Source organism: Ischnura elegans, chromosome 6 (genome assembly GCF_921293095.1).
Source record: "Ischnura elegans chromosome 6, ioIscEleg1.1, whole genome shotgun sequence".
Classification (NCBI taxonomy): domain Eukaryota; kingdom Metazoa; phylum Arthropoda; class Insecta; order Odonata; family Coenagrionidae; genus Ischnura; species Ischnura elegans.
In genome coordinates this window covers 38,031,409-38,147,707 of record NC_060251.1, presented here as the reverse complement: position 1 = coordinate 38,147,707, position 116,299 = coordinate 38,031,409, and the positions used below count along the sequence as shown (strand labels likewise).

The following is a 116,299-nucleotide window of genomic DNA, read 5'->3' as shown; positions in this document are numbered from 1 at the left end:
ATTAGTGTTAACTGCAGACTTTTTTTATTGCTTACAGTGTCCCTTACGATTTTGGAATGTGCTCGATGAAGGATACGAGTCTCAATGATCTTGGTTATTGCTAAATTGCGTGGGTATGAAATGTATTTGGTGGTGAAAATGTGAGTAATTCTGTTTCCTTCATTATTCCATTTTGATTTCAACCTGTGATTAGCTAACCTTTTCTCATGTTTTCAAAATTTTATGGTGTCTTGTATTCCTTATATTTCAATATGTTTTTCATTGTACTTGCAGTTTTTCTAGTGTTCAAACTACTCATTTATCGCTAGTGCTATGCTTTCGTTTGTTTAATGCTAATCATTTTGTTGGTTATGTATGTAATTTGCTATTTCAACTCTGTCCTTTCAACTGTTTAATTGTCATTAATTGAGCATTATTCATTAAGTTTTCTACGATGTTTACATTTCTTAAAACTTTAATCTCTTTCATTTTGAAGTAAGAACTTAATTTCTACTACATTGGTATAAAATATTCTTCATTTTTCTCGTTTTCTACTTTTGGAATACTTTCTTTCGTCTAAGTGATGGATATTAACTTATAAGAACCTTTCATTTTAAGACTCCTCTGCCAAGATATGTTGTATATCTTAATGGGTACTCATTATGAACAACTTCCTACGAAATAATGTCCTCCTTTCATAATTAAATAATTATCTTCCATGAAATGATATCCAAACTTGCATGCTTATTTCTAGTGAAGTATTGTTATGGTCTATGGTTTCAGGATTAGCATTATTTTCCCTGTACCAGAGCTATTGCAAGATACATCTACCTCAAGGAAAATTGGGTCACCCTCTTTGTCTGTGGAGTGTTTACTTAAGCAATGGAATCTTTCTCCTATTACGCAAAGGCTGCTCATCTCATGTCGTCATTGATATTTGTTGCTTGTGCATCTCATGTGCTTGTAGAATGGTTAACTTCGTCAGATTTCATCTCTAGTATGTCATATTGAAATTGTTATTGTTGTATTTCTTTTGCCAGTTATTGTATCAATAAATACTAATGTCCACTGAAGTAAGTTTCCGAGATCATTATTCTTACCAACCACCAGATCGCCAGTTGACTTTGTACATTAATCTTGTATTATGGTTACTGCTTTAGTAACCTGGGGAAGTTCTTCAGGAAGATTTTCCTATATTCACTGCTTTTAAGTTTCTCGCAATTGCAGTATCATTATTAGGCCTGAATAGCACGCTCTATCGATACGCGTAAAAAAAATTGAAACACGCGCCGAGATGTGCATTCAAACTTCGCGGCAGCATTGGACCACTGGCATAGATGGCACTGATGTATCAAAACCTATACGCATTATCCTTATGGGTATGTCGCCCCCTTGATATTAGGTGAATAGGCAAACATCAATATTTGTGTGCTCAGAATTGTTTAAAAGGCTAGTGCGGCAGGCACTGAAAATCACGGACGTTTTTCCCCGTGTATGTATTGGTGAAATCTGATTCTAGAGCGAATTAAAGAAAACACGCTTTGTTGTTGTCGTGCCACAATATTTGAAGCCCTCTTCTCTTAGGTAAGCATTGTTATGTTTACAGCGTTTACAGTAATAGCCTATTCACCTGGTTGAAACGTTTGTTTTCTTTCTTCAATTCTACTATGCTCGTAGACTTCTAGTGGAAATATCAAGAACTTGAATTTTCCAATAGGTTACGAAAACGCACTTTCTTAATTTCTGGTGTGCTACAGGAAAGTGCCTGCTCCTTTGGTTGAGGCATTTGCCGGTCTGTCAATCTGTAGTTTTTTTTGTGCTAAGTGTCTCTATGTAGAAATCTACCCTATTACCTTTGGGAAAGTGATCTGAAACGGCAGTAAAACGTCGGAAATCATAATAAATACGTACGAGGATTGCACCCGAACAACTATTCTTAAGGTAAAATGCCCTGTACTGAACTGAAATATAAATGGCCAAATGTTAGTGTACGTCGTAGATCTGTATTTTGAAGTGCAATGTGAATCCCTAGCTGCTGTATACCTGGTTCCAACAGTGTTCATGTTATCTTTAAAGCGATCACATATAAGCCACAGCCACAAAAGTAAATTCTTTGGGTATAAAACTTTACTGAACCGTACCTTTTGAAAATGGATACTGGTAGGCTGGGGCGGATCCAGGATTTCTTTTTGGGGGGCACAAGCAAGGCCGGGTTGATGATTTTGTTCTGGGGGACACAAGGATATCCCGTAATACAAAACGAACGCAATGATAAGAGGACCGTATTAAAAATCTTGAGTATTTATTAAGGATCTGGGGGGGAGGGGGAACGTGCCCCCCCACTAGATCCGCCTATGCTGATTAGTATTAAAGGTAAAAATCTGTAAAATGTTTACGAATTTCAAAATTATGGATACGTTTTTGTTGTGACTATCCCATGCACAAATCTAGGTAGGTATATCAGAGCATCACAGTTCTTTCCCATGATACATTGCAAAACCGCATAACCTTTGGCTTTTCATGATTAATCATCATGCCATATCGTAACTCTTTTGCATTCACAACAACCTGCACCCCTCGTACTGGCTGGCTAATCAAAGCTTGATCATTAGCCTGCCTCACTGATCTAACCATTATTTCTGCAACTTTAACTCATGATTCCAACTCATCTTATGCCTCCCTTACAATCTCCTCAGCATAAACTGTAAAAATCATTTGACAATAGTGGACAGCTGTGACATAAAATAATTTCTAGCACCGATAGTCCAATGTAAATTTTTAACTAGAATTATGATGTAATTTATTCCTACCTACTTTTATCAGCTCCCTGGCGTGTCTGTATTCATTCCTATTTATTACCACTGGTAAAGGTAATTTTTGTATCTAGAAGAATGGGGTGAACATATTTCTATTTACCTTCTACTTTTATGCATCCAATTTTGATTTTCATATTAGCATCACGGAGTTGTGAAAATAAGTGTTAAATAGATGCTTTTTATTCACCGACATTATTGATTTATGGACAAGGTTCAGTCATCATTCCATGAGGTCAGTGTCACCGGTATCATTGCTTATGCTCATCATATACTCACAGTTTTGTTTGGTAATGCACTTTTTCTACAATCGGTGTTAGTAAATGTTACCTTTGTCCCTACAGACTCCGTTCCTTGGCTCCTTTCTTTAAAGAAAGAGAAATACCTCTCTGTATCTCCACAGTACGTATATGTATGTAGCTACATAATGTGAAAAGGATCTCATAAATATCACCCGTGAAACATTTATGGAATGTAGGCACTGTGTATCAAACATCTTTTTGTATATTTCCTATGACCGCTAAAAAAGCGGAAGTGATGTCCTACATGCCCATTGCTCAAAAATTTCACTGATATTTTTTTCGTGCTTCTTTCATCCATTCACTTCCACTAGTTTCCTCAAATTTCTTGATGCATATTTTGTTGATAAGCCTTGAAACCAATAGAATTTGTAACTGCTGGGTTCATAAAGACCTGAGGTGTATAGTTGCTAAAGCCTGGTAGATTTTGAGGAGTTATTGCAACCAATGGTAAGTGAGCGATCTACAGTATACGATCATACCTTGCAGTAGGTGATAATTATCCCTTTTTTGACTTAACTGTTGTACCCTTATTGCACTCGGTTGTCACATCCATTAATATGTATCCAATTTTCTTTAGGTCTATAAACCTTTACTTAGTCAAGAATGCTAATCCATAGTGAAAGTTCCTTCTCATAGCATATATTTCTCAGATGAAAACTTTGAATGACTTATACCATCTTTCTGTGATTGTCTTTTTCATTTATAAGATGCATTGTATCATATCATACTTAGGGAGCAATGAACTAATGCATATACTTGGGTTTTATGTAGGTAAAAATGGAAATACAAAATAATGCATGACTATAATGCTAAGAATAATGAAAATATTTAGTTAGAAGTTATGAAAGTTTGATAACTTTCTCCAGAGAAAATTACAGAATGTTGTAATTTTTTGGATCATTTTCCATTTACGGTCTGATTGTGGACATACTCCTGTGTGCCACACATTATCACCCTTAATTACCCTAGTATGTGTCACAAATATGTATATCAAACAATCCTTAATTTTTCAGGTCATTACTGGGAAAAATATGACTGAAGAGAAAATCACACCATTTGAATTTAAGATTCCTGCCATTCCTAGCAGACCTAATATTAATGTGATACCGACGGGAAAGCAAATTCCTCGCACTCCCGTTAAAATTGAAAAGGAAATTGTCAAAGTGGAGGAAAATGTGAAACCTGTAGCGGTAGTTTTTCCGACAGTATGCCACAATGGTCTCACTCAGAAGAAGAAGAACTGGATTCCGAAAGGGAAAGAAATTCCTCGTACCCCTCTCAATAAAATGAGTCCTGAACAATCTTCCTCATCTGATCCACTTGCCGTATCTCTGTCAGAAGTTGATTTAGGTGTGAAACCATTGTGTGAACCAAATGAAAGTGATCTCAGTGATTTTAAAGTTGAAGTCGCTATTTTAACGGGAAAGATAAATCTCAGGGAGAAAAAGCCAGTGAAGGTGGAAATTGACCAGGAGTCTGAAAGTGCTTCCAAGGAAAATAAAGCCTGTGTTAACTCTTCAAAAATTTGTAAGGCTCGTAGCAGAGGAAAATCTGTTAAAGATACATCTGAACAATTATGCAAAGACATGGAAACTAAATGTGTTCTTGCTACCAGGACTCAGCTACAGGATATCAGTGTGGAGGAAACTTTTATTCGTCGTAATCCTTCAAGAAGAGCAAAGGCAAAGGTGAATTATAAGCTCTAAGACTGTTTTTTTTAAAGCATTTTTTATGAATGTCAAATTAATGGACATATACAAGAAATCATTGAAATGTTGACATGTGGCTTCGTTTTTTAACATATAATGCTGTGATTGCTGATTTCCTTATCAAGGAACATGGTGCTAGCTAATCTTTAACCTTTGTTCGTTCATGCTGTGACACATGCTTCAATTTGCTGTCATGCTTATTTTTACTAACCAAAAAATATTCTTCTTATGCTGTGGAGCAGTGTTTGTTGTTAGTAAAGAATGCATGGAAAAATATGTGGAAATGTAGCCAGACTGGCAAGCGTAATTATTGTGATTTTAATATTAAATTATTTTATTACTTAGCACATGAGGGAAGCATTTATTGATTCTTTGGCTGAACCTTTTGGCTATTAACTATGTGGCTAGAAAAGTAATGCTGAGAACTGAGTATGTAATATCAACATTGTTATAGATGTGTGCAAGTGGACTCTTATGTACATTATGGAGCATGCTCAGAAAATAATTTTTTACAGGCTGAATTTGCCCCAAGCAAGAAAGATATGTAAACGTAGAGTTGGGTTGAGAGCTATATTGCTTTCACTATTAAGCCAGTGGTTGACCAGTGATAAAAAAATTTGCCTATTGGTATTTTCCTTCAGACAGATTTAGTGAATGTGTTTATAATTAAAATCGCTTCCAAAAATAACTGGCATTCATATTTTAATTGAATTTAAAAGATGAAATCAGTATCCATAAATACTTTCCTTTTTAGCGCATAAAAAGAATAAATCTCTCACTTCCAGGCTATCATTTTTACTCTCTTGCAAGTAGGCTCATCATGTCAGGTCTTTTGAGTGATTTTTTGTCACAATGTACTTGTGGGTCTCTTGGGTAAACTAATTAATTTGTGGGGTTGGAATTACATTATTTTAAAGCAAATGGTCTCTTTCAAATTTTATCATATTATCGATTCTGAAAGAGTTGGAAAAATAAAGAGACTCGTATTGTCCAGTTTTTTGATTCTTCACCTACTGCTTGAGCCATTTATGATTAAACTTGTGACAAGAGATTCACTTCTTCTCTGCCACTCCTCAGTATTTTTATACTGGTCTTAAGAGGTTCATTTTTGTTTGTTATCTTGTGAGATATTCCATTTTTCAATGACACTTTCTTTCTGAATGAATGACAGGGTGTCGGTGACCAGGAGAATCATTAATTATGAGTGCATTTTTAGTCTCTGGAATAGGGTAGTTTCATTCATCAAAGAAAGCGAAAGGCATTGATTGTGATTCGTTGCCCACCATTATTGTATTCATAATATGCAAATTATTTGGTTTTAGAAATCCCAGTTTTGGCGAATGGCAATGGTCAATTTTAACCTCATTTGAAAAAGACCAGATTGGCACCCATGTGATACCACTCCTCGTGACGTCACAGGGACCTAAATTCTGTACGAGTAGATAGGAGTTTACATCGTCTGAGATTACCAATGCATGCACGCGTCACAAAGCTCAGGGAAAATTTTCTTAATAATCGCCTATTAAAATTGCAAATGGTCGGAAAGTTTCCTTCGTTTGATAAAGTGTTAATAATCCTTATTTAAGCCAAGTGCTACCTGCTAGCAGGGTACTCTATGCTACCGCCATACTCGGCAGCAAGCAGCCTGCATCGTAGCAGCATTCATAGCCTCGTACCCAGGTAGCCTCAAACAGCAGCAACCAGACGTCACACGGGCTTTTCCCAACATTCATGCTTAGCCGTCACGTTTGCACACACTTTAAATTTTTCATTAAAATCCAGACAATAGATATTGTCATTTAAAACTCTAAAAGCATGAAATACGTACTCCAGGAGTATTAATCTTTCGATTTAGGCAATTAAAAAAAATAGCAAACCACCCTATTATGAATGAATTATTCATGAAATTTTGTTCCAACCAGGAATTTCCAAATCTTTTATTTCAAATTCATTTAGCATAAAATTTCCAGTTGAACACCCATTTTCTGGTCTACAATGTGTTTGTCATAATTTTAAGTGGGGTTGCTTAGTAGAATTTTAACAGCCCCATCAAAATGTGGAATGGCAGACAAGATAACAAAACAAAATGTCTTGCACTCTTGACTCTAGTAATATTAAAAACCATGAATAATAGAATGCCAGGCGAAGTCAAAATCTACTTTTGAGGTCAAAACAGCTTCTTGGGTTGCATAGCATGAAATTAATATTCTTTAAATTAGGAATGTAAAATAATGCATAAATATATTATTACATACATACTTGAAAGTATTGAAGTAATCTAGGGTGTTTTAAATTCTTATCTATTGCAGTGACCACATAAGATAAGCCTGGAATTTTGTAAAATTTCCCTGAAAACCTGAAATAATGCATAAATTTTTCTACTTTGATTGGCTGGACATACTGAATGAGAAATATGATGATATTGATAACCAACTCAAGTGGATGGCAATTTCCATATTTTCTTGGTTTCTATCATAATTGAGTTCTTATATTTAAAGTGAGAGAAAATGGTTTAAAGAGGAAGATTTAAAAAAAAATAACTCATCTTTCCCTGTCTACTATCACTTTCTTTCAACATGTGCACTGCGGAGTTGAATCTCCCTTTCCTGGTTCAGACCTTGACGAATTCCACTTATGGGTTATGTGTATCAAGGGCAGATTCATTATAAAATTTGGGGGGGCTGACCTAGGGCTTCATGACCGAGGTCTAGGGCATATGGAATACCCCCCTGGAGAGAGGGGAGTTCTCCCTGGTAGATTTTTCTTTTGGATACCCATTATTTACGGATTTTGGAGCCTAAAATTTCATTTTTATTCTTAACAAAGCATGAAATTGAACAATTAAGAGATTTAAGATGTTTAACAATGGAAAAGAAGTAAATAGCTAACTTGAGGTTTAAAATAATTATAAAATACTGTTTCGTTCGACAGAAAATGTGAAATTAATTCATTTGAAAATGTTTACAGTGATGATAATCGAATGCAAAAATAAAAAACTATTTAAATATTAAAAATTAAGAATTTTTGAAAAAATAAAGGTGGAGTTATGACCCCTCTAAATCCGCCACTGATGTGTATGCATCATTCTGCACAGTGTGTCCCAAAGGTGGGTGACCTGTAAGCTCATCATTTAGCCCCTAACCAGAGTAGGCATTGCACTCGGGGGCCTTTGCCAATTGAAGCTGGTGGAGGAGCATAGGGCAGCCACCATATAAGTCCACTGCAACTAGGGACTAAACTGGAGGGCCTTTATTGTTAGGCCCTCCTAGTTCATTGTTTCAAGAAAGTGGCACAGGCCCACTGCCGGGACTTGGCCTACGGAAAATCCTAGGATTATTCTTCTTCATAGAATAATCTTCCCTTTCTGTAGGAAGCGAAGCTTGGTTTTGCTGATGGTAGCTCACATAGCCTTTATGATGGCATTAAGATTCCTCTATTACTACCCTGGAGACAATGTCGAGCTCTCATCGAGGTAGTGTCTCCATTCCTTTTTCCTTCCTCTCTACTCCCCTCCTGAGGAATGCAGGTGGTAAAGTCTTGAACTTGGTTCACTGCCCTCAGTAACATAGCCCTGTGAGCCCGTCTTGGGTATTTGTTTCCAATGCCGGGAGTTGGCACTGCTAATTTTTGGCTTCTGCTACCTGGGCATGGGATTGAGGCCAGTGACAGACAGCCAGAAATTTCGTTCGAGGGGGTCCAAAACCAGGGGGGAAAATTTTTGAAAAACAGGGTACTAAGTAGAGGGTTTGGAACTAATTTTAACACATTTCATAATTGAGAAAACTTCATTTGTGAAAGAAATATTTACAAGGTTCCCGCTCAACAGTGAAAACCTTAAAACCGTGAATAAGACGTGAATTTCGTCTACCGCGAAAAAAACCTGGAAAAAAAGCTGTGAATTTCGTCATTAAACCTTAAAAATTCTCAAACTTGATTGTAGATCTACGATTGACAAATTAAAAGAAAAATCGACGTGTCGATCATATTTCAAGGTCAGTCAAGTGCAGTCACTGTCCACGCATTTACCTGCACACGTATATTCGAAGCGCAATCATTGGTCCGTGTGCCATGACGACACATTACCTTAAGCCTGTACCCAAGGCCTTAGCCAGGGGAGGGATCAAGGGGGATTGATCCCCCCCTCCCGAAATGAAAAAAAATAAATAGATACTTTACGCTCGCTTGGTGATTATATAGCTGCGCAGGGACATCTAGTAGTCCAATACGACTTAAGTCAATAATTATCTAAGCGAATTTTTAGGTGAAGTGTGTGTAGTTGTAGTGCAGTGTGTGAAATAATAGTGCTACGAATTAGTAGAGAGGTGAGTGACTTATGAGCCTCCTGAGAGACCGCAGAATTGACATCGACACCGAGGAGTTAATTCATTTGGTCGCTGCAAAAAAAAGCAAGAAGGCTAAATTCAATTTTATAATAATATATTTATATTTTCCTTTAAGGGTTTATAATAAATATGAATGTATATTTAACCGTAAAAACCGTATAAAAATAATTTTATGTTGTATAGTATTCCATAAACCCCCCACAAAAATATTTTCTCGCTACGGCCTTGCCTGTACCAAAGCCGGAAGACTAGTAACCAAAGTGTTCATTAAACCTGGCGAAAAATCAGACACTTCTCAACTTTCCTGGCACCCTGGTACCTCCATTTTCCCTCAAAACCTTTAGCTGAAGCTGAATTTTACAAACTATATGTGACGTCAGGAGAGATATCACTGTCATTGCTGAGTTTGCATTCGCAGCATCTGTTGAGTTTGTTAAATTTTTAGGTAAAGTGCGACCGATAGTTATTGCGCGGTCAATTTTTCTGCCTGAAATGGTTTTACTGCAAACCGTGAATTTGACGACATTGAAAGCCTGGAAAAACCGCGAATTTTACAATTTAGTTTGAATGGGAATCCTGATTTAGTAAATTCATGATTTTTCAATATTTTGTTTCCTTTAATGAAGGAAAGTAACTGTGTTTTTATATTTCGGAGGGTTTGAGATCCCCCGGTCCTCTCTCTTGCTAGTCCAGTGGGTCCGAATCCCCCCTCAAAATATAAAAACACATTTCTTGCCTTATCGAAGAAAATAAATTTGAAATTTGGTGGGGGTAATAGGTGAGGAACCGGACCCCTCACAACCACCCACTCGCTATTCCACTGATTGAGACTCTGTAATACACAAAATAAAACGATCATAATGATAACCTGTGTTGAAATTCTTGCCTAATTTTAAACCATCTGGGGGGGCACGTGCCTCCTTGCCCCCCATAAATCCTCCTATGTTAGCTGGGATCATTAGCGAATCATTTACCCTGAATTTTCCCAATGGATCCAATTTGAATATGAATGTCTAGAAAATATCTTCTCAAAGATATCTTGTAGATATCGGAAAAGCGGACATTCAGATATCTACTAAGTAGCTAGAAGATATTACAAGATATTTTCTAGACATTAGCTGAAGACATTCTAGATATTTTCTAGACATTTAGAAGATATTTTGTGCTATGTGGGCAGTCTAACGAGGGCTTAACCAGTGGGTAACCCTTACGTTTCAGAGAGTTTATTGTTCCTTGCAAGCCCCCCTGTCCTCTGAGAGCCGTTGGAGAATGTGCTGATGGAAGATATTATGTTAAAATCGCATGTGGCAAAAATTGTGCTTCAGATTATGTGCGGTAAGACGGCAATAGAACGTATGTACACAGGCCCGGAACTAGGGCGGGGCAGTGGGAGCACGTGCCCCGGGCTGCAGATATCAGGGGGCGGCAAAATTTTTAAAGCATTTAATTTTTCTAATTAAAATTTTTAACAATAATTATTAATGTATAAATTATTTAACAATAATATGAATAAAACTACTGAATAGTTAACATACAATAATGCAATTTCGACTATCGAATCTCAAAAAATAGCTTAGTATTAGTATTTTAATTATTAGTATTATAATTTAGTAGTAAGGGAGGGAGCAAAGGGATATAGGGGGGACTTATCTTTGCCCTGACAAAACTCCTAACTCCGGCCCTGTATATACGTCCCGAAGTACGCAATGAAACTGCCGTGTATTACGTAGATACTATTGTGTCTGACGACGATGTATATCGTTAACCTATGAGGCATTTAAAGCTATTTCCGTCGTATAATTTATTTATTTATTTAGTCTTATTAATCGTAAATACAATAACCACGGCATGTAATACCAAAATCAGCACCATCATCAAATTTCTCGCCGAATCATCCTTCCTCTGCACCTCACCTCACGCTTCCGAAGGCCTTTGTAATGGCAGGCGCATCAATGACAAACAGTGTGACACCTTAGATAAGCCATGGCCATGTCAATAAGGTGACGAAAAAGAGCTCGAATTTCATCATTTCTTTTCGAGGTATATGGTAAATAAGTGCAAATCTTACGAAAAGCAACGATAGGAGTCTTAATCTGAGTTCGATCGCCAGTTTAATATACAATTGCAATCAGAAAATAATTAATTCATCCCCCGATTAACGTATCGACTAATCGCACAATTAGTATTTCTACTAAAATAATTGACCTCGCATATTATAATTTACCTAATTAGAGTTATTAAATTAGAGTAATAAGTGCTTCCATCAAGCGTTGCAGAGAAGATACATCATACAAAATATATGATTGCGTACAGCTGCGAAGCTGGATAAAGTGGTAGTATCTAATGGGCGTAAAATGAATATTATTCGTCATAAATCGAAATATAAGTGAATTACACATTCCAAAATAATTCATAACAATTGGGAAATATGCCAGCGTAGGGACCACAATCATTGAAAGTATACTGCGGAAAACGGGACTTAAGATACAACAAAAAAGTGAAAATATTCTTAAAAATAAAATAAAAAATGTTTCGCTCACTTCCGTATCCTTCACTTCACGGACGGGGGGAAGAGGTCCGGTAGAGCAAAGTCATGGCGGAATTCAAAAACTGGAAGCTGTCAGTAGGGTAGGTATTTACCGCGGACTTCAAATTCATCGCGACAGTTTCAAAACGGTTTATTGCCGGGGAGATAAGGTGGTAAGAAGATATACGGCGTCTGCCCCACCACCGACTGTTTGGAGCGCAGCGCGGCGCAAACGACGATTCGAGGGGATGCTGCGAAGCATCTTCGAAGTGCCATCAGTCAGAAATGGAGTCGGCTGAGGAAGAGAATGTCCGTAAGGAAAGGAGGGAAAGCCCAAGGCTCCGAGCCAACCCACTCTCAGTAGCTTTCTTCTGGTATGTATAAGGCAATTCATAATTTTAGGCGGTGTAACCAAATATCTATATACGTCATATTGTCTGGAGATGAATAAAACGTCTCAACGTGAATATTTTACCCGCGTAATCTTTTCCGCGTAATCGCGCGTTCCGCCTTAAATTGGCCGCGCTCCATTCTTAGGAAAAGTAGTAACTTCATAACAATGTCAAATTTAAAAAAAACGTCGGATTTCCATGAGAAACAACTAAGCAACTAATCTTGACGAAAAAACTATTCGAAACCATGGTCGGTATTGTATATGTTCCTTAAGTTATTAAATATATATTTCATACATTTATCGTTGTTTTCAGATTTCACATGGTTGTGGCTAATTAAAAAAGTTCACTCTTTAGAAAATCTGTACGGAAAGTGGTATTGGAATATTAGAATTGGATAGAATTGGAATATTAGAATAGAATATTGGTAGTGGAATATTAGAATTATGATCGGATTTGTACTGCCTCCCTAAGCTCTTCATAACTCCCGCCCATCATGATATATATTAGGTAACTTCTCCTTCCATTCCGTCCATTATTATGTAGAGAATGCGGTCTTTTCTCAGATCAGATCATATACACTTCGGGCTACTCTTCCTCTCTGTTCTACTTATGTAACATTTCGAACTCATTTTAACCAGCAATTACCGATTTCTTGCCATGTACAAAATTGTATTTCCGATGGAAAATTCCGATAGCCATGCATAAAATTGTTCAAGACCTTTCTTCCTTATCCCATTGTCCACGTTGCCGCTCCATTGAGGATCACATTCAAATTTGAGTGCGTTTTTTTAAGTAATGGATAATAATTTGGGGAAGGCGATCGGCAGCTGATATCGCATGTGCCTATGAAACATGGGAAGAGTGGAGAGAAACCCGGCGCACCGGCCACGGCGGTGTTCGGTTATCTTCTGTTAACGTGAGAGACCAAGCTAACCGGGTCGTGACACCCTCATACTTAAAGCTTCCTTCAAGCAAGGAGAGCGATTCCAATGAAAAATCCTGTTACCAACGGGATTTGAACCCCCAGCCCGTCAAGGCAGTCTTGAGCGGCAGGTTTACTTAAATGGGTTCAAATCACCCGAAATGTTTTGGAAGATAATTTGTTAACCCTCATAAAAATCTTTCACCTCCATAGGATAGAACTCGAGGAATGAGTATTGATCATCTCTAGGTTTTATTTCCTATTCGGCAGCGCGATGGATAATGTTTTCAATATATTTACGACTAAGTTTCAGTGACGTTCGATTGCTTTAGACTATGCGAGAAGTGTGAGAAATAATGAAGCGCATGGAAGACTTCTTAGCGCTTTAAATTTTTTTCAAAGTTACGTAGGAAACAAGCGCGGGGAGTAAACTCGAGGTGCGCCATTACAAAAATTAATATTATTATTATCATCATCGCTTTCGCTTAAGTATTATTTTAAGTATGTTCATGTGCGAAATTTATGTATGAGCATTAATTTGGGATACCCACCAAGTCCTCCGGCACAGGTCGATGTGTTGGGAGTTCATTACTTTTCGCCTTACCTCTCCAATTCTGTATCAGCTTATAGAAAAGTGGCTTTCAGATATTCTCCGATATATCTTTAAACAATCTACTTGCAGCGGGAAATTTAAACATAGAACTAAGGAAACAATGTATCATAACTTACATTTGGAGTATCCTTCTCCAGGGAAGTGAGGCATGAACAATGAAAGCAGCGGAAAAATTAAAGGTAGAGGTCTTCGAAATGTGGTGCTGCGGAAGAATGATAAGAATCTAATGAATCGATCGAGTGAGTACTGAGGAAGTCCTTAGAAGGGTACGTGAAAAGATAAGTCTCATGAAAACCATGATAAGAAGACGGAACAACCTTACAGGCCATATCTTGATGGCCTGATGAAGACAACCGTCGAGGGGCAAGTCGATGGCAAGAAGGGAAAAGGGAGACCTCGAACAAAATGTATGGAACAGGTAAAGAAGGATGTGAAAGAGAAGATACTCGTAGGCGTGAAAAGATGAGCTGATAGGAGAAATGAGGGGAGAGCTGCGTCAACCAATATTTGAATTACTGACAAGTGATGAGGACCTTTAAAAAAAAATTTTCGATCTGGTATGGTAAAAATTTGCACTGCGTAGCCACCTTAATTAGTTCCACTGATTCAGACATTATACATAGTGGAAGTTGGACGCATTGAAATGAAATGAGTTTTCCACAATAATGTAATTCGTACGACGCGTTTCGGCTCACGGAGTCATCCTCGGGTACAAGACTAGCTGACTTCCTCAAACTTCTCGATTACTCCCCAATCCCTTCTTCCCAGGTATAAATGTCATGTTCTTATGTACTAAAGTGTCTTGTACCATATGATGGCTCAGTGAACCGAAACGCGTCGTACCAATTAAATTATTGTGGAACAGGGCAAATTCATTTTTTTTCAATAAGCCACCTCTTTCCTATTTCTCCAGAAATTTCGTGCAAGGGGTCCCCATCCCCTCGATCCACTTAAATCCAGCATAACCTTGTCACGAAGATTTTTTTTCGCAATCATGTCTCCCTCCCACTTCCGATCCCGACTCAATAGGGTGTCTGACCCTTTTCCTGGCCACAAAGCAGGATTGTCCAATCTCATCTCCTAAGGAGTTCTCACTAAGGTCTAAACCCGCGGCCAAGCATTAGCTAATGAAATTGTACTTGAAATTATTTTTCAACCAGCTATACGTTAGTTATTACAGCAGAAATAAAATATGTACTTCCGATTCGATGACCGTTAACATCTTTTTAACGAAATTCTACCGTTAATATTAAGTTTCTAAGTACGGAATTATTATACCTATGACTATCTTTATAATAAGGATACTGCTGCATTGCTAATTTTGTACATTCACGGCTTAATATAAGGATGGTACTTGAGGAATAAAATTCACTAATCCACCCTGCTTAGACGTTCTCGTAGATTGACACAGGGCGTTTATATGAGACGGTCCAGGGGGGCCACCTCACCCTCAAAACAAGGAAAATTGATTAAAAAAATAAGTGCGGCAGTCTGAATTAATTCAAAGAACCATGCAAGATGGATTGGCATGCACGGAAACTCTGTCTTATACTTATGACGCAGCTAGGCTTCCGGGTTGTCCTCCGCGTGGATTCATCTTCGTGACGACGGTTTCGCCGGCGTTTCATTAGGCGTCTTCAGAAGCCTAATAGCTGCGCCTACTGCACCACTCTGCGGAAGCTTACATCAACATCCGTCATATATGATGTTGGTCGGGCATATTTCAGTACAAAAAGGTGATAGGGTGTACTAATTTAAAATCAGTTAACAAGGGCGTACCCAGGATCAAAACTAGAGGGGGGCAAGCCTTGATCGTTCAATTTGTGACACAGGAAAGGCTAAGGAAACCAAAATTTCAAGAAAATTATGGCAGCGCATTATTAGTTTTAAAATTAATTTCTCGAAAAATTATTTTTATCTTTATTACGTTTTATGCTAATATCACTTTTCTTCGATGTAAAAAATACTTTAGATTTCAACTAAATTTGTTTTGCTTCTGGGGGGTAGCTGCCCCCCGCTGGGTACGCCCATGTGAGTTAACCTAACCTTTCGTTGATCATGGCCCCCTATCATTATAGATCCATCAGCCTCAGTTATTGCTAATCATTGCGAGTACGTGCGGATAGGCAAATCCTAAGGGACGAAAACGCCCAGGTGGATTCGAATAATATTCCCGAGGTAGCACAGAACCCTATAGGTGATGATTAGAATATGAAACTGAATGTACAGTTGACCTAGGACAACAGAGAGTCAGGTAGATACTACGAAAAATGGTCGAGACTCTCTCCGTCCGAAAACAGACAGAGGGTCCGAATACCCGCAAGGTGATTTCATTAATAGCACTTTAATGATAGGGGCTTTCTCTGACTTGGAAACGAGTCTTATCTGCGTCGCTTACCGAAAATGTAAACTTATCCTAATGAAAACTAATGAGAATCTGAATATACCGGGGCTAGCCACGATGATAACTTTACGGAGTCACCCGCAAAGCTCTCGACCGGAAATCGGGGAAGCCGGGTTCGAATCCCGGTCAAGGTTAATAAATATATTCTCTGTGGAATTTTCGCACAATGATGGGAATCGCTTTAATTTTAATCAATTGTTTTGCTTGACTGACCGTCACGATCGGTGGCATAAATTTCATTTCGGAGGAATGCCGATATATGCATGGGTGTTACGCTATGTCGCGGTCTGATGTCTGGCGCCTTTCGCCGAGAGAAGCCGACGCGTGGCTACGCCGGAATTCTTTTCACATCTACTTCCGCAAATTCAAAGGCACAGACAAGGTGGTACCCAGGAAAAAAATGGAGGGGGGTTTATTTTGAGGGGGTACCATTAAGACCGTGAAGTATGGTATTTGGAGGAGGCGACCGACAGCTGAGGTTATTCGCGCCGTGAGGTTAAGTTGGAGAGAAGCCTTCTCTTTACGAAAGTCGCCAAGTGAGCCATGGTTTGACATCCCATCCGACAGACGGAGTTATGTGCCTTTGGTGGCGCTGCGGAGACATTTGGTGATGAAATACTTTCCGCCTTAAGGTGACGCTCCAGGCACGCGGCCAGGAATTGAGGCTAAGGGGGGTTTTAGGGAGCAACTAACACTGGTGGGTATGGAATACGGGAGGTGCGGGTGCCCTCCCCCGGAAAATTTTTAAGATATGTGGTTCAAAATGGTGATTTTTACGGCTTTCTGAGGGATATTTTATTAATCCTTACTCTATTCTATATGTGATATTTATCCATCGTTAAAACTTTAGCGGGTATTCGTCAGGTTAAATGAAAAGTTTTGGGCTATGTCGCCGCGTCAATTTTTGGGTGGCCCCAACGTTTCCCGACCGATGCTGGTCGCTTTCTCAAGGGAATCTAATTGAGTAAAATGGATAAATTTTAAAATTTCTCCGATTTCTGGGGGGGGGGGGGTTTATCCCCTCGCTACGCCACTGCTCCGCTCAGACACGTAAAATGTCCGTATTGTTTTCGTTCAGACAAAAATGCAACTGTTTATACCTACGTAAAGTATGAGACAGGGTACGCGTCGTAAATTCTCAGAGGTTCTCCTTGTGTCCGAGAGAATAGAGACTGTTAAATACTGACAAAAATTTTCAGCAACAGAAAAAATGCTTAAACGTTGGTCTTTGTGAGATTAATGAGTAATTGCCTCATTATTAGGCGAAGACGAAAAGGAAGGAAAAAATAAGTGGCATCGTCGTTTTAGTGTACATAAGAGTTCAAAACGAAGAAAAATAAATCGATAGAAATATACGAGTAAATAGAGAATATCAGTATTGTGAAGTAAAGTACCGTAAAGCGTCAATCAACTATTCTTTTTGACTATTTTTGCTACTGCATACGCACGTCCGCGTATGCAGTAGCAAAGTAGCGTAGTACTACTCAAGTTCTGTGACTCAACTGAACGGACGCTATTTTATACTAACAATGAATAGTATCTACATTTCCATTGAAGTTGCTCTAAGAAATTTTTTCTGGAACGAAACGATACCTATACGCTCCGTGCCTTAGCGGACAGTATAAATCTCCAGATAGTTCGACGGCGATACTCGTAGCTTTTCTCTTGCCTAGAAGCTCTTTCTCCTCCTAACCGATACCCTTACCTCTACCAGTTCCCTCAACGAAGTACTCGAGCAAGGATCGGGCATTCCGTAAAAAATCTCCGCCACCGCCGGAGTTTGAACTCGGACCCACACGGTAGGAAATTCACACTCTAGCTACCACACCAACTCGATCCCCCTCAAGAACGTATATCCCAAGCATTTCGGGTAAGAAGGGAATTTGAATCTCTTGACCATCCCGCTCGCAAGGGTGGCCTTGAACATTGATAATCAAATCCATCGGTTTACCAGGGGCTGGTAATCCATCTAGGGGGTTCGGACCCCCCCCCGAAATATAAAAGCACAATTATTTTTCTTCATGAAAGGAAACAAACTATTGAAAAAGCATGTATTTAAAAATTATTTCTTTAACAAATGAAGTTTTTTCTATTGTTAAAAGTGTTAAAATTAGTTTAAAAACCATTACTTTGTACTCTGTTTTTCAAAAATTTTACCCGTGGTTTTGCCTCCCCCCCCCTCCCGAACAAAATTACTGGCTACGCCACTGCGATTTACTCTTTAAAATAGGTAGGTACCATATCTAGTCTAGAGCATCGGTTTAAAAGTATCGTTTAAGATGCACCGTTTTCACTATTCCACGGATATTTCGGGTCTATAAAGATACAAGGTAGGCATCCAGGTAATGGTTTCTGGAAAGATGCTATCGAAATCGTGACAAATCAAATCATACTCTGCTTTGGGAAATTATATCGGTTCCCAAATGTTTAGATTTCCATTAGGATGAGGCTGAATCAATTTGGTAGGTCACCTGAGACGGTGATGATATCATAAATAGATCCGGGGCCTCTCATTCCATGTTCAAATATTTACGTTTTCTCTGTTGATAACGGAAGTGTCGTGGATTTCATAATGGAAATGAGGTCGTATAAGCGGCACTGCCAGCTTACATGTGGACTTATATAATTTGAATAATAATTTATTTTTCATAGAATTGATAATCCAAATCAAAACTATTAAATTTGATGAGATTATAAAACAACGACTTCTCCCGCTTTCGGTGGTAGTGATACGCTCTTTACGCAGTAAATTCAACTAGAAGGTTATCTATCGCAAGACATTGAACTACTTTTCATCTCATTCAAAAGTAACGCAATACAGAATGGCCGTAAAGAAACGGAAGGGATAATTTGCATGTGTGTTCGCAGCGCAATTATCGCCACACACATCGCAATATCGTAGGCTTCACTTATAATTCCAATCAGTTTTAGCAGTGAGCGTCTATGGAACGGTAACAATGAACGGATATGCGATATAACTTCATGATAGTAATAAATTTGTCGTAATCATGTTGAAAATATTAGGTAATCCGCTTCTTGACTAGAAGTAAGAAAAATAGGCTGTCATCATCATCATCAATAGACCTTTAAAGGTATTTTTGGAATTTTCTCAAAAAGGAGTTCCGGAAACAGTATAAACACGGTCAGTTCAGTGTATCACTAATCAAGTATTCTTCGTAAAGGGAAAGTGGGGAAAATATTAAAATCTGTATGAATTTTTCCCTTAATAATGCGGAAATAAAATATACTAATCAACAATAGACTTCATTGATTATGTATAATTTATCCCATAAAATCTTTCACCTCACCAAGTCCCAGTTCCTCCTTACAGAAACCGTATGATCATTTCGAACCCAAGACCACAGATTCACCTCTGACCTTGCATTAATGACTTACGTCATCACATGTAAATGTGTTGCAAAACGCGGCTGTAAGTTTAATTGACGCCAATGACATTCTCGTATAGGATTCGCTGAATTGCATTTCTACTCGACGACGATAGAGAAATTCCAAGGGCGGATCCAGAATTCTCAAAGATATTGTTTTCAGACGATAGGGAGACCTTTTGTTACGTCAAAAACACGCTATTACTAACAAATTTTGCACTGAATTTGCAACTAAATATCTTATTGTACGTATCAGAGATTCCTGGTGCGTGGCGTAGATAAACTTGCCGCATTTCGAAACAGCCCCAAAAATGCTGTTTTAGCGAAACGGAAAATAGAATAATTATTTTTAAAGCTCATTAGAATATCTATTTTTGAGCTTTCATTTCTATAAACAGACCTAAGACAATTTATTTAACCATTAATGCATTTCTATAACGTATATTAGCGAATTTTCGTTTTCGCGAGCGAAAGAATCGTACTGAACTTCGCGCCATAGCATGTTTTACGCCAGTTCCAAAGCAAGTGATGACGTCTACAAATCATACGGACTCGTTCAAAAGGAGTTGCAAATGTGTGGAAAGCAGTTACACATTAAACTTCTCCATACACAGCAGTTACAATGCAAATGATGACGTCTGGAAATCCAGTCGAATCGTTAAAAAGGAGTTCCAAATGTGTACAAAGCCGTTCCACACGAGCACACACTGTACAAAGCAGTTCGAAAGGGGATTGCAAATGATCATGAGTTACAAATTTCTTCATATTTCCAATTCATGGTATATATGAGTGGAAATGAGTTTCACAGCAGTTCCAGTGCAGATTTTGGTGTTCCAAAGCAGTTTCAAAAGGGTTCCAAAGCAGTTGCAAAGCAAATATTTTCCCTGAGTACCCATGCTAAACAGGTCCTGATATTAAGGTTATATAAAATTTTGCCACATTGGAATGTCGAGGGATTATGGTAGATTTTATCCATTTTCAGGAAGACAAAACGCAAAACTTCATCATCACCCCAGTTCGTTTACATTATTTAGTGGCGTTGATTACGTGATCAAGGTCAAAACCAGGAAATACGTCAGTTGCCAGAAAGAACGGTTGGGGAAGGGGAAATCGTCCTATAGCCTTCAGCCTAATATTGCGTTAGCTTCCGAACGAAGGGGGTAGGAGGAGGCGATCACCCCCGCCCCCGTAAGTTCTGGAGAATAGAAAAGATGGTAATCGTCAAGGTGGCTCTCCAGTGAGAGTGTTTACGTATTTCGCCTGTTATATTTACGATAGTAGCCTTTTAGTCAAATAAAAAGGCATACATTTTTTCTTTTATTTCTATTTTTTTTTAAATTTCCTAATGGTTGATCTTTTCTAAACCCTGTACCATTGATGAGTATTGCATAGCCAAGCAGTGGCGCCGACTCCATGGGGCCTGAGGGGGCCCGAGCCCCCTCAAAGATTCGTTTGGGGGGTCGGAGCCCCCTCAATAATTCAAGAAAATAATTAAGTTGTATTATGCCTTGTGAAATCACAAAAATATATTGGTGATTTTTATTTCCCATGCTTGACGATAGTTACCTTTTAAAATACATTCAACAATGAGTGTTGAAACAAATAATTATGAGGTTAAGCAGGTTAACGGAATCAAGTGTTGTGAATCATGGTAGTGTTTCGATGCTGTGACACACTTTCAATTTAACCTCTTCCTGGGGCAAGACCTCTGATATGGGCCCCCCCAATATTTTTTATAAGTCCCTGTAGCCAAGGCACCCCTGCGACTTATTTGCGACTGCGACCCTATTTCCTCCCAAAATATCTTTAATCTAACCTAGACTTACTCTCGGTGGCCTTAGATGAGTGGAAAAACTCAAAAAAATGACAAATATGAATACCTGTACATTTCCTGTATGAGGAAATTAGCTGCCTATGCTCATGAGAATATGTGAATGTAAATATGTATGAAAATAGTATCAGAGGGTAATTAAACTTGTACGTAAAACATATTATGATAAAGATAATGATGTTGAATTATGGCACAGTATAATCTATAGAACCTATTGCTCCAAAAATGATTTGTTTTGAAAAATATGTAATTTTGTATGCATAAAACCATTTTTATAGAAAAATCTGGCACAGGTCTTACTAACGTAAGTTGACCGCAGCCATTTATAGTCAAATGAGAGACCTTCAAAACACAAAGATAGTAAATGTATGCACACCCAAAGTGATATGCTAAAACATTATACCTTTTCAATTGATCAGGCCCTATACCAAATTTCAAGTTTAAAAGATAGGGCATTGGTGTGTAAGCTGTAATTCTTATATAAATTATAGGATTTTCTTGTTCTTTTACAGGTGGACCATTAAGATGTTTAAGCTTGGTTATAGAAAACCAATTGTAGAGGACCATTTATACAAACCCTTACCGCAAGATTCATCACAATATTTAGGGGATAAACTTGAAAAGTAGGTTGATATATACATAATAAGAATTAAAGAAAAAAAAAACTAAATTCAGATTTTAAATTCTATTTAAAAAAATGATGGGCTCACCTGATTATTTAGTCATAATTATTCCACAAATCTTTGATTATCTATAAAAACAAAAATAGAATTTCCTAGATTAAAGGAATGAGAGCAGAAATAAACTATGGCAATTTTAGCTAGCCATTTTCGAATTTGATAACTGTGCATCCAGAAAAATATTTATGTACCAATATAATGATGTACATTTCCATCACACACTTTTTCAGCATTTATTTTTCATCAATGCTCACTTATGCTATAAAAGCTAATTAAAACCAAACATAAAGAACTATGTTACTTTGAAATAATTAGTAAAAATGTGGACCATCACAATTTTTGATTGGATATTGTATCAAAGATCTTTCACATTCCATGTATTTCATTAAATATTTCATAAATCTATATTTCAGGTACTGGAATGAGCAAGTTGCTAAAAGCAAGATCAACGGAAAAAATCCAAGCCTGGCCATTGCTTTGTTAAAAGCATTTGGTCCAGAGTACTTTACGTGGGGGTTTCTACTGAGCTTGAATGAACTAATACTCAAGTACAGTCGCCATTTCATACCCTTAATTTTAGTTTTAATGTAGGAATTCTAATGTTTTATTACCTTTAAAGTGGATTTGAAATTTTAACTCGCTATCCTTAGGATCTCAGATTATATCTGAATTGAATTATTAAAAGTGCCAATGCTATCCTGATTACTATTTCAATAAAAAATATAAATACATATATATTTGATATCTACTTCAGTAGCGTAGCCAGGATTTTCCCAGGGCCCAGAAACTCGTAAATTATACAAAATATCTCTTTTCAGAATGATTCAGCCAATGTTCCTTGGAGGACTTCTATCGTATTTTAAAATTGACAGCACAATGAGCAAGAAAGAGGCTTTGTTACATGCTTCAGGGATCGTTGGATTTGCTGCCATCAACGCCATGGTTCTCAATCATTACATGTTTAAAGCATTCCAGATTGGAATGAAAATCCGAATAGCAACCTGCTCACTTATTTATCGAAAGGTATGTCAAATTTCCTAAGTGGTAAAATGATTTCCTGGATTAAAGTAACTATGTATTCCACTGCATAGTTGTTTGTTTTCTTTAAAATAAGCTAATTCAACTGGTTATAAAGGCATATTCTTAATACCAACAGAAGTCAATGTGCATCAAAAGAATGTTTTCTTTGAGTGCCTATGGCACCTATGAGAGTAATTCTATTATATTGCATGATAGTCTTAAAATTCAACAGTTATGAATTTAAATATCTTGCGACTGAATTAAAATATACATGAAAACACTTTCTCTAAATAAATAATAAATGTATATTAATATAAATATAAAAGGCATTTAATATAAATATACTTACAGTTTAGTATGTATTTTTATGAACCTATCACAAAAACGTTTGGCTGATGGAATTCAAAGTCATTTACTATAAGACAATTTTGAGATGGATCAATCTCATTGTTTTAAATGGATGAAAATTTAGGAATGATCTATTGACTATTTACATATTTAACAAAATTTCCAGCCAATTTCAGCCAAAGTAAAATCTGAAAATTGTGTGGTGAGAATTGGAACAGGAGTTATGTATTGAGTAATCAGAGACGTATGGGATAAAAAACAGCTTATTTAACAATGAGATAAAAAACAGCTTATTTAAAAATTTATCATTCTCAAAACTGTTTTTCTGTGTTTGCATGCACTGAATCAGAAAAAATATTGCTCTGTATCAGTTCCACCAGTTTCTAACTTCTAAAAGTCTCCACACGGAAGTGCCCACTGTGTCTCTGATGAAGCTCCATGTATTGAGAATATTTTCATGATAAGCTCAGTGGCAGGAAGGAGTTAGGCATAGTTAGGACCAGACTAAGTTTGGATGGGTGAAAATTCATAGTTTGTCCATGACGCTCTTTTCCCATGTCTATATGATCAGGAGTAAGGTTAAAATTGAAGTTGGCTTAAAATATATACGTATATAGAGATATCTAACAATAAGTGCCAATGCACATGCGATATAATCAAGGAGGTACATAACTATGGAGGCTCAGTTGATAGCATACAAAGTTTATGAGACTTGTACAGTCTACCATAAATGCATGATAGCCCAGTTATATACTAAATGCGACACATTTCCATCAATCAATGTCAACATATACACCATATTTACTCTTCAGTACAGTCAACATGCTGTAGCATTCGTGTTGCTTGCATATACAAGCCCTGAGATTTATTTAGTCTACCAGAAATGCATTCCAGCCCAATTACAAACCAGATTTATTTGTGAGACATTAACGAACTGCACTGCATGAAACAAATTTACTTTTTGATCCTTGCTGTCAAGTTTACAATTTGTATGAGTTAGGTGTTTAGCATGCACAGTTTTAAGACTTATTAAATCTGCCCAAAGAATGCCCAGTGGTGGCTCGTGAGTCAATTGCTGGGAGGGGCACACTCCACCGGGGGGGTCAAAATTTTTGAATATTTTGTGTATTTTAGTGAGTTTTTCGGGCAATCTAGATACCACTAATACACAAAACAATCACTAACACTAAAACACTAACAATCACTAACTCGATTGATTCAACTACAACTAGGCCTATTTACATTAAAGCAATTTACACATAATAAGTGAACTGGTTCCTAAAAACAAGGTATTCTGTGACACTGCAACACCAAGGCTATACGGCCGCCGGGCGGCGCGGCGATGTCAACTCACTAGATGAGTCATTCTGCGCATGCTCGGGCGGCATCCCAAGACTTCCATAAGGCACAAGCTTAGACGCCTCATAGCACCAGCAGCCCCCACCACTACCACTCTCCATATAACTTCATGGTGATGGATTGGGACGTTCTGGCCAGCGCCCCATGGCTACAAATGCGAACTTCTCGCACTATTTTTGCGAGTTTTTCCTACATTTTCGATGCATGGGATTGAAAAAACACCTTGGTTAGTAGACGTATAATTACAATTGAATGGGTATTTCATTTTTTTTTCCCTTTTTCAAATCTTTGGAAGGGGTGGCGTCCGAGAGTCCTTATGGGCAAGCCGCCACTGAGAATGCCATTGCTTATCCACCAACCACAAGTGACACATTGATGAATCTAAACATAATAACCATATTTGATTTTCAGTCCTTACGTCTCACCTGCACTGCTTTGGGAGACACTGCTATTGGAAAAGTGATTAATCTGCTCTCAAATGATGTTGCTCGCTTTGACATAGCACCAATTATTGTCAACTACCTCTGGATATCTCCAATTGCAGCAGTCATAGTAGGTTTCCTAGTATATGAAGAAATAGGAATTTCGTCATTTGTGGGAATTGCAGCTGTTTTTGCTGTGGTTTCCCTACAATGTAAGTCATTTAATATTTTTCTTTGCCTCAGTCTAATATTTAATGGAACATATGCATTGGTGTTAAGTTTCTCATGATGGCTGGAATATTTTCTTTTTTAAAGATATGGCTATTTTTCTTTGACTAATTTGGTTTTTAAGATAGTTACTTACTTAGACGTGTAAAGTGCAAGTGAAGCACATGCAGAATGATTAATCTTTCAATGGTTGGACATTTGGGAGCATTAATTTCTTTCCAATCCTTCAAAAATTGGTTCCTTGAAAATTTCTTCATTAGTGGCACCATTCTAAGCAATTAATAAAAGAGAAAAATAATGAAGAACCCAGAAGTGGTGCAGTTTCACCTGTTAATATGGCAATATATAACTGGCACATGAAGTTTAATTTCAGAAATTATAAAAATACCTTGATGAGATGACAGTATATATTCTGGCTCTAGGAGTGATATCTCTGATAATGATTCTAACCATGAGAAATAATAGAGCCTAAAGGCTATGATGGGAACAGTGGAGATAACAGAGACCTAAAAAATGGATATCAAGAGAGAAGATTTCATAAAAATAACAATAAACGTTTTATGGTTACACTAATAATTCTAATAATTCACTACATATGTAATTCCATGAACACCTACTAAGAACACTTGTGATGAATTTTAGTAGCTGACTATCATGGTTTCTATTTTTTCACCCAAGCTATACAGGGAGGAGAAAATTTGTTTCACGAAATTTTAATCTGGAATAGTTGATGCCAGTAGGGACCAGAATTTCTATTTAAGTTTGGGTCAAAGACACACCATTGTATAAAACTACAGGAAGTTTGAGAAAAGAGCTCAAAGTTTCTGTAGTTTCTGTGCTTTGTTTAGTTCTGTAGCTCTGATTGGCTGTGAGTTTGCCCTGTTGTGTACTACCACTGAGCTAGCAAGCTGCCTTGAATACATTGCAATCTCTGGCAGGCAAAGAAATTGAGGTTTTCAGCTGTGCAGAACATCCAGCATCAGGGCAAACTCACGGATAATAGGAGCTCTTGGTGCAAAGTGTCTGTGATTTAAAATTGACCTTTTTGACCACAAAATCATGAATAATTTTGGATCTTACCGGCATCAGCTATCCAGGGTTTAAATTTCATGACACAGTTTTTCTTCACCCTGTATAATTGGCCCCCTAATTTCAAGTGACAGTTCTGAAGTCAAGTTAAGTGTTAATGTTAAAATTCCATTGGGCAAAGAAATCATACAATGAGAATATAACTAAACCCCTTTTGAATGATCTGATATTTGAAAGCATGGACTGGGAAGCTTACTTCGAAGTTCCGCTCCCGCAGTGCCGTGAGAACTGATGAAAGGGTTCGCCTCATGGATGAGATCATACGTGGAATACGAGTGATCAAGATGTATGCCTGGGAAAAACCATTTGCAAAACTGATCGCTGATTCTAGGAGGTAAGTTAACTCTCAAGACTGTGGGAACGTTTTTATATGTTTTGCACTCTGAATGCGGGAATAACGTTTGACCATTGCTCAACTAACTGCAGCAGTTTCACAATATTTTTATTGCTATCCGAATATCTTGCACTTTCCCTCACCCTGAGGATTTCTAAGAGGCTTAACCCTTCGGGGCCAGCCGTCAGGGATGGGGTTGCCTCCTGGAATTTCCTAACGTACTGCCTATTCAGTATAGTTTCCTACCCGCTCCGCAATTTTAATGTGCCTATGACAAGTCTTTGATTTTAGCCTATCCCTGGGTAAGGAAGAAGAAAGGGTTGCCCCGGATTATAAGGGTTCACTCCCAGCTAGACTAGAGGGGAAAAATATTTCTTGCTTCTCCCCCGCAAAGGGTGGTAGCTAAAATCACAAACTCTCGCAGCCCAAGTGAGGTTAAATAACTGAGCTACGGAATTTTTTAACGAGAATCCTATCATCATGAAATGCATCGCTCAATTCAAATTATCAAAACTGTAACCAAAAATGATATGGTCGATTTCATTTACCGCGGCTAATTAAAATTTAAAAGATAACATGTGAAATGTTTGCCTAAAATTTCAATCGATTATTATTGTTGGGTCTCTACATCATCGCTATTTCTTAAGCTTACTCTCATTCTTATGCAAACTGGCAATCACGCCTCTAAATGAGCCCAAGATAAATCAATGGAGTACACTAGAGCATTTAATCTGGATGTCCTCAATACACACCATGTCCCTCAATTTTCTACATATGTTTATGAATAACTGACATCTAATGTTAATATGCTTCATGGTACTAAAATTTATCTGATACTTCATTTCTTCACAATTTTGCACTGTTCAGATCATCCTTATCTGACCCTTATCCAAAGCCCTATCCTTAGGGTTCTAGCTTATATATATCCTGAAAATCTTCTTCATATTCACATGGGTGTATGTATGGGGTGCATAACTTTCAGGTTCTTTACCTTAATGTACGTATAACCCTAACATATATACATATCACCCTTGGTATCCTATACTACAGGTCAGCAACCGTTTCAAGGCTGTCGTCTGTATGCTTGGATGACAAGGCCACATTGGTCGCAAATACTAGTATTTTTTCAAGATATTTTTATGAAAATATAATCAGTGGGCTAAAATAATAAACATTCAACATGAAATTCCGTAATTATGTATTGATAACACTAGGTAGTGTGGGCTTCATGTGATGGCTTCAAGGGCACCAAACGGCCCGTTGGCTTCAGGTTCTCAACCACTGCCATACACAATTGGTAAAGATAAAAATCAAATCATTCTTGACCGTGCACAAGTCCAAGAATATTATTGAGTCGGGATTTCCAAACCTAGAATGCTTGAAAACCTTCTTGCCAGAATGACACAATACTTGGACATGGTTTGTTTAGATTCCTAGCTATGTTAAAATGGAAAGATTTTTTATCACACAACAGTATGGAAATGTTCACATAAAGCATATTGTACGGAAATAAAATAAATTCACGACGCAAGTGCTGAAAATCTAATTAATGATCATGATGCAAATAAAATTGATTACTTCAGGTGTTTTATTATGGTGTACTAATTCAGGTGCGTAAGTTATGCACCCCTACACACACGTCCATGTGACTGTATTGAGGAGTTTCAGGATATGTATACGCTAAAACCCCAAGGATTAGGCATCGGATAAGAATCAGATAAGGATGATCTAAATTGTGCAAAATTGTGAAGAAATGAAGCACAAGGTAATTTTTAGTGTGATTCATAGTGAAATTCATGATGGAATTACCAAAACTATATTTTCTCCATAATTTATTTTAACTGGCACAACAAGTTTCACCACGCTGTGGGATAGACATGTACAAAAGATATGTCACATGCACAGGGGTATGACTATGACGCAGTGTGCATTGTGCAAGTCAAAATAAGATTACGAGGAAATTACAAAGTTTTGATTATTCCCTAATGCATGATACACATCTTAGAAATAGAAAACTTGATTGGTCCATGGCTACAAGGTTCTAATATAGGAGCAAGAATGAAATAAGGACTGCACCATTGATGACTGCAAATATGCCATCTAGGATCTGAATTATGTAATCTTGTATTTGCTAGTTATAAGCATACCGGGACTAGCCACAGTGATAACTTTTACAGGAATCACCTGCAATGCATATATTGAGCGAAAAATCTACAGAGGAAAAGGTCATTCGCCTTGATCAGGATATGAACTCAAATCCTCCGATTTCCGGTCGAGTGCTATAGCCAGTTAAGCTACCAAGGCGTCATTCTACTCTGTGAAAATTTGAGGACTCTACCGGACAAGGTGTTATGGGCTCCTGAGAATATGATGCCACAAGCAGTTCAAATCGTGCGCAAAGCACCACAGCCGGAGAGCAAGGCCCAGACTTAGAACACATAGAAGTGTTCGCTCTTGACTAGTTTTAAGTATAGACCAGGATTCTGGTCAAGATGAATGATTTTTTCTCTGTGGATTTTTTGCACTTAACCTTCACCTTTGTGTGGTCAATTATCATGCAATTAAAGTTAAAGATGTGTGTGAGAGATTTTAGTTTTTCAGCACCCAATTGGTTTAAAACATTGCCACTCGGTGTCAACCTTTTTGCTATGAATGAAAAAAATAAGCGGTAGGACGTTTCTCAACCCAGGAGACGAAAGCCGCACATTTTTGTCGGAGATTTTTCTAGGCAGGCGAATGAATGCCAAAATATATGTTTCCTTGCTCTCCCCCTTTAATGACGGTCCGGGGTGTAAAGGCCGTATCACACTAGCAACTGCGGCCGGCGCTGCGGCTGCGACTACGACTGGCCTGTAGACCAATCAGAGCGAGGCAGTTGACGCTGCGACTGCGATGAATAGCCGACCGGCTAGTCGCATATATTTTTCTTTCATAAAAGTTCTCCTCTCTTACAATCATTGCCTAGATTATTAACCAATGTAGTGAAAAAGATTTATTTGTTTAGTTGGGTGCTGCTCCTTAGTGAAGATGTAATCCTCACCGATTGGTGGTTTTGCAGAGAATGTGCTAAGCTTTTTCTGTATCAGAGTATTCCATAACAAATTTTAGATGTATAAAAGTAATGGATATCCATCATTTCATATAATTTTCTCCTCATTCCTAGGAGAGAAATTAATATTATACGGAAGACCTCCTTTATTCGAGGGTTGTATATGACTTTCAACCTCTTCACCACAAGAATGGCTCTCTTTTGTGCAATAGCCACTTTTGTTTCTTTTGGGAACATAGCATCAGCTGAAAAGGTAAGATTCTATTGAATGCAAAGGTTTGCGCATCATTATGGGTATCTATTTGAATATCCTATATCTAGTCCAAATTTTGTCAAACATGCTCAGAATTTAGGAAACATGCACATGATAGTGCATCAAAGTGCTTAAATGTCTGCTCATTAACTTTCTTGGGTAATGAATTCAATTATGGTACACATAAATGCAATCATTAATTTACTTATGGGATTCTGTCATTGTGCCATTTGAATGATTATTCGAATAGTTCTACTTAAAACACATGCATATATGTATAAAACAATAAAACTATTTGAGCATAATACAAAAAGCAGGTGTTATTCATACGTAAATTATATTATTTCCTATGTGGTATCTACGTTAACTTGGTGGCAATTAGAGAGCTGCAAAGTGGTTTCCATACTGGTCTTCTTCAGCTCAGCTCCCAGAGGAATATAATCTCTACACTCATTCTATAAGTCCCAAGGAAAAAGAGTCTAGTTGTACCCCACCACTGAGGCTATGGTCAGCCACTGAGTATGAATAGTGATATGAAATAAAACATACTCATAGAGTCAAAAATAAAAACGCTTGTCAGTATATGTCTTTGTTGTCTGCTTTAGCTGGCCATAGTGTGGCAACTGCGCATCAGAAATTTTCTACAGTATCATTGTTGAGTTTTCTGAGATAAAATTCATCTGTCATTAGGTGTGAGGAAACCATTTTTTGTTAGTCACTAATCATGAAATTACTTTGATATACATAATACATTTACAGGCATTTTGGATCACATTAGTTTCAATAGCCCTAATTCTAGAAGCCTTCACTACAACTTGCAGCGAAAGCATATTCTAATATCATGTATAAATTTATCCACTATCTAGGATTTTACAGTAAGTTACACTAATGTAGGTTGAAACCCCAGCATTAGGGGAATGCATAGCTTTATCTTTTACCTAATACAAGAAGAGAATTTTCAAAAATCTTAGAAATTTTATAAGGAAACTTTACATTTAATCACGGTTAGCCTCTTTAGCTTCGAGGTGAAACTGTCGACTACTTCAAACATTTGCAATTGGATGATGCTTGAAACTAATTTATGTTTTTATGCATACCCTACAATTCAGAGATAATCACAGATTTATATCTAAATATGTGTTGATACGCTACCTTGCATGAGTATATTAAAGGAGAAAGCCCAAGTAAAATCTGAACGACTGCACAATTGAGTTAGAATTTTCCAGGCAGCCACTAGAATGACAATACACTCTTAAAGGAGTCATCAAGTGTAATTGCATATGTACCAGGGCTTCCAATAGCTACACCAGAGATCAGACTCTTCACCTATTTCTTTATCGAAAGAGAGACAGCTCCCAGTGAGAAATGGGTGGTGGAATCCACGTGGAACCCACGTGGAATCCACGTTGAGTGGTGGATATTTGGTGGTGGTGGATATTGAGTGGTTGGACCCACGTGGAATCCACGTTGATTTCAAGTGGATTTGTGGTGATTATCATAAAATGTTAAACAGAATTTCTAATTTGTGGAACTTAACTCTCTGGTGACATTGCGTCATTTATCATCCTGAAACCACGCTAGTTATGTGAAAATGTATCGCACATTCTATTTTTATATAATTCGTGGAAAGGCAGCCATGAGAGCACATGAAAAATAGTAGACACATATATAGAAGGTTTAGAGATAGAGTGGTTGAGGTTTTAATGGTTTTAGGACAGCACCAACTGCTGTTTTAATTTTTCCACCAAATTTCCATGTGGGTTCCACGTTGATTCCACGGCCAAAAACACGTGGTATCCACGTTAATTCTCCACGTGGGTTCCACGTGGATTCCACCACCCATTTCTCACTGGGCTTAGGCAGTGATTTGTAATCAACCGACTTATTATGGTGGCCAAGTACCGAAGCAGTTTTGCAGGGCTTTAGTGGCAACACCTAGCATCACAATTGTGACTGTTGAGCATGACTACCAACAAAATAGATAATTGAAATGATTGACTAGAAATAAATTTGCATTCAATTATGGAAAATTTGGAGCAGTGGATTTTAAAATTAGAAAATAATAAACTCAATGGAATCTATGAATATTAAGAATATGAAGTTAGCATTATTAAACAAAAATAGGATACAGTTAGGTAAATATCAAAATAAGTGTTACATGGAAGATCAGTTTAACCTGTTTTTTCTCTAAAAGGTGTTCGTGATATCCTCTTACTTCAATCTTCTGTCACATACAATGAGTGGATTTTTTGTTAGAGGAATAGCAGAATTTGCAGAAGCCAGGGTTTCCATTAGAAGGTTACAAGTAAGTGATTCTTCTTTTCTCTTTCTTGAAGATGTCATCCCACATATATTCAAAAAATATTTTGACGGAAATAGCCTTATAAAGACATACCTAGACATTTCCAGATTTTATGAAAGCTTTTCTCTATAACATGCATGGGTGCCTTCAAATTTTGCAACTATACAATAAACATAGCTGTTATGGTTAACATACTCCTTAACTCACTTTCATGGGACAGTAGACCTGAAGAGAACAAACATAAGCAAATAACAAATGAGAATTGGTACCCGAAATTATAATTGTAACTGAGCTTTGGTTGGTTGAGTTTACAAAGTACACATTTCTTCTGCTAGGTGAGTGTAGTACAATTTATTCTTTGGTATTCATGGTATTTCTTTGGCTCGTGGTATTCATTTTTTTGTATTTGTAACAGATATTGGTAAATGGTCAGAGGAATTTTCTTTTGGAAAATCAGTTTCACTAACTCCTTGTTTGTCAAGGTGGATTTCAGCAAACAGCATGCTGCTAAGAATTTTTTTTCCTGCTTGAGAAAAAGAATGCTGAAAAAGTTTTGATGTTATGAAATACTTCCCAAAGATAAGTACTCAGGACATTGATCAACTTCTAGAGTTGGTGAAAAAGTTGAAACAACCATGCTTCAAAGACAAATATATGGCAATTGAGAATATCAGTACGTCATCTAGATTAGAATGGAGCTCAGTCAAGAGTATTTTGTATGAAAATTGTGTTTGACAGTTGCTGGTTTTCCTTTCATGACAATGCACCTGATTATGCATCTATTTTATTTTTTTCTATCCCCATGCTCCAAACTCACCTAATCTTACTCTTTGCAATCTGAATCTCTATTTTTGTTACCACAAGTAAAGATGAGCATGAAAGGACATTCTTTTGATGGCATGGAAATAATAAAGAAAAAATGCAGGAGCTATTAGGCATTAGAGTAGATGAGTTTGAAAAATGGTTTAAAGAATACAACTGCAGATTGAGCATTTGAACACTATCAGTTGCACAGTAGGGCGGATCGCAAAAATCGATTTTTTTCAAATCCATCTGGCCCAATGAAAAAAAGTTGTGGGACCGATCAAAAATAAGGCCTGAAAATTTTGAGACCTGTACGTGAACCCCTGACCCTCGCTCAAATGCAATTTAGGGGGGGAGGGTCAAAAATCGAAAAATATAATATTTTATGCTCATTCCCTATAGATTTTGCCGAGTTACTGCCCTTTCAGGACAAAAATTTCGTGCATTTTGACGAATCTGCCACCGTTTAGCCACAAAATGCCTAATTTGAGTCCGCGTCCGCGAAGAAAATATTCCAACGCCCACGCAGCGTCGCGGATACCAGAGCCGCAGGCCGATCCCTTCCCCTCCACGCTCGCTTCTCCCCCTCCCACGCCTCTAATACAGCAAAATTCATCCCGCGCATGCTGCTAGGAGGTCGTTCATCTTTGATAATATAAATCAGAAGATGGTAGAAGGTAAAAAACGATGCGTAGTGAGACGACTTGTCCCTTATTTGGCGCCTCGTCGGCGTTGAACAAATCGATGTTACCAACTTTTAGAGAAGTGATGAAATATTTTTAGATCTGCGCACGTAGGAAAGGAGACTACGGTCTATGAAGACGCCTCTCGAGTGGCTATGAAGGTGTGCGAGCTATGGTGATGCGCTTCTCTTCCATTATGAATGTGACTAAATGGATTTAGCGGTACGACAGGAAGTACTAAAACTTACGGAAAATCGTAATAGGCCAAAAGAAGGGTTTTATTGAAGTATAAGACTCAAACAAATTTAAAGGAACATTTTAAATTATGCGATATTTTTGCGTGTAAGTGCATGGAGGAGCATAAGGCTCCCCCAATGAAGAAGTATTTTGAGAGACAATCTGACGAAAAGAAAGATGATGGCTGCTGGATTGAACCCTAAAGAAACTCGACAACTGAGGAAAAAAGGGAATCGTAGGAGAGCGTTAAGTCATCATCGTCAGTTCTTGTACGGGAAAATAGTATCAAAAATTTTCTTCATCAATTCATCCGAAGAAAATTAAACTGGCGAGAAATTAGCCGATTTGTATCTCTACTTTCCTCATGAAATAAACATTATGGACTATAAACTCAAATTGGAACTTCTTCGGGGAAAGTGCGTCTGCCAACTGCGATAGAGGTATATGCAAGAACCAAGCAACAGCAATGATCGTTCCCGCAACTTTAGCTGACGCAAAGGTGATAACTTCGTAAGATACATCAAAGCTAGTGTACCAGAATTACTTATGTAGACAGAAAAAGATGCTAATTACTGTGAATAAGAAAAGAGAGGTGCCATCAAAAGGCCTTATTTTATTGGAATGGAAGACTATACTCTTGTCTGATGAAGAAAGGAAAGAGTACTTATCAATACAAGTTTAGAGGGGAATGTGTGGTGTAAGTTGAAGAAACAGGTTCCCTTTTTTGGAGGTTTGCCTCCTCCGTCAGAGGATTAGCAAAAGTTATAAAATCTGCGATTATCGATTCCTTTCCGAGTGAAAATTAGATGCACAGAATTAAAAAGGATTTGATTATGATAGTACCAAGCGAATACCGCCCAAAAAGGAGGCATCATCCCTTTGCTATAAGCATAATTCCAACATCCCTTGCAGTGTGGGTAGACTCTTCTCGGGATTCCCACTGGGTTAATTTTTCCATAATGGCCAACATTTCAAGCTCCGACTGGGGGCTCATCCTAAGGGATAAATTTTGTTGAACCCCGAAAAGAGTTTACCCACATCATTCGCCGGGAAAGCATCAAATCGTATTTCATCCCTTACAGTGGTCTATTTGCTAATTGCACTATGTTGACTTGGATTTGCGACATAAACGTTGGGAGTGTAATCTAGGGACCCAATTTGCGTTTCTGCAAGGATGCGTTTGGCGACCAATCCGAGATTTTTTTAATTGCTGGATTTTAATATCGACGTAAAGGGCTACCCGCTGATGATATATTGGAGAGAGACTCCGGTTCCTTCGGCTATATCTGAGCTTAGCGCTGTGGAATTTAAAAATCTATTGATGAAAGTTCAAATTTGAATTTCAATATTCCTATAATTATACATACGGACGAGAGATTCGCGAAAGAATTTACCAAAACTTTGTTGACAGCAGCAAAAGACGAGGAATGACACTAACATAAGAAATACAGACTGGAAAGCAAGTAATTGAGTAATTCTTTCGTGATTGTTCCTCACCGGACGATGCTGATACATCAAGTATTAGTAAGACTAACGAAGAAAGACGCACCTGGTGTGAATTTTGGTGCCTCTGGGGCGTTCGAGAGGGGAGCGGGGAGGGTACGCCGGCGGCCTTCACCCTTATTCATCCATTTAGTCACAGCTGTCGGACAATACCGGAATAGAAGTGCATAACCTAAGTTCCCAACCCTTCATAGCCACTCGAGAGGCGTCTTCATAGACCGTAGTCTCCTTTCCTACGTGCGCAGATCTAAAAATATTTCATCACTTCTCTAAAAGTTGGTAACATCGATTTGTTCAACGCCGACGAGGCGCCAAATAAGGGACAAGTCGTCTCACTACGCATCGTTTTTTACCTTCTACCATCTTCTGATTTATATTATCAAAGATGAACGACCTCCTAGCAGCATGCGCGGGATGAATTTTGCTGTATTAGAGGCGTGGGAGGGGGAGAAGCGAGCGTGGAGGGGAAGGGATCGGCCTGCGGCTCTGGTATCCGCGACGCTGCGTGGGCGTTGGAATATTTTCTTCGCGGACGCGGACTCAAATTAGGCATTTTGTGGCTAAACGGTGGCAGATTCGTCAAAATGCACGAAATTTTTGTCCTGAAAGGGCAGTAACTCGGCAAAATCTATAGGGAATGAGCATAAAATATTATATTTTTCGATTTTTGACCCTCCCCCCCTAAATTGCATTTGAGCGAGGGTCAGGGGTTCACGTACAGGTCTCAAAATTTTCAGGCCTTATTTTTGATCGGTCCCACAACTTTTTTTCATTGGGCCAGATGGATTTGAAAAAAATCGATTTTTGCGATCCGCCCTATTGCACAGTATATATTTGCAAGTTAGTCAATTTTTTCCACTGGCAAAATAAAATATTATTATAGCTTTAAAACAAAAATTCGAGCATTCCTTGGCACTAATTGTTCTACAGTGAATTTAAAAAAAACATCAATCTATTGGTACTTCATTCACACCGTGGAATTTTGTTTTCAGAAATTTATGATGCTGGAAGAAATAGAAAGGGATAAAATAACCGATGGCAAGCAGTCAAAACAAGACGCAACTCCACAGTCAAATGGCACCATAGATAAAAAAAGTGGTCAAGATCTTCAAGTGGATGGTTCTATTTTTATGGAAAAGCTTGAAGCTAAGTGGAATCCTAGCTCAACAGATGCCACACTATCATCAATAAACTTGAACATTAAATCTGGTACACTGCTAGGTATAATTGGCTCAGTTGGATCAGGAAAGGTGAGTACAGTACAATTATTCTGGAGAGTCTTTTAAGTAAAGTACATGGCTCTAAGGATAATCAGGTTGATTTTAAAATGAAAGAGAACTTGTATTTCTTCATATAATTTTAGCATCTATCACTCAAAATTAATAAGAGACGGTTGTCAATAAACTAAGCCCACCAACTTGCAAGTGCAGCATCTTCATTATGGATCTATTTCAACCAATTAAATTTTATATTTTGTATCCCATTAACTTATAATTCAGAAAATTATTTTTAACAAACAGAACTTTTATACAGGAAAAAACAGGGTTATGAATTGGAAATTATAAGGCGTTACTTCTTAAAAATTCATTTAGATGAAAATGCAAAATATACATGTAAATTTCCAAAATAACTATAATAGTCAACTAGTTTTCATCACAGATAACATCACACGAAGGACACCTGTCCTTACATACTCCAGCGCTAGTACTTACACCATACCACTCACAATATACCCCTTCTTGTATAATCCTTTCCAAAATGCATAAGCAAACCTCCTGACCCACTATTCACATGCAAGTCAGCCAGCAGTCTACCCCACCATATATCTTATTATATAATTAAGATCCACTTATGACCCTCACCCAGTGGCGTAGCAAGTGGGGAGGTCCGGATCCTCCCAAAATATAAAAACAAAGTTACTTTGCTTCATAAAAGAAAACAAATGAAGCAAAATCATGATGAAAAGATTTCTTTGAAAATGAAGTTTTTTTGATTATGAAAAGTGATGAAAATTAGTTCCCTTAATTAAAACCCTCTACTTAATACCCTGTTTTTAAAAAATTTCCCCTCATAGTTTTGGACCACCCAAACAAAATTCCTGGCTACCCCACTGCCCTCAACACATCTTAAAGCCTTCACCCCTCCAACCAAGACAAATTTTTCAACCCATAAGCAGGCTGTAAGCTCTTTGAAATGCATCCCAAAAATGCACCATTTGCAAAAGGAGTTAAATACAAATTCAAGTTAAATCAATAACATAAATGGCAGCGATATTTTGAAAACCATGGTCAATAATCAAATTATCCAAACATGAAGGTATGCACAAGCACATTAATTATATAAAAACAGATTGCATACATTGAAGATATGGACAAGTTGTTATGTCGCATGCAAAAAAGAGGTGAAGAATTTATTAATAAGAAAATGAAAAGCAAAAATTTGTAAAATTCAATTAAAGAAGTATGTACTTCAATCAAAGATATCTAATATCCAGTAATTTTCTTTTTAATACTCTCCTCTGAATATTTTAACAGGAATTAGTAAGTACCTAAAAATTACGTATAGGAAGAAATCAGGGACTAGCCAATGGTGAATCTTATCTGAATCACCCGGAGATAGAAACAATCTGTTTTGACTTGTATGCAAGTTTCTTCGTCGCTAAACTGACAGATGGACAAAAACCAAGTATGATCAACCCTCTATCTTTTATTTCTATCCCACATGCCTTAAATATAGAAACTCTAATGTAATCCATCCACCTATGTATATATACAGTAAAACCCCTTATTTACACTTTTCTCGGGACCCAAGGAAAAAAGTGTAAATTGCGGGAAAATGTAAATTGTGGGAAATAGAGAATTTTCACTTTTATTCACATACTGGCTTTGGAAATGTTAATTTTTTAATTGTTCACTAGGCATTATTCCATAACATTGTTTCCCTCTGAAGCACAGTGTTTTTGCTGGCAGCAAAAATTTAAAAATATGTAATCCTGTTTTGTCTGCACTGAAAACATCTTTTGGGCTGTAACCTTCCAGAACTCTAAAATATTCAGATTCTTTCCACTGAGTTGCTGTCTCTATGTTAACATCTTTGCTTTCACTACTCACCGTCTAATATACAAGACTACCTAATTTTGAATCTATCCAACCAACCATTACAGATGCCGTGGAATCTTAGATTCCCAATCTTGTGGGGAAATACCTTTTCTCAAGGGCCTTTGGGCCTGTTTACACGATACATTAACACGTACGAGTTAATTTCTGCTTGCATGAATGATTTTTGTGGACCGGAATGGGACATGTACGAATGTAGGCAGGGGCAGATGCAGGATTTTTTCCTGGGAGGGGCACAGAGGGCCTGACAGGCGAAAGATCTTGTCTTAATTGAGATTAAAAACAAGATATAACAATGACTTTACAAAATTCTCTTTATTTTTATATCAAAGTTATTTTTATTGAATTAAATGATTGAGCCTCCTTGAGTAATACACAAAACAAAGCGAACGTAATGATGATCATCAGGGGCGGATCCAGGATTTCTTGCTGGAGGGCACAAGCAATGCCGTGATTTTGTTCTGGAGAGGGGGGGGGGGCACAATGATACCACGTTATACAAAACAAACGCAATGATAACCGGACCGTATTAAAAATCTTGCGTATTTTTTAAGTGTCTGGGGGGGCACGTGCCCCCCCCTTCCCATAGATCCTCCTATGATAACCGTATTCAAATTTTGTCTATTTTTTTAAGCATCTGGGGGGGCACGTCCCCTGCCCCTAAATCCGACTATGAATGCATGAACCAAATTTGAACAGGTTCTATTTTCTGTTCATGCATACGCACAAGTTGGGTGAATACACGGTGCATTTTCGTGTTCATAATTTAGGCATTAACTTGTACGGGTTAATGTACTATGTAAACAGGCCTTTAGATGATACCATTTGCAGGGACATTTGATGATCTTGCACCTAAAAACTACTTTTTTAGAATTCGTTCTATTTATTCTTACCCGGAATTCTTCACGTATATTCTCTTTTTTGATAAATGTCCGCACTGGTTTGCATATTTTACAATGGCATCGCGATTTTTCACCACGGTATTGAATGTTGACAGTCCCAACATTCGAGTTGCTTCGCCAGCGTTTGAATCGATGCGGGTTCTGGTGTGGGAATCAACCATCTCTAAAATTTTCATTTTCTCGTCAGTTAAAAATGTCCGTTTTTCACCTCGAATTTCCATTTTCAAGCCGGATCAATTCTATTTCCCGAACGAATTGAGGGTAACTCGGCTACACACGAGTATCTGAACTACCCCTCGGCGATCAAATGCGTTGTACAAACTGTCATGGAACTTCATAATTTTTGAAAGTTACAATAGTTTGCGATACACTGCTATTTGAATGGGATTATTCAAGTTTAAATAAGTTTTTTTTAAGTTTTTAATTAACCCATAATTGCTACGCAACTGTTGAATGAAGTCAGCGCAAATGATCCCAGTTGTCGGCCAAGTTTTATAGTTCCGGCATTTATCACGTTTCATCACGTCTGGTTTCCTTTCAAACTCTCGTATCAAGTTATCGACTACATGATTATTGTCAACATTCCTTCAGGAGTTCTTGCATTATAATTAATACATAGCTCGATTGCTCTAAACACCTACGTTCATATCGTGAATCTTTTCGCCGCTGATAGAAAACGAGATGACGTAGTTCAACTTTCCGACGTTAGTGGCGTTCTGTCCCGCCACATTAGTTCTCATTACGTCTCTTTCTCATGGATTTTTAAATAAAAATGCGCGAAAGGAAGCCAAACGACAGTTTTTTAGGGCTGATATGCGCGATTAATTGTTTTAGTACGCAAAAAAAAAATTTTTAGTCGGCACGTCGTGATGCAAATGGCGGGAAAACGAAAAAAACACGGCGTAAATACAGGGTTCTATTTACATTGGAGAGATAGGAAATATGACGGGACCCTGAAAAAAACTTGCAATTTGCGGGAAAACGTAAATTCCGATAACGCAAATACGGGGTTTTACTGTATATCTGAAAAAACCACCTCGGCAAAGGCAAATTATTTGGGAAACATACAAAAGTACCTATTTTACAATTTAATTGAACCATATAAAAAACACATTCTCATTTCAGTAGTTAGTAAAATAAGCCAACCTCAGATCAATCATCTCTTATGAATTAAAATGAGCCAAAAAAATGATGATATTCCCAATGAATGCCTTTCCAGAGTTCACTCATGCAAGCTATTTTGGGAGAAATGCCAACTACAGGAGGGACAATGAAGATATATGGTCGTGTATCCTATGCTTCACAAGAACCGTGGGTGTTTGGTGGAACAATACGACAAAACATTCTTTTTGGTGAGAAATATGATGAGAGGCGCTACAGAGCTGTTACTGCTGCATGTGCTCTACGCCCTGATTTTCGTCAGCTTCCAAGAGGTGACTTAACTCATGTTGGAGACCGAGGATCTCTCTTGAGTGGCGGACAGAGGGCAAGGGTTAACCTAGCCAGGTGAGCAAAGTTAAAGATGAATTTTTGAGGGTTTACATGAAAATTTATTTCATTGGGGAGAGTGAAAAGACAAATGCGAAAGTGAAAGTAAGATAAATGTTATGAGATGTAAATAGACAACTGCTAAAAGTGAAAAGTTGTCCATTCAATTTTCTCAGAACAGATCTCTTTGTCTTCACTTCGAGATATCCAAGGTAATGAAGAATTTTGAAAAAAAATTCTCAAATACCTAATTTTTACTTTTCAAATCAGGAACTAATGAATATTGAATGCTAATAGAAATTAAAACAAGATGAATAACTTGTCAGAAAATTGTGAACACAGACTTCAAACCATGAGATAAAAATAGGCTATGGTAAACATGTACACATCTTTCATGAACGAAAAATGACGTATTTATTAACGGCACTCATATGCTAATACCAGAAATGAGTGAGTTCCCATTTGAATCTTGCTCATGTAACTTTCAATTTTCAATCAACATTCACCTTTTAATTCAAGATGCCTGATATGCCTAGATAAACTTTTAACCATATTCCACTTTACATTCTGTGGCTCCTCTATGCTTGGACATGCATATAACTAATGCAAAACTCATGATACTTATTAGGGCATTGTATGGGAGGGCTGACATTTTCCTACTGGATGACCCACTATCTGCTGTCGATGCCCACGTAGGGAAACATCTTGTGGAAGAATGCCTCTCTGGATCCTTACTAAGAGGAGCAACAGTTCTTCTGGCAACTCACCAGATCCAACATTTACGCAAGGCAGATGAAATAATTGTACTGGAAGAGGTATGAATCAATGAGCCATGATGACAAAACCTAGAATTAGCCTGGATAACGTCCAGGAATTTGTGATCTAACATATAATGGATTCAGAGTAGAATTCAAATAGCCTTTCTCCTCTTTCACTTGGATTTCCTAATCCATATTTTCCGGTTATTATTCTTTCTTGACCTTGACCAACAACTGCATTCCAATCACCTAAAATAGTAAGATTTTCCTCCCCTCTACCTGTGAGATTACTTCTGTTATGTCTTATTAGACGTCTTCTACTTCTTCACCTTCATAATCCAATGTACACATGCAAACCTGCTCCAATACAGTAGCTACAGGTATGGCATCTATGTTCACCATTACTATCCTTTAATCAAACTGCATGTAGCTTTTTACATGCATCCTGGCACTCTTTCAAAGCATTATCCCCACTCCGACATTACCATTTCGTGATCCTGTGTGGATCATTCTCTTGCTTCCACTCCAAAAGTCTCTTTCTTCTTGAGGCCACTTCATTTTGCTGATTCCTAATATGTATATTGAGATTCATTCTTTGCATCTCCACCTTCAAGTTCTCTATGCTTACCACAGGTATGAAGCAATCTAATGTTCTTATCCTTAACATTCTGTCACATTTGACGGATGCACCCTCTCAAGTAGTCCCCGCCTGGAGATCTGATAGGGGGACTAGCTTACTTCCGGAATTTTTATGCCAGAGAATTCCATCATGTCATGATATAAAAATGAGTGAAGTAGTTGGAACACCTTGGGATAATACATAATGAGATAATTTCCACTTGCCTTTCTCATCGCAGTATTTAAAGACTTACCATATTTTAAAGTAAAGAAAGCACAGATTTTAAAGTAAATGTTACTATGCCTGCAGTGAAATGTGTGTCGTGGTACCAACCAAGATGATCTCCACCTTCACACATAAGGAGAAGAGCTACCCCAGGTGATGAAAAACATAATTCTTGGTGGCCTCCAGTTACTAAGTCACTGCATCTTCATAGGTTTCAATATCATTCAAATGGCCTACCTTAACCAAAGATAACCCAATACCCCCTAAGAAAGCAGTTTTTTTAAATGAGTGAACTAGCTTATCTTACAGCTATTCTCTATACATGAAGGTTGGCCCATCATCTGCAATTTCGTGGATACACTAGGTGGCTCAAAGCTCAGCCATAAGATATTTCAAATATGGCACAGTAATTCCTATTCCATTTGCCTTTCACTCATCATTAGCTATATCTAAAAAGAGTATGCAGGATGAGGTTGGTAGGAATCTAAATCTATTCATAAATATAAGGAGTTAATTTTACTATAAATTCTTGAAGGGGTCCATCAAAGGTCAAGGATCTTATGAAGATCTTCTGGGAGCTTCGGAAGTGAGAAAGAAGAGCACTACTTTGGATGTCAAGGAGGGAGGAATTGTGGGACTTATTCGTCAGTTATCACAAATGTCTTCCACAGTAAGTAATTTCATTACATTTACCAACTTAACACCATCTACCTTGGCCTTAAGTTTGTAATTAAACATGCTGAGGGTAGGTCCCTCAATGAAAAATCTTTAGTTCTCAACCAAGATTAGCAGAAGAGTTGAATTTTTTTAAGCAAATCCATTCAACGTAAATTTAGTATGAAAAATTTGCCATTTCAAATGATTTTCCCTAAAAATTCACTTTAACAAACCCCTAATAAAAGAAATATAGAAATCACGACACACAGGCTGAAAATCAAAGTATTTTCATTACAAGACATTCCTCTAATATTTGTAACTGAGAGAACTTATTATCCTTCTTCAAATTATAATTTTCATCTCTGCATATGAATATGATGAAGTCAATGTAGAATTTAACAGGCAAGTATATTTCCAACGAATTAAGTAAATTTCATGAGCCCAAATGATTGCTAAGCACATGTCGATGCAAAAAGATTAGCTTAAAATACAGAATAAAATGTTGTCTCGGCAGAGCAAAAGATCATCGATAAGTGAGGCTCCACCACTCAAAAATAAAGAGGATGAAGCCAATGGGAGAGAGGTTGGAGGAGAGAAAGAGTTGGAAAAAATCAAGAAGGGATCTGTGGATGGAATGGTTTACATGCGTTACTTCACATCTGGAGCGCAACCATTGGGCATTTTTGGTATTCTGATGCTATTTGCCCTGACTCAGACAGCTGCCAGTGGAGTGGATTACTTTGTATCATTTTGGTAAGGCATTTCTTTTCAAAGATTCTCCTATCATTCTGATTAAAGATTTAAAAAAATTGGACTGACATTCACTTTGATGCAAGTCCCACATGTTTTGTCTCAAAATATGCTAAATCAGGGCTATTTTAGAATATGGAATGCAATAAAAGCATCAGAATATACTAATCAGTATAACTGTAATTAGTAACTCTGCCACACCAAACATAACTTTGATAATATACACTCAATTTAGAAACACTCACGTTCGATATTATGTCTGTGTCATCTTTAGATAAGTATTTCAAACAACTCCTCTGACTATGACACTTCTGAATCTCTATAATAATCATTGTTCATCAAATACATTATTACAATAACTAACTAAATCACACAATAACCAAGTATCAACTGTCTTCATGAACACAAGCAAATGTGTATATGTACTGAGCACTACCTCCGACACACTCAAAAGCTACATACCAACTGACACACTCAGGCAAAGAATGCCACACATCCTCACGGACCCCCTCATAGACAAAAGGGGGTCAACCTCACCATAAATAAATTAGAAGCCCACTGATGCATTCAAGCCAGCCAGCTGGGACTTCGTGATAGTCATGAGGTATATTTTGGCAGCTCAAAAGTAAATGCATAGCCTAATACATATGTACGAGGTGCTCTCTGTTACAAGATGTCCAATTATTTTTACCAGGGATGGGAGCAGGTTAAAAATAATGTTTAGTTAATTTTAAATTTGAAAGGCACTATCATTTTGGCAAGACTAATATTTTACTTATGTTCCTCTTAAATTCCAATGATAGCAGTAAAAATAAAGCCTAACATTCATTCTTGCTCAGGTTTGTTGAAATTCTTTTTAGCAAATGACACAAAATTATGTATACATGTTTACACCTGCCGCAAGCTGCAATGAGAATCAAATGGAGGAATATTTTTACCATTAAATCATACATCCACATAAAATAAATTAATATAGATGTATGCTACATTCAAATGAATTCATAGCAGAGTAACCAAAGAATTTAAAAAAATCAATATGCATATTAATAAGACACCTAATGCCTATTAGTATAGGATTGTAGATTTTGCACTAATTAGGTACTGTCTTCACAAATACCATAGCAAAGGTCTATGGAAAGCTACCATAATATAAAGTACTGCTTATGAGGGCCTCAATGTAGATTCTGTAGGGGCAACAGAGTTTGTAAAAATGATCTGCATAAAATATATGAATTAACAGTATTACTTTAGTTAATGAACAAAAGGGCACAGAAGGATGAAGAAAATATATTTATCTCCAGCAATATCAAATTTTCAGGACAAAAAATGAAGAACTGAGAATGCATCAACTAATTATACAGAAAATGTTAAGTAATCAAACAAACGTTACCAGTGAAGAACAACTGTTTCTGCCACAATATATTCAGGTAATAAAAAAACTTAAAATCGGATTGCACAGTTTGACTTGAAAAAATGCAGCTTACAAAATGTATAGATAAATCCTTTGCGCTAAAGAATGAAACTAATTATTTCAACAGGAACCACAACCAATGCCAATCTACACACTTTTGGGTTTATATGGAGGGACTGTGGTGTCCTTATTTTTAATATCAATCATCCGCTCCTTCCTGTACTACATCACCTGCATGCGATGCTCATCAAATTTACATGACAGCATGTTCAAAGCTCTAGTCAGAGCCCCAATGCATTTCTTTGATGCAAATCCATCAGGTAAGTAAATAATTGAAAACCATTGAACAGGGAAAGTGAACTTAAAAGCCTTGATTGTGAAAAGAAAAGATCCATCCAATGGCTGCAATACTTCTAGGACCTCATCACAGGCAGTGGCGCAGCAAGGGGGGATTTTGGGGGATAAACCCATCTGCCCCCAGAGTCCTGAAATTTTTTAAGTTACATCTATTTCAGTTAAAAAGTATTAATTTTACTTTTAAAATAGTGTGAGGATCAATAAAATATCCCTCAGAAGGCCGTAAAACTCACCATTTTGAACCGTTTATCTTAATTTTTTTCTGGCAGAGGGCCCCCTGCACCTCCCGCTTACCCTGGCGGGTATGCCATACCTCCACGCCCCCCAGTATTAGTTGCGCCTGAAACCCCCCTAGCCTTAATTCCTAGCTGCACCCCTGGTCACAGGTACAAATCAGCTTACAGTGCTTGTAAGCAAGAATGGGATAATTCACAGCAGTGACTGATCTCAGACTCTCAACCCAACAATCTCAGACTGTTCACCCTTCACTAATATGCAGTCAACTTGGCTAGGAATTCAGATTATCACATTCAAACAATACTCAAACGTTTTTTGATAACCTTGGCTGAGAACATATAAATATGCGAAAGATCCACAGAGAAAAAATCATTCGCCTTGACTGGGATTCGAACCCGGATCCCCCGATTTCCGGTTGAGTGCTTTAGCCAGTTAAGCTACCGAGGCGTCATTCTTCCCTGTGGATATTTTTCGGACACTACCGGACAAGATTGCACGATTTTCGCACGATTGTGCATTGCGGGTGACTCTCGTAAAAGTTATCACCACGGCTAGTCCCGGTATACTTTAAACTAGTATAGAGCGAACACCTCTTTGTGTTCTATGTCCGGGCCTGCTCTCCGGCTGTGGCGCTGTGCGCACGATTTGGACTGCTTGTGGCATCATATGCTCAGCAGTCCAGCAACTTCTTGTCCGGTAGTGTCCGAAAAATATCCACAGGGAAGAATGACGCCTTGGTAGCTTAACTGGCTAAAGCACTCGACCGGATCCGGGCCAGGCCGGGATCCAATCCCGGTCAAGGCAAATGATTTTTTCTTTGTGGATCTTTCGCACGATTGTGCATTGGGGGTGACTCCCATAAAAGTTATCACCGCGGCTAGTCCAGGTGTACTTAAAACATATAAATGCATGCAATCACATATTAAACAGATAATGAAAACAATTTTTAGCGAGCAAAATGTATTTTCTCCTCCCAAACATAATTCCACCCTCTACATATCAAGGATTTAGTTACATACCCAATAAAAATTAATAGCTTTACTTCAAACCTACAAAGGCTTGATGTTCATCATTTCCAATTTTTACATCTTTACAGGTCGAATCCTGAACAGATTCTCAAAGGATATGGGTTCAATTGATGAATTTCTACCGAAAGCCATTCTAGATTCAACCCAAGTGAGTATATCACAAAATGTGTGCAATTTTTACATAACCAAAAATATTTTACCATCAGCGACTAATTGCAAACCATTAATTTTCAATGAATAATTGGATTAAGCCAACAAAAATGATACAAGGAGAGTGTGTCTCCAATTTTAGCATTTTTTATCTCGATATCAATATCTGTAGAAGTTCTAAATTGAACAAATGAGACTGTATGTCTGTGCCTCAAGGACATTACAAATACATGCATAAAATTGGATTCCTAACCTAAAATTTAGACAAGTAGACATAATGAAAGGTCCATGACTAACTATTTGCCACTGTTAAATATCATTCACTAGTGTTAAAAGTACATAAAGGGGGGAGTATATTCAGAGGGGGACTATAATCGGAGAAATACAGTACGTTATTATGACACATTCAGGGTATGGAGACCAATTCCTTTTCCTGAGCTACACTGCAGTACGAGGATGCTTTTGTGTTTCTACAATACACATACAGAGGGAAAAACATTTGAAGAAGGATTTTGAACTAATTTGCAATCAAATTATAATAGCATGAATAATTTCAGTACATATTTACCACACTTGCTTCCACTTCAAAAAGCATAAATCCATAAATGGGATAAATTAGTATTTAACTTTGAATATCTTATTGATGCATGTACTCATGAGCCTAACTAAAATATAATTCCTGACTCTTGAGCTAATAATCTGATTCCATCTCTTTCATGGTAATAACTCCTCTGCAAGATTTTGATGGTGATGATGGGAGCTGTAATTGTTTCTGCGACAGTCAATTACCTTTTCCTTGTTCCAGTTTTCATTCTGGGTATTATATTTTGGATAATAAGAAGCCTATATCTGCATATTTCCCGAAAAGCCAAGAGAGTTGAAGGAATTAGTAAGTTAACTCTTACAGATTCCTAGTCTTATATAGGCCATATATGTAGTCATTAACCTTCAATTCTGGGGCATTTAAAAAAGAAATGCTTCGTTTCTAAGAGTAGCATGGGAACATCTATAAGTGATCAGTAGATACCTCTTCATTCATTGGCTCAAGTATGCCCTTTATTATCGTATTTAACTTACAAGAGTTGATTCAAACAAACTTTATAGCATGCAACAAAAACTTAAAACTAGATTTCTTCATTTAATTATGGTTTTGAACCCTAGCAATTTAAAATGGTATTGAATACAATTTATTTTGAGGAACTGTTCATTTTTCTTTCCCTGAGGATTTATTCAGGGTATTGATGAAAGTACCAGAGTAAACATAAAAAAGTTATAATCAGAATTTACCCTTACCTTTTTCGGAAACAACTAAAAGCCCAAGAGACCCATTCTACAACTCTATTAGCATGGGAACTAATACTTTATTAAAACATTTCCAAGACAATTGAATGCATAATAAAATAAACTTGGAAGTTAATAATGTTTATAATATACGGAAAAAATTGTCTTTCAATAAACCTGAATAAATGAAATTAGTGTACAACTGATTTGTATAGAAAAGTGACTTGCTATTGAGTTGGAGTCCAATGGCTGGGGAAGGTTTTTCCACCCCAGCCAATCAGTACCTCAAGAATAGCACAATTTTTGGAATTATTTTTTGGGGGAGGCCATCTCCCATTTTCAATGTTAACTATACACAATATTCGACATTATATTCAATGTAATTTTTTTTTGCCCTTGACAATGACCACTGACATTGGGCACACAAAATCTTTACTGTCTTCGGCTAACATTCGGAGCAAACATTTTAAGTGCATTATCTTAACTTTGATGAGATGGAGAGACTTATGGAATCCAGTAGATAGATTTATTTTTTCCTAATTCATATTATGTGCAGTTCATTATTTAAATTCAGTATGAATGTATTTATTCCTTAAAAATATTCTCAGCTAATTTTATTGAATTTAAGGAAAATAATACAAATAAGAAGTGGTATATCCATGGGGTGTATCTTTAAGAAGTCACCCACAAATGCAAATATTTCACAGAATAAAAATCTTTTGCTTTGACTAAGACTTGAATCAGGATTCTCTAGATTTTCCCTTAGAGATTTAATTACTTAGGTTACCACCGTATGGTGGCTTGAATTGCTATGGCACCTATGTAAGCACGAAACCAGGGAACCAGTTTAGATCCAGGTAAAGGCAAATTATTTTTCACCAATGGGATTTTCATACTTTCTAGACATGCACTGTATTAGGGAAAAGTAAAGGTCCTCTAAAACATTTTAAGTCCAATTTTACATAAAGCTGAAAGTCTGATCTGAAACATTCATTGATATGCAAGCTATTTATCATTCCTTTAACAATGATTTAGGCAATTTTCCGTTTCATACCTCAAACTGCAGTAGAACCTCAATGAGTTGATAAGCATCAAGAATTAAAAAATGGTTCAATCAATGGTTCAATAGAAAATCCAAGTAAAGAAAAAGTATATAATTATCTCAAAAGGCTACATATTGAGAATGTCTGCGACTAAACAGTATTGATGTATGATTAGATTAAAAGAAGAGGCAGCATGTTAGACAATAAACAAGAACTAGTTTTTTAACTGCACGCTGTGATAAATGCTAATTTTATTTGTACATATAATGGTAAAATTATGATTGCAGCTAGAAGCCCCATATTTACGCACATTGGCAGCAGTCTTCAAGGCCTTCCAACCATTAGGGCCCATGGTGCTCAAAACATACTTATAACTGAATTCGACAATATTCAGGTATGGCCATCTATTTACAGTATACATACAAAGAATGTAGAGTAGCATCAATATGGAATTCATTACTTAATCCTTTAGTTGCTATTTTGTTGCTTTCATTCTGTGTAACGGCATGAAGAACTTGGATAAAACTACCACCAATTCTACTTCTCATTATTAAAATAAAGGAATAAGCGATATGAAACATACATATGTATGCTGAATTGGGGTGCAGTTGGGTCATTAAATGAAGGTAATATGCATGAAAAAGTCAAATAAGGATGAAAATGGTGGGTAAGGAGTATGGGATGGTAGGAAATGGAATTCAATACCTAACAAAAAACAATTAGCTATTGAAGACCAACCAATGCCACTCAGTGGTGCCAATGGCTTTCAGGAGCAGCTGCTTATTGCCCTTTGTCAGGGCCACAGCAAGCCGCATCGTCAGGCCTTGAATAAGCCTTATTCATCACCTGATGATGTGACCTGTAATGGCTGCAAAATTTTGCATGACAAAGCACAATATGCAGCTGCTCCTGAAAGGCGTTGACACCAATGCATCTCGCAGCGAAAGCCTACCTTTCAATGCCACTCAGATTAAAATTTTTCATTTTCTAACCATCTTCACCCTGAGACCCAGCTTATCATTAATTTATGGCAGTTATCACATGCAGTGAAAGGATACTCTATATTTCAACTTAGTAAACCTGAAATATCTAAGTTCCATAGTTATGTTACTGATGCTGTTTTCTGATCGTCATTGGAGTGTAGCTAAGAACAAGTTTTGACAAATTGGCAACGTTAAGCAATTCCAAAACATTAAAACAAAATATCTTATCATTCCAGGATATAAACTCATCTGCTTATTTCATGTCCATGTCAATCAGCACAGCCTTTGGATTCTGTTTGGATATCATGTGTCTCATATACATGGCAGTGGTAACTTTCAGCTTCCTACTTTTTGATGACGGTTAGTACTCCACTGCCATTGCACATGGCATTGTATTTCACACTTAATCACTATTTTTATTTTTAAATTTATAATATTCATAAATGATAAAAATTTGACAAAACATGACGTATAAATGGCAATCATTTATAACCTACAAATTCTACCTCACCTGCAAGCAGTAATAGGTTTTCTGGCTGCAGCAACAAATGCATACTCTTTTGTTCTAGATTTATTACAGTCAGTTTAGCCATTTACATATCAAAGGGTAAAAGTACATGATGGCATGAATTTTATCAAATAAGTTTTGCAAAATGGTGGACAGTAATTTTAAAATGTCAATTAGAATGTAAAAAAGTGGGAGTAATTTCCAACAATATAGAGGTTTCATCAAATTACAGAAATGTAAATTATTAACAGAGGTGATTTTGCTAAAGAAATGGTTTTACCCTGGAGGTATCTCACATTCGTGGTCGAGCTCAAAATATCATCTACTTTTAAGAATTTGCACATATTTATACAGAATAGAAATTAGCTATTTACAGCCATCATTGGATACATTATTTACCATTAAATTACGATTATAACTAATTTACCAGTTCTCATGATAAATTTCATACTCGGCTTAATGACTGACTGTTTGTAGAATTTAATTCTTCTGAATATCTTTATATCTTCCAGTCATGGTCAGTGGAAATGTTGGATTGGCCATTACGCAATCTATGCTACTGACGGGAATGTTTCAGTGGGGTGTACGCCAAACAGCTGAAGTAGAGAATCAGATGACAGCAGTAGAGAGAGTGTTAGAGTACACAGATATAGAAGAAGAAGAAAGTGAATCAAAAATTGGTAAAGCAATAATTTGAACAAGTTATTTGAGCAATCTGGGAGAATACTCATTTGATAAAACTCTCATGACTATATGCATGTACAAAATTTCTCTGAATGAAGCCACCACTCTAATATCTGAGAGATGTGTAATTTGAAAAAAAATGAGTAACTTGTGATTGAAAATGATCCTCCCATTAATTTTCTCCCAGAGATTATGGGAAAAAGGGTGAAAATATGCCAGGAAATGAGGTAGGCCCTATTCATATCCATTATTTTAAAGCCTCACTCTCTTCCGTGCAGATCCAAAATCTTTAGAAGGGTGGCCTTCCAAAGGAGAAATAAGCTTTAAAAATGTAGGAATGAGCTACAAAAGAAATGCAAGGATAGTGATTCGACACCTAAACTTCACCATAAAAGCTTCAGAAAAGGTAATAACTGAGGTCTATGCCTAGTTTAGTACTTCATGCTTTAAGGGAAAGAATTGTACTAAAATGATTTCCATGTGAATTACTGCCTCTCTGAATGTAAAACCCTTTAATACTTTTTGCATCACCAAACTTCTACTATGGAAAAAATGGATCAACAGGGTTCCCACTCTAACTAAATTATAAAATTCACAGTTTTTTCCAGGTTTTCACAGTCTAAATATCGTCAAATTCACGGTCTGTTGATAAGCCATTTTAGGCAGAAATATTGACGACGTAACAATCACCGCCCGCACGTTAACTAAAAATTTATCAACCGCGACCTCAGTTACTCCCGACCCGACCCGACAAAAGAGACTGCGACAGGCACCGTGAATTCACACGTAGCAATGAAAGTGCCATTGCTCAAGGACCAATTATTGCACTTCGAATATACGTGTGCAGATGAATGGGTGGACAGTGTCTGTATGTTGCTCGACCTTGAAACATGATTGAAATATCATTTTTTCTTTTGATCTGTCAATTGTAGTTCTTTTTCTATAAGTTTGAGAGATTTTTAAGGTTTTATGATGAAATTCACGGCTATTTCCAGGTTTTTTCACGGTAGACGAAATTCACGGCTTATTCACCGTTTTAAGGTTTTCACGGTTGAGTGGGAACCCTGATTAACACATTCAGCGCAGAGCACGTCCATTGACGTGGTCCCGTCCAAGCCGAGTCTGCCTGTTGGACGGGGGCCTTCTCCACCTCTGTACATGACTAATATATCCACTTTCGAGTCTTCCGATCATGTGCATGGCCTTGAGCAAACTTCCCTCTTTCGACCCGTATGCGCTGTTTGTAAATAACAGTATTTGAATGGAAGTTATGGCACGAAAACCTCTCTCTACTTTTCTTTCTTATTTTATCAGCCGATTCTGACGACTTTCATGAACATTGGGCCCGCATTGAATGTGTTAATGAATGAATTTTCTTCATTGCATACTACATAAATGCTTAATGAATTACATCACTTAACATCTTTATTCTATCAAGGTAGGAGTAGTAGGACGCACTGGAGCAGGAAAATCATCATTAATTTCAACCCTTTTACGGCTGGGATACATAGAGGAGGGGTGTATTTCAATTGATGGAGTTAACACCTGCCATATACACTTAGAAACTCTGAGATCAAACATTTCAGTCATTCCTCAAGACCCTGTCCTATTCTCAGGCACACTACGCTCCAATCTTGATCCTTTTCAAGAATATGCTGATCATCTACTATGGAAAGCTCTCGAGGATGTAAGTTGCACATTTTGCATTCATGTATGTAAGTTTTTGAAAAAATAATATTTACAACAACACCTTTCGATGATTAAGTGAAGATTAAAATTATTATAATAACAATTTATTCGATGTTTTACAATCAAAATATCAAAGTTGCCTTTCATTAGTTCTTGCAAAAGCTATCAATCCATGATAAAAAACAATCATAACCATAAATGAGTTTTGATCAAATTTACATCAAAACAAAATAACTTTAACAAAGCCATAGTAATAAGAAAAACCAGCCTTCAAGGTTCAAGTGTTTACCTCCCAGGTCATCATTTCATTGCAAATTAATGAATTTTTTAAACTTGCACATTTTTTTTTTACTACATGGAATTCCACAAAGTGTAACTTGTGCCAATTCAATGTTCATCGTGTGCTGTAACTTAATACATAGATTAGTCAAATCCATTCCCTTAACAATGAATCTAGAACCTAAATTTTAATTTAAATATATAATTTTTTATGAAGAATTCAATTTAAGATGGATCGATTTTTCTATGAACTTGAGATTAATGCAATGTCCACAAACTTTATGTAGGTTGAACTCAAAGAAATTGCAAACGAGGCCCATGGTTTGGATACTAGAATATTAGAAGGAGGAAGCAACATCAGTGTGGGCCAGAGACAACTTCTGTGTCTTGCACGAGCTATTTTGAGGCGGAATCAAATACTGCTCCTGGATGAAGCTACAGCAAATGTTGACCCCAAGTAAGATAGGATTAAACAAATTTTTTATTTGAAAAAAGTGTGAAAAAACTAATGTTAACTTTAATCACAAATTTTATTTGTACTGATAGCCATCATTTGGGGGTGGCACCAGTGACCTAAAAATTGCCTGCCACCATCCAACCTAAAATCAACCAACAACTTCAAAAGACCAGCAATTATTTTTGGTGTCAAAATGCTCATAAAAAACTAAAACAGTTTTATCCTTAATACAAAATTAATATGAAAGAAACCTAAAAAAATCTTTAATTTTACATTACCCAGTAATTATTTCCCCTGACAACTTAGGAGCAGAAATTAAACTATGCCATTCATGATACAAGCACTCCCTTTATGCTTTGCAACTAAAACACAATTACTGTGATACTATGACCAATGCTGATGGTTTTCTATACAGATGTACAACCTTTACTTCAATAGTAGAACGCCGTTATAGAATAAAATTAAAATATCAAACCAACCCCCAATGGTATAACGCATCTGTCTTACTATCAGAGCACTGAGATTGATAGAATCAATTGCTGTAGTGTTTTATGCATTTTTTAATTTTAACATAATTTCCCTACTGCATATAACACAAAACAACTGTGCACTTCCACTGAATATATTTATCTATACATGAAAACTGTTTCATTTATAGGACAGACACACTAATTCAACTGACTATAAGAGAGAAATTTGCCTCGTGTACAGTAATTACAGTTGCACACAGACTGAATACCGTTATAGATTACGACAAGGTGCTGGTTTTGGATGAGGGGAGACTGGTGGTAAGTGAAGTATATTTAAGGCAATTAAGTATATCCATTCATTCCCTCTGCTGGGGCTGTAGCGTGCCTGAGTAGCATAAAATGAGGCCTTATCTCTGGAAGTCACTAATGCCTTGTTTTTTTTATGATAAGGAAAAAATAATTTCATAAAAAACTAAGAAAACAATAAAATCAAAACATCAAAGCAACCCCCAATGTTATAAAGCATTAGTCTCACTAGGAGGCAATTATGCGGTCCACCAACTAAGGCCAACATCCACTATCACAGCAACCAATATGAAAGGACTTATCAGGAGACTCATCGCGAGAAATGCAATGTAGAATGCATATGTACTAGAACCATGCTCCCAGTCTCCAAACCTAGCGTAACCAGACATAATAAAATGGATGCAGATTTCAAGTTGCCCTATGACTGTTTCTCCAAGTGGGTCCTAATGAAGGGAATCTTTCATAACTCTTAGGAACAAGGAACGAGAGATTTGGGTAGATAGGAGTGTGGAAGTAATACAATAGACATGGGAATAGCATCTTAGAAGTTAGTGAGACTAAATGGGGTGGAATGCATAATTGATATCTAGAGTAGAGGATATCAATGCTAATACGTCTGGGTCATTCCACCCACATTCGATGAGGTGTTTTCCCATTGGGTCACCGATTTTGACCAAATTTGGGAAAAAAATCTTCCCTTGATTAGAAAACATGATTTGCCGTGTTGTAAAACAGCATTTTTATGAAAGTGTCTTCGCATTGTACGTCATTTCTCCTGAAATATGGAAGATGCAATAGCATGCAATGTCTCACATAAAGGCCTTGAATTTTAAAAGATTATTAATGGATTTATAATGAAAAATTAAACAAACATTGTTTGTTATAAATGCAAATTTTCAAATCGATTATTGACAATATAGCTGCCCCTTCCATTTTTCTCCTTTTATATGCTATAGATACTATTCCTCTCTACAATTTACAAAAATTTGGCGAGGGTAACATTTCATTTAAACAAGAAAAAATTTTTGAGTAAAGGCATAACGCTGCCCTTCCATCCCAGCAGCGTCTGTCTCTTCAAATATGCCACATCTCCATCAATGAGGGAGTTAAAAATATTTGCCATGGTTCATTTTAAAGGACTTAAATTGAATAAATAACTAATGAAATATTTTACAAAAGTTAAACAACTTACTAAATTTTATAACAAACTCAAATATTCGAATTGATTTCTGATGTTGCAGATACCCCTTTGATTTTCATTTTATCCTGCTATCCCATTTTTCTATCATACCCTTCATTATGTTCCGAGAAACATCTTTACACGTGTTACACCCAATATTCTTAAATGCTTCAAAATCTGATATTTGCACTGAATTTCCAGTAGTCAGCTCTCCATATCTTAGCATAGAGCTTCATTTTCATGAAAATTGAACACAGATAATTTCTCTATTTTGCCCGTATTGGGATAAATGATGGAAAAAGAATTATTTAATACGGCTTCATGAGGGCTAATGACTAGGTTCTCATTACTTTGGATGCAATCTTAGCTTCATATTCATGACCTACAGATACTATAATACATCAATGAAAACCTTTATCTGCAGAATACCTTTGTTCAGGCTACCTAGTGACTTATATTTATATTCACAGGAATTCAATCACCCTCACATATTACTCCAAAATAAAGAAGGATATTTTTACAGAATGGTCCAACAGACTGGCATACAAATGGCCAAGAATTTAGCAAGGCTGGCAGAAAAGGTAAGCAATCCTATTCATCATATGAAAATATCAGGAAATGATGCATAATTATAAAATTTCCAAATTCCAACTATTGCTTAGAAATTGCTCTTTGCAAAAAAATACATAAAACTAAAAACATATTTTCGAAATTTCTTCCTACAATTAATCATCCATCAAATCCTGGTCCATCTAATTACCACTTGATTATGCATGCATTTTCAATTATCTGCAAAAATTGACTTGCCCTGCACAAGTAAGACTTAAAAATTGGTCACATCGACCACTCAACAGTTATTTTTATTTCTCAAATCACAACTTTCAGGAATCACCATTCCATTTTTTTTTCAGGGTTACAAGAAGAGCATATTTGAAGGAGAAACAGAAGAACTGAAAACAGAGGAAACTACAAATCTTTAGTGCAAGTGAAATTTAAACTGTATAAATTGTTAAATAAATTAATGAAATCAACCATGTGGAAAACCACTACCAATACACTCAAAATACATTCAGAGCTTATGATGAAATATTAAGAGAAAAGAGAAGCCTCCTAAAAACATAAAGCAGAAGAAGGGACAACTTAGTTGGCCACATTTTGAGGCACGATGGTCTGATGAAGACAATCGTTGAAGGACAAGTGGAAGGGAAAAAGGGCAAGGGACGGCCCCGAATGAGTTATATAGGACAGGTTATAAAGGATGTAAAAGAGAATAAATATGTAGCTATGAAGAGATTAGCGGATAGGAGAGAGAAATGGAGAGCTGCGTCAAACCAATCTTAGGATTGTTGACTAATGATGATGATGATGAAATATAAGACTTCATAACTCTTGGGTTATTCTCATACTTCTTAGCTCCATTTAGCACTTAAAATACATGACATAAAAACTATTTCATTTTGTGAGAAAATAAATATCTGTATGAATGCAGTGAATCACACAACACTGTGGAAACCTACACCAACATTTTTTGATATGTAAACATCTAATCTAAAAGTTTCCACAAAAATCATGAGAAGAAAAAAGTCTGATCAAATTGATGGTTTAGCATTAAAAATTCTATCCCCTGAATCATAAAAATATCTTCTATCTGATGGAATTTCCAGGGATGTATGTATGTACCTACCTAACACAATATTTGTTCAGATCTCAAGCCCAAACATGAAACCAGAGACCAAAATAGGCATATAAATGTGTAGGCTATATGTACAAGAATGTTGATGAGAGGCATATTAGTGATTTATTAAATCAGATGTAGGAGCTAAAAATCAGGATAACTATTCTTCACGTGTACTACCACTAACAAATGAACAAAAGGTACATAATCAATATGTACTATAATCAGTTATTGATAAAACTAGTAATAAATTAATTCCTTTTATTAGTGAGAAAATACAAGTTGAACATTCACTGTGAATGCAACCATATGGAATTCATATAATAAACAATTGAGGCATTATCACTGCCGATGAGCAACTTCACAAGGCACATACATGAGAAGTGAACTAATGATAACAAATGGGCATTGGCCAAAAAAAATACTATGCTAGAGTGTTGATGAAAAATGGAAAATTCAAAAGCCCGTACACTTCATTTGACAACCTACTTTAAAACACCTAGTTGCTCAATTAATGAATTGAGTTTATTGAAGTATGTATTGGCAAAGCAAGTACCTTGACATAGTTTTTCAGTAACCAGGTGGAGATGAGTCCACCTATAGCTACAATAATTTCTATAATAAAGGTACAGTAATTATCACAACAGACTGGGTTAGCAGCAAATTACATGATGCATTTCTTTAAGTGAAAAAAATTGCCATTAAGGATTTGATACATCACAGTAAAGCAAGATTACATTTTATATTTAGCATAAAATACTAGATTGCTAATAACCAGTGCTTACAACTTCATCATACCTCAAAATGTCAATGTCCATTAATTACTAATGCCTCAAAAATGTGATGTTGGGTATATACAGCAAGTTGTAAGATAAGACCAAAGCAACAAAGTGGATGGCACTAATATCTTTATCATTTTGTTATTTACCTAGTTACCTCTGTACACATAGGACTCCAAAAAATATGTAGGCTACAGTGATAGCTACTCACTTATTGTAGCACACAATTTTGGACATAAAATGAAAACACACAAAAAATACAAATGCATGATTAATATGATGGATGAAAAATATTGATATTCATATTCTATCCAGTCTAGAGAAATGACAAATGCAATTAATGTGCTTTAAAATTCTTGGTGACCATATATGATGATGAAAAGTTGAGCACCGCAAAAATGAATTTTAGAAAGCACATGTAAAATAAAGGAAAATTTCAAAATACAAGTGAGTGGTAATGAGTAACCATATGTACTCAGGATTCTGCCTGAAGCCATCATTTAAACCAAAAACAACCAAGGTCCATTAACTAACCTTTCCTAAGAAAATAAAAACTAATGATAATAGAGAGCATTATGAGAAACTCAAATGAAATGTGGAAAAATTACATGGTTGTGAGCTTCATACTTGATTTTTATCCTGTGAATAACTTGATAAGCAAACTTCAATAAAAAGACGAACATAACATGAATGAATTACATCAAAGAAATGTAAATGCCTATCTTAAAAGGAAACATTTTTTTTTTAATGTCTGGACCAGCATATAGCCATTGATAATTTGATTATGCCCAATACTGAGGCTCAGCATAATTTTTTTTCTTAACATAGCCATTAAACAACAAAACAAATCAGGGCAGCTCATAAACAGTAAGGAGCCAAGAGGTACAATCTTTTCCCACAACTCATTCACCTTAAAAAAGCCGCTCAGAGGTAAAGGAAGGGGTTCCTATGAAGGTGGAGACCTGGGGCAAACTGCCCCACAGTTTCTCTCGTACCATTGGCATACAGACCAGGCAGAGCAGATGAAGGAGCCTTAATTCAAATACCACAAAAGTAATTCTATACAAATGAGGTGATACAATTTAAGAGTCTAGAGGATAACCAGGTCTTGGTCGATGAACTCAAAGCAATCAATAATACCAGTTCATGATGAAAACCTGATATCTAACTTTACCTTTGAAATTGGCAAAAAAACAATACATTGAGGATTACTTGACATTTTACTGCATACAACAATCCACGATTATGAAAAATATGGTAAGCTCGTCAGTTTTTTCGATTGATGAGATTTAACATGAATATATTAATAATTTACAGCAAAACAGAAATAGGCCTTTTGATTCGAAATTATTTTTCATTCAGAAATTAAATCTAAGGGAGCATACATTTTTCATTAAGTTACCTTGCAAACGTCAATTTTCAAGAACTGTATATATTGAATAAGGATTAAATATTGAATAAGGTTTAAACGTTCCTCAATAAGACGTCATTTGAAAGAAATATTTTGAGAGAAAAAAATGAGCAATAATGGGTTATACGTGGATCAACGAATATTCTGAATAACCAAGAATATTACATATATCATGGCAACACTGTTAGCCTTATAAAGGCGAGTATATCCCAACATGCATAAGCATTGATTTATGTACCACCGTTCCTCTGAGGACTTCCATTCAGATAAGCAGATTCTCCCGGAAAACAGAGAAAGATATCACCAGGAACTCGACGATGACTTCCTTTGAAGATTCAGAAATGTCGATTGATAGTTGGAATCGCCCCACGCAACGTGATCATGATAGATAGAAGGTGAAGTAAAATATTAGATGAGTTGAGACAATAGTAAAAACGCAATTAATGTCAGTGAACATAAAAAATATATTGGTGCACCAATGTATACTTCAAATTCAAGAACATGTACCACAAGAATGGATTACAATGATTAAGGTTCATTCCACGGACACATTCATATCATACCAGCAACAGTTAAAATATTCATAGTGGTTAAGAACTAAATAAACGCTCAACTAACTCAGGTAAACTTTAGCCAATACCTTTAGATAAGCTGCACATGCCCAGATTTCACAAGGTCTGCAATCGACTTGTACTGCATGATATGTTGAGTATTTTCATCCAAATCTATTTCTTCATCCACAGCATCACCACCAGCATCTACCACCACACCATTTACGGCCTTATTAACTCTAAGAAACACTTGCGACAGTAAATTTGGAGTAACACACATTGTATTTCGGTCCAGAGACTGAAAATTGTACGGCATATGCCTCAGCACTAATGTTTCAAAATGACCTTCTAAATGAGACTGATGATCCCGAGCGAATTTATATTCTGCTGGTGACAGATAGCGTTCGTCTACAGGCCTCTTCGACTCCAAGTCCAATATGTGACTCGTAAACAACTCAATTTTTTCGAGCCGATTCCTCAGATAACTAGTTATAATATAACGAATTCTATCCAGTTCCATTCTATGAACAACAACACGAAAGTCATTCTTCTTTAACTTGTCGAGGTTTTCTTCCATCTGGTTAATTTGCTCCAGCATACAATCTACTAATTCTGTCCGGTGTGGTAAAATCTCAGGGCTAAACTTTTCGTTAAGCCATGCCTCTTCTAATTTCTCCAACACACTTTGAGCGGTGACAGTTTCTTCGGAATCACTATCTTCAAGACTAATATCAACCTCCATCGAAAACTTTTACGGACAACACAAGATTACATAAACATTCGTAAAGTCCATACACGAAGACGAATAACCGCTTTCGTATAACGCTGCTCAATTTTCTTTCCCGTTGTCAGCAAGTGCCGGTGATAGCGCTTTTTTCGAGTACGCGCTAATTTCGAAATAAAGAATGGGTGCATTCAAGGTGAGTGAGCGCTACCTCATTAGCTGTGCAATGTCCCCCTGAATGTGAGCGCTACGTAGTATCGCAGTGTGAGCATTCAGTCGGTGTGGTTTTTTTTAAGCCACTGATCGTTCCATATTTGCAGGAGCTTTAATATTAGCTATAGGTGGCTGATGGTGAGTTGGTAGTTGATTCGAAAGCCTCTACGTAGCGCCCACTATCTTTCTTCAATCAGGGAGGCTAAGAATATGCAATACAGCGGTCCGCTACCATGGATAGTGAGAAAATTTAGTGTTCACTCCCCCTGATAAGCTCCTTTCGCAACATTATTCAGATTATACAACAAGAAAAGTACAACTTTTAGAGTTCATGGTCCAATATAAATTTTTCTAATTTAATTTCAACTTAATGTGTTTGATAACACTTTTTAAAGATTGCCTGCATTAAACTCATGGAAAAAAAATGAGTCAAACTCAAAAATAGTTAGTAGAACAGAGCAATGCAATCTATATGAGCTAATCAGAATATGTCAGTGGCAGTTCAAATGCACTTGCTGGAAACTGACTTTCCAATTCTACTATCACAGCCATCTTAATTTAGGAGGGAAAATGTATTCCTGCTGTCATTTTAACGATGACACCATTAGACTCATTAAGTTCCTATAGTTGGGTGGTTTTGGGGGCTACCACCAGCAACACCTACTTCAACATCATCCTAATGAAACGTACAGCTTATGATGTTTTTATTTACATAGTATTCAGAATGTCCAGGATAAAATTGAACGGCCAAAAGTATCCCATTAATACATGATGACATTTGTTATGCCTAAGTCATATAAAGGTGGTGAACATTTTTTCTATTTAATCTGACAGGTAATAATGATTGAACTACTTTTTTTGGAGTTCTTGGGGACGGGAGAATTCATTTTTGCTAACAAGTTAAGCAGTGGACTTTAATGTTCTCAAAATAGAGCACAAACACAGCTAGTACCTAGAGTATATCTTTGGCTAGTACCTTCTCATTCCATTCTTGGCCCTGAGCCCAGTGCTCATTTTCCTTTGCTTTAAGGGAGATAACCTTGATCCCTCCTCCAGTGTTGACCATTAAGGTAAATGCTTATGATTTTCTATTTTTTTATGCAATGGTGTTGCTAAACATTTTTTACTTTAGCCTGGACATCAATTTCTTAGGAATTGAATTATTTTTGTTTGAAAGTCCATTCACATCTCTTAAAAAAATTTCATAATTAACATCAAGCCATTAAGTAAGATTTCTACCAAACAAAATATAAGAACCATCTACTAAGATTAAAAATTTCAATCCCCTCAAATTAACTTACAAGTACCAAAGTCTACAAGAAATCATAAGACAGAAAACTGCCTTTTCCGTCGGCAAGGCCATTGTCTATACCACAGTCATTGCAGTAGTGAATCCCAAGAGCAAAGGATTTTGCCTTTTGAGTCCTGCCGAAGCCCTTGTTACCTCATAATGGGAAAACTTAAACTAATAAAATCGGGTAGTCTACTGCTATTCTCATTAGTGGAGAAAATCAAAACAAGTAATAATTGAAGCATTGACATGGGAAAGGTAATAAGTCAGAAAAAACTGCAATTTTGTTTATTCATATAGAGAGGATAGTACATGTACAATGTAGAAATTCAATTAGTAAAATTATATCAGTTGCTACGATTAACAAAGTTTGTTCTCTAATATGAGCTTCTCAATGTTGGCAAACCTCTCTTTTTTGCCTCCTGTAAAATTCACAGTTAGTGACTTACTGCCTTTCCTATGTCAACGCTTCAATTACAGTGGAAGCCCCTTATAACGAGTACGGGATATAGCGACAAGCTCGAATTAGCGACAGCTACCCAAGGAACCATTTTAAACCCTATGATTTAAATGTAAAATAAATTCGTATTAGCGATAATGGCTCGATTCCTCTCTTGCGCCATTCGCAATTACGACAGGTTGAATTTTTGACCACGTGCCACATCTCTGGAATTCAATGCTTTTAAAACGGCATTTTTTCCGCCAACGTCGACGTCTACATGTTCCGTATTCTCCTATTCTTCTTTCCTCAATAAATTTCTCGAGTACACATTTCATTAGTGATGGGTCGATCATGAACGATTCGATCAAAAAGATTGAATCACTAGGTGAATCAAATGACTCATGATTCATTTCGTTAAACAAGTCGATCATCAATCACTCCGACTTCCGGTTTCATATCAATCATCTCGGTTTCCGGTTTGATTCAAAATTTGGAACGACCGATGCTTAATCTCTTTTCGTCAGGGCAGAAATAGTTGTGATAAAATTAAATACTATGTTATGAAGAACTGAATACTTGTGTAATCTTTTTCTTAAATGTTTTCCAGCAGTTTTTCAGTATTAATAACACCAATACACGTAAAAGGAAAATATTAAGATGACTCCTGTAGGAGAACGTTAAGAAGTAGAAGTTAAAGCTGGTTATATTTTATTGTGCCGTTCATAAAATTATCCTGCAGATCAGATTCATGCATTGTGTGGTGTATTTTGTGTTATATTTTGATCAACTATAGTTAGAAATTATTTTATTAGTGTTAAGAAACTGTGGCAGTTTCGCCTTCCCAAATATTTTCATGACACTGCTTCCTTCATTTTTTCAATCTAATTTACTCATCTAGGAATTCACAATTAAAATAGTATATGAAATGATAATATGGATAGCAATCAGCGTTACCAATGCTCTTCGCAGATGAGGCAGTATTTATTCGATTATTCAAAGTGATTTATTACATCCATTGATTGAGTCTTTTCGATCTTGATTCCTTTTGAGTCTTTTCGATCATGATTCCTTTTGAGTCTTTTCAATCATGACTCCTTTGAGTCTTTTCGATCTTGATTCCTTTGAGTCTTTTCGATCTTGATTCATTTGAGTCTTTTCGATCATAATGATTGAATCAATTGATTGAATCATTTATGTGACTCGAGTCAAAATGATTGAAGCCGTGTCCCAACTCGTTAGCCATTAGGCATCATGTATTTAGCCAGCCAGATTCTGGGCAGCCAACCACAAGGGAGCATGAATTGGGACATCCAAGGTCGGTAAAAGCCTTTTACCGACCTTGGATGTCCCAGCCCCCGGCTTCTCCCTACCTCTCCCCTGCTGGCTCATGCGACCCTTACTGTCCGATTAGTTCGTCATTTTCACCGCTGGCGCTACTTGTGCACTCGTCCGACGTCAGCCTTGCGATTGCATGGGAAGTAATGCGTCTTGGTGATTCATTGCGATAAACCACGTTTTTTTACAGTCTTTTCCTGCAACGGAGGCCGGTTTTACTTATGGTATATCGTTGATCGAGTGTTTAGGAGTTGGAAAAACTCTCTATTTCAGTTTAAAAGGAAAATGGTGGGCAAAAGATGTATCGTGCCAGGTTGAATGTACCTCTGGGTATGACTCTAACTTAGAAAAGGTGCATATCTTTTTGGTGTCAAGGGAAGAAAGACTACGAGCTGAGTGGCAGAGGTGCATTCCTCGCGATAATTTTATCGTCAAGTATCCGCAAGTTGTTTGTGAAAAACACTTTATTGAATCCGATATTCTTCGTGAGAAGATTATCACGGACAACGAGGGAAACGTCGCACAGTGGTCCGGATCGCGAAAAAGTCAGACAAAAATCAGATTTTCGTTGGATGTTTTGAAAAATTGCTCCCTACATGTTATTTGGCGAGCTATTTTCATTTCTGCAGTTATTTTTACGAAAAAACTATTATTTCATGCGATATCGTGGAACTTTAACTTATTAACTGGCTAATTGTAACGCTGACTGCATAGATAAACGGTAATCATGATAAAATATGAAAATAAATGATAATTAGTTGTATAGAATGAGTTAATATTCTTTCAAATTAGTCAATAAACAAAAAAAAAACGGCTAAAAGTAGGGTTTTTTGGTGCATTGACTTACGTTAAAGAGGTACGATTTCCAGATTTCGAGAGATTCTTCTGTATGGACTAAAAAGTAATTAATAAATTAGTGTCAAAATAGTATTTAAGTGACTCTTTTATTCTCATAAAAGCATGGTTAATTCCTCATAAATTTACAATTATGTATTACAATTGTTCAGCATCAGATTCTTCTGAATCCCTCCCATCCTCCTCTTCTCATTCACTCGAAGAATTTTGAGACTCTTGCAAGACCAAGAGATCACGAACCTCCTGCGGAAGATATTTAAGGCCCCGGCATTTGTTTAGTTCAGTTCCTAATGTGCTAATAAAAGGATCCGATATTAGGATCAGTCTCCGGAAAATATCCTCATTAGTTTGAAGTCGAGATATTTTTATCGCGTGATGCTCACGATATATTCTAATGTCTTTATTGCGAGATTCCTGGGCCTCCTCCGACAGTTCTCCAGTACGAAGAAGAGCCGACTCGATGTCATCTGCACCACTTTTTGCACAGTGGGTGGCATGTAAAACCAACCATAATGTCTCACAAAATTTTCCGCTGTATCCATACAGAACTTTTTAAATTTTACTGAATCAATCAAAAATCCGCAAGACAAAGACCTTAAAATTGTTGAGAAGTGAAAGATTAACTCTTCCTCTACTCCTGAAAATTAATTAACTATGTTATATCATGTGAAAAATACTGCATAAAGCAATAATAAAAAGATGTTATATTGCAACAATGAAAAGAAAGCATTCAAAAATATTGACCCTCGCCAGTAGGCTCAGCCGATAGGCGAGAATTTTTGAAAAAGCCCCTAGCTGAGTTTTCATCACTGGATGTACCTAATTTTGGCTTCGGCACATCAACTAAAAGGCCCATTCTCTTTTTAAATTCGTAGGTACCAATTAAAAAATAAGACTACTACGACAATATCCCAGGGGACCCCATATCACCATTAGAATACAAGGAAAATACGAACCTGAGGTGCTTTGAAGGTTGCGAAATGCAATATCAGGAAAATCAACAATTTTGTCCAACCAAGTGCAATTCCGCTTTAAGTGCGATTTAAAAAATATGGCAAATGCTGGAATGCCAGCGAACTTATTCTTAGTGATATCCTCGAAAGGAACGACCTTTCCTTCCCGTGCAGTGAGCATCGAGAAATGATGCTTGCTGCCATCATTGTCCAGTTTTTTAATTCAAGGATGAGGCAAGCTGCACGGGTGGAGAATGCCGAGGTTGGCCGAGAGTATGCCTCCAGAAGGAGAAACTTAAAGTTTTTGAAAAAATAAATGCTATTCATTTTAGCCTTGTAGAAATATCTTTTTTGATCGTTCACACCATTATATTGTTTAACCATTCCTTTGCTTGTAGTGCTTGTAAGTATAAGTATGCCGTGTGTTGCTTTCCAGATGCTGAATCTACAATTACAGTTATCATAAGGATTAATATTTTCAGTTTATAGGAATTCATATAGGTATCTATCCAAGGAATGGAGCAGCTAATACAGCAGTGGCGAAACAATGGGGGAGGCGTGAGGAGATAGATAGGAAAAAAATTAATGAAAAGTAGAAAAAAAGATGATTTTCGGTGGGTATTGGAAAAGAAAATTAATTGGTCTGAGCTATGGAAGTCGAGAGGTAAATATTCGGTCTTAAGTTTTACTGTTGAGAGGACTTACTTAGCAGTTACGCTTGTTACAAATAATCAATGTGAAAGCTGTAGTGGCAAAGTTACGCGAAAGCTTTTTGGCTAGGTCGGCACTCGTTTCTCCTCAACTATCTAGGAATAGTAAAGGGAGATTGCCATTGCTTCTTTATTGCCGCTTCATTTACTAAGTTTTTAGCCTAACACTTCTGTCCATGCTATTGAGTACCTTACCGATATTCTCCGTTAACACTTCGCAATTTTGCTTCCATTGCAAGGTAATTTCGACCGATGTCCTTTTCAGGTGGGTATATTATCTTCACACCATCGTCCTATTTGTCTTAAATGGCTCGCGGAAATGGGATCTACAAAAAACACACCTATATTATTTATCCCCGCTGGATTAAGCATTCAAACACCCGATTTCGTAGACTATTTTATGACCGTTTACGGAAGCTACTGCACCAGTTTTCACGAATAAAGCTATTTTATATTCTTTAAAACTGAAGCGCGTAAGAGTGAGTACATGCGCGAAGCACGGCTTACAAAATTTTTATAAATATAGTGCATCAAGTTACCTCACAGCCATATCAACCCATGTAATACGCCCGGAACGACCGGACGAGTGTACTGCTAGCGCTTGACGGCCGGTATGGGAACTAATCGGACAGTAAGGGAACGTACGTGGAGCCGCGGACGCCGGGGGCTGGGATGTCCCCAAGGTCGGGGCTTTTACCGACCTTGGGGACATCCTTACGCAGGTGCTGCCATCTACTGGGCACTAGGCCAATGCAAAACAAGAGATAATCGGAATGATTTGAACAAATGATGAACAAAACCCACCCTAAATTGTTAAAATATGATGTGTCAAGTGTCAAGTGAGTATTAAATGTCAGAGAAGAGTATTTAATCATAATTTTAGTATCTTAGACAAACTTTTTGTAATAGTAAAGTAGGGGTATACTTTCAAATTCGTATTTTTAGTTCCGTATGGTTTTGTGAAAGAGGTTTTAGCTAAGTTTGTGGTGAAATGTTTGCGTATATTCCTTTTAATATTTCAATCGTCTCTCAACCAAGTACTTTTTCGAATTCCTTATATTTAAAAAATTTAATTTCTAGTTTTGTTATTATTAAGAACAGGTCTATTTCGTCTATTCAAACGGTTACCGTCTGACTTGGGAATTATTTTCAAAATTTATTTAAAGTATGGTTTACGCACATAAATCAGGTTTCGTTATCACATCTTATAATCACTATTGATTTTAAATGTTGTTACTTATTCCGATTCCAATTTCGGGACTTTGTCCAATAACATATAATAATAATTGTTTATCCTTACGGGTGTTAACCTAATGTACAAAAAGTGTTAAATAAGAATTTAGACATAGTGTTACATAATTAAGCATTATTTAACACGTTAAAAAAGTAAACGGTAGCAAAAGATAACATGTGATCGGTATAAAAAGTTATAAAATAACACATACATTCATAAGAAGCATACTAACATTAATTAGCATTAAAATTAACGCCGCCTTCTCATTAACTAATTTCTCCGTAATTCTTACACTTCCATTAACGCAATTTCATTATTATAAACAAAATAAAAATTAATAATTATTCGAACAAGTCTCAAAATATCAACACTACTTGCAAACAAGTACTATCCCTTGTTGACAGCCATGATGCCCTTTCTCCTGAAGACGCTTTGCACGCTTTGAATCATGGGAAAAGTCGGGCGAAGGATGCACTCCTCGATGCCTAAATCTGGCGGCCGCGTTAGCTGCCTAAATTCCCTCCCTTATGCTGGCTAACGAGTTGGGACATCCTTCCAAGATGGCGTCATGGCTAAATCCTGGAATTGGCATAGCCAAATGGCCAATTGGGACACGGCTTGAATCACTAAAATGATCGACTTTGCCCATCACTACATTTCATTGCTCTTTTGTCATCTCCCTCCCGCGCCTCCGCAGTGAGGTTAAAAATTATTCCGCCCGTCTGCTAGCACCATGGCTGGTAAACGCAAGTCCTTGGATTTAAAAACCAAAATGAGAATTATTGCAGATTGTGAAAGTGGAGAGTGTTCAAAGAGTGAAATAGCGAGGCGATTTGGAATTAATACATCGATATTGTTCACTATTTTAAAGAAAAAAGAACAAATTCGTTCGTCAGTGCTTAAAGAAGGGCGTCCAAGCACTCAAAAAACACCTGCGGCCCGGAGAGCATCCGCAGCTAGAAACTGCTCTTTTCTCGTGGTTTTGCCAGCAAAGAGCCGCAGGGATTCCTATCACCGGCCCAATGATGAAGGCTAAAGCTGAGTATTTGTGTGAGAGGCTTGGTGAAGACAATTTTAAGTGCTCGGATGGATGGTTTGCACGATTTAAAAATAGGAAGGGGATATCCCTCGTCAAACTATCCGGTGAATCATCAAGTGTTGACGTTAATGCTGTGGAAGGCTGGGCTCCGGTCCTTAAAGACTATTTGGACAATTACAGCCCCTGCGATATTTACAACGCGGATGAGACGGGCATATATTTTAACCTTCTCCCGGGCAAAACTCTCGCCACTCGAACGGACCCCTGCAAAGGAGGGAAGAAAAGTAAAGACCGCGTAACTGTTCTTTTATGCGCCAATATGGATGGTTCAGATAAGTTAAAACCGTTCATGGTGGGGAAATCCGCCCATCCCCGATGTTTTAAGGGAGTTAAAACTCTCCCTTGCACTTACGAAGCAAATAAAAATGCTTGGATGACGGCTGCTATCTTCACGCAGTGGTTACGAGCGTTTGATGCCAGGATTAGTGGAAGGAATAAAAAAGTACTATTATTCATTGACAATTGCCCAGCCCACCCACTAATAGAACTAAGAAACGTTAAAATTGTGTTAATGCCGGCTAACACTACAAGCGTTCTTCACGTTCTTCAGTTCCAGTCAGCATTCCTATCAAAAAGTGTGCGCTACTGCCGCTAGAGGTCTCTACGTCCGCTGATATTGCGTCTGATTGCGTGAATCTCTACGAAACATAAATATTGCTAGACAGACAAAGAGTGGACTTCATTTATCATTTGTCCTTCTATTTATTTGAAACAGTTTTTCACCCTTTCCACCGAAGATAATTGATATGACTAATATGCTTTTAGATGCCGTAATGCTGTTCGGTTTCATGATTCCGATAGCATTTGAGTCGGCTGTTTTGAAACACGATAGTAAACCATTCATACAGGCAGACTTGAAGCATAAGAAGATTACTTCCACCTTCATTTCGCCGTTAACCTGAAAAAGATAGAATTGCAATGCTCATGTGGAACCCTAAAATTATATCACGCTCCTTTCGTCACCCAATTGCAGCAGCCACCCATCATTTTCATTACTACTCGGAAAGATAGAAGGTATGAAATTTTGAACAGATTCCGAAGTTTTAGCATTTAATAGTCTGATGCATAGCCATAACTGGTAGTTATGACATGTATATTTGGAGCATCCAAGAAATAAGGATAATAACAGCTCATAATGCACAGTTCAGTACGAGTGAGTCTGAAGCTGGGACTTTTAAAATCGACTTCTTAATGCCTCGGCATATAGCATCCTGCATTATTACATATGATTTGATCATAGATTGCAAGTGAATATGATCATTAGTGAATTAAATGTTCAAAATAATGATTTAAAACGGCTATCATGCTGCAATTTTCGCCTCTCGGCAGAAACAGCCGTGGTGACGCCTGATGAGTGATTTTTTTGTGACGATGTAATTGCATTCGGTAACAACGACAACTCACTATAGCGACAGATTTCTCTGTTCCCAACAGCTGTCGTTATAAGGGGCTTCCACTGTAATTACAAGGGCACCTAGTAGGAAATGAATGGAAATAATTTTAATTCTAAAATTTCCACTTTTCCTCAAAATCACCATAGCAATGAGGCCATTTGATCCACATTGAATTTCAAGTACCTCTATAGAGGCACTTAGATTTTTCGAAAGAAACAGCTGCATTAATACATAGTAGTCTCAAGCATCATTACCTGCACAAGCAAAACATGTTTGTATTTGGTCCCATAATACGGGAGCTGTCAGAGCACGTCAATTAACATGCTCTGCCTGTCGGGCCGGGAGCCCTTTCTCCGCCTTCGTACGTGACTAATATCCACTTCTGAGTCTTCTGATCACGTGCATTCCTTCAGCAAACTTCCCTCTTTAGACCTGTGTGCACCATTTGTAAATAGCAGTATTTGAACGGAAGTTATGGCACGAAAACCTCTATTTTTCTTTCCTATTTTATAGGCCAATTCTTACAACTTCCACGAAAATTGGGCCCACATTGAATATGCTAACATTCGTATGTATGGTGATGTCAGAACAAACCTCTTTGCATTCCAGCTATGAGATACAATCTCTCACTTTTCCTAAGAAGTCTAAAATCTTTGTTTCACACCAGATGTAGAAAGCTTTTGCATGGAATGCCATATCATAGCTATGTATGTACTTATATCCAGTAATAAAAGAAACGAGCTAACCAAAGTATTTAACAATTTTTTATTATCCTAAATAGACATTTTTATACACAATATCTACATGCCCACTCAAAAAACATTGATACATATTTGGTATGCAAAATCACCAATGCATCATTAAAATTTTTCCCTCACTTCAAAAGATTAAATCTTTAAATCTTGAATTACTGATATGAAATACAAAACAATATTTTGGAATGATAGCTCATTTCTTCAACGCAAGGAGAGGTTAACATTATTCAAGAGAGCGCTGTATACGCCGACAATGCCTGCTACTTCCTTCAGCCAGGGCTTGCTCAAGGATGCCTGTTATGTGAAATAGGCTCACTGGGTCAATTTGAAGAGTCTGTGTTTGAACATGAGTAGACTTATTTTCATTTTCATGTGTTTCAACCTGAGAAATAGGCAGAAAAACTTAAATAAGTTCACAAAAACCATGATGAAGTATTGAAACAAATGTAAAACTATAGAAGTTAATGTGTTATGTATATTAGTTCCAGGGTCAATATTTTAGGAAGAAAGTTTACTATGAAACACTTTAAAAATATTTTCCTCAATAGGCATGCTAACCAACATTGTCATTTAGATAAATTTGATTGACTTCACAGAAAAAAGACCCTATTGATTAAGTTTTTGATCCAAAGGCTTCACCTATGATTTTTACCAAGGTCCTTCAGTCAACATACAAACATTTAAGCCACTAGATCACCACACTTACGGGAGTATGGTCGCTTTATAAGTAGAGAACTTGGCTACTGATTGAAGGGACACCTGCTAACAATACAAAGTGGTCCAGGAAAAGGAAAAGGCTAACAAGTCTGTGAAATCCACAACCTGCAGAGAGTACAAACCAACCTATGAGTCGAAAAAATATGAAATTGAGCTTACTCCTCAAATAAGCAACAAGGAAACGTATGGGTCTTCACCCACTGGCCCCCACCATTCAATGGCTTTACTACACAGCATTCTTCCACCTCTCCATCCAGCTTATGAATTCGGTATTGTTCCAGGGATTGATCCGAAGACATTATTAATTTTCAAGAGGACAGCCAAGTTGATAGTTTTTTTATCTTTCATTAAGTAGAAGTTTTTTGGAGGCAACATATCGATGGCTGAGTTCAAACAACACGTATCTCAAATTCGGCCGGTTTAACACAGGTATCTTAAACCAAGTGTAATAACATTAAAAAAATAAAATACAAGCAAAAAACAACTCTTTGTTTGCAAATGAATGCTTCTTTCTCAGTTTTATGAACTTTTGGTTGTTAATTTCAGTGTGCAAGTTAAAACTATTAAACGTTTTTTTGCTCTCCTGGAAAGTTGCTATTTTTGATATGCGTGTTGTTAGAACTTAGGTATCGATATATCCATCATCATTTCAAATAAATGAATGGTAAAATATTGCATATTATTTGGGGGAGGCCACTGACTTACTTACTCTTACTTACTTACTCCCAGGGCCATACATATCTAAGTAGATATTTGGCCGCACCAACAATCCTCTTCCATCTATCTCTATTTCCTGCGTCCTCCTCGGTCGCTCCTAATCGCTCCAGGTCTACCTTCACTTGGTCCCACCACCTTCGCCTTGGTCTTCCTCTTGGTCTTCTTCCTTCAGGATTCCTCATTATAACTTGTTTTAAATGATTAGTGTCCTCTCTTCTCAAAATGTGCCCAGCCCATCTAATTCTTCTACATTTAAACTCGCACACTACATCTGGATCCTTGTATAGCTCTCTTAATTCTCTATTGTGTTTTCTCCTCCACTCTCCTCCTTCAGAGATTGGTCCATATATTTTCCTAAGGATCTTATTTTCAAAAACAATTAATTTTCTTTCTTCCTTTTTATCCAGTTTCCAAGTTTCACTTCCATATAACAGTACGGGTCTTATGATTGTTTTATATATTCTGATTTTAGTAGTGTGTGATAGTAATTTTGAGGACATGAGTTTGTTGCAGGCGTAGAAGCATCTGTTAGCCAGATTTAGCCTGTTTTGTATTTCTATTGCTTCTTTGTTTTCTCTTGAAATAAAAACGCCTAAATACTTAAAGGAGTCCACTTTTTCAAATTTGTGGTTGTCTATGTAGAGAGGATTTTGATTTCTGTTCATTTCATTTCTTGTAAAGTGTATATATGTATTTAGTTTTTCCATCATTTACTTTTAGTCCTAGATTAACTGTTTCTTCCATGAAAAGTTTTGTAAGCCGGCGTATGTCGTCTAAATTTTCTGCTAAAATTACCACATCGTCTGCAAAAGCAAGTATATTTATTCTGGAGCCAATTGTTACGCCTTCGTCCATTTTTGCTACTTTTTGAAGAGCTTCTTCTATTGCTAAGTTGAATAGGATTGGGGATAGTCCATCACCCTGTCTTACGCCTGCCTTTATCCTGAAAGGTTCCGACACCCGTGCATTTATACGTACTGAGCATGTGGAGTCTGTCATACTTGTTTTAGCGGGCCACTGACAGCTAACATTATTGTCACCATACAGGTACACAGGCTAGAGAAAACCAGAAACATCAGCATTAGCCTGCTCTTAACGAAAGTCTTGAAGATGACCTCTGCTTAAGGTCCCATCAAACAGAGCGATTGCAGAGCTTGAATGGTCTGTAAAGGTTGCTTCTTGCATCTATGCAATAGTGATATTAAATAAAAAAATAATATGATAGTCTTCAGCGGACTTTCGTGGTGATTACCAACCAAAAATTATTTATGTACATAGTTATATTCAGAGTTTTATAAAAAAAGAAAATATCATTTTAAGTGTACAGTAATATTGTTTCATTTGTGGCTATGGATGTTTAATTAGTCGGTTTATTGTCCAGAAAACTGTTGCGTATACTGAGGTGACTTCTTTTATTTAAAAAGAATAAATAAGAGTACCAGTCCTCATCAGGACATTGTCTTTCACACAACACTCTAGTGGGGATTGAGAAGCATCTTGAAAATTCTTCACCACAGAGAGGATTTGAACATGTTCCCACAAAGTTTGAAGCCAATTCACTATCCACCAAACCAAGCAGATCCATAATAAATAAATGAAACTGAAAATTTTTGGCATGGGTGCACAAACACAATTGTTTACCTTATCATTAACAAAAATACCAATGAAGTGATTTTACCTATTATCATGTATCCTTATCTTTAAGAACAGAAGGATAAGAATTGTTAACAAATAACTACCTTTTCACGACGATTAGTTTGAGAATCCTTCAGCTGTAATCTCAAAGTCACCAAAGGAGTAAGTTGATGCATCAGAGAACGGGATGCAACCTTGAAAGAACATAAGAGAAGAAAAAAATCATTTAACAGCATTTCATCAAAAAACTTTCAAAGAATACTGCAATAGAATTTTTCTCACTAATTGCAATTTCTTGACTCTGGCAGAAAAAATTTCTCCAACCTACTATGTATTTACTGCTAACATTAAAAATATTATCTTAAACAACTGCATTTTCACTCCCAGATCATTCCTCCATCAGTGTTGGTCCATCGTAATACATTAAACAGAATAAAATATACCATACAGCTTATGGGGATACTTTTTTAGAGGTGGTACATAATACACAAAATTGGATTTGTTCTTTACTTGGTGATCTGTTCTGCCTCCACTGTTTAGCATAGAAAATTGCCAGCAGAGGAGTGGTTATTAAATTAAGAATGAAAATAAAAAAAAGGATTTTTAGTAGCAATTTCATCAAGTTGGCAACATGAGATAAAGTCTCCAGATTAAATCTGATTGGTTTGTGAGCCATTGCATCAACGTAACATATGGCTGTAAACACAGTCTCCCAGTTTGGACCTAGTCAATCAGAGGGTGACTAGACCATGAATGATGATGATACCTGGTCTCACCTGACCAGAAGTGCATGCTAGGTAATCCTATTGACCTTAAATGTTTTTCCAAGGTGTTAAAACTGCTGGCAATATAAAAAATAACCCGGGCAAATGAACTTGAAGGGCATAAATGAATGAAATACATATTAAATATTCCACCAACGCATACACCTGAACGACAAGTGGAAAATAAGAATGGTGAGGGAGGGTCTCAGAAAATCTAAAATAGAACAAGAGAAGAAAGATACAAAAGAGAATTAAATAAGGGTAAAAAGATTAGCTGCAATGAGAAGAACTTGTGGAGAAGTGCATCAAACCAGACCTTGGTTTGTTGACCAATGGTGATGATTAATAAGTTTGGTTAATAACAGAAAAACCTATTGCAGTCAAGTGATAGCTTTCAATTCTACGTCATTGCCATTTAATATGGAAATTCAGCTTTAAACCACCTAAGCCACGAGGAATCATTTGTTTTACCTACTTTGTATAATAGCATTTTATTAATAGCAACATGCTTCTTCCACGTAGCATTTCAGGAATTTTTACTGTTAGTGCTGAAAGAATAGCTAAAGGCTCTTTCACTCATTTCATTTCAGACACACATTCGTGTAATTATATAGTCACTTATCTCAAAGATGAAGTTACGTACAATGAAAATACTATTCATAATTTATCTCCACATTTCTAACATGATTTAGATCCATTAGTAATATGCTCAACGGATCATGCATAAAGACATAATTGTAATCCAACATTCAAAAATCATTCTATAGAGACAGTATAAAATCAAATCTTAACAAAGCAATGATGTACCTAAGTTTGATGCTGTTGCGTTAAGAGAGAGGACATGAATAACCATTTAATAGAAAAGATCCAATCAATGGATTCCAGCCAATTGCTTTAAATACAAACTAGTTATTTCACTATCAGAATTACATACTTGAGTCTCAAATCTCCATTCTAGATTGTGGTAATGGGGAGGGATCAAAAGACCTCCATGCTGGCCGAGACGCTTCCCTTCATCTTCAAATATTTTCAGTAGCAGTTCCCTTTGCTCCTCACTAAAACCCAATGCTTGTGAGGTACGAGAGAACTCATCAGCTTTCAGCTATGGAGTATAAGAATTTAGGAGTACACAATTAACATTTTAAGTAATTCGATATTAAATAATATATACAAAATTGATCTTCAACCCAACCCACAGAGCATGCAGTCTCCAAGGGACATCATCTGCTTATCCAATAGGAGTCTGAAATTTGTGTATGAATTTCCCAGACGATAGTAGGGTGTGCCCATGAGAAGTTCTACACAGAACATTGAAAATCATTTCCATAATTTTTATTGATATGTATTAAATTTACGATGCGATTGTGACTTTAAAATACATTCATTGAATTTAGTCTTTAAGTAGAGCCTGGATAAATTGAATAAATAAAATTGTTTCCCTTATCTGACCATTATCTCCCAAAAATAATGAGTAGATACATGTAAGTTATTTCATCATAGAAAACTAGATGACATCAACGAGTGGATCATTCTCAATGCCAACTTCATTTGCATCACTCCCAAAGCAATATTTTTTTTTTCTATTTGATGAAAACAAAGATATAGCCTTGGAACGTAAATTAATTAAAATAGCACACAAGTTAGAGAATTGAACTTGGAACAAGAAAGAACATGAACATGCTCATCATATCAATTAAATTACTGTATTGAAAAGGAGGAATAGCAATTTCCATGAATATAAATAAAAGATAATTTTCCAGCAACATTACTGTGTGCAAGCAGCTGATTCCAAGCCTTAAATCTCTTGCAGAAATTTCCTTGGCTCACTCACCTACTCCTGGCTTTTGTGCTTTACATGTCATTGGTTCAAATAATATTCAAGTGCATCTTCGTAGTGATCGGAACTTGGGACTTTGATAACTTGACTTTTTTTTCAATGTGTATGTACTCCCTTTCTGTAATGGCTGAATAAATATGGTATTCTATGAGAGTATGTGACCACTGTTGCCCTAAACTCAACTTCACCATAGGACCTATATCTACTATTTCCTGAATAATTATACAGATGGAGACAATGATAATATGTAAAAAGGCTTAATTGCTGTATTTCATCCTAAAATCATGTCCACTTGGATGCCTCCACCTGTCCTTCCTATGGTTGCCCCATTTCTACCCTAGGGGCTTCCTCACACTGGCAACCTTTTCAAAGCAACTACACAGCTCCAATGAAACACACGGTATGGACTGTTGCCCTGTGCATTGGTGACTTTTTAGTTGCTGCAACTAAGTAATTGCATCCAGACCTATTTTGAGGGAGAGTAAATTGTTGCTGGTAGGAATAGACCATGGGGGTTATTGCCCGAAGCCATGCACTGTCAACTATTCAGTTGCTTGGACAGCCCTTGTTTAGAGCTCATCTTGGGGAGCTTCTTGCTGCTGGCTTTCTGAAAAGGTCTAATAATTTTTTAAGTAATGGCAGTAGTCATTGAAAAATTTATTTTGCTTGATGAGAAGCAGCCAGCACAATACAATAAGGGTCTCAAACAATACAGAGATAAAAAAAACATAGTGGTTCGAGGTGTGCAAGGAGTTCATTAAAAGCTGGATGAATCTACGGGATAAGGGAAATAATGAAAATGGTTTTTCACTCTCTGAGAATGAATGCAACAACACAAGTAGCTTCCACGAGATCCATTGTAAACTGAGCTGAGAGGCAACTATTTAATAATCAGTGCACAGTGGCAGGCAACCCTAGGGTGAGTAAACTAATTAGTTGCCCGCGATTAAAGTTGCCATTGAGCAGGTGCCCTAAATGAGTCTACAATGAGTCCTCAGCAGATACTTCATGGAAATCCATGTAATTCACACCAGAGGTGGATGACTTGTGGACAATCCTAGTTTTATACATACCAGCACTTATTGCACTTAATTAGCAGATATGGCTGATACTCAATGACTGTCCTACAGATGCCTGCGTATTGAATGGGAATGGCGGAGTCAATGTACGGTAACAATATGCACTTAAATAGATACATGAAACTCAATCCTCTTCACTGATTACAAACCACGTATCACTTAAAACTCATCCACAAAATGAAACATGCATACTTTACATATTAAAATTTATAAGACTACTTTTCATATATCCTAACATAATGAGGTATGATGAAAAACTTCACCCATGATGTTCGCTGGGTGCTACTTAATTTATTATGTACATCTATTAACAAACTCCTCATAATAAAAATTAGGGCAAATGTGCTATGAAAATATTCAAACCTTATTCCTGAAACTTTCAATTAGAAGCTTCACCAATGCTTCTACTGCATGCTGTAGGTGTTGGGGAGGTATCTCCAGTTTTTCTGAAATGGAGAATATATCGCCAATAAAAATGTGATGGGACAACTGAAGCTGGAATGCAAAAAGGGGTCTCAAGAATAGAGACAAACTTACGGGATGATTCCTGAACCAGCTTTACATCAGGGCCATTTAAAAAGAAACTTGAGGCCACAGTGCAGATGTCCTTAAAAGCTGAAACGAAAAACAAAATAGGCAATTAGTAAAATGAAATCATAAGTGAACACCAAAATTAGATTCTACCCCTCGAAAATATGGCAAATGATAAATAAATTCAATTATAATCATTTTCGAGCTATGATGCAAAGGTATAATCGACAAACGGTACCTCATATGAAAACCAAAAATTGTATCGTAAGTAGTGTTGATAATATTAACTGTTCTCTATTTCAACCATCTGTGATGATTAGTCGATATGCAACATATGTTGCAATTTGAAGATTGAACACCATAGATGTGAGAAAAACCATCTATAATAGCGTAGAAATGATTCATTTAAAATTTCAATACACGTTAATGATAGCCACCTATAATACTGACGTAGATGATAATCCAAGCGGTAAATAAATACCCTAATATCCGCTGAGAAGCAGATACATTTTCAGCTGTCCAAAGGTGCATACAATCGCAGCGGATTATATTTTATATAAAATAGATTAATTGTTTACCTGCAAGTGGCTGCTCCGACAAAATGCCCAAATGACGTTTATGAGCCTCAGTAAGAAAAAGAAGCATCGTTCACCATCAAGCAAAATAACAAATTTTCAATTAGAAGGTATCTAAAATCCATCCAACGAAGCGATATCAATTATATAACAACAGTCACTGAGTAGTTCAAACTCTTTCTTTAATCCGCCCAGTCTGCTGAAATTCTCTACAAACAACAAATATTCTTGCAGGAATACCAACACAAATTCATCACAAGATTTCAGCAGTCGATAATAAATTTGCTCTTCAGCGAACAACTTTCATCGCAGTTTCACAATTGTTACTGTAAAATAACAAATGGGGCTATTCAAAATTTATTTTTCATAAATATTCAACTATATGCAATTTTCATTCGCATTCACCTTCATTTATCACACAGCGACTTCTGAACGTTGGCTACGCTAAAAATGACTATCGTTAATTAGCATTCGAAAACGGCCCGGGAACATGCTTCCATTTTTAAGTAAGGAGGCCATGGGTTCACTTTCCTTATAACGGCACATACGCGTTCTCTCAAAATCGCGCCAGAATGAGAAGAAATTAACAGTTTTTCTAGCTATTTGAGAGGTAGCTGAAACTCTAGGAGCAACTAACCATTGTAAAATTAACGCTGGGAAAGGACACACGACTTTTTCAACAGATAAAACATTCCTTTACGGTTGTGATGCCTTTACCGATTTTGAGCACAATGATTAAATTTATAATTTTTGTATCAACACCGGAAAAATAAAAAAATATTAATTTTATATAAATTTGTAATTTTTTAATCCGAGTCTAATAAAAACATTAAAGAGTGAAAAATGAGGGCTTAATGAGAGTGAGCATTCCTTTGAATTATTCATTCGAGAAGTCATTTAAAAAAAAGTGGAAAATTATGAATTTTAGGTTTTCTCTAAATTCAGATTCATTCAGGGCATTTTTGAAAAATAAATATGCTTTCTTTGCGACCTCAGTCTTGTATCGGTTTCTCCATCTGCTGAATGATGAAATTTTTTTTTGCCCTTGAATCATCCTCAACCCATGCCAAGCACTGAATGTCAGTGGTTGATATGGGTTGAATGGTGTATAATTTAGTTCTGTATCACTTGACCAAGTATCACCAAAGTGTCTTTTACGGTTTTACCTTTGTCTCCTTGGTGCATCTGGCTAAAAAAAAGTGATCTGTGTGGACTAGATAAGGTCACTCGGGAACAAAACTCCATTTGTCTTCTGGATGGTCAACTGGGGACAAAGGTGAGATTTGTATGCGTAGAAGCATTCATTGAATACAGCTGAAGGTAAGGGGATTATGTTGGTGTGGTCAGGGGCAGATCCAGGATTTCTTTCTGGGAGGGGCACAAGCAAGGCTGCATCCAGGATTTTGTTCAGGGGGGGGCACAAGGATACCTCGTCATACAAAACGAACGAATTGATAATGGGACCGTATTAAAAATATAGCAAATTTTTAAGGGTCTGGTGGGGGGGCACGTGCCCCGTCCCCCCCCGCCCCTGGATCCGCCTATGGGTGTGGTGGTTATAGTGTTAGCTTTTCACCCTGCGGGCTCGGGTTCAAATCCCGGCAGTGGCAGAGAATTTTCGGAGACTGCTTGATCCCTGCTTGAACGATATGTGGAAGAAATTTCAAGTGCAATACTCCATCCGTCAGGTGTAACATTGAGCTGGTGTCCCTATTGAACCTTTAGTTAAGAGCAGGCAAATGCTGACATTGGGTTTCTCTTCTACTCTCCTTACCTACCCTTCCCTTGTGGTGCAAATAACCTCAGCTTTTGGTCACCTCCTCCAAATACCATACCAGGCTTATGCAATCCACAATAACTTACATGATGTTACTGAAGGTTTTGAGAGAGATGATAATAGAGCATACCCAGTGAGAAATGGGTGGTGGAATCCACGTGGAACCCACGTGGAAATGTAACGTGGATACCACGTGTTTTTGGTCGTGGAATCAACGTGGAACCCACGTGGAAATTTGGTGGAAAAATTAAAACAGCAGTAGGTGCTGTCCTAAAACCATTAAAACCTCAACCACTCTATAGCTAAACCTTCTATATATGTGTCTACGATTTTTCATGTGCTCTCATGGCTGCCTTTCCACGAATTATATAAAAATAGAATGTGCGATACATTTTCACATAACTAGCGTGGTTTCAGGATGACAAATGACGCAATGTCACACCAGAGAGTTAAGTTCCACAAATTAGAAATTCTGTTCACCATTTTATGCTAATCACCACAAATCCACTTGAAATCAACGTGGATTCCACGTGGGTCCAACCACTCAATATCCACCACCACCAAATATCCACCACTCAACGTGGATTCCACGTGGGTTCCACGTGGACTCCACCACCCATTTCTCACTGGGTAAGTGCCCTCATAATTGATCTCATCAAAAGGAAGGGGATAATGTGCACATTTTAGCCTTTAAAACATTGCTTGATTCCACATGTGATGGGGACATGTGTGTGCTTCATGTAAATACCACTGATGCATGATCCATAGAAATAGCCTTCTTTCCCAATTAACTGGGGACTGGATTCTACTAGCATTCTGTCAATGTGGCCCCGTTAGCAAACTGCGTCTTTTTGAACATCAGTAGGTTTTCCATTTTTGCTTTGACTTGTCCCCCTCTGCAGCCTGATGGCAACTTTACCCTGGTGTGGTGTATCCTGCCCTTCTGAAACTACCATTTTTCCAAATTTTCTTCTCAACCAACCTTCTATTGCCTTTATTATTGGTTTCTCATCATATATGGTACATGCACTGGCATGCAGTCTGTGAGATCATTGATGTCAAATTATAGTTCTATTCGGTACTCTCAATTGGCCCAATTACTTTCACCCTCTAACTAATCTATTGGCAGCAAATGGATGTGTGCCACTGTTATGGATATCCCTCCTGACACTTGAAAATATTGCAGTACTTGCTCTCCTGACTTGCTTCCTGATGGTGTTGGAAGAAAATACTGTTAAATTGTGCTACTGGAGTTATAGTTTCACAAAGGAGCACAAGTATTTGATGAAAATACTGGAGAAAATGTCAAATCACATTTGGGCGATCGATATTCCTCATTTTCAAACTTTTGGGGAGAATTGGCACTGTAAGTTTTAAAATTCTAGCTCCTAGATGTGCGGCTCGGAGCTTGGCTTGCCCTCTCGTCCGTGCTTGCATGAAGAAACCATTCTTCTAATTTCCTCAATTAAGAGCTTGTTTCTTATTAATGGCGATAATTTTCTTACTTTTCCGCATCGGCTGGAAATGTATTTGTGGTCACTTATGGTATTGAGGTCGTGTGGATCGGTTGGAAAAGTCCGCTAGAAATCTGAAAATATCTTCAAAAATATTTTATTAATTTCTTTTTTCTTTTTCCACTATTATGGTTAAATTGCTGACGTAATTCCTTCCATTCGCCAGATTTTTTACATTTATCTTTCATAATTATCTTGTTTATAATATTTTTTCCTAATAATAGCCGTGCATATTTTATAATCGCCAGATGAATTAGTGTTAAAATTTAAAAATGAGATAAATAGCTCAGCAATTTCGCTTATGGGCATATTTTACCCCAAGAAAACAAGTTTCTCTTGACTAAATCATCAAAAGACGAATTCTCATCCTTACGTTATACTTATTTCGGTTTTAAAGTGGACGACCTTTTACTTTAAAAGCGAATACATACACATACTTGCATATTGTGACGAAAAGCCTCGTCACGGCTCATTCTGCGTCCGCGTCCTTTTCCCTATTCATGTTGGCGCGCGGCAGTAGCAAGCGATGAGCGACCTTCTTTTTTCTTTTTGTCGTTTGCTATCATTTTAGTATGTCTTTTGTTGTTTAATTGGGTGTATAAGGCCCGATATTGTGTGAACTCGGGTCGATTCCGGAGAAAGCGGTGGTTGATTCCGCTAAAAAGGACGGAGACCAGAGGTGACCGTTCCGAGGTGGGGCAGTAAGACGGGGCCGCTGCAGACGTGGGCTACGGCATCTTGGAGGTCGGAGAACGCGACTAGGGGGAAGGCGTGCCGGAGAGGAGAGCGTGGAGTGCAGTCGAGGAACTAGAAAAGTATCCTCGCCTTCGTCAAGACATCACGACAACGTCCAAGGATCCGCGGGATGTGGTTCCCCGCGGTTGACGCATCGTGATTCGGCGACCAGGATTCGGACCCGCCGTTTGACACTTAAGTACTCTAAACCCTCTCCCGGGACGGGGAAATAATCCCGATCCTCCCCCGCTCCAGCCAGCCCATGCGCCCTCGAAGAAACCCCCTCAGTGTGCACGTGTGTCATCCTAATAACCCAGTGGTTTCGTAGATAAACTCACGTCACTCTTTCCCGGTCTAAAGACCATCTAAATTTGAATCACGTTTCTCCCGTTCACGTCAATCCATTAGGATAGACGTCAGCCTGATTTTGATAGAACAGAACGTGGAGCCTGTAATATTTTCGAGTAAAGCAACGAACATTACCTATAATTGTCTTTGAGGTGCAGTGGTTTTTGTCGCAACTCGAGCAAGATAACGAGTGCCCGAGTCATATCAATTCTTGAGATATTCAGTGTTATTTTTGTCCATTTCTGTTCATTTATCCCAGTAGTCATCTCATCCCTCATTTATTAGATGTAAGATTTCTTTCTTTTTGTTTCTGGCATATTTGCTTCGTTTTTTGCAAGTGTATCATTTATGTCTCGCCTAAGTCAGCATCACCTTCCATCCCTCATTAGTGTTTAAGGACAAAAGTGTTCGTTTTCTTTTCATTGAATAAATTGTGTATGATATTCAAACGCTGTGTACGAGGTCATTCATCTCCTTGCTGCGCCATTGCATTCAAAGCTCTGAGTTCCCATTTGGCCGCGAGCCCCAGAACCCGCGAAAACTTAAGAACTTGGATCGTAATCTCAGTTCGACGATGCACGGCGAGTGGGCGTGAATCGTTACAATATATATGTATGTATCACGAGAGACTTTTTTGCGTGAATAAAAAATAATGGATATATAAATTACTTATCCAAATCCGAGCTTTTTTGGCATAGTATTTTTTTTTTCAATCCCGAGTGCAAATTTTCCGTGGTGTCTTATCCGCGAAGGGTTTGAGCTATAGGCACCTTTCCTGTGAATTCATGATGATGCGTTTTTTCGATTTGAATGTGCGCCATTTATGGCAGTTATGTCATTTGATTTTTTTTGGCGTCAGAAAATGTAAGGAAAACTCTCAGTTTTGTTGTATTTTACCTTTTTAGCTAACTCGTTGTATAGGAAGTACCTTCCTTCCTGCATTAATTTTATAATTTGATACTCCAGCTTTTTTATCTCTCAGAATTTCCTTAGAGCCTTAGGTTGGTACAAATAAAAATAATTTTAGCTAAAAAAACCGATCACGATATAATTTGCTCTACGTTTTTCATTGTATAAATATTAGAACTGCACGATGTAATTAATGTTTTTTGCTGGAAAGACGTCTTAGTTGAATGCGATTGTTCTGATTATCCACTCCGGCACGAGCGGCGTAGTTATGTCGTTTGCCGAGGTAGTTGATGTGTGTGCTTTGTGTCATTGCGGCGGCAGAAAGACGACGTGTTTATATGCGCAGCCACTACTTCCTGAGATCCCCATGTGTAAGCGAGGACACTTGAGTACACGCTGATCCGCGAATTACTTCTCAAGAGAACAAACCGCCATCGCGGCGCATTTGTAAAGAAATTTGCACGAACACATTGTAACCACCTGTCTCAGAGGGAGAGATAATTATTTTTCAAATTCGCGAAAAAATTTCCGCAAGATATAGTATGCGAAATAAGAGACAGGAATGATACAAACGCAATTTAATATTGAATTTAGTAGTAGTAGAGAATTTTTAAGGGCATTAAATAATTAACTCTTTTGGTGCCAACCGATTTCCTAGGTACCATGCTAAAAGTGCAGTGGCATTTTTGTTGATTTTACAGTAAATTGGGAAGAAAATTATGTCTCAAAAACAACTAAAGTTAGGTATATAGATTCAAAAACTTTAGGAAACATTAATTATATGTGGTATTGCCTTTCTGATGGATATTTGACGAAGTTTGGTGATATGATTTAATTTTTATAATTCGAAGAAAATAGTGAATTTATTTAAATATACTGGGATTAGCCGCGGTGATAACTTTTACGGAGTCACCCGCAATGCACAAATTGTGTGAAAATCCACGGAGGAAAAATCATTAATAATTCCACAGGGGAGAATGACGCCTCGGTAGCTTAACTGGCTAAAGCATTCGGCCGGAAATCGAGGGATCCGGGTTCGAACACAGCCACCTAGAGAGAAGGCCCGTTCACAGGCGTGTGACGTCACTCACTGTAGTGCTACCGCCAAAGCATGGCAGAACTGAAGTAGTCGTGGTACTGTCTGCGACGGTGGTTTAGCCGCCGTAATGAATAGATAATTGATAACTAATTTACTCCGTCAATAAGAAAATAGTCAGCGGGTTCCGAGAAAATACTGACACCCATAAATTTTTCAATCTGAAGTTATTCGTTAATATTGCGTCTAATCCACGTATCATATAACCTCGCTATTCTCCAGGAAAAAATAACTATTTATAACTGATTCATAAATTGTCGTTGTGAACTAGAAGTACTACATAACAAGATTTTCTTCCGCGTCAGCTTGTTTGTAGACAACAGTTTCGCTGGCTATCCTGCCAGCCCGCGGAAGAAAACCCTAATTTCTTTCTGGCAGAGTAAAAGGTGTTCACACAAGGTTCCAAATTAATCTGTTAATTAAGAGTAAATTATTCTGTATTTTGACACTGAATTAGATATGCCCATGGGAAAGCCAGCAAAACTGTTGTCTGAAAACAAGCTGACGCGAAAGAAAACCCTGAAGAAATGCAGAGATCAAACCATCGCCGCGGAAACCTACGTTCTAATACTGTATAACAAGATTAAAATCTGAAATAACTTTCCAGAAAAGGCTCTTTGCATCCAAAGAGACTTTATTCTTCAACACAAAAGCGTCTCGAAATACAATTCCATTAAGTGGTGATGTCGAGTATTTGATTAAACCTGGTTGCATTCTATATACTTTCCTTGGGTAAATAATTTCTTTCTGGCAGAGTACATAAAAGGTGTTTACAAAAGGTCCCAAATGGATCTATTAATTAAGAGTAAATTCTTTTTTATTTTGACACTGAATTAGACATGCCCATGGGCTATGAAAATCTTACCCTAGAGCCTGAAGAAATAGGATTTTCAATGATAATTATTTGTGAAATATGAGATCTTTGACACATCTGCTATTATTACGCTCGAATGCATCAAAATGCAAGCCAAAATTTACGTATAGTTCAGTCTCGGATAATAAAATGTACCCGTCCCAGGCGCTTAAGTATTTGAAATATTATTTGGGATGAGCAAATAGGTTTCAATGTCACTTCAGTACATGAATCAATCTAATAAAAAATCTGAAAGTCCTGCCAAATCATCAGCATAAACATTTGTATAAAGAACACGACACCTCTCAAATCACACCTCAGATCTTACTTAACATGCATGAAGTCCACAAGGAATTTTGGTGGCAGGAAAGAAAAAACACAAATAAAATACAAACATTTTATATTTTAATTAGTCAATCACAATAATACCTGCGATTTTCTCTTATTATCATGAACTAATTTGGTGAAACAAATACTGGTATTCTCTTTTGAACAAAAATTATTTAAAAGAGCAGTTGCAGAAGACATATTAACTTTCTTCAATAGTTTCTCCGACGAATGTCCATTGTCACATCATCCACTTACAAAAAACAAATCCACCATAGTCCAATATATCACTTCAACCACTATGCCATTCTGTCTTCTAGATGATAGTATGTTAACTACGAAGAAATGGCACCTTTCTCCAATCTGGGCACCTTTAATTCAACACGAATCATCTTCCCCATTTTCTCCCGCAAGGCCACAGATTTTTCTCTGATGTTACTCGCTGTGAAGTGGAGCTCACGCAACTAAAATTAATAAATAAGAAAATACCATGTAAATTACTACGTAGTTATTTCATTTCCAATTTCAGGCATTTCTGCATGAGAAATATATCTAATAACTTGGCCAGTAAATACAGGAGATCATTATATACCTTAACGATTTTTTTATTTAAAACTGGAGCATGAGATAATTTCAAATTATGAAAGCCGGGCACAGATAAATAACGGTTCATTGCACCACTTGTAAGAGAAAAACGCACATTTCCATTCACGGTGGTTCATACACACAAATAACATATACGTTACTGACGAGACTCATGAATTTCTCATGATTACATACTTTCCATGCAATTTATCAAGTATCGTTGGTCTTATGTTTTTCATTGATTGTGCGTGGGCACTGGCAATGATAGTTGACTTAGGATTCTACAGATGTCATAATCCTGATTGAATATATTTACGTTATTATACAGTTCGATTATTTCTTTAAAAATCTATTTGTATGTAGTAAAAAATATTATTTTACTGCACATAACTAATATAAATATAAATTAATTAGATAAAACGCCTTTCAAGGTAAAAATAAAATTCAATAAGCGAAAAATGTGGAATAAACGTTTTTTATTCGACGTTTTAAAACGTCTATTTGAAAATAATGTTTTTATCCCATAAAAATGTATAGGAAAAATTTTGGGAAGATCACTTTTCAAATAAAATCATACTAGAGCAGATGTAGATGCTAAATTGATGCTCAAAATGGAAGGAAAGAAAGTATTTTTACTATCGGTGGCTTATTAGCCAAGTAAGTCTAAAAAGTAGTTAGCAAAGTTTGAGTTACTGAGCGATTTGTGTTATGGAATCAAAATTAAGTCTTATGAATTGAGGGAAATATTAAAATAAGGGATTGTGATAGGAAGAAGTATTTAACCTAATCTGAATGAAATGAGGAGTACAAGAAGTTGTGGTTTTTTATGAATTAATATAATATTCAAATTTGCCCTTTGCAATTAAGAAGTACCCTATGGCATTACTTTGATATCGGATTACTGAACGATGGGTTAAAAGGTTTAACATAGGATTTGTACCGTAGAGTAGTAGTTTCATTTGGTATACTAGTTCCCTATTTCGGGGGGAAAAAAACAGGTCTCTCTGGTAGATTTGCTCTTCAAGGTTCGGGGAGGATCAAAATAACCGTAGAGGATTGAATTCAAAGGGCGAGGATCTAGAAAGGGAGCGGTTTTGTGAACTACGGTACGAGTGTTCATAGTTCCATTCCCAATCTCTTCAAACGCACTTCGAGAAGCGTGGTAGTTTCCTTGTCCTTTGGTGCGGTGCAGGTAAATTTTCTTAATTGCGAAACGCTCCGCTGGAACTCTGCTGCGAATACGTCTTTTGGGCGAAGGCGTAATCTCGAGCGCGTGTTTTTCCTCCGGATCAGACCGCGGCAGCGTTACCCGGAAGCGATTTTCATCGCCAGGTTGAAAGCTTTACGCGAAGGTGTGGGTGTGTGTGTGTGTGTTTGTAAGGAAGGTTGGGTGTGTGTTAGCGGTATTTTTTTTTGTTTTGAGGAGGGTTGGAACCCCCCGGATGCTTAATCAATTCCTCGAATCCTCCCTCGCGAAATACCGCGCTCTTGATTCCTCTCAGAACTCTCTCCGCTGCTCAGCTCTTAATCTTCGCGTTTAATCGCCGCGTCCCATCTTACCCTTATATCACCTTTACCACACCTTAGCCCTTTTCTTATGAGGAACGCTCCTCTTCCTCCATCCGCTGCAAAATCTCTCCTTTTGCGACCTTTCCCTCCGCAATATTTCTCAGGATTGCTGGTTCCTTAAACAGGGAATAGCTAATGCTTAAGGTTTATTGGACGCCAATATTTGGATTAATTTCGACAGTCTTTTTCGGAGTAACAATTTTTTAGGGAGTAAATCTCCTCTTCAATTAATCCATAGCATGGAGCCTTCACTTTCTGTCGAAGTCAATTTATATGTTTTTTATTTTTTATTTCTTATCAACACGTAAAGTGAGTCGTTTTTCTTTACTTCGATGATTATTTTCGGAGAGACAATTTTTTTAATTGTAGGTAGTAAATATGCTTTCAATAACATAGTGGCATTGAAGTACTAGGAGCCTTTTTAATTTCTGTCAAAGTCGATTTTTCTGTTTTTATTTTTGCATTCCACTTCAACTTGTGTGGCGAGTCATCCTTCTTTATCAAGTAATGGTGATACGTTTTCACACAATTTAATATGCATTATTTACGCGTGACGAGCTGTGATTACTCATATCTCATGGAATAACTTTTGGGGTTCAATTTTTTACAAAATCATACAAGACCGGAAAGATGTTTGCGTAGAAAGACTCAGGGGAAACTCACTGCACTATTTAATTTATCTGTTGCACATCTTCTTTAACACCAGCATGTGCTTATAGTCATAGATACTTATTTATAACGTAATAGTGAATCATATTTATACAATTTTTTATTGCGGCACTTGAATTTGATGTTTTTAGGTATCTGAGAATCACACTTAGCGTGGGAGAGTTTTTCCTACGTAAGTAGCGAAAGATATTGCTGGGGATAGACTATTTAAAACATTTATTCATCCCACAATTTATTCGTTGTACTTTTTATTTGTGTCGTTGGTATTTATCAACATCACAATGTATCAATGTATGTAAATGTTACGTGCGTCAATTACGTTTACGTTCGAATTAACTGAGTTACTTGCTCATTTTGTATAATAGTCGTTAACTGGCCAATGAAGTTTCTACGGTGTTGATGGATTAAAAAAATCAGACTTTTCTATTCTTGAAAATACCGAGGTTACTCCGTGTAACAAATCAAATGCCCATACATTAGTCTTATTCTAGTCTCACTTAAAAAATGCACTAGCCCCCACTTGTGTCCTTTTTCACGTAAAGATGATGCTCAAACGATCAAAATCTCGGTCGTAACAATGCCAATTTAAGTTTTTTATGTGGAAGAGATACTTAAATTATTCGATATTATGGCAGTGGAATTTCATATTATATCGTCTGAGTCCTTGGAATTCATTCGCTAGGTACTTAAAAATGTATTACGATAACGATTACGTCTGGGTCGATTATTTGGAGCAATAAGTGTATGTACTTGATGAACCGGTAATAACGAAAATAATTCCAAACTCCAGTTATTCATGCTTACTTAAATTGCACATATTTATGGTGACCGAAGTTAACTTTTATTTTCAAAACTTATTTAAAGGGCAGTAGTGTTGATGGGTTCTTCTAGTCGGATTCTTCTGGTAAATATCAGGTTTTTTTCGATGTCAGACATTATTACTTGTTTTCGTTTTGGTTTCAGCAATGAAGAGAGATTTAAAATGCTATAAAACATGTAGAAAGCTTGAAAAAGTTTCCTTTATAGTTTTAATAATTTCTCTTTGCTAACGGCTTCCGGGTGCAGCATGCAATTTCTCTATTTATTAATGTTAATGTAACTATCGGTTAAGAGTGATGTAATGCTAGTCCACGTATCCCGAGTGTTCGTCTGAAGTGTAAGCTGTACTGAGTTAGTAGGTTTTAAGCTCACTTATCTTCGATTTATTCTATCTAGCGTACTGACTTAGTTGCTAAGATAGAGCTTACGACCCACCCATAACAACAAGTCGGGTATAAGATGTGATAAACTTTCTACACACGCCAATTAGAGATCAGCTTAGCTTTTACGACCTGACGTGAGATGCTTGTTGATTGTTTGGAAGTCGTTGCTCCTTAGTGATTTGTTGTTATGTAAGCTTTTAAGGTGTACTTAAGGAAGTTATTGTTGACAGAGGTTACATCCCCTTTCGCTCCAGATTTCATGAGCGACGGTGTAAGTTATGGGGACTTTCCTCTAGAGGAGATTGGCGTCGCTTTAGTCGCTTTCGTTCTACAGGATCATTGGTGGGCCTTAGAGAAGATGCTTCCGCAACCTTTTAAGAAATGAGAAATATTAAGTCCTATTTTTCCATTTTCCATAATATAAAGCTACTTCCATCGAACACCTCCACTTCTAAAATATGCATGGAAATAGAATATAGATTTTAGTTTATCTCTGTATGAAATCGTTCCAGGCTCGATGTGGTGGAAATACATCTATGATGAAATATTAGCGATAAATGGTAATGTCTACCCTTAAATATATAATTCCAATTTCGACCATGGTTTCGACATTATGCTATTTTCAACGTCTTTCCTTGAAAATGACGTAGAGTGTCGAAACCGTAGTCGGTAGTGAGGACTAAGTGAGGTTAAGTATTTAAGTGTGGAAATTACCATTTGTTGTTTATATTTTATACATTGTTTTGCTTGTATTGGGGGATTGTATTTACAACGTATAATAAAATGAAAAAATCAAGGGGGTGGCTATATCGTGAAAAATCACATTATGAAATCACTTTGTTGTTAACAATATTAAATTATTTAAATTTAGTAATACAAATAGTCTTTATTTCAAGACCTCTGAAATGAGACCTTGCATGTTTTTATGTCGCCCGTATTTCGGGAGATATGACGTTTGATTAGAAGACGTTTTATATTACAGTGTTGTATGCAATTTTTCTGTCGTATACTTTTGTACATTTCGTAAAAATGCAATATTATTTTCGTATAATAACAGTTTACAACATTGCAATATCTAGAAAATCGTTGCATGCATTAAAACAAGAGTTCGGGTTTTAGTTCTCTAATCAAGTGAAGACGATTTGTCACATATGGTCGGAATCGGTGGCTATATGGGCAGACATCTGATTGAATAACTCTGATATGTAAAATAAAAACTTGGCAGATTCCCTTAAGAAAGCTACCAGTATCGGTCGGGAAACGTTGGGGCAACCGAAAAATTGACGCGGCGACATAGCCCAAAAGTTTTTATTTAAAATGACGAGTACCCGCGAAAGTTTTAAGGAAGAATTAACTTAGATATATCGGGAATGGGAACCCTTTCACCGCACGGTTTTTTTCAGGAAGAACTTTAATTACACTTGTGAAAATCAATTGCCGAACTGGCGTGGTAACTTTATTTTCGCATTTGCCAAATCTCATTCGCCATATCAATCTAGTTTAGTTAGCAACAACGAAGTATGGCATATCTTACGAATAATAGTATTTGTTTCACTCTTAAGAAACATTTACGTCTGGTTCTTAGGTCGTGATCGTAAGCAATTTTAGCTGCTGTATTATGTTTCTGTACATGTATTTATTTTGGTATTTCTTTTGTCCAGGAGTAAAATAGTTCTCCATTCTCTTTTTAACTCTCCCATTAAAACTAAGCATCACATAAAAAATAAGTTGAGGTAATGACGTAACGGTGGAAGATGGTATAATTTTTTCGTTTTTAATCGGCATAAAAAATAATTCACTTTATTTTAGGCTCTATTGGGTCAATCCTTCCAAATATTATTTACCATAGTAAGTGTATGACATTTGAAAATTTTGTATTTTTTTTCCGGGAATTTGTGTGATATTTTTGTTACTTGCTCTCATTGAATGGTTGCTACTCTCGATTCTATAATTTTTGAGCTTCTCTCTTTCAAGTTCCACCTTTTTAAAAATTGCTACCGGGTAGGAAAATCATGTTGAAGAATGCTTCTAGCCAGGGTCGTTATTTAGTGGGAGTGAATATTTCTTGAGCCATATAAATTTTCTGACTCTTAGAAGCATAAAGAAAGATCTGAGGTTTTCCCGGCGTATGATGTTGTTGAAGTAATTCCGGGTTTCCCACCGGATGAGGTTCTCCATCTCTGCCGACGTTTCGATGGTCGTGTCGTCCATCGTCATCAGGGCTTGATGGGCGACACGACCATCGAAACGTCGGCAGAGATGGAGAACCTCATCCGGTGGGAAACCCGAAATAACATCCTAGAAGCATAAACATTACTAAAAACTGGGTAATGAATCTTTATGAATGAAGTATGTGTAATAGCATTTCGGCATCGCAAACCTTCAACAAATTTTCTTCATTATTTTACGCATACCATTGGTATTTTTAAGAGCTTTCTGAAATCCGAGTCCATATTTTGGTAGTTAAAATTTTTTTGTCTAACTGGATGCTATTCTGTGCGTGCCAGCTCTGAATTTTGATTGAGCCTAATGATCCGTTTGCAATTGATTTCTTTCTTTTGATAAGAATATTTTGTTTTCGATTGGAAATATTTACCTGACGAATCACGTGGGAGTGTTTTCACTCCTTTCCACTTTTTGAGTACCACATGACGTATGAACATAACTCATAACATTCCCGTATATTTTGTTCATCCTTGTTTATCCGCTATCTCGGCATCTTTCAGCAATTGCGTAGAAACTGGTATCGCATTCCTTCTCATTTCTGTGATCAATTCTTCACATCAATAGCCTCCCCCTTCGTCTAAACTATTGCTTGAATCGTGAAAATGCTCCTTTGATTAAAGTCGTTCCACATGATGTCCCCACCACTGTTGTATTTTTTATTTTACTTATATTTCTATTTTACTTGTACCAATTATATTTTATAAGTCTTGTAGTGAAGTTGTTTTTATTGAAAAGCAAATTAACTACATTCGATAGTTTGCTTAGACACTATCGATATATCGATGGTTGGTTGTAGCATGCTGTGCGATTCACACCATGTGCTCAGTTGAAGTCAATTCTGTTTCGTGTGAAGAAGAAGTTCTCATTGTATTTGTGTTTGATATTAAAATAACGTTACCACTATCTAGAAGTCAATAATTTCAACAGGTTATGGACCCAGTCTGCTTGATCACCGGAAATGTGCGGTCAGTTTTAGTGAGAGAACGTCATTTTTGTGAACTCCAATCGCAACTTTAGTTTTGGCGATTTGTTCTTCGGTTCTATGTTCCAAACGGACTATAAAATGGATTTCCGAGCCAATATTGAAAAACTGAAGGGTGCGGAAAATTGGAGTAGATGGAAACGGCAAATAGAATTATTCTTGAAGCATCACGAAGTGGCCGATGTAGTTCACGGACGAAGACATCCCGGTATGCTTGCCACGGCTGCTTCTGAAGGTGAAATTACTGCGCATAGACTTGCTGTGCGAGAGTATGAAAAAGCCGACTCTCTGGCACAAATTATACTCGTGAGTAGCATGGGTGATGCTGATGTTGAATTGACTGCGACATGTGCCACTGCTGAAGAAATTTGGAAGAAGCTGCTGTCAGTATATGAGCAAAGTTCGGGCCAAAGAGTGGATCGGTTGATGGAGAAATTTTTCTCGTCGGAGAAAAAGGATTCCGAAGACATCGCAGCGTACGTTGCTCGTCTCCAGAAAGACTTCACGGACCTGAATGACGAGCTGAAGCGATTGACGGATGCTGTGCTCCCTGAATTGCTCTTGATGAGCAGAATTATGTCGACTTTGCCCAGGGAATACTTTGAATTCAAAAGTGTGTGGGAGAGTATACCCATTCCTGATCGTTCTATCAATCTTCTGATTGAGAGACTTCGATTAATTGAGATGAGGCTTCCGGAATAGGAAATAGACTCATCTGCTTTTGCTGTGAAAGCCGAATCGAAGAAAGGTAAAGAAGAGACTAGAAAATGTTTTAAATTCCATCAGCGTGGTCATCTAGCAAACAAGTGCCCTGAACAAGGTAAAAAGAGGAACAAACATTTTTCAGGCAAGGGTGCAAGTTTTTTATCTTTCTTAGTTGAGGGTAATAATGTGCCTAGAGAAGCATGGCTTGCAGACACTGGTGCCTCTCAGCATATGTCTAATAATAAGAGTTACTTCATGGACTACACTCCTTTTACTAAGCCTGTGAATATCACAGTTGGAAATGGTGAAGTAATTAAGGCGCATGGCTGTGGGACTGTGAGTGTGAAGGCGTCAATAGACAAAAACCTTGTTTCATGTGATATTAGAGATGTTTGGTATGTTCCAGAATTGGGAAGGAATTTACTCTCTGTAGGAAGGACTGTAGAAAAGGGATTTAAATTTAGTGCGGATGCGAGAAAGTGCATCTTCAAAAGAAATGGGCTAGTGAAACTTGTGGGAGTGAAGACGGAGACTGGGTTGTACGAATTAAAAATGACTGTCCAACGTCCAAAGGACTCTACTGAAGTCAACGTTACAGCAGTCGATGCTAGTCTTCAATTATGGCATGAAAGGCTCTGTAATCAAAGTAAACAGCACGTGAAGAAGGTACTGAAAAGTAGGGGTATTGAAGTTCAAGCAGAAGAAGATTTCTGCGTTGGATGTGTGATGGGAAAGCAGCACCGTGATAGTTACAAAACTCGAGACTGCAGACCTGATACCGTTGGTGAGATCATCCACGCTGATCTCTGTGGGCCGATGGAGACCTCATCGTTTAGAGGAAGTAGGTACTTCTTACTGCTAAAGGATGATTTTTCCAGTTATCGCCGAGTATTCTTTTTGAAGACAAAAGATATGGTTCCTCATTACCTTGAAATATTTTTGAATGAGGCAGATAATGAAGGTAACAAGATAAATACTTTTATGAGTGATGGTGGGCTTGAATTTAACAATGCACATGTTAGAAGAATCCTTCAAAAGAAAGGTATTAAGATACGGATGTCCATGCCCTACACTCCAGAACAGAATGGAGTGGCAGAACGTGAAAATAGAACTTTAGTGGAGAGTGCAAGATCTATGTTGCATGCACAAAATCTTCCTAAAGGACTATGGGCGGAAGCTGTGAATACAGCATGCTTTGTCTTGAATCGTACGGGTCCGTCAAAGGTATATGGTAAATCCCCTCTGGAAGTATGGCTGAAAAAAGGTCCTGTTAATGTAGAGCACTTGAAAGTGTTTGGTGCAGAATGCTATGTACATGTTCCTAAGCAACGCCGGAGGAAGTGGGACAAGAAATCAACATATGCCAGATTTGTAGGATACTGCGATGAAAGGGATGGATATAGGTGCTGGCTGCCAAACTCAAAAAGAGTAATAATGAGCCGAGATGTTTTGTTTAAACCACTAGAAGTTTTGCCCAATAGGTCAGAGTTTAGAATCAGTAATCATCCTGAGAAGAGAAATGTGGATGAGAATAATACTGAACCACACAATAATCAGGAGGTAGGAGATCTTGAATCCGTGGACGACTCAGAAGTAGAGGAAGAACCATCTGAAGATGAAGAGATGCCCCAGCTGCGTCCCAAAAGGCAAGTAAAGCAGCCTGCATATCTGAAGGACTATGTCATGGCAGCAGAGTCAACATCTCCATCATCTTTTAGTGAAGCGATAAATTCAGAAGATGGAGACTTGTGGAAGAGTGCCATGGAAGATGAGATGAACTCCTTGAAAGAGAATGAAGTGTGGACTCTAGTTGATTTACCAAATGGAAAAAAGGTCATAAACAATCGGTGGGTTTTTCGTGTGAAAACCCATCCAGCCAATGGGGCAGTCCAGTGCTACAAAGCACGTTTGGTAGCGAAAGGTTGTACTCAACGCCTAGGTATTGACTACGAAGAAACTTTTAGTCCAGTGGCAAGATTCGAGACTGTAAGATCGGTTCTTAGTGTGGCTGCTGAGGAAAGATTGAAGCTTCAACAATTTGATGTGAAAACAGCTTTTCTTTATGGAATACTTAAAGAAGAAGTGTACATGCAGCAACCACAGGGGTATGAGGATGGTACAAACCGAGTTTGTCGCTTAAATCGAAGCATATATGGACTGAAACAGGCGCCTCGCTGCTGGAATAACAGACTGGTTGCATTTTTAGCAAAACAGGGGATGAAGAGGAGCTCTGCTGACCATTGCCTATTTGTGAGGAATAGGATGGACAAAAAACTGTTAATTGTACTCTATGTGGATGATGGGCTGATTGCTGGAACAGATGAAGGGGAAATGAGTGAGTTTTTAGAGCATCTAAAGATGGAGTTTAAAATCACTATGGGCCCTCTTAGTTCTTTCCTTGGGATGGGAATTCAGCAGCTAAGCAATGGTTCAATTTTTGTGAGCCAAGGTTCATACACGAAGAAGGTTCTGGAGCGGTTCCGGTTTGCTGATGCAAATGCTGTCTCGACACCCGCCGAACCTGGTGCCTCTGGTGGTGACGATGGCACTGAGGATCAACCCTTGGATGCCAGTATACCATATCGTGAGGCTGTAGGGAGCCTTATGTTCCTAATGGTGGCTACACGCCCTGATATAGCCTATGCCGTGAGTATTGTCTCCCAATCCCTTGAGAGCCCCTCAAACAAAGACTGGAAAAATGTGAAAAGATTATTCAGGTATTTTCGTGGCACAGCTGACTATGGATTGTTGTATAAAGTTGATTCCCCAGAGCAAGTGTTGCATGGATTCAGTGATGCAGACTATGCTGGTGATATAAAAACTAGACATTCACGGACTGGGGTGGTTTGTATGTACTCAGGGGGTGCCATTTCTTGGTTTAGTCAAAAGCAAAGAAGTGTTGTATTATCCACCACTGAGGCTGAGTATGTGGCAGCAAGTAAAGCAGCTAAAGAACTGGTATGGTTGAAAAGATTATTTTCTGAAGTGACATGTTTAAAAGACTCACCAAAGTTACTAGTTGATAATATGAGCGCTGTAAAACTTGCAAATAACCCAGAGTTTCATAAGAGATCAAAACATATAGATGTTAAATACCATTTTGTACGGGAAAAGTGCAGTGATGGAACATTGAACATTGGACATGTCGAGGGTTTGAAACAAGTGGCTGACATTCTCACTAAGCCATTGGCAGGGCCACGATTTAAGACTTTGTGTGAAATGCTGGGTCTAGTTGATGTAATAAATTTAACTTGTGTGTAGTTAGTTTGAGAGGAAGTATTGAAAAGCTAATTAACTACATTCGATAGTTTGCTTAGACACTATCGATATATCGATGGTTGGTTGTAGCATGCTGTGCGATTCACACCATGTGCTCAGTTGAAGTCAATTCTGTTTCGTGTGAAGAAGAAGTTCTCATTGTATTTGTGTTTGATATTAAAATAACGTTACCACTATCTAGAAGTCAATAATTTCAACAGTTTTTATTTGTTTCCAAAATGGGTATAATACTACCAGACTTGCTTTTATTCGGCCACTCACCGATAACATCCTAGCGTGTAGGCAACACAATTTTCTTGAGTGTGTTTGAAATGCCATAGCTGACAGGATATATAATGACCGGTGATAATACATATACAGACTGTCCCAAGGGTCGTGTATCATTTTTGACCTGTAATTTTAGTAACTTTCCATGGAGCAATTTTCATGAAAATTGGTACATTGTGGAGAAAGGTCCTAAGTTTTGTTGAGGGTAATCAAAATTTTACAATTTTGACCTTTTGACCTCACAATTTGGGTCCAAACCAAAAATTTGAATTTGCCTTATGGGGTTTCAATGTTAAAAAAATCGAGATAGAAAAACGTCTGAATTTCATCGACCAATATGTCAATTCTTAGGTTTTCGGACACGAAAAACCCGAAAATAACACTTTTATTCACGAAAATTCAACCGTTGACCCAGTAAGGTCACCGTCAAGGTCATAAGGGTGACAAAAAGAATAGCATACCAACAAAGGTGTCGATCCATGGGTTTCATAGGGTGCCCAAGTCATTGGTATTGTCCAAATACCCGTATTATTCACTTATTGACCTCCGAGGGTCACAATGGGGGGTCTAAGGTCATAGAGTTAGACGTCGGGCCATCATGACAACCAACGTGTCAAACCATATGTTTTGAAGGGTGCCAAAGTCGGTTAGGCAGTTCATAGATCCGTATTGTTGTTTTTTTGACCTCCGAGGGTCACAATGGGGTCAAAGGTCATAGAGTTTAACGTCCAGCCATCATAACAACCAACGTGTCAAACCATAGGTTTTTGAAGGGTTCCAAAGTCGGTTAGGCAGTTCATAGATCCGTATTGTAGATTTTTGACCTCCGAGGGTCACAATGGGGGTCAAAGGTCATAGAGTTGAACGTCGGGCCATCATGACGTATAATGACGGTGGTCCTTAGGAGATCGTTAGGAGTTCCTTCCTCAGGAGAGGCTTTTTCGCCATTCTAATACTTCATTAGGATTGCATATCCGTTCGGAGGACAGTTCCTCCTTTGCATATATAGAGCGCCTTAAACTTGTATGTTATTATCAGTATTCGAACATAAAAAATTCTGGTTTTAATATTGTGAGACATTCTCCGATATTCAGGGCCGAACTTCCGTGGTAGGTGGACTGACTTTTGAAGTGTGATGGTCGGTCATCCGCTATGGTTGTAGCCACTATTCCTCCGTTTTATTAGCATGTTTTATTTTCTTTACTAGCCATTTGTCCAGATTACTTGGTCTCCCAACCTTTCCACTTTTTCCCATCGCCAATTTTGGCTTACTTGAACTTTCACCAGTATCCGTACCCGTAAAAGCGCCATAATCAGATCACTCTCACATGTGGATAGGTTTTGGTAGAGCTTAACATAGACGCAGCCGGAGGCGGATGATAACTTTATCCTGATCACGCTACCTCATGATTAAGATAAAGATGGTAATTTTTTTGTAGTTTTTTAGCGAAAGATGTGTGATTGACAAAAAATAATTTTGATATCCGTTATGTAAATAACGATCTGCTCAACTATTCAGCCGGTCGAATACCTTAGTCTAGGTTGTTGCAATAGTCTAGCTGTTTTAATTGCCGATTAAATATTTTTTAGGGCTTTATTATTGAAAATGAGAAACGGTGACTTGGTGGATCCTAACTGGCGTTAGGAATGTGAATTAATTTGACTGCTGAGTGGCGCGCGTCCGAAGTAAATTTCATGCGCTGGGAATTTTCTGTGTACTCTAGCAGCCGTGTTGGTGTTTGCTTTTCACCCAAAACTTGCGGGAGTCATTAATCGCACGTTCTCGTTTCTGCGGAATTCCGATGTTTGCGTAGCGTTGGCTGGAACACGCCTGTGACCCACATCTCGTCTTCGGTCTCCCACAAAGCGTATTCGTGCCATAATGAAGGGCGAGGCGGAGAGTTGCAGTCGTAAGGAGATCCTTGTCCTTCGGATCGGCTTTTTCCCGCTCTGCACTCATTGTGGCCACGTGTTGGAATGACGCATTCGTCGGGCTAAGAGCTCCACGTATTTCAGTGGAATCCTTTCCGAACATTTTTATAGCTCAAGACCTTTTGAGTGAAATCGTGTCTTATTTCTCCCTCTGCTCTTGACCGAGAGCCGATGGCCATCATTGATTCCATTTCGTCTTTCGGTATTTTGAAAAAAAGAATTAAAGATTCACATCTAAATCTACATACTACCCCGCAAGCCGCCTAAACAGTCATGGTGAGGGGTGGGTGTTAGGACACCAGCCGTTTATACGTAAAAGAAAGGAACGAAATTACGTCTATCATTTATTTAAGTCCTTTATCGTGCGGTGAAATAACGAAATTCCATACATATCCGTTCGGCAAATATCTCTCTTAATTTATCGTTTTTGCCGGATTCTTCACGGACTCTTGTGGAACTACTCTTTGCTATGGACCGCCTTGTTTTACGGACGAACTTGGTTAGCGGCGGTAAGTTCACTTTTTCTATTTGTTGTTCGTCATTAATGGTAAGCGTTTTGTAAAAAATTAGGAAAAGGTACGTACATTATAAGAGTTCAGAGTAATCGTTTGGCTGTTTTCTGGGTTGGTAATTTCGTGACTTGATGATATACCAGAATTTATATATTTTCATTTCCAGAAATTTCTGTTCGGATAGCTACTTACTTGATATTCTTCGTATGATTACAGCGTTTTGGAAAGCAGTTACCAGAGTGTTTTTGAGCTGGAATTTTCTTTAAATTGTCTACATTTTCTATCTTGGATATATCATGGCATTCAATTTAATGTTATGTAGATAACATTTAAGGTAGGTAATTAAAAAAAATATATTTTGGGGAAAGGGTATCGAATTAGTGTGGTGGCAAGAGTGTTGGCTTCCCACCTTATGGGCTCGGGTTCAAATCAGAGAATTTTCAGGCCCAATCTCCCCTTGAATGATGTGTGGAGGACACCAATAAGAACCACCCAAGGGGGGTTCTGTCAGGGTTACAACCGCCGGGGCCGGTAACCAGTACTACAACTGATACGCCCGCGCTCCCGGGGAGGGGAGTGGAAGGGAAGGAAAAAGGATGGAGGCGCCGCCGCAATAGGAGCCCCACGACGCCTCTGGGGTAGGGATAAGGTTGGAAGGGAGGGACGGGGAATACCCTCGCCGCTATAGAAGCGACCAAGACCCACTACTAGCGAAATCATGATTTGATTTTTCTACAGAAACGAAAGATTTTCCTATGAGGAAGAAAAATCCTGCGATTTTCCGTAGATAAAGTGGAAGACATATCAAGCTTAACACTTCGTCCGTTAGATGGGACGGTAAATCGTGGTTGTCTTTGGTGCCTTCGTAAAGAGCAGGCTAATGTCTACGCCGGGTTTCTCACCACACTTAATTCCCTTCGTCATGGCGTAAATGACTTCAGCTGTCGGTTGCCTCCTCCAAATACAGTTCCATTATACCATTCCATCTTTCGGAGGAAATGGGGAAGAATGGCCACCATCGTATTTTTTGTAAAGATTAGGGTACAATGATGATCCCTGTGTTTTTCCTCCTGAATTAATATTTGAGCTTTGGTGTTGGAGAATATTTGGAAGTTTTGTTGAGCCTCATATAAAAGGAGTAACTTGCATTAAAATGACTTGATAGCTATTTTTGTGATCAGTTATTTCTAATCCGTGAACAATATTTTTCCAAAATCGCTTATGTCTAGCACTGGATGTCATCATGGGAAACAAAGGGAAATTCACCTAAAAAAACCTGAAAATTTGAAGGAAATTTGTAACGCATACTGGACACCCTGATGTAGTACGTGGCATCATTCACTCGTTTCACGATCCAAAGAGCTCTCGGGTACGCCAAGTGATTATTTCCTTTGTAAACAGGTAGACAAAATGTTCTCCCCCAACAAAAGCCACGATTACACTGTCTAACTACGTACAAACTTCCCACAGTCAAACTCAATTTTTGGTTGCATCAATAAGAGACCCAGCACTACTATCTAAAGATTTCGATCCTTGATAATACATTTGCCGTCTCGTTGAATTCATCATTCGAACAGAAGGATATTAGAACCGTGCTTCTTGTTCCTCCATTAGAATACACTCCCTCAAGCAATTCGGAGTGGAAATTGTCTTTCAGTCATTAATTAATATGAAGAGATTTACCAATAAGTGCCAGTAGTGATATGTAAAATTGATTGCTCATTTTAAATGAAATTTTTCCTTTTGTCCAGCTCAAGTTTTTGAGCTTACTACGTTGACGGGCTAAGGAGATTAATATCTGAGCGAAAATTCCATGGTTCTGCTGTTAATGTAGACAGATTTTGATGAATTTGACTGTTTGGGATCATAGTGACCTAAATTATGCCTATTGTATCTCATATCTTGATTTTACCTATGGTTTTGCACCACTTCGATAGAAACTCGAATTCCAATTGATATAATGAGTAGAGTATGCTGTGTCTTTCTGGGATTAAGTAATTTCAAAGTCATAATTATCATTTGCATATTCAAAATTTCGTTTCAAGATGTTGCTTTTTCACGAACGAAGGGTATTCTCCTGGCTTTTCTTACTTAACCCTAGCGCCTGGTATGAATTACAATGTTCGAATGTATTTTTTTAATGTATAAAATTCATGACTTGCATATTTTCCTCGGAAAGTATATGTTTTTTTATTCCTTATGAACCAAATTATGTTGACCCTTCAGCATTCCTACTTAATGGAGAAAATATATCTTTTATCGATGATATGATTTTTTGTCTGCCAGCATTTATGCTTGGAGAGATTTTGGTTCGTACGAACTCAAATCTTCCATTTTCTCGCGGAAAACTCAATGACATTTTTATTTTTCCGAGACGATTTATCGCGCCTAACGAGCTTGCGTTCAATCCATGGGGAGTTTCAATTCTCAAGGAAGCCGTATAGATGGCGCGCGGATCAGCAGAGTTCTCTCTTCCGGCGGAATGCACTGAGCTGGGAGTCGACGGGGGTTGGGAATTCAATTTTCCATCGGTGCAGGGGCGAGGGAGGTGGGTTTTAATGCGATTTTTTTTGACTTGGGGAAGTTCATCGCAGTTGCCATGTCAGTGGCCAATTACAACTCTTGTGGAACCTCCTTGAAACAGGGAAATCTTCGTTGGACCATAAGATGCGAGCTGAAAGGATGGTTGGAGGTAGGCGTGTGAGGAAAAAGTTATACGAATGCTGAATGGCATTGAAATCGAGAATATAATGAGAATGTCTCAAGTCTGCTCTTGCAGATAACGGTAAACTCACTGCCTTTGGCTTACCTGAAAATTCTTGGTACGGAATGGATATTTTTGGTCTGATACTCTCATTTCAATGGAGGAAGTGTTTGAAAAGTATACGTTCTGGCGCATTTTTGTCACTTTCGCGCATATTATCACCCCATTGAGTTGGCAGCGGGTATAATGAGGTTTCATGAAATAATATTGATGCTCGCTTGGCTACGCTTTTCGGCGAACTGTATTAAAATAACAATTGGCTCATATGAGACTTTATAACTTTAGTGCCCTAAAGAAAATTTATCCAGCAGTTTCATCCAATACATTAAAAAGAGTTAAACATTTGGCCATTAAGATCTAAGTTCTTAATTCTGGTTCAATATTTGTCTTGAAAATTTCGTAGACGAATAACGCAGTAAAATAATGGTACGATTCATCATTAAACGGAATTTATCGCTGCGTCACACCGAAAAATCGGTTGGGAAAATTATTTCGATTTGAGTGGATTTGTGGATTAACTATTGACGATAAATGGAATTTTATTTAACGTGATCAATAGACTGGTAAGTCGGGCCATAAAGCGAAGTGTATATTCATCATATCCTGTGTAGAGACCTGGTTCTGGAGGAAAGTGGTTCATTTATTTGACGATCAGTTGTAATGGACCACTTAAAGTATCCCTTCTGCCTTGGACACGGTTAATTCTATAAACCGAGGGTAAGTTGTTGGGTTGATAGGCTAGACATTAATGTCGCTCATATTCTAGAGCACAAAAGTAACTCAAGTTGTTATAATCGTTACGTGAAGAGAAAAGAAAGAGATAATTATAGATATTTCGATAATACCTCCATGCTAATTATATCAGCTCCAGAAATAACTTTAGTTTAGTTATCCGGTAAGTGGCTGGTAAGCCGGCAAGAAAATGTTACTATAGAGTAATTATTTACGAGTGAGTTTTTCCATCGCAAATTCATGATTATAATGGTGTATTTCTGTTTTATAATCGATTATATTTTATTCAGGATTAATGTATGCACTCTTTTGGTTATTGGCGACTTAAAACTTGGATTTTGGAAAAAGATGTAACGTAAATTTAAATCGTTGCGCAGTTCTATTAATACACGCTATTATCTTCTTCTTATCCGTCGAACTTCATCGGTGCCATGTTTTTCGCTTTTATGCAGGGGATTTGGGAAAGTTAAGAGGAGGAAATGAGGTATTTTCATTGTCGGAGGAGCAGTTCTAGTTCTGTGGGGCCGGGGCCAAGGTCAAAAGTTAAGTTCGGTGAAGGGACCTGGAAATCATTGGCTCTGGGAAGAGCTGAGCTCAGCTGAACAATTTCTTTAAATACTTTAGTATTGCGCGATTTATAATCAGCTGCTGTTTCCAGAAATTTCAGGGTACTTCACCCTCTTTACCAGTTTAGTATCTTACTCTTTTATTTCTTCTTTCCGTCACGATTAAATATGAACTTTTCTAATTAATACATCCGAGGGAAACCTTTGCTTCTATGCATCACTATCCGTTTCGCTCTGGAATCAGGACGCGTTATAACGAGGAAGTCATCTTCTCCGCTTAGAATCCACTTCGCGACGACGTGATGACATCGCTGCCAGCTAAGAGGAAGTTAACGATTACGTGATGGATACAAAATAGGTAGTTTTCCCTTTTTATTTGCATTACATAGGTCATAATGATTTGAAGCGTATTCACTGACCTTGCTTGTTTGGAACCTTGAATAGGCTTCTAATTAAGGAAACACTCAGTATTGTGATGGGATTCATAGGGACTCGGAATTTTCATGTTACAGTAACTGCTGTTGGGGAGACAAATTAATTTGTTAATTTTTCTTTGTTAGTACCAATGTGCCGTTGTTACTAACAAACACTATTACTAAAGAATTTTTTTTTGACAATCGCCTCTTAAGCCCATTAGCCATCTCCTTCTATATTAATTGCCACGTTTCGTTGATTTTCTTGTTACGTCCATTATTTAATTTTTTCACATTATGATAATGTTTTTACTGAGTAAATATTTGCTTTATTAGATTTGCGGCTTTAGATTTACCATCTATTTAAAGTTTCAACTCTTGAAAATTTTACTCGCTTCCGCTTTAAATTTTTTTTTGTTCAAGTAAGATCTTGAAGAGTCATGAAGTTTGCCAGAAGCATAAATTTAATTGTTCCTTTGGTTGTCTTACTTTTAATATTGTTTAATTATTCTTAAACCATTGCCTTATAACACCCTATCCAAGTTTTAGAAATAGAAGTTCGTAGGAACGGCGTTTACGAGGAGTTTTTTGTATGCATAAATTCAGGTATGCTTTCGTATATGATGACTCGGTTGACAGGTGACGCCTCCTATTGCAAAGCATGCTCATTCGTTGAATGGTAGGGAAAGATTATTTCAGGTCTACTAGAATTCTGGCACAAAAGTAAATACAGCATTTCTTGAAAATTTTCTTCAACTTTTGATTTTATAGCTGTTATTAATTGTGGTGTTCTTCTTCACAATAATAGTTATGCCCGGTATGTTCGCCCTTCTGTAATACGTCCACCCTTTTTTTCAATCATATTTTTAGTTCAGATTTTTACACAATGGAGGGAAAACATATTGATAGCTGAAATATTTCCGGCCGGAGAGAATGGGGAAGAAAATTGCATCGCTAAAAAAATCTCTTAGGTTCTGCACGTGGGTCATTCACCTCTCAACTTCGGTGAATATCTTAAAACTCTTCGTTATTTTTTTTTATAAACGGGATTCTGGATCCCTGATCTCGTTGTGGTATACACATTATTATCCAACGGAGGAGAAGACTCATCACGTCCTTTCGCGTGCATCTTACTTCTTTTGTCTCCGCCACTCGCTCCGATAGTAATTTTTACCTGTCGGGTGAGAGATGCTGAGAAGAATCGTGGTTCCTTCGAGTGTGATCATAATGGAGGGAGATGATGGGATTAAGCTGAAACAGCGAGTCTTTATCCCCTCCCCCCAGTGCACTTCCTGCATAGCCGTCCTCATTCTTACGAAATATCCGGCGCGTGAAGCTGCCTCTTACTCGTCTCCCGTTGAACAGGCACGAGTTTTCCTTGCGATGCACGAGAAGAGAAATGGTTTTACTGGATTTCACCCGCTTTTCCGTTATATCATGAATGTGAGATTGAGACCGAATGAGTTTCCATACCCTTCCCAACACCTTTTCTGCCTCTTTCTCCAACATTCCCCTACTCTCCCTCAGCGTATACTTTCCTCCTAACCCCAACGGTTGGTACTCAAATCCTTTCGCCTCGCCTCCCCCGTTTCTACAACCCCACCCACGTTTCCATTCGAGTGCCCCAGCGACTAACGATTCTATGTATACTCCTGCTTTTATCCTTCTCTCTTGCATACTCTTTTTTATTTTTCGTGGGTCGAAATTAAAATCCATCCGTCACTGTCGCGATCTGCGCGCGCCACCGGGCCACGGGGAATAGGGACAACTCAATTTATTTGCGTTAAAGTAACAAAAAAAAGCGAAAAAAACTGTGCGAAGCCTTTTTAAAAAGGGTCCAAGGATTTGAAGAAAAAAATGTTGATGGTAAAAAATGCCAAGCGAATGGGAGTAAAAAATATGAAAAATGTTTCGAAGAAAAAAAAAAATAGTAGGGGTGTCTCGGACATGAATAGAGAACTCGCGTGAAATGTATAATATGCAAGTCGGCGATAAGATTTTCTACGTAAGCTGTGGCAGATTTTTGAGGTTGGCGTAGAATGTCAAGTAATGAGTTGGCGACGCTGCGATTACTGAATACAAATTTACTCGTAAGAGAACGAGTTTACTACTCTGGGGTTCACACAGTGCACGATACCTTTAACGTCCCCACTTTGCCCAGCATGCTGATTTCACGAAATCGATGCAAAGTAGAAAGTTGACCGAATTTTTTAAATAACGTTTTCAACGTTAAGAGAAAACTAACTTTGAAAACTCATTATTTGTTTAGGATGATTTGTGTTATTGCAATTCACTATGCAGCATCCTTTAAATATTTTAATGCCTAATGCTTGATACATGCCGTGTAATACAGCGGCATTAAGTGTATTTGAAGATATACATTTCTTTCCATTCAAATCAATTTAATTTGCAATATTCCTGTATGTGGACTTTTGAAATAAATAAATAAACAAATGAATAAATAAAATAAAACCGTTAACAATTAAACCGTATTGATTGTATGGTAAAATTTTGAGAATTTTATTTTCAAAATTATAATAGAGTACATGGAATCATAAAAGGTCATACGTTTGTTTCAAAATTTTTAGACGACTTATTCCTCCAAACTCCATGTTCCAAATCTTAGCATCACTTGGGTTCTTTACTCGCTAATAATGGTGACTAGCATGCCCGCTTTTCTGTTTACTTAGGAAATTCTCTTTTCCAATCATATATATATAGGGTTCCGATTTTTATGTAATGAAGTGAAAAACACATTGATAGCTAAAAGACTTCTGGTCAGAGAGAATGGTAAAAAATGATGCGTCGCTAAAAAAATCATAGTTTTCGCGTTACAAACTTCTTCACAGCATGGCATACTGGCGTATTTCTCTATGGTTTCTCTAAGGGATATATCTATGGGTATCTTTATTCAAAATAAGAACGGTGTGATATGGGAATCGATATAAAGTCTCGTATATTATGATTCAGTGTACTCGATTGGAAGAAACAACTTTCGACTACGTAAGACACGGTCTCAGGCGTTATTATGTGGAATTGTTTCATTGTTGAATGAAATAAAAAAAAACTTTGTTTTGTTCCACACTTTATTTTAAATAGCACGACCCGGGTTTCAACATCTAGTGTTATCATCAGGTACAATTAGATGGGTGGGACGCTCTTAAATAGGTAAACGTGGGTGGAAGGGGGGATAAAAAAGGGGGCGGGTGGGAAGGAACATTGATGGCGGGTAAAGCTGTTTTTTGAAGAAAAGAGTGGGGGAGGCCTTGGGCTGGCTTGCATGGGATAAACGACAAGGAAAAAGGGGGATAAAAGGGGGAGGGGTTCTCAAAAGGTTTAAAAGACATGAGGGAATCAAGGTTGAGGTCAATATAGCACACATGGCCGTTTGCATCCGATTACTTCCCTTCCGTTGATGGTGTTGACAATATTGATCATTGGATTCACGAAAAGACAAAGCTTCAAAAATAACTTGTAAGTGATTTTAACTTTTTTAACTCGGCCTAATTTATTCGGTAAAATCAGCAGCTAAGTATAAAAATTAATGCTAAGTTGTGTAATATTTAAAACGATGCAAATTATATTAAGTTATTACTTATATTCGAAGAGTAATAGACAAATTAGAGGCATTAAATGTAAGTAATCATCCAGTTGAATTCTTATTTGACTAGTGGGAATGGAGGCTTATGGAGAAATACACAATGGGAAGATATACTGAAGTTGGGCCCTTCTTTATCAAACCCTTCCTATTGGAACGCTCATTGATTTTTTACTCGTTTTCGGTAGGATCGAATATTATCAGCAATCGGATGTTAAATTTTTAACCGGAGGAAAAAGTGAGGACCAGAAAGTAATGATTAGGATCGAAAATTATGCTGCAATTACCATCTAATGTTGTGATAAAATAACAAAAAATGCACCTGTTACGTACGTTGTGTTATGAATAACTGTGAAGAATATTAGGACTAGAATAATAAAAAATGAGAACAATTATACATGACTCTGGGAGTCAGTTAAAATCCTTTTTTAAGTGAATCGTTTAGGGTAAACATCGTTGACAGGTGAAATAGAACTGAACACGCATGCAATGCCTAATTTCAGGGCTCGACATGCGGCTCGTTCAAAAACTCTCCTTACGTCGTTTTACGGTGCGGGTGCTGAAGGCTTGAACACTTTGCGGAAATTTGGACGTCTGAAAGAGATATGAAGTGTATTTCCACACCTGGGAACCCGAGTCTGTGCAGCGGAATAGGAAACGAACGCCTGGAAAGTAAGAGAAACGCGATTATTTTTCTGGAACAACGAGCATGCTACGGTCGGTAAGGAGGTGGCTATGTGTCACGAGCATCCCATTCGTCGACAAGCGGATAGCTCGCGAACGCATTCAAAACTGTAGTACCCGGTTTTGCATTCTTCTCGGTGCAAAGGCTATGAATTTTCAATGGTGTTCTATCACGACCATTTCGCACAGTTTTGGATCTCAATTTAACCGGCGAAATGTGTGTGGTCACGAACAGGATTTCCCAGCTAGAGCTGCCGAGCGAGTGGCGACTTAATATTATTCGAAGCTGGTAAAAATGTCATTGCTTAGTTTGAAGTAACATAAAAGTAGAGTAAGAAGAAGCTATAATTTTTCCGCCGTTTTTGTAGTACTACTCTTCTCCCTTGCTGGTTTGGAATGAATGCTAGTGACTGAAGTTAGCGTGATAATAAATATCCAACGGGTCTGATGTTATTAAGTTGTAAAATATTACGTGGACCTACGAATTGTGTTGTGGAATCTCAGTATTTTTTCTCAAGTATTACTTGACTCCCTTATATCTAATGTTTTTGGTTCTATTTATCACAGCTGTTCGATTTCGTCTCGAAAGAAAATAGTTTTCTTCCTTGGAAGCGGCGTGAAATATGTATCCGGGAGCTACCTGTCTAGGTGGAATAGATTGTAATTACCAATGTGATACAAAAGCAAAATTTTTCAATAGCAAATCGTATCTTATAAAGAACCAAAGGTTACCAACTTGTTTGTTAAGAAGAAGAGCATTAAGTATTACGAAATTTTTGTCACGAGGAAAAGTTTTAATCGAATAGGGTTTTTAATCGAGTGCAAATAATTTTAGTCTTGTTCGAATATGTGAGATTGGGTTCCTTCTCGCCATCTGAGGCTAGAAATTGTCGTGTGAGGTATATTTAGTATAAATTTCTTAAAATATCTCTGGGATGCAGATGATGTGCTGTTTTTTTTACGAATTAAAATCTTGCCTCCGTAGCATATTGATGATTTACAATGGCCTAACTCGAATTCACTTCCCACGGGCTACTTCTGAATTTTATAATTTTATTTTTTCAACGGGCATAAATCTGTCACAGTATCGCTGGCCTGCAGTTCTGCAGTGTTTTACCAGTGATCTGGCTGGAATGGCAATAAATATGCAAAATATGTGCATTCTTATCAAGGGTGTAATTTATGTTCGAGGCCAAATGCATTACACCATCCAGGAAAAAGTTAAATTTATATCCATTCTATTTTTAGGTCTAAATATAAGGTAGGTACGTACACGGAAGGTTGAATTTTAAAAATTATTCGCTCCGAATGAAAAAGTTGACGTATTAGCTCACATCAGTGGGAATTGTGGCCAACTCATCCGGAATGCATTTATCAAAAATTATTCGTTGAAATGGATAATTTTCGAGTCCGCATCAAAGGTATTAGATATGAGATTGGACATTATTGTTTCGTCGAATTATATATAAACTTATGAGTGAGGAGCAGAGGATATGAAATAAATAATTTGAAATTAGGACTTCACCTCTATCAATTCAGACTGAACATTCGCTGTTTACTTTACTGAAGAAATATCTGTACATCATATTCCATAGTTAATGGATCAAAATAGGATCTAATTACCTTTAGGCACTCAAGAAAAATTTTTTTCTTTAAGTACCGCTGTGAATAGCACCTGAAAGGAAGGGAATACTGTACTTACTTTTGATCTCCATGGAAAATTATTGCTACTATTACAATTCCTTTCATCAAGTCCAAATGAGTTGAGTAATGAATGCTTCAGTGCGTAGGTAAATATTTGTGGCAATTGAAGTACCCTTTTTTCAGCAAAATATAAAAAAGAACTCTATTTCAGCTAGTAAAAAGTCCATATCGTGGAATACTGAACCGGGAGATTACGCTTACCCATGGTAAACTAAGGTTTACTAGGGATCTCTCGAAGTTTTTCATTTCCTTTCTTGCTGCCATAAACTGGGTGGAATATAGTTTTAGATATTTTCTTCCAAAAATATTCATGGATCTCGTTAAAATGGCGGTCAATGCGTTAAAACTGGTTTATGTTTTGTGGGGAAAAGTTTGTAAAATAAAAATTTGGTGTGCCATTCATCTCAAAATGAATTTCTGCAAAGTTCTCATCTACCCTGCTACCTCAGAAAGTGCTGGATTTTGGGAAAAATTAAGAAATTTGGGATCTCGCAGTGATCGGCCCGACAAAACTCTAGACGTGGCTAGGTTTAGGAAGGAAGAATCTCGTGTCATCATTCTTGCAACGCTAGAAAAACCTGGAATGTATCAATTCTAGAGAAATGTGACTTTTCTTACCTAGTTACGCACTTATAACTTTTCTTTATTTATGTGCCGTATTCACTTACACCAACCCTTTATTCAATCATCTAATTTACATATAACTTTATTGTTCACCTTTGTTATGCCAGTACAGGACCAATGGGGCCAATGAAATTCGTAGTTAAGATTATTACGTTCCATTAGGAGAAAAGAATTAAACCTGGAAATGTCTCACGTTTCTAGAAATTTCTCACCACTACGTCTAATCGTGTAGTACAGGTTTGTGACATGTTTGTAATTTAACGAAGTTTACGTGAGCCAAAGAAATGATAATACCGTTGAAAATAATGGCACATTTTTTCCTCTTGCAAACTTTTAAGGAGCCGTTTCAGGCGAGACCTTTGCTTTCCGTTTTGACCCAGAATCCAGTTTTTACAACTTCATGCAATAACGTTTGCCGAGACACGGCTCAGGGACTCGGCCAAAGATTGAGCTCAAGCCCTTGTTTTTCATATGGATCCAAGTTACCGCACGACGGGAATGTATATATTTACCTTCCAGTTTCTTTTGGTGGCTTGAATTTGAGGGCACTCGCCTCCCGAGGGACACAACCTCGATTTCAAAACTTGGCCGGAGCGGAGGACATTGCGCTGGCCCGCTGTGACTGCGGTACTTGATCGAATCAGTTACTCCAAATTTACGCCTCTACCTCGGCCCTTTTACCTTGGGGAGCTCTCGATCTAGATTCTCGTCATAGTGGAGGTCGCAGAGACAACGCAGGACGGAGACACAGGAATTTGTCACTCTTTGAAGGCGTTTCCGTGTGTTAGAAGTCCACCTGGAGACGGCAGTGCAGTACCAACAAAATTGGCAAAAGGTTTGTTTTGGGATTTGGAGGTGTGCTTTTGCTGAACGAAATTTGACCTTATCATTTCCTTTACCGTACTCACGTCCAGAATCGGAGAATTTTCGACGCATAAATTCCGTTTGGTCGTAAGTTATAGTTTGGTAGTTAAAATATATGTTTAGGTATTTAGTTTAATTCCCTAGAAAAATTCCTTTACAATTATTTTTTAAAGCCCACCAGATTTAACTAAAAAAATAGATCTCAAAAAAATATCAACACTGTCTAAAGACTGACTTTATTCTCAAGAAAAAAATTGGCATTTGTTTTCATGCTATTTCATTGTTAAAATATTTATGCAAAAGTTACTAAGTTTATTTTTATCGCATACATTTTTTAATTCGCTGTCGGGTCAATTCTGGTCTTGTGACCTGGGAGACCACCTAAATCTACCTCTCCTTTGCTGTTACCAGTTTGTGCTATCAAAATTTTGGGAGTTTAAATAAATATTTTGGCTATCCTTACCTTCTAATGAAGCATTGCTCTTGCCACAACAATCAAAATATCACGCTTAAGCCTCATTAATGGTTTTCACTTAATAAAAATTCCCCTCGTTAATAACGAACGAATTTAAACGATTTCTACGTATATCTCATCAGCCTTTTATAGTTAGTATCTTGTCTCCGACATAAGATAATTATGATTTTGAATGACTGGAGAGCTTTTTCAAATGAATAATGGTGTACGCAGCGTTTGGAATTACTATCACGATTTGAAACCTAAATCTACTATTGATATATATAATTCCTCACTATTTTTCCGACTTGCGGGATAATATGTTGTGACTGTGAACAATATTAGCTCTTAAGTTTGAAGGTAACAGATTTTCTTGCTATTGCGTCGACACGATTGCTCTTTAATTATTTTTGCTATTTATCTCGTGTTTAAAGTTTTAATACCCTCTCGTCAACTCGATAGGTCCTGAGTAAATGTTTTTGCTGAAACTATTTATCTACGTATGATTTAATATTTCAGTAAGTACACCGATGGAGATCTCGGACATGTGCATCCTTAATGGGTTTAACGAGATTAAATTTATCGGATATATTAAAAACTGGAGAAAAATTTTCATATGTAATGGCGTCATTTCCATCATCAACCTTTTAGTGCAGAGCGAAAAAAATCTTGCACAGTATGCGGATTGCTGCTCGACTGACGCAATACACCGTCTCCATGCAAGCAAACTTTGTAAAAGCAGATTTTTCTATCAAGGGATTAGAAGAGGTCGTTTTATTTTCTTCTATCTCCTAAGTTATATGAACTTAAGCGTACTCATTCCATTTAAGACCCAGTGAGTCGTCTGTAAATAAGCCTCGAGAAATAGAACGTGGATGTGACTTTCATAGGCTTCCAACTCCACTAATAACCAAGTTACGAACTTGATCGCACAATTTCACTAGCAAATATAAAAAAAATTGTCAACGTGAACGTGTTTGTCACCGTAGGTAAGTTTTACGTAAACGAAGAGAAATACCTGGGTTTAGCAAGACCTACATTTTCTTATCTATTGCTGTTAGTTTGCTAGTAATTATGGATCACTGTAAACTTGAATTTCTCTAGATGGTCTAGATGTCTTTTTTATCAAGAATTTCCATTACAAAACTCAAAGTAGGATGTACCAAGGCCGTGCTAGTTTTATCGTGAGTGAAGTTTTCTCGCAACTTCTAAGATGTTTATTATCTACTAACTTTAATGGAGAAGTGAAATTGCGAAACTAAGCCCGGAATGTACTTAGATTATTATCTAAATACTCAAAGACTTTACTAGTTTTAATTGCTAAGTTTACGAATTCTTATCACTGGGCTGTTTTATCCGACTCTCTCCGTTGTGCTTTAGCGTGTTTTTTTTCTAATTCTCTTTGCTGATAATCAAGTGCACCTATTTTCTAAATTTCTGCTTGGTTCTCTTCATCCCTTCAAAAATCACAAATTTTTTGCGTTAAAAATTCTGGAATTCAGGGGTGAATAATAACTAATTAACTCTCCATTACATAAGTTTTTGTGCAATAATAATTCCATGTTTGTAAATGCAGTCATCAACACGTTAGTTGTTAATAACTCGTCGAATTTATTAATGAAGATATTCCTGCAGCCATGCATTCCTGCACGTAAAGGAGTATTAGTTTAAATACGAGTAATTTTTAATGGTCGAAATATGCAGTAAAAATCGGCATATTGTCCCTGAAAATTTAACTTTCCTTTTTTTATACCTCTCATATGAATTAATATTTTGTCCAATAGTTGTTTTTCAAATTTCAAGTGTGGTGCATTCCTGAAATAATAATAATAACCGAATCGAACCGAATAACCGTTGAATAACCGAAACACCAGTCAAATATTTATTTATTGATTTAATAGCCTTAGGTATGTATGTAAAAAATAGTTTTAAAAGAAACATTACGGCTGTCAATGCGAGGAGTGAAGTTGCAATGCGGCAAGGGACGGCTCTTCTATGGCAAGGGACCCGTGGTATCTACACCGTTCGTTGTCCTCAATTTGGCAAGTTCATTTATATTTTTTGTGACGTATCTCTATAAAATGATAGTTAACGGTGCTGTTTAGGCAATGCTCTCTCAAGTACAATCGGTAGTCCCTTCTTACCCTAACTTCGGACAAAAGGGTCCTTTTTATTTTTTTTTCAGGTGGGCTACCAAGTTGTAAACAGTGTCAGTGCCGTGAATAGTATTTATTGTTGTGTAATGATATTCTCTTTAAACGGTATTGTTGACTTATACGTTTTCTTAAGCTCATGTGTTTTGCAGGTAAATTTTGTTACTGTTAAATGCAACTAAATAAACCTTCCACAGTGTTCCAAGTTAGAGTAGTTTAGTTTTTACATGATACGGGCATCAGACGGTTACATCACTCACTAAGCAAAATCAAGATGTATAACTGAATTCATTTAATTAATTTAAGGCGGTGAAAAAACTCGTTATGTCTATCGTTACTCAAGGAAAAATTTTGATTTAGGTTTGTAGATATTAGCCGGTGTCGTCGACAAAGGTGTCCCTAGTAAGAGGTTGGTTTCCTTATTTTGTGACCAAGCAAAAAAACAAAATAAAAATGAATGTGTGTTAAAAATTCCTTATTTACAAAGTGCAAAGGCTCTGCAGACTTTTGGTTAACATTTGCAGTTACTGATTATTTCCTACAGTATTTTTTATATATGTTAGAACATGAAATATTTCCCAAGTACGGGGTACTGACTGTACTCTCATCTAAAGAATGGCAATAACTAATAGCCATTAGCTGTACGGGCCGCGTGAAATTACAACGCCTGCCCTAAATTGAAGAGTATTCGCGTGGTCAACTTGAAAATAGCGCGACAACATCGCACCACTGCGCTGGATATCCGGTTACACGAACAATACGTCGATTGAATCGAGTCGGCTGCAGGGGATTTGTCGATTGAAGTGGTTTTGCTATGCTGACCTTTTTGCCTTCGCGACCAAAATACTCTGCGAGTGCAGACGAAAG

The 116,299-nt window shown here is 37.4% G+C and overlaps 4 protein-coding genes across 5 annotated transcripts; 2 read left to right on the top strand and 2 right to left on the bottom strand.

The window, feature by feature from the left end:
- Positions 1–1,381: 1,381 nt before the first annotated feature.
- LOC124160741 lies at positions 1,382–5,155 on the top strand. The gene is made up of 2 exons (XM_046536742.1): positions 1,382–1,563; positions 4,108–5,155. The coding sequence occupies exon 2, from the start codon at positions 4,126–4,128 to the stop codon at positions 4,798–4,800; it is 675 nt and encodes a 224-aa protein (XP_046392698.1). The 5' UTR covers positions 1,382–1,563; positions 4,108–4,125; the 3' UTR covers positions 4,801–5,155.
- A 6,746-nt stretch (positions 5,156–11,901) lies between these two features.
- LOC124160442 (probable multidrug resistance-associated protein lethal(2)03659) lies at positions 11,902–57,144 on the top strand. Its single transcript, XM_046536297.1, has 26 exons — positions 11,902–12,047; positions 21,737–21,847; positions 22,318–22,452; positions 22,723–22,927; positions 25,043–25,265; positions 26,548–26,704; positions 29,868–30,006; positions 32,201–32,311; positions 36,528–36,785; positions 40,773–41,059; positions 41,670–41,856; positions 43,179–43,313; positions 43,815–44,053; positions 45,369–45,477; positions 45,589–45,781; positions 47,152–47,231; positions 47,972–48,122; positions 49,845–49,951; positions 50,777–50,900; positions 51,561–51,728; positions 52,011–52,138; positions 53,171–53,419; positions 53,988–54,157; positions 54,816–54,945; positions 56,584–56,694; positions 57,025–57,144. The coding sequence occupies exons 1-26, from the start codon at positions 11,959–11,961 to the stop codon at positions 57,091–57,093; spliced, it is 4,065 nt and encodes a 1,354-aa protein (XP_046392253.1). The 5' UTR covers positions 11,902–11,958; the 3' UTR covers positions 57,094–57,144.
- A 2,899-nt stretch (positions 57,145–60,043) lies between these two features.
- Positions 60,044–61,351, bottom strand: LOC124160440 (DNA replication complex GINS protein SLD5). Of its 2 annotated transcripts, none has more exons than XM_046536294.1 (2): positions 60,619–61,351; positions 60,044–60,299 (listed from the first exon to the last, which is right to left on the bottom strand). In XM_046536294.1, exon 1 carries the CDS (start codon positions 61,269–61,271, stop codon positions 60,621–60,623), a length of 651 nt encoding a protein of 216 aa, XP_046392250.1. In that variant the 5' UTR covers positions 61,272–61,351; the 3' UTR covers positions 60,044–60,299; positions 60,619–60,620. The 2 variants fall into 2 exon arrangements, with proteins under 2 accessions (XP_046392250.1, XP_046392249.1); XM_046536293.1 differs by having other exon boundaries at positions 60,046–60,303.
- Positions 61,352–71,527: 10,176 nt separating this feature from the next.
- Positions 71,528–79,621, bottom strand: LOC124160577 (COMM domain-containing protein 2). The gene is made up of 6 exons (XM_046536459.1): positions 79,393–79,621; positions 78,821–78,898; positions 78,647–78,729; positions 76,302–76,469; positions 74,708–74,797; positions 71,528–71,916 (listed from the first exon to the last, which is right to left on the bottom strand). Exons 1-6 carry the CDS (start codon positions 79,457–79,459, stop codon positions 71,758–71,760), a joined length of 645 nt encoding a protein of 214 aa, XP_046392415.1. The 5' UTR covers positions 79,460–79,621; the 3' UTR covers positions 71,528–71,757.
- Positions 79,622–116,299: the final 36,678 nt, after the last annotated feature.

Bases quoted from the DNA above. Each gene is read 5' to 3' on its own strand.
- LOC124160741 (XM_046536742.1), top strand. From the start codon at position 4,126: ATGACTGAAGAGAAAATCACACCATTTGAATTTAAGATTCCTGCCATT.
- LOC124160577 (XM_046536459.1), bottom strand. From the start codon at position 79,459: ATGCTTCTTTTTCTTACTGAGGCTCATAAACGTCATTTGGGCATTTTG. The intron at 78,899-79,392 runs GTAAACAATTAA...TTTTCGTTTCAG, and splicing joins GTCGGAGCAGCCACTTGCAG to CTTTTAAGGACATCTGCACT. The intron at 76,470-78,646 runs GTTTGAATATTT...TATACTCCATAG, and splicing joins TTGAAAGTTTCAGGAATAAG to CTGAAAGCTGATGAGTTCTC.
- LOC124160440 (XM_046536294.1), bottom strand. From the start codon at position 61,271: ATGGAGGTTGATATTAGTCTTGAAGATAGTGATTCCGAAGAAACTGTC.
- LOC124160442 (XM_046536297.1), top strand. From the start codon at position 11,959: ATGGAGTCGGCTGAGGAAGAGAATGTCCGTAAGGAAAGGAGGGAAAGC. The intron at 45,782-47,151 runs GTAAGTAAATAA...ACATCTTTACAG, and splicing joins CTTTGATGCAAATCCATCAG to GTCGAATCCTGAACAGATTC. The intron at 54,158-54,815 runs GTAAGATAGGAT...TTTCATTTATAG, and splicing joins ACAGCAAATGTTGACCCCAA to GACAGACACACTAATTCAAC.